This window comes from Osmerus mordax, chromosome 25 (genome assembly GCF_038355195.1).
Source record: "Osmerus mordax isolate fOsmMor3 chromosome 25, fOsmMor3.pri, whole genome shotgun sequence".
Lineage (NCBI taxonomy): Eukaryota > Metazoa > Chordata > Actinopteri > Osmeriformes > Osmeridae > Osmerus > Osmerus mordax.
The window spans coordinates 5069685-5204604 of record NC_090074.1 but is presented as its reverse complement, the minus strand read 5'-3'; the positions used below and the strand labels follow the sequence as shown (position 1 = coordinate 5204604).

The 134920-nt window shown below is 46.0% G+C and overlaps 19 protein-coding genes across 24 annotated transcripts in view; 9 read left to right on the top strand and 10 right to left on the bottom strand.

Annotated features, from left to right (window-relative positions):
* The window catches only part of layna (layilin a), a 4014-nt gene extending 2843 nt beyond the window's left edge, over nt 1-1171 (top strand). Inside the window, exons 8-9 of the mRNA XM_067228638.1 lie at nt 274-794; nt 978-1171. Coding sequence (XP_067084739.1) covers nt 274-794; nt 978-1171 — 715 coding nt within the window. The remainder of the gene's footprint in view (nt 1-273; nt 795-977) is intronic.
* Nucleotides 1172-2006: 835 nt separating this feature from the next.
* On the bottom strand, nt 2007-7975 carry alg9 (ALG9 alpha-1,2-mannosyltransferase). Its single transcript, XM_067228986.1, has 15 exons — nt 7839-7975; nt 6585-6720; nt 6143-6277; nt 5894-5964; nt 5712-5800; nt 5442-5577; nt 5209-5296; nt 4990-5095; nt 4759-4881; nt 4476-4630; nt 4128-4257; nt 3677-3824; nt 3447-3576; nt 3188-3318; nt 2007-2961 (listed from the first exon to the last, which is right to left on the bottom strand). Exons 1-15 carry the CDS (start codon nt 7973-7975, stop codon nt 2838-2840), a joined length of 1839 nt encoding a protein of 612 aa, XP_067085087.1. The 3' UTR covers nt 2007-2837.
* A 440-nt stretch (nt 7976-8415) lies between these two features.
* Nucleotides 8416-11220, bottom strand: fdxacb1 (ferredoxin-fold anticodon binding domain containing 1). Its single transcript, XM_067228678.1, has 5 exons — nt 11040-11220; nt 10753-10909; nt 10468-10671; nt 10205-10363; nt 8416-10074 (listed from the first exon to the last, which is right to left on the bottom strand). The coding sequence occupies exons 1-5, from the start codon at nt 11218-11220 to the stop codon at nt 8793-8795; spliced, it is 1983 nt and encodes a 660-aa protein (XP_067084779.1). The 3' UTR covers nt 8416-8792.
* A 1285-nt stretch (nt 11221-12505) lies between these two features.
* bcl7ba (BAF chromatin remodeling complex subunit BCL7B a) lies at nt 12506-15499 on the bottom strand. 2 transcript variants are annotated; one of them, XM_067229005.1, is made up of 6 exons: nt 15354-15499; nt 14771-14846; nt 14575-14662; nt 13974-14186; nt 13780-13856; nt 12506-13557 (listed from the first exon to the last, which is right to left on the bottom strand). In XM_067229005.1, the coding sequence occupies exons 1-6, from the start codon at nt 15443-15445 to the stop codon at nt 13471-13473; spliced, it is 633 nt and encodes a 210-aa protein (XP_067085106.1). In that variant the 5' UTR covers nt 15446-15499; the 3' UTR covers nt 12506-13470. The 2 variants fall into 2 exon arrangements, with proteins under 2 accessions (XP_067085106.1, XP_067085107.1); XM_067229006.1 differs by having other exon boundaries at nt 14022-14186.
* A 531-nt stretch (nt 15500-16030) lies between these two features.
* Nucleotides 16031-19281, bottom strand: tbl2 (transducin beta like 2). Its single transcript, XM_067228680.1, has 7 exons — nt 18902-19281; nt 18401-18522; nt 17861-18045; nt 17618-17769; nt 17396-17522; nt 17061-17213; nt 16031-16624 (listed from the first exon to the last, which is right to left on the bottom strand). Exons 1-7 carry the CDS (start codon nt 19026-19028, stop codon nt 16165-16167), a joined length of 1326 nt encoding a protein of 441 aa, XP_067084781.1. The 5' UTR covers nt 19029-19281; the 3' UTR covers nt 16031-16164.
* A 71-nt stretch (nt 19282-19352) lies between these two features.
* On the top strand, nt 19353-23075 carry nsun5 (NOP2/Sun RNA methyltransferase 5). Its single transcript, XM_067228679.1, has 10 exons — nt 19353-19534; nt 19715-19834; nt 19961-20132; nt 20263-20371; nt 20473-20611; nt 20785-20900; nt 21013-21191; nt 21687-21891; nt 22411-22566; nt 22671-23075. The coding sequence occupies exons 1-10, from the start codon at nt 19442-19444 to the stop codon at nt 22831-22833; spliced, it is 1452 nt and encodes a 483-aa protein (XP_067084780.1). The 5' UTR covers nt 19353-19441; the 3' UTR covers nt 22834-23075.
* On the bottom strand, nt 23070-34407 carry pom121 (POM121 transmembrane nucleoporin). Its single transcript, XM_067228677.1, has 13 exons — nt 33842-34407; nt 32738-32953; nt 32312-32479; nt 32105-32185; nt 31771-31942; nt 31446-31537; nt 30835-30914; nt 30589-30710; nt 30243-30342; nt 29290-29595; nt 27410-29158; nt 27086-27187; nt 23070-26766 (listed from the first exon to the last, which is right to left on the bottom strand). The coding sequence occupies exons 1-13, from the start codon at nt 34405-34407 to the stop codon at nt 26666-26668; spliced, it is 3855 nt and encodes a 1284-aa protein (XP_067084778.1). The 3' UTR covers nt 23070-26665.
* A 5841-nt stretch (nt 34408-40248) lies between these two features.
* Nucleotides 40249-50989, bottom strand: ypel2a (yippee-like 2a). Its single transcript, XM_067228943.1, has 5 exons — nt 50838-50989; nt 45248-45527; nt 43499-43542; nt 43302-43410; nt 40249-42400 (listed from the first exon to the last, which is right to left on the bottom strand). The coding sequence occupies exons 2-5, from the start codon at nt 45353-45355 to the stop codon at nt 42311-42313; spliced, it is 351 nt and encodes a 116-aa protein (XP_067085044.1). The 5' UTR covers nt 45356-45527; nt 50838-50989; the 3' UTR covers nt 40249-42310.
* A 742-nt stretch (nt 50990-51731) lies between these two features.
* Nucleotides 51732-55552, bottom strand: smg8 (SMG8 nonsense mediated mRNA decay factor). Its single transcript, XM_067229082.1, has 4 exons — nt 54019-55552; nt 53676-53821; nt 52650-53588; nt 51732-52212 (listed from the first exon to the last, which is right to left on the bottom strand). Exons 1-4 carry the CDS (start codon nt 55550-55552, stop codon nt 52000-52002), a joined length of 2832 nt encoding a protein of 943 aa, XP_067085183.1. The 3' UTR covers nt 51732-51999.
* Nucleotides 55553-55832: 280 nt separating this feature from the next.
* prr11 (proline rich 11) lies at nt 55833-60019 on the bottom strand. The gene is made up of 10 exons (XM_067228944.1): nt 59983-60019; nt 59065-59174; nt 58789-58945; nt 58487-58609; nt 58103-58360; nt 57833-57934; nt 57515-57624; nt 56889-56948; nt 56656-56752; nt 55833-56542 (listed from the first exon to the last, which is right to left on the bottom strand). The coding sequence occupies exons 1-10, from the start codon at nt 59995-59997 to the stop codon at nt 56477-56479; spliced, it is 1098 nt and encodes a 365-aa protein (XP_067085045.1). The 5' UTR covers nt 59998-60019; the 3' UTR covers nt 55833-56476.
* A 368-nt stretch (nt 60020-60387) lies between these two features.
* On the top strand, nt 60388-63071 carry styxl1 (serine/threonine/tyrosine interacting-like 1). The gene is made up of 8 exons (XM_067228942.1): nt 60388-60499; nt 60630-60691; nt 60827-60932; nt 61181-61314; nt 61807-61952; nt 62076-62173; nt 62427-62539; nt 62685-63071. The coding sequence occupies exons 1-8, from the start codon at nt 60397-60399 to the stop codon at nt 62814-62816; spliced, it is 894 nt and encodes a 297-aa protein (XP_067085043.1). The 5' UTR covers nt 60388-60396; the 3' UTR covers nt 62817-63071.
* A 273-nt stretch (nt 63072-63344) lies between these two features.
* tmem120aa (transmembrane protein 120Aa) lies at nt 63345-67865 on the top strand. 2 transcript variants are annotated; one of them, XM_067229135.1, is made up of 12 exons: nt 63345-63479; nt 64128-64246; nt 64434-64550; nt 64700-64759; nt 64867-64962; nt 65213-65302; nt 66213-66278; nt 66368-66429; nt 66605-66697; nt 66791-66855; nt 67164-67232; nt 67377-67865. In XM_067229135.1, the coding sequence occupies exons 1-12, from the start codon at nt 63402-63404 to the stop codon at nt 67488-67490; spliced, it is 1029 nt and encodes a 342-aa protein (XP_067085236.1). In that variant the 5' UTR covers nt 63345-63401; the 3' UTR covers nt 67491-67865. The 2 variants fall into 2 exon arrangements, with proteins under 2 accessions (XP_067085236.1, XP_067085235.1); XM_067229134.1 differs by having other exon boundaries at nt 66602-66697.
* A 740-nt stretch (nt 67866-68605) lies between these two features.
* On the top strand, nt 68606-91948 carry picalma (phosphatidylinositol binding clathrin assembly protein a). 2 transcript variants are annotated; one of them, XM_067229023.1, is made up of 25 exons: nt 68606-68697; nt 68840-69053; nt 76206-76348; nt 77547-77622; nt 77879-77981; nt 78113-78206; nt 78363-78474; nt 78615-78721; nt 78836-78877; nt 79823-79908; nt 80453-80576; nt 81061-81179; nt 81846-81943; nt 83004-83156; nt 83712-83795; nt 84210-84290; nt 85240-85350; nt 86118-86249; nt 86723-86753; nt 86839-86938; nt 87204-87227; nt 89079-89138; nt 90036-90140; nt 90731-90835; nt 91449-91948. In XM_067229023.1, the coding sequence occupies exons 2-24, from the start codon at nt 68924-68926 to the stop codon at nt 90821-90823; spliced, it is 2208 nt and encodes a 735-aa protein (XP_067085124.1). In that variant the 5' UTR covers nt 68606-68697; nt 68840-68923; the 3' UTR covers nt 90824-90835; nt 91449-91948. The 2 variants fall into 2 exon arrangements, with proteins under 2 accessions (XP_067085124.1, XP_067085126.1); XM_067229025.1 differs by lacking the exon at nt 90731-90835 and having other exon boundaries at nt 81055-81179.
* An 859-nt stretch (nt 91949-92807) lies between these two features.
* ccdc83 (coiled-coil domain containing 83) lies at nt 92808-97945 on the bottom strand. The gene is made up of 11 exons (XM_067229027.1): nt 97610-97945; nt 96813-97015; nt 96548-96632; nt 96251-96419; nt 95697-95864; nt 95365-95456; nt 95215-95283; nt 94805-94926; nt 94552-94649; nt 93533-93681; nt 92808-93251 (listed from the first exon to the last, which is right to left on the bottom strand). The coding sequence occupies exons 2-11, from the start codon at nt 96872-96874 to the stop codon at nt 93069-93071; spliced, it is 1197 nt and encodes a 398-aa protein (XP_067085128.1). The 5' UTR covers nt 96875-97015; nt 97610-97945; the 3' UTR covers nt 92808-93068.
* On the top strand, nt 96994-100605 carry zgc:153990 (uncharacterized protein LOC768125 homolog). 2 transcript variants are annotated; one of them, XM_067229029.1, is made up of 5 exons: nt 96994-97003; nt 98184-98373; nt 98723-99238; nt 99324-99377; nt 99470-100605. In XM_067229029.1, exons 2-5 carry the CDS (start codon nt 98247-98249, stop codon nt 99919-99921), a joined length of 1149 nt encoding a protein of 382 aa, XP_067085130.1. In that variant the 5' UTR covers nt 96994-97003; nt 98184-98246; the 3' UTR covers nt 99922-100605. The 2 variants fall into 2 exon arrangements, with proteins under 2 accessions (XP_067085130.1, XP_067085129.1); XM_067229028.1 differs by lacking the exon at nt 96994-97003 and adding an exon at nt 97246-97336.
* adad2 (adenosine deaminase domain containing 2) lies at nt 100599-104642 on the bottom strand. The gene is made up of 8 exons (XM_067229026.1): nt 104222-104642; nt 103991-104119; nt 103216-103366; nt 102946-103110; nt 102403-102617; nt 101718-101952; nt 101264-101396; nt 100599-101055 (listed from the first exon to the last, which is right to left on the bottom strand). Exons 1-8 carry the CDS (start codon nt 104640-104642, stop codon nt 100945-100947), a joined length of 1560 nt encoding a protein of 519 aa, XP_067085127.1. The 3' UTR covers nt 100599-100944.
* A 6237-nt stretch (nt 104643-110879) lies between these two features.
* dlb (deltaB) lies at nt 110880-114455 on the top strand. Its single transcript, XM_067229107.1, has 7 exons — nt 110880-110931; nt 111025-111264; nt 111380-111437; nt 111549-111806; nt 112490-112851; nt 113191-113407; nt 113719-114455. Exons 1-7 carry the CDS (start codon nt 110881-110883, stop codon nt 114453-114455), a joined length of 1923 nt encoding a protein of 640 aa, XP_067085208.1. The 5' UTR covers nt 110880.
* Nucleotides 114456-115649: 1194 nt separating this feature from the next.
* ppp1r14aa (protein phosphatase 1, regulatory (inhibitor) subunit 14Aa) lies at nt 115650-119821 on the top strand. Its single transcript, XM_067229084.1, has 4 exons — nt 115650-115914; nt 117750-117830; nt 117988-118020; nt 118943-119821. The coding sequence occupies exons 1-4, from the start codon at nt 115717-115719 to the stop codon at nt 119108-119110; spliced, it is 480 nt and encodes a 159-aa protein (XP_067085185.1). The 5' UTR covers nt 115650-115716; the 3' UTR covers nt 119111-119821.
* A 1270-nt stretch (nt 119822-121091) lies between these two features.
* Nucleotides 121092-131138, top strand: exoc3l2a (exocyst complex component 3-like 2a). Of its 2 annotated transcripts, XM_067229091.1 has the most exons (13): nt 121092-121266; nt 122397-122893; nt 123523-123740; nt 124546-125254; nt 125431-125545; nt 125912-126022; nt 126201-126301; nt 126393-126503; nt 126684-126819; nt 126916-127038; nt 127144-127299; nt 128551-128672; nt 130177-131138. In XM_067229091.1, exons 2-13 carry the CDS (start codon nt 122418-122420, stop codon nt 130496-130498), a joined length of 2700 nt encoding a protein of 899 aa, XP_067085192.1. In that variant the 5' UTR covers nt 121092-121266; nt 122397-122417; the 3' UTR covers nt 130499-131138. The 2 variants fall into 2 exon arrangements, with proteins under 2 accessions (XP_067085192.1, XP_067085193.1); XM_067229092.1 differs by lacking the exon at nt 121092-121266 and having other exon boundaries at nt 122323-122893.
* Nucleotides 131139-134920: the final 3782 nt, after the last annotated feature.

Genomic DNA, 134920 nt, shown 5'->3' with positions numbered 1-134920 from the left:
ATAAAGAAATTATATTCTGGGGAAAATGCAGAGGGCCTCTTAGCTAAGGAAAAGGGCTATAGAATTCACTTCAAAAACTGAACAAAAACAAAACAGTTTGCTGACCCCGACAACAATGACATGACATCACAGAGAATGAGGACCTGGCCAAGTGGGTCCCTCGAGGACTAAGCTCATGCCTTGCCAGTCACTGGCACTAATGACGTTGCAGAGCACTGCTCTGGGTTCTATTAGCTGGACTGACTAATGTCATCCATCTGTCATCCACAGGAGGACGAAGCACAAGCCCCAGCCAGAGGTGTCTCAGACTGACCCTGGATTCTGTCCCAGCCCCGTCCCCAGCGACGTCTACAAGGTGATTCGCTCCCAGGAAGACGCTGACCTGTCGGGAAGCCGCCCACACACCAAGAACACGTCCTTCCTGGGCTCCTCCCCCGACACCCCCCCTGGTGACTATGACAACCTGGGGGGACGCGACACGGAGAGTGGCTTCGTGACCCTGGCCAGCACTGAGAGCTGCTTCATGAACTACGAGCTCAACGACCTCAGCCTGGGCCGCCGTGGCAACCGCGAACCCTACGAAACCAGCCTGCGTCGCCAAGGAAGCCGCGACTCGTACGACGCCAGTCTGAGTCGCTATGGTAACCGGGAGTCGTACGACAGGAGCCTGGTTCGACGTGCGGGGAGGAGTGAACTTTATGGAGCCGGTTCCTATGGAGACCGGGAGATGTATGAAGGTAGTATGGGTGGTAGGAGTGAGTTCTATGATGGTGGTCTGGGGGCTGGTGGTCTGGGTCTTGGGGAAGTGGGGTCTGGTGTTCTGGGGCATGGTGGTCTGGGGCATGGTGGTCTGGGGCATGGGGATATGGGGCCTGGCAGTCTGGGTCCAGGAGGTGGTCTGGGTCCTGATAGTCTGGGGAATGGTAGTATGGTGCATGGTGCTCTGGGACCTGGTGGTCTGGGGCCTGGGGCTCTAGCATTGAAGAGTGACCTCTACCAGACATACCTGATCAACGGAAGAGACGACATGTACCAAACCAGCCTGTGTCGCTATGGCAGCAACAGGAAATCCTACGATACCAGTGTGAGTTACTATGGAAACGAGCCAAACCTGAGTGGTGGGAAGCGCTACTTCCGGGAGGCTGAATGGGTAGACAGTGATAGCTACTGATCATCCACTCCACTGTTGTGTTTATAACAGTTGTGCGTATGAATTACCGTGTCACAGTGCAATGGAGGTTTTCATTATTGAAAGAGATGATGGAAAGCCTGCAGAGACAAGAGTGTCCGAAGAATAGGTGACACGATATGTGTGCATGTCTTTTTTGACTGGTGGCCTGTTTGCATGGGCTTGTGATGCAGCTCCTTCTTGGTGGGTTTACCCGGCAAAGCGTAAAAAAAAACGTGCTGCCCACCCATTTTGGAGGTTTTCAATACTTTTTTCTACCCTTACATTTACAAAGCGACATGCCATCAAATCATTTAGCGCCGTTTTCTTGCTTCTTTGCTGTTTGGCTGAACTGCACCTCTCAAACAGCGGCGAATGTCTCCATTTAAAAGGCGTTGACGCTCCCATTTCAACTCGCCTATCCTCAACGGACGTTACGGCTCACGAAGGGCCCTTCCAGGTGGGAGAGAAAGGACTGGAGGAGGGAAATGGCGAGAACGAGGATTCAGCTGGAGAGCTCGCTGCCTGACCGCGACAACAATGGCATGACTTCACAGAGAATGAGGACTTGTACCCTGTATGTATCCTTGTCTGTCTGATACCAAGTCTCTGGTAGGAGAGACCGGAAAGGTGTTTGTATGTTTGCTATGATAAAAAGGAAACTCAATAAAGAGGAAACGAGATACACGCTGATGGATGTGTGGGTGAATATTTGTGTTACCTCATGTGGTATTTTGGATGTTCAATTGCACTTAGCTAAGTGAAGATTCATCCAGGGTTCCCACACTGTTTGAATAATGGATATCAATGACCGTGACTGTCAATTATGTGATTTTTATTCATTGAAATCTATTTTCCAAACATTATTTTACTTCAGTTGACAGAATAAAGCTGGCAGCTTACCCACACCTGATGATATTGACATTAACACACAGTACGCCTTCAAGCAGGTTTTAATGTACATTGAAGGCCTTGGTTCAATTCATATTTTAAACTATAAACATTTTAAAAGCTGAGAACTGGAAATGTTATAAAAATGTAATGTAAAACTTGTGCAGACAATCTTAATCTTAATAATCTTGGGAATGTTGTTGATAAAGCTCTTTTGAATTATGTGTAATAACCTGCCCTGGGTGTTAGTAAGACATATTGAAGGCCTCATGGACAAAAAGGCATTCACAGTCCGGTCTGATTTTATTGACCATTTCAACTTCAATACTTGTCATGCTCTCTCCTTCTGTCACATACACACACAGTCATATTAACCATTCTACTTTTACTGCACATTTAGATCTCATGGCGCCTTAGATAAACTCATGATGTGCACACTTAATACACACACACACACACACACACCTCAACACAGTTGAGATAACATGCAGGCCTTGATACTTCACCTGCCAAACATTCACAACATACACGTCCCCGCAAACAGTCGCACGCACACCGACAACCCTATTCACGACCCTATTTACGACAGCCCGGTCAGGGCGGACGCCGATTGGACGTCCTTAAAGGGTCAGCTAAATCTTGACGCGCATAAACAGTCAAGACGCGCCGTCACATCGGCACACACGTCCACAAACACACGGAATGCATGGAGAGGTGTGGGAGGGTCGGGGGGGGGGGGGGGGGGGCGAGGGCGGGGGGGAGAGAAGGGGGTCAGGGGTCAGCCGTGGCCGCGCTTCCTCGGCAGCTTGGGCCGCCGTGGCTTGAGGATGACATAGCGGCTGTAGCTGGTGCGCTGGTCCGACAGGAACGGGATGTAGAACGCCCTGAAGAAAGGAGAGGATCTTGGGGGAGAGAGAGAGAGAGAGAGAGAGAGAGAGAGAGAGAGAGAGAGAGAGACAGAGGAAGAGACAAGAAAAGACAGACAGAGAGAGAGAGATAGATAGAAAGAGAAATAGAGAGACAGAAGGAGAGTCAGAAAGCACTTCTCGCTCACTTCCCATCCACACAATGACAAACGTCCAAACGAACTCTGTTTCGTTTGCCCTGGGGGGCTGTGAGGAGACGTACTTGGCTGTGTGGAGGAAGGGCTTGGAGGCGATGACGCTCCACTCCTCCTTGTTGGCAGCATAGCGAGGTTCCAGAGGCGTCTCCGTGTCCGTGTCCAAGTCCACCAGGTAATGGCACTGTCGCAGGTCGACCTACAACACGGCCATCACACAACCAGCTTCTAACCATCGCACAACCAATACACAACCAACCCACTACACAAGAATCATGCAGCCAGCCTACAACCATCCTATGACTCCACCACAGCTGTCATACTCACATATCTGGTTGGCTCCTCCAGATTCTGGTCATTCATGTTGACGGGGATCATCTGAGTAGCCAATGGGCTTGCAGCGTAAGGCTGAGGTAGTTGTCCTCTGAACTCTGATTGGATGAATTGCAGCTGCCAACTGAAAGAGACAACCAATTGTCAAACGTTGACAATTTCAATCGAACACAATATAACGCAAACCGAAGTAGTAGTCACACACAAACATTACACACACTGACTTGTTAGGTAGGAGGAAGCTGCTGGGGTAACGATACCACTCCTTGCCGACACACACACTGACGAGACGGCCCTCAGGGACCGAGTGGAGAGACGGGTCCTTGGCGATGCGGTGGAACTCTGGGTACAGGTCCAGGGGAGCGTGATAGCCTGCAGACCAGACACACCCAGTCAGACAGACAGACACATACAGTGAGACAGCCACATATACAGTCAGACACATAGTCAGACAGACACATAGTCAGACAGACACATACCGACAGACAGACAGACACATACAGTCAGACAGACACATACAGTCAGACAGACAGACACATACAGTCAGACAGACAGCCTGGCACACAAAGACTGACAGACAGACGATCCCCCTCCCCCTCCCATACATACAGTATCTCCACAAACATATGAACCAATAACTGTTCCTAAGGTGATGAGTGAAAATGTGCGTGTCACCTCTGAAGAGAGCGACGGAGCGTGACAGGGACAGCAGCGTGAACGCCAACAGGGAGGTGAGGGCCAGCCAGTTGGAGGAGACCGTGTAGTGTTCCAAACGGTACCGCTGAAACAGGAAGTGGTAGCACTTCTGCAAAAAAAGCGGCACGGGAAAACGGGGGTCGTCATCACCCCCATCCCCACACGCGTGCCCCGTGTCCGCAGGAAGCAAAGCAGGCGTGACAGCCCAACATACGGACCATCCATGGCTGCATAGGAATGTGATTAATTGTACCCCCCCCCCCCATCTACTCAGGTTACAGTGCAATTCAGGTGATCCCAAAGGAAAGTGTGTGTGTGTGTGTGTACCTGCAGAGAGGACAGCGCCACTGCTCCACTCAGGCAGATAAGGGGGTAGATTGGGAAGAGGAACCTCTCTTCCTTGTGAGGTCTGGTGAAGAACACCAGCATCCACACATACATAGGCGACAGAGTCAGCCAGTAGGGTCGGCCCAGGTTCTGTACTGTAAAGGCAGACAGACCCCCAAACAGACATGTTAGGAAAAGCGGGCACGGGTGACCCGGCGTTTACGAACATGCGGTGAAACGGCTCCCTCTGGCCTCGCACGCGCAAATCCCTATTTTATCTCACCGTTGAATTTGTGCAGCAGGGTCTCCATGAGGGCGGTGAGGGGCAGAGAGAACAGGGCCAGGACGAACACGAGGTTGAAGTTGAGGAAGCCGTTCATGAAGTAGTAATGCCAAGGCTCGGTACCTGCGACGGGGGGGAAACGCACGCACACTTTCATTGCAGGGCATACATTTCCGAATTCGGAAATACTCCATTGGAATCAGCTCCACTTCACATGCGTGGACAGGTTACCGTAGAGATCAGGGCCATGGGGAGTGAAGACGTTGTACAGTAGGATGTTGAGCGGCGCGATGACGAGTTTTCCGTAGAAACTGGAGTCCACCATCACCAAGGGCACCTGGATGGAAACAGAACTATTTCAGCCTTGTTTGGGGTAATTTGCCAGTTTGCTGGGGTCAGGCCGCTGTTTATGAAACGGTTAAACGGGGTAAAACACGAGTGCTTTCTCACCAACAGAAGCAGAAGCGCGATAGCTGACCAGAGGATGAAGCTTTTCCACTTTCTTTTCAGCACCAGCAAGTCGAAGGCTATCGGTATCCTAACATCAGCAAGCCAGCGAGTGTTCATATCAGTCAGTAACAATACTCAAACATCTGGCCATCAATCAAACACTTAAATTGAAGCGCATATACAATAGAAGGAAAATACATAAACGCATAAAAGAAAAAATTCTATGTTCTTACCCAATCAGAGCAGAGAAGGGCCAGCCAACAATGGCTCCCGCTGCCACACCCATAATGGCCAATGGGGGAGAATCCTGGAACCAGCCTGTCATGGCCACCAGTGTCGAGTACATACAGAACGTCGATGGCAGAAACGCTGGAGCAAAAGGAAGTCAAATAAAAATTAAAAAATGAAGAATTTAGTGTTGGGTCCAAAAGGTTTACCATTTAGGATGGTACAAATCAGACAACATAAAGTGCTTTGTCACCAATAACAGCAAAGACACAGACCTGCTGAGGAGATGAACATTCCAGAACTCAAGACCAGGAAGGCCAGCATGAGGCGACCCACATGCAACCCAAATTTTTTACACACCGCCCTGTCAAATACACACATATACACACACATATTTAAACGTGTTCCTTTAAGCACAGCCGGTTGTACACCCACTTTTCTGAGGCAGGAGACTCACTTGTAGAAGTAAAGCTCGCAAACACAGCAGGAAAAGGCAAGGATACAGCGCACAAAGTAGAAGACCAGCACCTATCCAACAGCACAGGACGAAATAAGAGTTTGCGTCAGTGCTTGTAAGCCAGAGGGTATGATGGATAAGGGGACAGGACACAGGCCCATTCAAGGCCTCTCTGAGACACAGTGGAAATACTGTGCTCGTCATTGAAACACGCATATATAAGAAAGGTCTTGTGCATGCGTTCCATACCTTGTTGGTCTGTAATATGTGTGCATGCAAGCAGGCGGGAAGAGCGTGCAACCACAGGTAAGCGTAGGATCTGATGGCGTAGAGAGGAGAGTACTCCCACGTCTGCATCCCGGTTCCATATAACAGGAAGTGCATCTGCAGAAGAGGTCGTAAAAGCACAACATTTGTATGTGGAATTTTGCGTTGACAAACGCAACTCCCAGCGTCCACACAAGACATTCAACACAAATAAAGCTAAGTTCACGACAAACTATTCGTCACACCAATTAAATGGATGCAGGGTGTTGAGTTAGGGCATGGCTATTTGCTTTGTTGTAATGGGTGTAACTTCTATATAAAGGGGACTATATAAGGGGACTTCTATATGTGTGTGCACGAGCGTGTGTGTGCACGAGCGTGTGTGTGTGCACGAGCGTGTGTGTGCTTGGATGGGACAACTCACAGGCTCCCAGTAGTTGAAGGTCTCATCGCAATCTGAGATGTTGCTCAGCAACGCCGCACAGAAGCGGGCAGAGAGCAGGCATTTGAAAGCAGTGGAACCTTCCGGAGCCCACACCTGCCCTCCTCGACTCACTGACCTGCACATACACACATAAATAACACTTGCAATGATGAGAAAATTGTTGCGATATGGATGCGTTTTCTTTCACTTATTTCGCTCCCTATGCAATCTGGCTGAACAGCAGTGCGCCTATAACTATCTCAACCAAACTATCTCCAGTTACCTTAGCTCGAGACTACCTAGAAGTTGGGAGGAAGACCGATTGGGTTTGAATCATTCCTTTATCATTTTATTGATATTCAATGATATGTACATGAGATGCAAAGATCTTCCTGCTTTGCAGGAGCGTGTGCCTGGAGAATTATGGGATGCCATGTGCTCTACAAAGGATTTAAGAGAGGATTAGGTCAAAGTAAACTATAACATCCAATAATCTGTTGATGCGACAGCCTATGATAAATCGGTTGCATGACGTGGGATCAGAGCACTGTACACACTCCTTATATACCCGTGCTCCAGATGCCGCACGAACTAGTAGTAGCCTGCTTTTGTCAACTGTGCGATAAGACCACGTCAGCCTTATTTTAACTCCAACCAAAGAATTGGCCGTGCAAAAAAGTCTAGTGACAGTCTCACTTCATCGGTTTCATGGCCTGAGGTATAAAAATATAACGTTAGAGCAATTAAGTTAATCGTAACATGATAAAATAAAGTAGCTAGCTAGCTGTCTGCAAACTACAACGACAGGTCTAGACTTCTCGGAAGGTGGGAATCTAATAGCGACGCCAGAACAAGTGAATCAGCCTGTGAATGAATGAGACCGTCTGCCTAGGCAAGCTGGATCTAGCTAGCTAGCTAAATGCCACTACGGCAACTGACTGGACAGTTGATTATGTGAATAATGTTTTAGCTAGCACTAAACTAGATATAATTTGATACATGAAAGTACCTATGATAATAAAACAGCGCAGCTCAACTGTCACGGATTTGGAAGCAAGTCCATTGTTGTTGAGAGTGTAGTACAGTAGGCTACGAGATTGCTAGCCTAACTGGCCAGATAGCTATTACATTCGTTGCCAATCGTCAAAAACTGGCTAGCACATAGCTAGCTCCGAGCTGCTAGCCATACAGAATTGAATGACAGCTACAAGGCTTTTCGGCAGAAATGGCATCGCTTTAATGCTCATCACTCACTCTTGCCGTGTGTCTGATATTTTGCTGTCATCACTGCCCTTCTCTTCTTTTAATGTCCGAGCTTCACTTGGGGGGATTACGTGATTTGCATCCTGTCTGCTTCCTCGTCTGTTTCGATGCCGAATTCTCGACGCCATATCTAAAGATTGTGAGCTGCCTGCAGGTTCCACATCTTCGTGCATTTCCGTAATGGACCATTGAAGGACTTAATTGGCATCCCTGCCCTGCACATCTTTCTAAGATTGGAAACACAATTTATATAATATATACTCATTGGTATTTCTTTGGTTTGCAGTGTACAAAACAGAAGGTGCCAATTTATACTAAATCCTATATTAATGCACAAATAACATGAACTAATACATTATGTGTTACTTTGCAAGTGCCTATATGTTCTCTGAATGTGTCCCATAGAGAAAACTTGAGTGAGCAGTAAGCCCAAAGTAAGACTGTTTATTTTATCCTACTCTGACGGGTAGGATAAAATGTTAGGACACCCAGTCCTGGCAACAAATGATACCAAACATTTTGGTCATGGCATTTTATATTTACTTATATTTAAAAGACTGAACACACATATTTTCAAATACTTTACATACAAAAGACACATTTCACCATCACCAGTCCAGTAAATAGTTCCGATACAGAGGAATACATGGAAGTTCCATCCTAATACATCATCATAAACATGTTTCCTGAAGCATCAAGAGGTATTAGAATAGAATAATGCATATTATGTTTCTCAAGGTTTGCATTATATTACATCTTCATATCACTCCAAATTCATGCCACATCAAGGATACAATTACATTCCTGAGTTTTAATTCTCTGAGGGGTAATATATATATGTTTAAAATTAAACCAAGACCAGCTTCTTCATTGTTAACTTGCATATTATGGTAATTGTTTTTACAACATTTATTGTCAACAATACTAAAACCTCCTATGCCCTACCTACCTTATGTCAACATGTAAGCGTGTTGCCAGCAAGGTTTGCAAGTGTGCATGCAGTTTGAGTGCCTGTGTGTGTGAGAGAGCGTGTGTATGTGAGTGGTAGACGAGCCTGTAGCAGTAACTTGTTTGAGGCATGTCTGGATGTGAGAAGGTATCAATGCGTTTAACCTGCTCCACTGTGCCTTTACTCGCTTCTCTCACTACCGCATGAAAGCTCAGCTCATCCCATTGGGACCCTGCCCAGAAGCTTATATCATAGGTAAAGTGCACTGGGTACAAGGAAAATGGCCGAAAGGGTGTCCCCGGCAACGGGCAGAGTTGAAAGAAATTCAGGAAGCGGCGGTCATGTGACCAGAGGATGCGCCAATCAGGGAGAGAGAAAAGAAGTGTGGCGAGGAGGTCCATATTCAGACACATACTCACACACACCTTGGTGGTGTCTTCGATGAAGTCGTCCACCGACACCCGGCCGACCTCGCCCATTGGCTGAGCCGTCAGACCCAGACCCCCCTGCTCCAGGATGAGGGAAACCCCGTACGGAGCCAGCAGCCCCTCCAAACTCTGCCCGAGAACTCTGAGAGGCTCAGATGCAGCAGGAAACACACCTCGAAGTAGGAGCTGATGAAAGGCAGGTTGGGCCCAAGGACTAATAAGACATTTCTGAAAGACTAGGCCACTGACTCCGGTCAAAGCCCCAATAAAACCCTCTGTTTGGTCCTCTGTAATTCTAGCACTGGTATCACCCCTGCCTCCTTCGACACAGTATCCTCTATGCCGTCTGCAAACACCCTCACCCTGTTCCCCATCCACCCGCAGGGGTGCCCGCACCTTTAACTGAGGAAGCAGGGAATGACGTAGCAAAAAAACACCCACACTTTCCCCTTCACAATCACGGCCGGCATTAGGTGCCCCATCTACGCCCCCTTGTCCCTCTTCCCTGACAAACGGGACTGTACTTATATGTGTTCCTTCAAGGGCCTCAACGACCGCCTCTGTGTTTCCCTCATCGTCTGAAGGAGTGGGCTTGTCTGCAAGTTGATTGGTCGATCGGTCTGTCTTTTTCTCCGCGCGACAGGAGGCTGCAGTGTGGAAGGGCTGCACCCAGTAGCAGTGTCTGCTGTCTGTTTTCAAGCCACAGGCCTGCAAACACTCGGGGGTGAAGCGGATGACATGGGGAAGGGGCTCCGCCACCATGGAGATAGACCACTCCTCTGTCAATCTGTTCAGAAGGATGTCCTGAGTCACCCTGACGGGATGGACAGAACCTGGAGAGAGAAAGTCCCTGGGAAGCAAGAGAGAGAGGGAGATTGGACGATTTAATGGCAGGGATCAGCTATGCTGTCTGAAATGTTATTACTCAACATGCATTTGAAGGTACCCTTCGAAATGCCTAGTCAAAGTTGCGTGCTTACCTGTGTATATAGTCCTTCAGCTCAGCCGGTACGTGGTAATGTACTCTCTCTTCCCCAACGGTTTCCAGCATTCTCAGTTTCTGAGGGGTGCCGAGAGGGAGGCCGCGAGTGAACACGTGGGTCAATGCCTTCGTCACATGGAAGCCTTTATCCTGGCTCCTGACAGAACAGACACACACAAGCATGTCTTTACCTTCGCTCTCACGGAAGACAAATATCTGCTCACCAGAGAACCTCCATTACCCATAACCACAAATAAATACCTGTATCCAGTGCATCTGTAACTCGTGAACTTCTTATCATCAAAGGGTCGGACGTCACTAAGAAGGAGTCCAGCCTCGGCTGCCATGACAACGACTTGCCAACTATTGTGCCATTCTCTCATTGGCTGGTCAGCTGGTGTACCGCCCTGCCCGTTACATAGAGCAATGTGGACTTCTCCTTCTTCCCTAAGAACCTGAACACAGCTGAACACATATTTCCTAACTTTATCATGATTAAACACTCATAAATATATGTTGTTACACTCTACTAAAGCTGTGGTTTACCTGAGGAAGATTTTTTTGAGGAGCTCTCTGTTCTTCTTTACGCCACTTTTACGCCCACAGTGAGGGAAGTTGAATACCACAAGATCAAAAATGCGACCACCAAGAGGTTCACAATCCCTGAGCCGTGTCGAGTCCACCTCAAACAGCACCTCTCCACCTGCAGTAGTTGGAATTAGCCTACATTTTACGGGTGTATTAGGCGATCACCGATTCGTTCCACAATAACATGCAAACCTTTTCAGATCACATTAACGTGGTGATACAGTAAGCACACTCAATTCTCTCACCTGAATCTTTGATGGTCTGGATGTTGATGGCAGTTCCTTCGTGCCGCAGTGCCTCCCTTTGGCACTGTAGGCAGGTGGCGGTGATGGCCCTACCGCCCATTGATAACTGTTCCTGTGCCAGACCAGCGGCAAAAGAGAAGTTTCCCTCTCCAACAAGCAGCACCGATACGCTACCAGACATACCTGTTATGATGAACGACCCAAAAAGCGTATCGTGAACACTGAACAATGTGCAGTAGGATGTGTGCATGCGCTCCAATCTACCCATAGGGTGTCACGATGTCTGCTTGCCTTCAGCAATTTGTCATCTGCGTTTTTACTTTAACTACTCGTAATCCAACCATTTGAATCCATTCTAAATTAAGCAAGTAGCACCCGCAAATTAAGTGCACAACGATAACCTAAGGGCTGGGAACATATTGCGAGTTACCCTGTCACCGCTAAAATTAATTTATTTGTTGGCTTCAAACCAGCTTTATCATTTCATCGATGTTTGGAGTAAAACTGGCTTTACTGTTAAACGAATTGTGGTTTGACGTAGTTCGCGTTATGTAGGGTTTTGCAGCACTAAACTTTATGACTAAATCCAAAACTGAACATTCACGTGTGCATCAATGTGTTACAGTTAAAAGGGTCTGGAGGGAAACATACACGGAACAAGAGTATGCAAAGGATGTCTCTTTAGTTTGTGTACTATAATGGTATATAATTGCAAGAAAATACGATATTGCATATATGACAGTATAACCTAGTATATATCGTTTATAATTTATGTACAACTAAGTTCTGAACTAAGTGATGATTAACCGTCCATGATAGTCATTCAATCTACACTGTACACTGCGTTGAAGCTGTCAGAAACGACGTCCTTGTCTACTCCTTGCACGCACACACACACCACAAAAGACAAGACGATTCCATACCACACTCCTTTATAAAATGAACTGTACTCATTTCATATTACAATCAAATACAAATTATGCTTTTATAAACTTTTCAACTTTGTTAAATTGTTAAATAAATCAAATGGAGTATTAACACACTCGGTTGGTCTACCATAATTTAAAGTAGACATTGATTCTGAATGTAGTCTTATGAATTTGTTGCCCTTAGAAACTTACTTATTTAGTAAGGTGCGAGAGTACTACAAACTTAATGAGAGCCCACATAAAACAATCGTAAACACTGGTAATTATAGGTAATCTAAAGTAGTACGCTTTTTCCAACTAGGGATTACATCATAACAGATAATCTAAACAAAAGTAGTAACCATGTCCCATTTCCAGAAAGCTTCTTTTTTTTTTTTACTTTCTAAATATCAAAATCAAGTTGCAGTGTACATGCATTGTAACCTGAGGAAACCTTTCACCCCCACTGCTCAAGTTCAACATGACATAATAGGTATTCCACATGGGTTACTAAATGTAAACTCAAGGTAGATTGATGAAAACTCAAAATGTCAGAAAGAGATGTAAAACAACATTTTAATTTTCTCTTTACTTTTAACTACATTGAGATAAATACCAGACATAAGACCAGACAAAAGTGTCTGCTAAATGAATACATTCTAATTATAATTATAATTACATAAGGGCACTAAAGAAAAAAGTATCCTCATTCAACAAACAGAATGGCTATAGCCTACTTGCCTGGAATGTATTCAGGATGTCGTAAATATATTCAGGATGCTTAATTGGGCAAGCAATAGGATTTGAAATTACAACCATATAAGAGAAAAAAAGGTTTTGCAAATGTCCACTTTTGTCATTTAAACGTCAAATACTTCACTCAAGTAGAGCCAATGCAAGAACATCTGTAGATCACCATCCAAGGCTTATTTTGTAAGTATTTCTTTATAACTCACTATATTTACTTGCAGTTTGATGCAATCAACATTTACATAAATAACACATTCTTCTATGTAAAAAGTAAAATTTTCTTGACAGCAATAGTACTTTCCCAGTCAAGGAAAATAAAAAGGAGACATGTATTCTACCTCATTGCACTTTTACCCTTGGAATAGTCCATGCCTATTTGGTTTTAGATTTGGTTTTCAATCTATTCAGGCACAATAGCCAAAGGAAAATAACCATTAAACCATTTCATGGCGAAAACAAGGTCATAACAAATGAAAATGTACATATCAATATAAGCTCAGTACTTATGGTCCATAAATGTTTTGTTTTTTTTAAGTCGTCAAAAGACAGAAATGAATGATAATCGTGCAACTTGCTTGTCATAAGATAGCGAGGTTGGGTTTACTCATTTAAACCGACGTCTCATCACTTCAGCATAGTCATTAATAAACTCACCCATGAATTGGAGCCCACTCAATCCCTGAAAACAATGGGAGACTCTTCGATTCATAGAGTAAATCAATGCGATGCCGGAAGTGACTAGAACTTGAACCTGATACTAAGTGCAATGGGTGTTATCTCAAGGTTGAAACCTGCAAGACAGGAGTATGCTCGGAGCACACTCTCTTTAGTGGTGGAGCCCCTGAACATTCTTCTTCCTCCTGTACAAATATGTGAGAAGAGGAGAATGTGAGATGATGGAAGTGCAGAAAGGGATATAATTGGGCATGGTTGGGGATATAAAAGGACATACAATGAACTCAGAACAAACACAAAATGCCTTATGAAATGAATTCTTAGTGGTTTTTCAAAACGAACGAAAAATGCTCCTAAATACAATGACTAGCCTGGTAGCCATTAGTAGCAGATCGCTAGTGTTTTACCTGAGCTGTGAGGGTCAACAGATCCTCTTTGATCAGTGTTGGAGGTCCATCCGCTAATTCACATGTCAAGGAAGGCTCTAAAATTAGACACACCGCTTTTATCATACTTATGACGAGGACAAGTTAGAATGTTTGGCAAACTGCTGTTCAAAATTCAAGACAGGATCTTTGGTAAACCTTCTAAAACCTCTTACTTGCAATCATGAGATCATCGAGGTGTATGTGTCGGTGTGTCTTCTCACCCTCCATGGTCTCCTGGCCCAGCGTGGGAGGCTGGGAGTCGTCAGTGCGGAAGCCAGAGGGGAGCACAGGGCTCAAAGGCTCGCTGGGCAGGGGGCTGGAGTTACTGCTGCTGTCTACTTTTGGCTGGTATGTGTCAGACAGCGAGCTCTGGTTACTGTTCTCATCTGGAGAGGAAGACAAAACAGGCACTGTGAGGAAACTGTGAAGCCACATTGAGGGTGCGGGCTCATGTTTGGAGGTATTTAGTAAGTGAACAGAACAATTCACACACAACAATGGCTTTCATTGGAGGAAAAAAATAACATGTTAGTGAAGAAAAGCACTGGAAGAAATGACTTCTAGTGGCATGTTCTCCCAAGTTTTGCTTTTGTTGTGAAACATGACCAACACCATACTCTTGATAACGTCTCATTAGCAGTTGCACTCACCTAAAAACTATATATTCCCCCCCCCCCCCCCCCCCCAAAAAAAAACTGTCTCTTTCCATCTTTTAAATATTTCAGTTGATATCATCAGCTGGATGTCTGAAGGGTTATAGAAGTTGTTACTTACCATGAAAGTCCAGCAAATGCGTGTTGTCTGAGCTCGGATCTGAGAAGTTGTTCAGATCCCTGACCACACCAGCTGCAACTTTGTCTTTCTGCAACCGCAACGAGACAGGATCTGAACATATCGGCGCATTGTAGGCTGCATCTATTTACTATTCATCTAATGTACAAAATGCAGTGATGAAAATACAGTAACTCACTTCCTTGGTGTCTACCACAGGTACCCATTTGAATATTCTCAAAGACGTGTCCCCAACAGTAACCCATTTCTTCTCCCTGCACAAAATACAAGTTTGCAACCAGTGTAGCAAGCACATACACAATTCAACAGGTCGGGTACATTTGTTAATACATCGTGACTCGCTAGCTAGCCTTTAGCCCCGACAGTGCAAAAGGGAAAGACCATCTCGTCAGATGAAATGGAAGTACAGGTATGGGCCCTATTTTCATCCATCTCAATCTCAGAGATAAGAAGATTTCGTGATCATAAAAATCTGATAATCTGAGCTTTAGTCCTCAACCTTGACAAGTATTCGATTGTGACTTTGTGGGCAACGTTAGCTTTGCTAAACTCCCTTCCGAGTCCCACCCCAAGTTGACAAGCCACTTGTCTCGTACAGTTAAAGCCTTGTCTCGGGGGAGACAGATTCACATTAACGCTCATTGGTCGTACTCTCCGCCATTCACTGTCATTCTATGTAACCCACGCCTCTTGAGTCGCTGAACTTCTGTTTCGAGAATCTTTCAAGATGTGTTACACAAGAAAACGATTGTTGTTCTCACCATCTCCGGACCCTCTCAATGGCTGCCATCACCTTTTTCATGTCATCTTTAGCGCGGCTTCGGGTCTCCGCTCGAACTGAGCGTCCAGACATGTTTGCTGCTTGGTTTTAGTTTAATTCGTCTCCGGTGCTATTCCGACAGGATGTTTAGCCTAACTGTCCAGCCCCCGAATCTCGCGAGCTTTCGACACCCATTCACTTCTCACTACTGTACAACGCCTTCCAGAATTTGCATGCGTTTACGTAAAGTTACCAGTTGGGTACACTGTGGCATAACAGTATCACGGGCTGAAACAATGTCCGTCAAATATCAAATGATATAGGCTACTGGGGTCTCCAATTCCAGTCCTGGAGAGCTACCATCCTGTAGGTTTTCACTTCAACTGCAAATAATGTAGCCTCATTCAGCTCATCATCCAGCTAATTAGTATCAGAATCAGGTGTGCTAAATTGAAGTTGAAGTGAAAACAGTCTGGATGGTAGCTCTCCAGGAACAGGGTTGGAGACCCCTGGACATGGTCTGGCAAAGCATATGCTTGTTGCAACTATTAAAGTAATACAAAGTCCCACAACTTCCTCCAGATCTAATTAACACCACTAAATGGATGATCTGCTGTTCACAAAACTGGGCAAAGGAGAGGTAAGTTTACAGAAATGAACCCAATCAACCCAAAGCCATTTTCCTTAAAAACCATTTATTTATTAAACCAGCATGCAAATGCCACTTCGATGACAGTAGTCATTGCAAGCCATGATGTGAAGAGGAGGCAGTGAAAGAGAGAGCGAGACACCACAACACACAGAAAGGGTCTTTAGTCCTTGGGTTCGGCCAGCACAGTGTCAAGTGCGCTCTGCGCCTCCTGTATCTGCTGTTGCAGCCTCTGTTTCATCCCCTCGTTCTGGGCCTTCTTGAGCATGGCCTGCATGTCCCGGATGGCCGCCCTGTAGCCTGGCGCGTTGTGGAACACGCGGATGGCCCTGTCGCCGCTGGATACCAGGAAGCGGCTGTTGATGTCAAACCTCAGGTCGGTGATCTCGACGCCGTGGACGCCGTGGAACTCCTCCTCCAGCCGGCCCGTGGCCGCGTCGTACATGGCCACGTCGCAGCCGTTGGAGACGGCGACCACGCGGGCATCGGGAGAGAGCGCCACGAGGCTGCCGTCCGAGGACTGGCACGGTACGGACAGCAGCAGGTAAGGGTCCTGCTGTTTCTTGTACTCGACGTCGGTGTCCCACAATCTCCACGTGCCGTCTTTGGACACCGTCGCCATTCTAGGGAGAAAGAGGGTTTTGCCAGTTAAAGCCGGGCTGTTAAATGTCGACCATGAAACTTGGATCAAATTGAGAGTGCTGATTTATGAAACAAACTCAATTTAGGAAGTCCATGGCACATGGTTTAGTTTGTTTCTAGAACAGTGGTTCTTAACCCTGTCCTCAGGGAACCCCTGTCCTGCATGTTTTAGATGTTTCCCTGCTCCAACACACCTGATTCAAATAACTGGGTCGTAATCTAGCTCTAGAGAAGCCTGGTAACGAACATGCATTTGAATCAGGTGTGTTGGAGCCAAGAAACATCTAAAACATGCAGGACAGGGGTTCCCTGAGGACAGGGTTAAGAACCACTGTTCTAGAACATTCTGGTCCCAGTCACAGCCCCAACTTGACCTGTGCAAGATATTTACGCAAAACCACAATGTCACAGCCATACCTGCGAGAGTCATTGGAGAATGAAAACGAGTGGACCCCTGCTGAATGGCCCTTGAGGTCAAACGCTCGCGTCACCTCTCTGAACTCCCCACTCTTCCCAAAGCAGACTTCCCACACCTTCACATCAGGGGTGAAGCCACAAGAGGCAACAAACCTGAAATAGAAAACAAGAGAACGTTCCCATTAAACTACATAAATAGGGTTTATTCAACGTAAATAAAACCAATGCCAACTGTTCCATATTCTCCACCTTCAGTCACATTCAATTTATTCTCTTACAGTCTTACTGTGATTGTATGTAATGGCAAGCATTCTAAATGTTATCCCTGTACTGACCTGCCACAGGGTGAGATAGCAGCATAGGAATTTGTCATCTGATTAGTGTTGATAGAGGCCAGAACCTCTCCTTTAAGGTCCCAGATGAGAATGGTGGTGTCTGTGTAGGCACTCATGATGAACTTGCCTAAAAAAATACAATAAAAAAAACAACTTAATGCAACAGACTGATTTAATGAAACACTTTATGTGGATCATTTCCATGTGTCACCATCACCATACCCGTTTCCGCAATTCCAATGTTTATTATATTGGCCTTGTGTCTTTGGGGAAAGTCTTCTGGAGCAGCTTTAAAATTGAAGGACCCATCTTCCTTCTTGATCATCTTAAAGATGCGGAGGGTATCTCCATTTGCAAGCCAAGTAATAAAGGCCCTGCAGACAAAGCGCAAGCAATGAGGAAAATGCATGGCATGGAAAGATGCCCATCCTCCTTTGTTTTGGAAAGTGCTGAAAGAAGATTTACCTCGAGTCTGGACTGAAGCGAACCAGTGTGGCATGGTCCAGTTCCACATTAGCCCTGAGACATTTGTGATCTCTGTCCAGGAAGTCTCTGGTGCTCCAGATTCTGACCGTACGGTCATCGGCACAGGAGGCAAGGTATTTTCCATTACTGCTGAAGTCGAGGCATGTCACGTTAGCGCTGTGACTCTGGGGACGGACGAACAGTTGATAGGTGAGCACTGAGTAATGTGAAAGGTGGTAATCATGCAGATTGGTTCATTTGAGAAACTTGAGTGCTGTTTATGACACAGACACCCAAGACAGTCAATACATCACATTCTGGCAGTAACAGAACTGTCTGAGGTGGAATTTCTAATTGATTAGATAAAAGCTACTCAGCCTGAAGGTTTGACAATACTTTGAACTTTTGACTAAACAAGCAAATGTCCAGGGTATATAGTAAGATAACTATTGTCTGTCAAAGTTACAGAAGCAATAATGTACATTTACAATATTTAGAAACACACACACACACACAATACAACTAAATATACCAATTTACCTTTAGTGAGGATGCAACGAGGGGGTGGCTGAATGTGTGTTGCTGGGGTTTCTCTTTGCGAGGGCGTTGTTTGTCCAGCTTTAGTTTCTTGGAAACTGAAGCTTTCACTGAATTCTCTTCAGCTGCAAAACAAGCAATAAGATAAATATTCTTAATACAACCGTAGTCTATGAACCAGCCGCTCCAAAATAAAATGCTCATGTATACAAGGTTCTCTAAAACAAACGAAAATGTTCCATATTCATGATTGTAAAACGTTTGGAGCCTTTTGAGTCAAGCATTCAGACACGCCCCCAATCAAGGGGACTGTGACCGACATTTAAAACGAGCTAGAGTCATCTATTATTTAGAGCTCTTATATTACAGTTAACTACCTGTTTGGTTTGGGAACACGTGCAATAAAGGAACACGATTGAAGGGTTATGACAGATAGTGCGCCAACGTCCTGCTATCTTGTGTGGACATAGTACTACCAGTTATATTCTTTAGCTTAGAACTTACCGATTAAGTTTTCAGTCTGTTCGTTCTGTTCACTTATTTCACCTTTCTGTTTCCCCACCGTGACGGCAACCAAAATAAGTAATGCTCCTATAATTAACGTCAAGGCAATAAGAGCTGCTATCTCCATCTTCAACCAGTTTGTGCCACGTTAGTGTAAGAAGCAAGCTAGTGAGTGAACTGTGTGTAGCAACGCTAATTATTTGCTTGGCACTTAGCTATCTAGCAACTTCTGTTTTCAAAGCTTTGATCGGATTCTACTTACAACACTAGTTAATGCAAAATTTCCGTGTCGACAGCAATCCAATTACAAATTGCCGGCGTATAACCTAACTGATTTGCAGAACAGTCGTGGTCATTCAGCTTGTGAAAAGTCGAAAGCACTTTGGGTTCTAACGTAAATGTACAAATATTTTCAGCAGGACGTAAAGCAGATTTGCATCCTACGGAAACGTGGATGTCGTGGAAATATTGTTAGTCTGCTGTGGTATATTTGAGAACATTATTCCTGTATACTACTGGCTGTGTGCTTATTACTAAGCCATGGCGTTGTACAAAAATGCTTCAGAGATTCTCGAAAAAGTGGAAAGGAAGAAGGGTACAGTAAAGACGCTGGTTTACGACAGTAAATTCCAGGTAAGGATCATCATAACATTTAGCAAGCTAGCTAACAAGCTAACATTTACTGCCCAGCATGCGCAGCTATCTCTACAACGAGAGCAGAAATTCTACGGAAAACTAACACAGACACCAGAAATACAGCAGACTGCTAGCCCCTGTTGACATGGACCTTTAATGATACACCTTTTCCGCCAGAATATCAAGCAGCTCTTTGCCCTGGTTTGTGAGACACAGAAGTTTTCATCTGTCCTCCAAGAGATTATCGACTCCACTCAGCTCCTCAAAAAGACCAAACTGAAAATGAATCTGGCAAAGGTAATATTCTGCATCTATTGTCATTTATTAAGGTCTCTGTGAAAGTGGTGTATTGCACTGCTGTTATCGTTATAGTTTGTGTAGTCATTCACCTCATGTTTTTGTTTGACTGCTCATTAACCACAGGTGTTGGTGTATGACTTGCTGATTGGCCAAGGGCTTAAATGTGGCGGTGGCTGGAAGGTCGTGCTGATGAAGCATCGCTCCGCACTGCACGCGGCCCTGGCTCGTATGAAGATCAAGAAGAAGGTCAGCCGAAACCAGGACCTGCTCCCCATCGCGGTACAGAACCCCGAAGGTAGGTGGTGAACTACCGTCAGACGGCCTGATCTGCAATGACGAATCATATCACGCACACGTGTGCAACGTCACCGATGACGGTTCTGACGTGCAACGAGTCAACCGCTTTACAACTTTTCTGACGTCAGGCGACGAGCTCCCAAGGTATGTGCGAGTGAACACGCTGAAGACGAAGGTGGAAGACGTCGTCGACTATTTCAAGAGGGAGGGCTTTGCTTACCATGGACAAGCCTACAGGTTAGTTAGTGGTCCTTGGATTCTCTTGTGCCTCCACTGTGTGTGTGTGTCATGTTATTCGTTTTTTAATTCACGTATTAATGGTTGCACTGTATTTTCAGGCTTGAGGACTTGACCACCCTGAGAGGGAAAACCTTTGTAGGTGATCTACATCTGTCAGACCTGTTAGTTTTTGCAGCCAAAACAGATTTCCACGACCATTATCTGTACAAAGCTGGTCACATCATACTGCAGGACAAGGTGAGGACTTGGAAAAGAATTATGCTTTATCAGCCTTTTTCTTCAGGTCATTGATAACTTGTTGTCTCTTAAATTATGCTCCTTAGATCAATATGTAATTACTTGGATGGCCCAAAATGCAGACTACTGGGTTAAAATGGCCATCTTTCAATGTCAGCTTTTTATGTTGACAGGCAAGCTGTCTTCCAGCGTACCTCCTGAAACCTCCCGCTGGCAGCCACGTCCTCGACGCTTGTGCCGCCCCTGGGAATAAAACAAGCCACCTTGCTGCCATCATGAACAACACAGGGTAACGTTAATGTGCACTTATATACATTTTGTGAGACAATTGCAGAATAACACGCACACAATAAATCACTGTTCCATTTTCTGACAGCTGTCTCGACTTGTCTTTGCTACAGGAAACTGTTTGCCTTCGACCTGGATGCCAAGCGCCTGTCCACGATGTCCACTCTCCTGCTTCGTGCAGGAGTCACATGTCAGCAGCTGGCCAATGAGGACTTCTTAAAGGTGGACCCGCACAGCCCCCTGTATAAAGATGTTCAGTACGTTCTACTGGACCCATCGTGTAGTGGATCAGGTATAACCGACGACCACTATGACTGTGCTCGTAGACGACAACTAGTGTTGACTCATGCTGGGTACACACCACAAGATAATCGGGCTGATTTGGGGCCGATTTCCCCCTTCCGACAATCCTAGGTAATGTCCCGATTATCTACAGATTATTTTATCATATTTTCCCATGGTGTGAGGTGTGTTAAGAGTGACCGAACTTGCTCGGAAGAACGTTGGAGCCGCCACGATTGCGAATAGTAAATATTTGAAATCCTGATGTGTGGACAAACACCACACACTATAGGAGCAAAACGGTTCAATCTAGGATTGATTTTGTCCTCATGTTTGTGGTCGCTCACATTTTGAAAATCTTAAAAGATATAAAAAATATTTGTGTGTACCCAGCATCAGTTTGAAAGTGTAGGTCTATAATACACTCTTAAACCTGTAGACATCCTTTATTTTACAGTATTTGCTAGTTGTATCTTGAGGTGTGCGCGCTTGTGTGCTCATACAGGAATGGTCTCTTTGAAGAATGAGGCCTCGTCCCAGACGGCGCAGGACAAGCGTCTGCAGGCCCTAGCAGCCTTCCAGCTGCGCTGTCTGAACCACGCCCTGCGCTTCCCGCGCCTGCAGCGCCTCGTCTACTCCACCTGCTCCGTCCACACTGAGGAGAACGAGCAGGTGGTGGCCGCCTGTCTGCAGGACAACCCTGGCTTCAGGTGGGGGGAAACATTCATCTGTTAACCCTCGTTATCTTCGGGTCATTCTGACCCATCGTCGTATTGCGACAAATTTACCGCATACAAAAACAAAGTGAAGCATTTTCTTTTAACCGTTGGGCTGTCTCAGACCCCCCACATTGCAAAGGTTAAAAGAAAATTATTTTTATTTGTTTTTGTATTGGGTAAACACAACAATGGTTCGTTATGAACCTTTGGGTCATGTGACCCGAAGGCAGCACAAGGGTTAAGACCCTTAAAAATACTTTTTGTAGTGTATTTTCATTCAATCCAGTGTTAGGAAAGAAAATGAATTGTACTGGTATACTAGTTTTCTACTAGTATATTTCTATAGTTTTATACTATTGGTGTGCACACTTACGAGAATAGTTCTTTCTATAAAGTGTATTTGCCAAGTACTCCCAAAGAGTACCATTTGCATCAGTTAAACGAGTTTGCAAACATACATTTAACTGTTGAAGTGAGACCGATGCTCAGCGAAACCTTTTTGCCCTGCAGGCTGGTGTCAGTGCTTCCACAGTGGCCAGAGCGCGGCCTGGCCCCTCTGACCCAGTGCCTGCGAGCGAGCGTTGCCAAGACTCACACCCACGGCTTCTTCGTGGCTCTGCTGGAGAGGCACACGGCTGAGAGCAAAGTCCAGGTCACCCCGACAATGTGAGTTTCTTTTACTTACCGGGATTCATCAGTTTGAATGACTTAAAAAAAAAAACGTATCGGCTATTCTGTAGGCTGTCGTTTAACACCTTGCATTCTCCCAGTCTCCCAGTCACCGAGTCGAGTTCAAGTTTGCCACTCGGTGAGGAGAAACCAGGTGCTGAAGAGCCCATCATCAAAGAACTTGAACTTACAGATATGCAGACAGACAGCTCAGCAAGAAAGAAGACTAAAAAAAAGAAGAAAAAGAAGACCAAAGTTCAGTGATAACTGTCATCTGCTAGGATATGCCAACAGACACAGCAATACAACCATGGTTCTGTCAACGTTTTCAAATCCTTCTGTCCCATCTCAATTAGCCCTTGTTACCTCAGTTGGACTTTTCAATGTAGGCATCATATCTTGCCCATGTCTCGAATAAACATTTAAAACAGAGGCCCTGTGCCACTGCAAACTTGCTGTTGAAACATGGCTCGAGTGAATGCACAGAACTGCCTGAGATATAGTCATCACATATTTATTTAAATCAAGTACATTTCATGAGCAGAAGGGAGGCCATTATACAATACATCCAGGTCTGCACACACACTCCTTTCCCATCCTCCAAAGGGAAAGCACCTCTTATTACCAAAAAATCTGCGTACATACACACTCATGACATTCCTAAATAAGATAACATAGCCACACCAGCTAGCTACAGCACTCGCAAACACTCATAACTTAAGACATCCAGCTCTTGAACACCGCTGCAACAAAACCAAATCTATATTTCAGCCATTTGGTGTCTTTTCAGTAACATTCTAACAAAACATAAGCTGACCTTCGTCCATACTGTACAGTACAGCCACAATCAAAGCTCAAAACGTCTTTCAAACACATGAACGTGAGGCTTAAATAAGAGGGTTTGACATGAAGTACACATGTTCATTAGTCATTGTACAAATGGGTATAGCACACTAGATTTGTTTTGATTCCAACCCAATGACTACGACTACATTCTTTGTTTTGTGCTTTTCAGTTGTGCAAGTATATGACGTCCACATCAATTGAGGATTCCCGAACCAATTTGAAAGTTATTTTACACTGCCGTCACCATATATATCTAAACCAGGTTCCTTCAGTGTTCAGTGGATGCACAAGCAAATCAAATATCACAACACAATGAGCCTCTAGCATGAGACATTCTCACCAACAATCTTGTGGCAGACAATCCCAGTGATTAAACTGGACAGTGAAGAGTTGTTATTTTAAAGGGATGTTGAAATGTAACGAAAATAAAATGAACATAAGTTACATTTTGGAATTGTGGTGCATATATATATAGATATATAAACAGAATGGACAAGGAACTCAAATGTACCACAACTGACAAATTAATTTGCCTAAACTCTCAAACGCACACCTACACATGAAGTCACCAAAAAGTCTCTATAAGCAACAAAATGTACATGCTCGTTAGGCTTGTACTGTACACAATAAGACAGCATTCACATACAGTACACTCACAGTAGCAGACCTAGTGCTCTCTCGTATAAAAGAAGTGAACTCTTACAAAGGGAAACTTTTATAGACAATTTTATTCCACCAATGCAGTAGGTTGAGGAAAACTTAACGAATTAGAAAAAGTCATTCACAACTAACTAAAGACCAATGCCTCAGTGAGCCAAGCTTGAAGGAATTCTAAAAGGCAACCTGCTTGAATACAAAAATAAAGTCTGTGCGCATTTCCCCTTGCCCCCCCCCCCTCCCCATTTTTCTCAGTTTTAGCATCTGTTGCCACTATTCAGCCAAATCATGCCCCACACACACATTCACACACTTCTCTTACAATCACTACCTGGCTCGACCAGAAGAGATAATTCTTACTAAAAGTAAGAGTTCAAAATCATCTCCATGAGGGGCTGAACACTTCTTAATTTCCGAGGTAATTTTACATAAATAACCTACATGGTTAGTAAAACGATAAACCGCTCGACAGAAGTTCGGTTTCACTTGAAAAGAAGACAATTTCCCCTTCAATTCCTTTAGTCCTGAGTTTCAATCCAGCATTAAATGACAAGAACAAGCTCTCCTACTTGGTAAAATTTGAACAATTCACTTGTATCATCACACAGTTTGTCAATAAATTGTTAACAAAACTCCAGACCCAGTCCCCTCCCACCATCCACCCTCCACAAATTCTCCTAACCTAGCCCCCGGTTAGCATGCAGGTAAAACCATGTCCGGCACTACCAATATGCCGCCAATCACAACTTTTCCTCCAAGCCAGACTCACCAAGGCAAATATAGTGGCAAGCATATACACAAGACAGAACCTGGGGGAGGGGGGGGGGGGGGGGTGTCAATCATGTACTGCAGTATGTCAGTTCAATGCATAAGTGGAGTTCCAAGCTTAGCTCGTTTAAAGAGGTGCGTTCATCTTTGTCTTGGTTTGAGTATACCGATGGCAGTTGGGCTATAATGTTTTCTTGTAGGTATGGTGATCAAATGTTAAGGGGGGGGGGGGGGGGGGGGTGTTGTGGTTGTGTGTGCGTGTGGCAGGGAATCTGGACATACTATGTGGTACATAATGGCCTTGAAAACATGTAATATCGGTCAACATATCTAGCAACACAGTTTGATGGTTGAATGCAGTGCTTCGTTGCTGGGTGGAAATCTGCCTGCATATTTGTGAAGCTGTAGGACAAGGATTTGACCCCATTTTGGGATCACACACACACACAAACACCTGTCTCTACTTTGATGGAGTATGGACTAGGTGGAAGCTGGAGGCAAATACTTTAGCGGTCAGCCTTTCAGCTTGGTTATATCCCATTGTAAAAAACCAACAACATTTCAACAAGCCAATATTGCCAAGGTCTGTCATGAAAGCTACCTATTTTTAGGATGTGGGGGAAGATTGAGAGAGGGGGATGGAGGGCACAGAGGTAGTCTGGTACATATCACAAAACTTAATAGGTGGTAGGAGACGGGGCAAAGCTTAAAAATGGGCTTTGGTTTTTCAGCGCAATGTTCAAGGTAGCCTATTTACACTGACGCCACAACAGCAACTCTGGCACTCACATTGTCCAGAAAAGCATGTTCAAAATTAAAAAGGACTGAATTAGCCTTATTTTATCAAGGTCAAAAACCCCCCCCAAAAAAACAGGCTGAACAAGTCTCAAGGAAGTTTGAACAAGGGAATGCTTAACAAATGCCACGTGACACTGATGCATGGGCCCTCTACTTGTTGCACTTCAACATATCGCTGAAACGGTCTCCTTTCCACGAGCAGATTAAACATACGCATTATTAAGAATGAGGAATACACTACCAATTGGAAAGAACATTCAAATCAAATTTCCAAAAAGATTCCCATCCATAAAGTGAACTCGACTTTTCCTTTTTAAGACAGCTCTTGCACATGTTGGCTACATTGTGTTTTGAGGATGGGGTTTGGGACCAATTGAATTGTACACGAGCCCTGTGTGTGACGATGGGCATTTTCGCCGGAGAACACATCTATGTTCAGCCCTGATACATCTTGGTAACCCTACAGCCCCTGCGCAAGCATTTCAGTACAAAAATAAAAACATTGAAGCCCCGATGTTCTAGCTCCTTGGGTGTGACTTTCGAATAGATCGGTACCCACTCCTTTTTGCTCAGATCGCGACATGGGAGTCCCGTACGGCTGGGAAGAGTCCTTTTGTTTGGATATGCTTTCGCTTTCGTCAAATCATCTCAATCGTTTGTTTTGTCTCTCTTTTCAAGTATAATACATGGCATCGTTCGGTCTTCTTTCCTTCCTTGTGACAACCTCTATATTGTCAGTAGAGTGCAGGGGGGGGGGGGGGACTGGGAGAAAGGGGGGGGGGGGGGGGTCTCACTCTTGCTAGCGCTGTACCACACATCAGGCCAGCCCAGGCTGTCCGGAGGACATAAAGAGTATAAGGGGGGGAGGGGGGGCGCTGTTGGCCTGGGGTTTGGTGATGGGAAAAGCCATATTCGCTATATTAACCATAGCAGCAGCAGCAGTTCAGCTTCTCTGAAGGTTGCCATGGGTCCACAGCCATGACGGATGGGCGGAGGCCCTCTCCCCTCCCCGTGTGTCTGCTCTAGGTTACTTCTTCCTGGGGTGCTGTCTCCGGGCCTGCAGCCTCTGCCGTGCCCCTGATGGCTTGGAGCCTGCGCCGATGGAGAAGGAGGGGGTCGACGGGGAGCCTGGACACAGGGTCACACAACAGTTTAGAATGTCGACGACGCCTCACAGCGAGATACCTGGACGCTAAATGTGGTCGTTGTGTTTCAATTTACAATCGGACTCATTTACATTTAGTCATTTAGCAGATGCTCTTATCCAGAGCGACTTACAGTAAGTACAGGGACATTCCCCCGAGGCAAGTAGGGTGAAGTGCCTTGCCCAAGGACACAACGTCATTTGGTAAGGCCGGGAATCGAACCAGAAACCTTCTGATTAATAGCCCGATTCCCGTTTTGGAAGCCTAACCCAGATGTGGACGTCGTGGTTGGGGATATTTACCAAAAGGTGACGGTGTGTTGAAGCCTTGGACGGGGGTTCCTGGGGTTCCAAACGGAATGGGCCCTGGAGCTGCACTCTGGCCGAAAGCAGGAGTGGACGTCCCTGTACAACAAACGACACGCGTGTTCAGCAGAAGCACCGTGATGACCCCAAAACAAGCAGGGAACAAAGGACCACAAATGGGTCCTTTTTAAGTCATACTATTTCGACACGTAGTGTCTTGGTTTCTGTGAGATGTTGCCTAATATCATGGGTTTTTAAGAACCATTGTCTCAGAGAGAAAGAGAGACAGACAGAGACAGACAGAATATCTAGCCTACTCACCGAAGGCAGGCATGTCCTTAGCAGCCGCCGAGCCAAAGTTGAAGCCCGGTGTCTGTGTGGCGGGGTTGTTTGGAATAGGGCTTCCAAACTGACTGCCTGAAATGGCCGCGCCAAAGTTGAATCCGCCGCTGGCGGGCTGGGCAGGGGTGGCTGGATTGTGCTGCGGCAGCCCACCGCCAAAGGTGAAGGTGGAGGCGGGGGGAGGGAGCGACGCGCCGGCGGTCTGGGTGGCCGAGCCGAAGGCAGGTGGGGCGGCGGCGGCCGAGGGGGTTGTGGTGCTGCCGAACGCAAAGCCGGTGGAACCGCTTCCAAATGCCGGCTTGGCGGAGGACCCGAAGGTAGAGGCCGCCGTGGTAGGGGCTCCTCCCCCGAAGGCAGAGGCCGCCGTGCTGGTGGCTCCTCCCCCGAAGGCAGAGGCCGCCGTGCTAGTGGCTCCTCCCCCGAAGGCAGAGGCCGCCGTGCTAGTGGCTCCTCCCCCAAAGGCAGAGGCCGTCGTGCTAGAGGCTCCTCCCCCGAAGGCAGAGGCAGCCGTGCCAGTGGCTCCTCCCCCGAAGGCAGAGGCCACCGTGCCAGTGGCTCCTCCCCCGAAGGCAGAGGCCGCCGTGCTAGCGGCTCCTCCCCCAAAGGCGAAGGGAGCGGGGGCGGACGCCGGAGGGGCCCTGGCCGCGCTCGACCCGAACGCAAACGGCTTTCCCGTGGCCCCGGGGGCCTGAGTCGTGCTCGGGAACGCGGTGGCAGAGGGGGTGTCGAACGACGGCTTCCCGAAAGCAAAGGAGGACTGAGTCGCCGGCGGCGCGGCGGCGGCGCTAGTGGTCGTCGCACCGACGCTGCCCATGCCGAAACCGCCAAAGGTCCCTGGGGCGGAGCCCTGGCTGGATGCAGCCTGGCCGAATGTGAATCCTCCCTGGGGCTTGGCCTGGGCCGGGGGGGCAGGCTGCATGGTGGCGGAGGAGGCCGTGGTCATGGTGCCAAACGTGAAGGCGCCGTTACCGCCGGAGGTTGTCGCCGTGGAGCTGGGAGGGGGAGCCGCCGCGGCCGCCGCGCCAAACTGGAAGGCGCTCCCCCCCGCGGAGGGGGCGGCCGTGACGGCCGAGGGAGCGGTCGTCGCGGGCGCCGCGCTCCAGTTTCCGAACAGCGACTTGGCCGCCGGCGGCTGGGCGGCCGGCTCGGTGGAGGCGGCCGGGAGCCCGGCGGTGCTGTTAGAAAGCCCGCCGAACAGCTGCGGGGTCGGGGAGGGGGCCGCCGCCATGGTGGTCTTGGAGAGGGACTGCCCAAATGCACTGCTGGAGGTGGCACTTCCAAAGAGGGGCTTGAAGGTGGGGGCTGCGGCGGGTTGGCTTCCCGGGGCCGACGTAGGCGGGGCTGCGGTGGTGGGCGGGGCCCCAAAGACGGGCTTGAACACGGAGGCCATGAGCGGATTGGTGCTTCCGGCAGTTTCTGTTGTAGTGGCTGGGGTGGTGGTGGATGCTGTTGTAGAGGCAGTGGAAGCTAGTGGGCTGGTGAGGCTAAAGAGAGCAGATCCACCCAGGGTGGGGATAGTGGTAGGGGCCTTGGTGGCTTGGCCCAGGACCTGGGTGAAGGCGGAGGGCAAGGTGCTGGCCGGCTGGCCGAGGGGGAATGTGGTGGGCTGGGAGAGGGATACTGGGGTTGACACGGAGAGGGGGGTAGTCATGGTGGAGCTCCGCTTCAAGGCGGAGCCACCGGAGTCTGCCGGCATCATCCCCGACGTCGCCACGGAGACAGAGGGAGCTGGGGGGGGGGGGGGAAACAGCACGAGGAAACAGTGAGTTATCCCTTCGGAAACACCGGCAAATGAAACGCAAAGTGGACCTGACTTTTAGCGAGCGATGAAAACAAAGGTGAGGCGAGGGGGGGCATACCTGCGGCGGAGGCAGCGGTGGAGGCAGCGGTGGAGGCAGCGGTGGCTGCGGCGTTCCCCCTCATCATCTTCAGAGACTCCAGCAGGGGGTTGGAGGAGGGAGCGGGGACAGCTGTGGTGGCTGGTGTGGTGCTGCCAGTGGTTGCAGGGGCGGGGTCCAGGTTGATGACAGGGATGGGGGCCGCCGGGGCGGACTCTGTGGGCAGCGGGGCCGCGAGGAGGCTGCTCAGTGTCGGAGTGGTGTTGGTCGATGAGGACAGCTGTGCCAGGGTGCTGACTGCCGGGGCAGGCGATGGCTTCTCTGGTTCTGAAGGAGCAAATAAGAGCAAAAGTCAGATCGCCCTTTGTTTACCGGGCAGGTGGATTTACGTGCATCGGGGATTTGGCCAGGCACGTACACAATGCCTTTAGAAAATCAATACCCCCTTTTTTTTTTATCCATGTTTTTCAACCTTCACACCCTGATTTCACAATGGATAAAACCAAATAATTTTTCTAGCCCACACATCTACACACAACATCCCATTTTCCAACCTTTTTTTAATGAAATCCAGAAACATCTGACTTATGCACATCCCTGAAAAGAGTTTTGTGGTACTTTGCCAAACATCTCTTAATTACCGCTCTTAGTTACTATGGCAATATATGCAATACTTGGTTGAATTAAGGACTGCAAGTAACCAAGGTAAGGTAATAAACAAACCTCAAACCATTACACTACTGTTAAACTTGTTAATATTTATAGGTGATTTGCATTTATTAAGAATTAGGGATATTTTGGGGGAGAAACAAGCTAGTGTAAGACATACCTGTAGAAACCTATTACAGGCCGGTTTGAATACATAATTTTATAGACAAACCGATGTATAATTTCTTAATATCATTACTCAAAATGACCCAGTGGTTGTAGATCATTTCATATGGGGATTAAATAAGAGAATCAGAACTACTCACCTGGCTCTTCCAGAACCTTCTGGATCTGGCTGAGAGCAGCCCTTTTCTCCTGGTCCAGGTCTTTCACAGTGATGGTGTAGCCCAACTCAGGAGGTGGGGGCTGCAGAAAAACAGAGGAATATGAACCGAACCACATCATCAATAAAAGGAAAACCTCACGCCATGTTATTTATGTTTTCCCCACAGCCCAAACAGAGAGACCTCCACTCATTTCAAAAATAATAATATTTCACAGACTCGGTTCAATGTAATGTGCGTGAATGCAGGCCTCTTTAGGAAGTGAGAGGGACCAGGAAGTGAGATAGAAGAAGGGTGCAGGAAGTACGAAGAGATTGTGTCGTCTCACCAGTGAGATGTGGTCTCCTCTCCTACTGGACACCAGCTGAATCCTCCGTTTCCTCTTCCCGCTTCCGGCTGAGTCGGAGGACGCCGCCGCGGGGGGGACCTCGGGGGCCGGGGTCAACTTCCCTGTAGAACACGCCACTGTTACACCATTTACAACATCCTTCGTGTTCCCTGAAATCATCGAAATGCACTCGTTTCATCCAGAAGAAACCGAGATGTTTGAAAATGGACGGTGCTTGAGTTTTACCAGTGACTGGGGCCGAATCTGCGGCCGTCTTGTCCGACCTCACCGAGGATGCAGAGCTGGGAAAGCAGATCTCCTCCTCCCTAATGATAAGAGGACAGGGTCAGCAAAGAAACATAGGCAGACACAATTCCCCCTAATTGTATAATCAATTAAGCTGCCCGTGATTATGATGTGGGAGCAGCTAAGAGGCGCCCGTCTCAATGCGCATGATGTCAGCGTGCACCCACGTGAAGACGCGCGTCATCGGTATGCAGAGGTTATAATATATATAATATAATAATATATATATATATATATAATAATAAATTATATAATAATATATAATAAAGAGGTATCCTTGTTGGCTTCCAACCATGGTCTGACAACTAGCAAAGTAAATTGCATTCAAATTAGATTGACCATTTATTATTACTTGCGTTAAAAAAACAAGTGCTGGAGACTGCTAATTTGCCAAGTGATTCCCAAATCCTCTCCTCGAGAGTCTGAGGGGGCTGTCGCTCAGGACCCAAGGCCTCGCATTCTCATTCACGTCAATGCGAATCGCTCAAAGCCAGACGAGGAATGAAACGTGCAGGGAGGGAGCCCGGCAGAGGCAGGTATCGGTGGGGCACCTGGGTTTTTTCGAGGCTCTCTCTGGCGTCTGCGAGCGGGACGACCCCGGGCTGGAGAGAGGAGACAGGCTGCGGGTGGAGGTCTTCTTCCCCTGGGCAAAACGACACCAAGACGAGACGTGAAGACGACACGAGGACGCAGGCAACACTTTCAGCACCCTCCCCAACCCCTGACTGCCACAATCTCAAGAGTTCAACCTAATACTAACCAGACACGTCTACTAAAAGCCCGACTATATCCTCTGGCCTCAGGCCTGCAAAAGCCTGCTGGGCATCGGTCTACATCAAAGTCAACTGTAACGTGTTAGCGACCATGCTGCTGTACCTGAGCGAAGCCCTGCGAGGAGCTGTAGGAGCTGCGGATGGGGTTGCGGGCCGAGCCCAAGGTCCCGCTGGGGACCTGGCCGCACGTCACAGAGCTGATGGAGGATGTCCGGGACCTCTTCATGATGGAGTCCTCCGCCGCAGCGGCGATACCTCGTTTCAGATTCCCCGGCCTGTGGGGGGGGGGGGGGGGGGGGGGGGGGGGAATACATCAAAATCCAATACAAATGACCCCCAAAGCAGATTACAAATTGGAGAAAATGAAAATGGAGGCTCTTGAACGAGAGGATGAATGCGAATGCAGCCAGGTCTGGGGTTGCACCTCCTGTACTTACTTAGGGATCATCTGGGATGGAGCCCCGTTGGGCAGCAACGGCTCAAATGTGGACTGGGCGCTCCCACCGCTGTCGTTGCGTCTGGGGGAACAAGAGAAAAATCCACCGTTTAGCCTTCCTCTTGTTTATACAACGGGTAGCTCTGACCTGGAGTGCGGTCCTCCTCCCCCTCCCCCAATAGCATCACAGCTGCGAATGAATCCGCACCTCCGTTTGCTTTTCTGTCCTCCGACGAAACTCCTGTCGTCCTCCTCCTCGACTTCTCTCTTGCGGCTCTCTTTCAGCACGCTCAACACGGTGTCCCTGGAGCAGGGGTCTGCGGGAGCGGCCGGGGCCGGAGACCCGAGGACTCCAGGGGAGTTCAGGTGGTCGTAGCTGCAGAGCAAACGGGACCGATCGGAGGGGGGAATAAAAGGCTAGTCAACCTTTCAAACCGGTACCACGGTATATCTTTGACCGAACTAAATGTGAGTGTTCAAAATCCAAAAGTCACCAATTGATTAAGTCACACGACGCTTGCGTTTTATAGAATTTTGGAGGGGAACATTTCCTTTTGAAGGAAATGATATGGAACAGTGATGGATGAACATGGAACAGTCGAATCGACGAGAGGGATATGACATTTAGACTTACAAAGGGGACCTGGTCGAGTGATGATCTGGCCTGGCGATCTTCACCGTGACTGGGCTGTGGATCGCCGACGAGTTGCGGGCGGTGAGAATGTTCTTCTTCCTAAAGCCGTCCCACTGGGCTGGGGGAAGGAAGCCTAGGGAAGAGGTGCCCGTCTGTTGGAGAGGGTAGTGGCGCTGGGGGGTGATGGTGAACTTGCCCATGTTGTTCAGGGGTTCTCTGTACAAGCACAGTGGCAAAAACGGTTTTAGATGTGATGTTACACAGTGTACCAGACTACAAATGTGTAGGGCTCATGAACACTTAAGAACAACATGCCTTGAATGGTTTGGAGGGACAATCCTCTCTCTTAAGTGACAAGTTAAGGGGTTGCCTAATGTTGGTCAACGGTCCACAAAAACTGGACATGCATTGCAATTTATTTATAGATTGTCAGTCAATATAACAACTACTATTGCTCTGACAAACATTACAAAGTTATACTCAAACTAAATATAAAACGATCAATTACAAGACGTTCAATTTTTATGAAGGATCTATAGTAAACACCATGTTAACATGGGCTTTAATCCCACGTTTAATAACCTATACACAACACTCAATATCGGCACAGCTAGCATTATGTATAGCTTTATTCATTAGCTAGACCTAAGAATCAAAATCAACCGCGTGCGAGGTATCCATTCAAAAAGGACTAACATGATCTCCCACGGGATGTATAAATGTGTACCGGGTTTGGAGTATGGAACCCACTGACACAGGGAACTCCCACATTTTCAAATCTTGGAGGGAATGCTTGGACACTTCTCAAGCGGCGAAGCATGTCACTTCGATCCATCACAACGATCCTTCATCACATTAACTGTAACTTTGAACTTTAAGAAATTCACATCTAAAGACCATCCGGAAACCATTTTTCAAAGTAATTCTAGACACATCGTTAGCACTTTAGGATGTTTGAAAGCGGTGGACTGGCAAGCTGGCTAACAAACAGTTAGCCAACCGACTAGCTACAACCATTTGCACTTTGTTAGCTAGCTCATTTTAAAGCAAACCACGATGTAAATAACGTTAGATAGCTTAGCAAAATAATTGCATAAAGTTTACCCGAATGACAGCCTTCTGTTTGGCGTATAGACAGCATGGTTAGGTCTTGACAATCTTTCACGAAGTTGCTCTCGGGCGTTTGGGTTAGCTTCGAAACTTGCACCGGCTCTGGGCCTCCCCACAACAGCGGGAGGACTTTCTGCTTTCCCAATGTAACTTCCCATGAGTATATCCCTTGGACTGAACAGTAATGAGTCACTTTGTGCCGTGTCTCTACGAAAAATAGGACTCTCTAAACGTCTTTGGCCGGCAAATACTACCGCATCCCTAATATCCCCCTTTATGGGTCGACTTCTGAGTCGTTCAGGGGTTGGTACTCCGTTTGCAGTCCTTCCGGGAAACCAGCGTCGAAGCGCAGGCGGAATAGTCAGACCACGGCGTGGATGAGGGCCCAACCGAGCGTATAGGGATTCTCCGGTGTGATAATAACAGGCAACGCAACACGTTACAAGTATTAAAGTTATGTATAGAAAGGTTGGAATATAATAGAGAGCTAGACAGAATATTGCGATAGCACAGAACACAAGAGAGATAAGCGCTATGAACCGCTTCTCTCTTGGAGACATGGCGGCACCGCGCCGCCGGAGGACTTTGATATCCCATAATGCCACTGTAGAATGTGGTGGTCAATGTCGTCACGAGCGATGGTGCGCGCAATGGAAGTGCAGTTTGTTGCAGACGCCATAGTTGCAGCTGTGACTCGTAGAGCAGAAGCCATTGATAGTAGATTAATAATAACGACACAGTCAGTTAAAATAGACTTAAACTTACCCTTAGTTCAAAATTGACAGATGAGTCGACTTTCACTTTTACTCTAATATGGATACTTGAATACCACTATGATAACTGGGGACCCTGGACTCTAACTTATACAAGTCCTCCCAACTGTAATGGTTAACTGTCCCGTGAGGATAGTGTACAGCTGGACATACAATGGTATTCGCTTCTTGGAAGTAAGGTGTAAAAAATAAAGAAAAAAGGGTATATAAACAAGGCTGGTTGTAGGGAAGATGAAATATGTACTTTTGTCCTTGTACAGTATACTAATAATGTACAGTATATTGGCATTGCCTATAATTGTATGCTGTTTGCTGGATCTTACTGTGTATTTGATTGTTTAACAATAAATACAAAATAACGTGAAAATTATTTGTTCAACAAAATAAGGCCACAGAGTGCACATGTTTTACTTACCCTTGTTATCTTTCTCTGTGCCTTATTATGGGATGTCTGCACAGGAACTGGCTTTGCCAACAGGAAAAGCCTCAGAGCTGCACAGGAATTTCCTCTCAAGGCTTGCCCAGGGCTGTTATTCCAATGACTCAGTTTTATTTTAACACAGGCCACCATCTTTCCTGATGATATAGTCCAATTGGAATTCAAGTATCTTAGCGGATGTTTATACTGGATTTTTTACTTGTCTAGACTGTGTCCAAAAGTGTGAAAATATAGAGCTTGGAACTAGACTGCTGTCAGTAAGCCATTCTTCTACAATGATAACATTATTTTTATTAGACACTGGAATAGACGCCATGGAAACAGAGAGGGTTTGAGTTATTTATTCACCTCTGCAGAATTATACTGTATTGTAAATATATATATATATAATGTAAATGTTTGCCAGCCATGTAAAATGACTTAAATCAAGGTAATGTATTCATATGTACTTTGTATCTGATGCAACATTAATTGAAATTGTTAACAGCATAGCTTTTACGTTTTTTGCACCTCCAGTCATTGCCACTAGATGTCACATATGTTTTACTCACCAAATCCCGTCTCATGAGATTAGACAATTTGATCCTTTTCTAAATTGTTGTTTAGAGTAATCTGGCATTAACACTGCACCACCTATGGTCTGCAGAGCCTTGATATATTGTGTCATTAATCATCCAATTACTTGTGAAATTGTGAAATTGTACAAATATTTGTGTTGCTGTATTTTCAAAACCATAGCAGCCATGTTATTTGTCCACCAAATAATTTGTCCATACTAGGTTAATGTTGTATTTTCTGCATTTAAAAATTTGACAATATGTTTATAATTAACCAATAAAATGGGTCCAGCTGTCCCGTTACTAGTTTTAGGGGCAGGTGTGTGACCCCCCTTTCCCTTTCCTCGCCCCAATGCTCATCTCTATTTAGTTAGGGGTCAGAGGTCACCCCCTGAATCAGTTGGCTCATGCCTCTCCGGGACTGGGACAACATGACAGAGATGATGCCCCCCCCCATCCTGCACACACACACATGCATAGCCCTCCCCTTCCTGTTTTTCTTCTTTCAGAGAACAAAGCCACCCCAATTGGCCAGGCTCTCGCTCATTAGCCGTAATCAGCTCAGTGCAGATGGCGCAGGGCTAACTGCTAGGCTAATGGCTTTAACCTGGCACTGCTTGGATTAGCATTTTGGTGCCAGACCTCCAGCCAGTAGACCCAGGAGGGACCAGGCCAATTACTAATCCTAATCTCAGTGGAGAGGACTGGGGCTTGTGAAGTAAGTGAGGGAGTACCTACCACAGTTGTGTGTGCTGACAGACTCACTCAGAGTGAGTCTGTTGGATCATTTGTAATTTGAGTTCCATTTGAAGTTTTATGACTGCATCAACACACTGAATACGAATTTGAGAAAGCAACTGCTGTAGATGCACTTACAATAGTATGTCAGCCCATTTATGATTGTTCTCCCTTTTGATCTATCGATCGATTTGTCCATCATTTAACCATCTCTTGCAGTTGATTTCCTGTTATAGTGTTTAAAAGGCTTCATTTCACTCTATATCTAAACAGAGGATCATTGGTTCCCAGAACACAGCATTGTAGTATTTGACCAATAAAGAGAGTTTATATGTGCATGTTTTTTTTTACACAAAGAGGCTGATTGGTTGGTAGTCAGTCTCTCTGCTGTGACCAGCTGTGACAATGACACCCCAAGTACACACCCCCACACACACACACAAACACACACACTCAGCACCATCTGCTACTGAGAGTGCATGGTGATTAGCAGGCTAGGACCCCCACCCTGAACCCCAACCAACCAGCACTACCCTCACTCAACCCAGCCAGGGATGATATAATAGCCCAATCTCCTTTCTGGCTTTGATGAACTTTTGTTCAAGTTCTACCAACCCCCACGTTCCACACTATTTTCATTCCGATAATTACTCTGCACTGTACCTCTGGGCTATGAAGTTCCTGTTACTATAAAATGGTCAACACATGTTTTTCTCAATCTGACCAATAGCACTACATCTTAAAACCTCAAGAAAACAAACGTTATCTCAATGTAGAATATCAGTTATGATGAGGTATGATTGATGAAAAGAAAATTTCACAAAGGGACAGAAAATGTCAATTCAGCAGCCATTAAACTTTATAGCAGTCATTCATAGCTCATTATGGTTTACATCACAAATACTACGGGATAATGACAGTGCACATGGTTTAGTAATTGATTCCTCACTAATACGTTTTTATCATTTGAGTGTTTGTTTATTTGTTAGTGTATCTTGTGTGTCTACAGTATCTAATCCTCTGTGTGTGCATGTGTGCACGTTTGTCTGTGTGTAGCAGATGGCATTAGTGCCCCCTGAATAGATCAGATTAGGCGCAGGCCAGGTCAAGAGCCTGTGAATGGAGTGTCACTGATCATTAGATGTTTTTATGTCCTGACCATCCATTCTCATAAAGCAGCTTTATGGCCAACTCTAATAACTCAATGAGATGGAAACTGGAGAACTGGATGGAGCTATTATGGGGACAAACATGGAAAATCAAGAGATTTTGAACTTTGAGCAAAGAAGGCTGTTGTTCAGTACTGAAAGGTCATGTGCTTAATGTAATATTACACTGTATTGCATGACAGTTCTGTGTGAAATAGTAAAAGTTGTCAAATCAGAAGGAAGATAAACAATGGTTTCGTTTTTGAACATCATCATTCCCTAACGCACACTATACCCCCACGACTGTAATGACAGACAACTGAGCCATGCCTCTGTGGAGTTCACTGGCACACTGGCCCATTGAATATTCACAGTACAACACTGTCTCAGTCCAGCCCTTGGTGAAACAGTCCAAAGTGCTCTATGATATCTCACGTGGCAGTCAATAGTGTTGGTTAGTCATGGTTCAAGTGCTGAACAATGAGTACCTTTCAGGCCTGGCCTTCTTTGCCTTAACAGTCTTCCAGCCACTCCGGGCAGCACTGTAAAATCTGGCACGAGCCATCGTAATCCATTTGTGTGCAAAACTTGCACTGCACTCATATACAAACTCACGCAAACACTCCCAGTTACTTCCCCTCTCCATACATACACACACACACACACACACACACACACACACACACACACACACACACACACAAACACATCAAAACATACAGCAAGACAGGCCCACATACAAATTGATTCAGATCCAATCTCAATCTTTATAATCTGAAACCAATGCAGAGATTACAGCGTGCCTAATCCAGAGGGCTAAATCACTGATGGGTTTGGCTTTACCATTTGAGGCCCAGTGTTGGACAAGCAGCCAGCAAGGACTCACATACATTAGGAAACATTCAGGTTTTAATCAGAGCTATTTCTGGACTTCTCTCTGTCTGATTGTCAACATTTTATAGTAAAGTGAGTGTTCCCACACACTCACACGCAACAACTTTTTTCACTCTAGCGATGAATGCTGGTTTTACAGCATGCCTCAACTTGGTCATTTGAAGACAGGCAGTAATGGCTGAAAGGCATTTACTTGCTTATTTACAAACAGGCCTTTGGGAAAACATGGGCTATCTGAGAGGTTGAAGATAATGGGAAAGTGAGTGAGAGTGCAAAAGAGAGAGAGAGAGACCAGGAAGTACATTTAGTCATTTAGCAGACGCTCTTATCCAGAGCGAACCAGGCTTTGACTGTGAGGCCTATGCTAGTTAGAGGTTTATGTCCTGAACAGTTCTGTGTGCAATTTATGAACTGTGCTTGCGTCTTTGGTGGACATGCCCCTTGCGGTCTTTGTGAGCACTGTCTACAAGCACAGGATCCATTATAATGTGTATATTTGAGTGTGGGTGTCTGTGTGTGTACTGTATGTATGTGTTTCTGTGGTTAGGAAGAAGGGGTCTGGTAAAGGGTCTATTCATTTTGAAGCTGTGGATGTGGTTAAGGGTCTGGGATAAAACCTCTAGTTGCTTCCAGCACTAGATGCTTTTTTTTTTTTAAACCACATTAATTTATAAGGGCAACACACCCTTACCCACAAACCCACCAACCCAATTCCATCCTCTTATTGTACACTGCCCCCATCCGAGGATTTGCCACAGTCAGGTATAATTACAGCTTTCCACATGTACAGACACACAAACACAAAGCACTCACACCACGCAATTTGGGACCTTAGACACCAAGCCCACGCCAAGACCACTCACCATTGCTAATTACAGATTACACACACACATCTAAATCCTTTCTGTGCTGTGTCGAATTAAAAGCACAACCCCTGCCCCCCTCCCCAAAAACCAATCTCTTTCATACATATGTTCACCATTTCCAAAAAGCCCACCCCACACCCCGCCCTGTAGGCCCACAGCCTAAATAGAGCATGTGGTTTTTCAGAGGCCTGGACCAAAGAAAATAGACCAGCAGCTGCAGGAGGAAACAGCTCTCATTGCTTATGAAGGACTCTCATAGAGACCCGCGTGAAAAGCTGAGCACTGTGCATTCATCGGGCAATTGTACACGAGCGTACAGTGCATAATGGTCGACTCAGTCTTTAAGTTTGCGAGTGTCTGAATATGGATGTACAATATGCCTCGAGGTCTAATAACAGAGGCACTTGTAAGAGGCCTACATGCTGTTAGTAGGAGTAATATTCAACTCAATTACCCTTATTTAACAGGACACCCCCAGGCTCAGACAGGCAGTTGGAGGTTGGCAACCCACAATTCTATGGTGGCACGGCGTTGTGTACCAGCCAGGGAATTGTAATGCCCACCATTCATACTGTAGCCTCTAGATCGTAGTTGCTAGGATACCTTGTCCCACCATCTGCTGCCGTGGAGACAGGGCGGGAGGCCCAGGCACAATGGAGAGGTTGGTGATGACCAGTTGATGCGTCATCCCTTTCAGGACATCCCATGTTCAAACATTCAAACAGACATCGATTTTAATGTACATTTTTTTTTACAGTGAAACAGAGGTGGGTATAAATGACTCTCTTCATGATGATCCCTCAAATAAACCACATTATTACGTAAAAAAAACAAAAGAAAAACGTTATTAATGTGTTGAATGTCAGGATTATTCTACATAGTTGTTGTTTCTGTCTAAGACATCTATATTATTGGTTACATTTGTGTTGTAAAGACATAACATTAACTGATAAAACATTAACTGATAAAAAAAAACACAGAATTACTTGTCAGATCAATCAAATGAGAATCTTTATTGAGTCCCCATATTTTGCCATCATCCTTCCTTCCTTTACAAAAGACATTAAAATTGAACCATTTGAATAGTAAAAAAGTAGGAAATCTAACTGTCCCGCAAGGGGCCATAGACAGATAGCAGAGCATACACTAAAGTAATTATCAACTGAATAAATGAATAAATAAAACATTTAATATGGCTATTTACATTGTGTAATACAGTATCATAATATAATGTGTATGTTTCTAGTGAATATACAGGTATTTAACATTGTAATTGTCCAAAACTAAGCGTTATTTATCAGAGGACAGCCAACCTAGCAGCAGCTCTCGGTCGATCACAATCCTTCATTCAGTGACTTAAGTTATCTCGGCAGGAATATTGATTGGTCAACTTATTGCTGACTATGAGAGAGTCTTTGGTTTTTCTGCTGGGATGTTTGTTGGGTACTTCTACCGTTTGTCACATTATGTGGCTTTCAATTGGTTTTAGACCTCGGTGTTGGTGTCACACTTCAGTCTAAGCAACAAAAAATAACATAACTGTGGTGGAGGCAGACATGGGTAAATTACAAGCTCACAAGCAAATTGATTGTGATTGTTCAAAAATATTAATTTAGTCACAGCCCACTACCAGTGATGTCCTAATGTCTGAATTCTCCAAACTGGATACATTGTTCAATCATATGCTTGGACCTAGAAATTCCATCTAAGTATTTTTTTTTATTGAAATATATTGGTAAACTATTCCTTTATTCACTCTAAAAAAAAGACGGTCAAAAAGCCTCTTTTAAATAGAATGTTCACAATGTCAGCCATGAGCTTTCGCAACAAGCTTCAAAAAGAACAAACATTGGATCAATATGCCATCCCCACATCCTAACCTTAACCACAAGAGAGGGAAAAAATTGAACAAACTTCTTTTGTCTTTAAACCCATTTCTGCTTGACTGAGTTGCTTTCTGAGGGAAACATGCTAGCTTGTTACCCTTTTATTCAGATGAAATGTAAACCTTTTGTTCACCACACTGCTCCTTAGACACATCAACAATACTGTAAGACATTAAGAAAGGGTAACAACACGTTACGAAAGGCAAAATGACCACAAAACGTGACATCTCATTTGAAAGATTGCTACCATTTGAAGTGGTGAGGGAAAACCCATCAAAGCTGCTACCTTTTCACATTGAGTGTGGTGAGGGGGGGGGGGGGGTTCAATGGTGTACCAAAACTAGACCGAAAATAAATTAATAAATACATGAATTAACTTAAAACACAAGCTTGAATAAATAGAAAAGAATATCTAAGAACAGCAAATATATTTTCTTTGTTTCTTTCCTGGTGGACAGTCAAGCACTTCTAATCTCATTTAACAATTGGTAAAATGTAACAAACTCAACTATAAGGTGCTGATTCGGGTGAGAGTTTTGAATGACTTGATCTCCAATGAAGTCTGGTGCTTTTCACTGGTTAGTCTTGATTGTATAACAAGACTGTCATGAAATCCGGTGTACGAACCAAACTCAACTGGGAAGAGGGCAGAGGAACAAATAGAGAGTTCTAAAACGGATGGGCATCTTGGAACTGAGGTCCAGCCTGTTTCCTGTCCAGTGCTATGGTCAATGGCCACAAGACGATCCTTCTTCATCTCATTTATCACATAGAAACACATAGGGTGACCTCTGACCTTTTGGGCTGTGCCCGGCATCAACATGCTACATGGATACGCATGCCTCTCTGTGAGGGAAAGGGTATGAGTGTCTGAATGTGCAATAGTCTGAAGGTTAGTCCTTTCATCCCCCCCCCAAAAACGATACCTCTCTCGTAAACTCTCCCAAGCTCCCGCCCACGCAATCACGCACACACACACACACACACACACACAAACACACACGTGCGCCAGGGACACTCATACAGACTTGTGTATGTGTGCATGTATGGGATGGTTAAGGTTCGTGGGGATGTGCTAGCAGTAAACTTTGTACGTGAGCCTAATATCAAGCCACACCCCTCTTTTGTTAAGCCACGCCTCAGTTGCCTGGGCCCCGCCCACTCAGTCCCAGCCATTGTCCTTGATCATGTGAGCCAGCTCGATGATGAACTTCCCTTCCTTATACTTCTGACTGCTCTCAAATGCATGCTCCTGCAGAGATAAAGTAAAAGAGAGAGAGAGAAAGATTAAGAAAGAATGAGAGAGAATTAGAATGAAAGAGAAGAATTGAGAGAGAGAGGAGAGAGGGTCAGAAACAAGTAGCAAACATCGGATGGGCATCACTGGAGAATCTGGAGAAAACTGAGTACTCAAAGCAATTCAATCTGGGATCAAACATAATCTTCCACTCCCTTTGTTATTGTTGATGTTCCTAATCCGGTATTTATCCAGTATTTGCATGTCCATGTCAAAGACAAAGGGCTTGTTTGGGTACTCCCATGCATCAATTTGGAATTTGTGCGCATATGTGGATCAGTGTGCATTTAAGTTGATGTGAGCGTGCGTGCGTGTGTGTGTGTGTTAGTGTGGGTGTCTGTAAGACTGGGTCAGAAACACCTTTGGCTGTGCGACCATGTGAGCAATGCATCAGGCCTGGCTGAGAGTATAAATAAACTCTCCCAGCTGGTAGTGCTATGAAACACTACAGGGCAGCGTGTTCAACGTGTCTCTTACACTGACCTCCACACACACACACACACAAATATACACACACACACATAAATATACACACACAAATATACACACACACAGCATTTAATTGTAGCCACCAACAGCCACGATGTGGCTTAGCCTACATAGTTAGCCTAGAAATCGGGCCAAGGATGACAGGAATTTAGAACAGTCATTTGTCAAGTCAATGCATGCGGTCCTTATGTCTATGGGTCAGGTCAGTCAGGACATTTGTCCTTCTCAAGCTGTCAAAACTGTTGCTGTAACCTTAAACAGACCCATGTCCAAGCAAAAACCAGCATCCACTATGTCTATCGTACAGTATTTCAGACAAAATACCCTCAAGAGGCCCTAAAAGTTGTTGTGTTGGGGGGCCACTTACGTATTTCCAACCTAGCGTGGTTTTACAGTTCTCACAGTAGATGTCAGCCACAGCATGTAGTCCTGTCAGCAGCACTCTCTCCTCTGCTGGGCCGCATCCCACGTTCACACTGAGCAAGGGAGAGGAGAGGGGGGAGGATGTTAGGAGAAAGTGGGCCAGGAGGCCGAAAAATCCAGTTTCAATGTCAGGATACTTACACAGAGTTGAAGAGGTAAGCTCTGCCTTGACTTCCTTGGAAAGACTGAAAACAAAAGGAAAAAAAACTATTTTTACAAGGGCAGTGACAGTGTCTGGGACAATTCTATATCACTTAATCCTGTATTAACACTATAAAATCCAGAGAAAACATCATATGGTAAAAATCAAGCAACTCTGGCTTTTGATTGGTGGAGCCCTAGCTTTGCTTTTCCATATGGCCGGAGAGGAAAACCCACCAATGGGAGAGAAATTCTTGCCCCCCACGAAGGGCAGTATGGGTAGCGGGGTGAGTTAGTGTGCAATAGGGACTCATTCATGGGTGTGAGGCAACACAAAGCAGCACCTGCACTGGGCAACTGTCACATCAAGTCCATATGGTGGACTTATAACGTTCATATGCATGTCGCAATCACAATCAAAACCAAACAGAGTTCTTCTATTGTGTAACCCATCTCGACCTAGAGGTCTTGTAAATGTTTTCCCAGAGGTGTCTTTCCCCCTCCTTCTCGTCCGCCAGTCTGATTGGAAGGGATCTCTCTCTCAGTTATTTTTGGGGGGACAAACCTTGTCGCACGGGGTGGGGGTGTTCCCTAACACACACGTGTAAACCCTTCAAATCATCCAAGGTGTGGACTTCAACTTAAAACCAAGCCCCGGTCAATTCCGCCCCAAAGAATCAGCGGTCTCCCCCTGCAGACGAGAGAGAGAAAAATTCCAGCTATAGAGATGACCTGCCGGGTAAACGTCCAGCTGAACATTCAGCCGTTCTCTCTACAGCCTCTTCGGCGGGTACATTTTACGAGTCATCTCTTTGGAGCGTTCCGTTCTATTCGGCTCGATTCCCTTCTTTTTTTCTATTCGGCTTGTGTGGGGGGGATGTCTGCGCAGGCTCTGCTGGGTAGAAGCAGATGGCTGTGGCTCTGGGCTTCAGGGAATCGACTGCCTCCTTCCCAGGCACCGAGCTCTAGCCAATCAGGCCAGGCCCAGGGCCCAGATACAGGAAGTAGATTTGAATGGGACCCAGTGGAGCTCCTAACACCAGCAGGGCAGAAATGGACCACGGGGGAAAACACATAGAATATTGATTAAGAGGAAGAAGAAGATGTATTCCTGGTGGAATCTTTCATATGCCATTGTTGTTGTGCACACACCATACGTGCGTGGTGACAAAGTTAAGATGTGTGGAAGAGTAAACTGGAGGTTTGTGTCTGATGGGTATCTCCACACCGAGCCTAAGGTTCGCTTGAAAACATGCTTATTAGAAGCATCATATAAGACATACTGTTACGTCGCCATTCATTTCAGTCTTATGTATGTTTGGCCCTCTTTGAGTCTCCTCTAGGGGTAGTATTCTCACCACGGGTCTATTTCCTTCTTCTTTGAAATAGCTCTTGTTTTTCTGTCAATGTTGGGTCTGTGGTTTTTTACTCACACCTTGATGGGCTCTGGGCTTTCTCTCTCAGCAAACACGTGCTCCACATGTGCAGGTCCGTGTGTCTGTTCTCAATTTCCTGTGCCCTCCCCATTACATATAACATACAATAGGCATACAAGCGGCGGTACAAAGTGAACTCCAGTCAACTTGTCCATAAACAATGGCCAACTGATGTTATCAGGCAGCCAGGAAGTACTGGAGACTGGGGCCGGGCGCTCCATCGGAGCAGAGCTACTTTCAACGTGATAAACAGGAACTTTTGAAAACGCATGCCAACCGGTCCTACTTCCCCAAAGTGAGGCCCAAAGGTTACCTTGGAGATGAGCTCGTCGTGGTTGGCCAGGTGGGCCCGGCAGTGGATGCAGCTGTAGGTGCGGTGGCAGTTGGGCAGGTAGGCCTGGAAGGTCTTGGAGCGCGTCATGACCACCGTTGAAGGGCCGGAGGCGGGGTTTGCCGGGGCGACGGTGTTGCTGTGGCTGGGCGGGGTCGGGGGGCGGTGCAGGAAGGGGCTGCCGGCCCAGGTCGGCTCGCAGGGGAAGCACCGCAACACACAGGTGAGGGCCGTGGTGGGGCGCGGGGCGGGAGGCACACACCTGGGACACACACACACGTACACACACAGCATGGAACCATTAACAATCCATTCTGCTGATCTTCTCGGCATAGTAGGCGTGTAGCTTATCAACTTACTAATAGAGACTGATCATGGTTTGGATTATTCCAAAAAGCTCCAATATCCAATATGTATGGGACTCGTGTCGCTTTATGAGGTCTTTAGGTTTCTATGGATCTGTCAGAGTTCTGAATGGGTAACAGACTTCATCTTCCCCAACATAAACAGCAAGCAAGTAAGAAACAATAGATAGCATATCCAACATGGAACTGTTTTACGTCACAGTTCTGACTGCGGCCCACAGTCAATGGTGGAGATGAGCATGGAGGCCACGAGGGGATGACCTTGTCTCTGCTCGTCTGGATCAAGGCCAACCAGGCTCCAGAGGAAACGCACTACAGACTACGTCTGTGATGACACACACGCGCACACACACACACACACACACACAGAAGCAGTCTGCGTGGCAGATGAGTGGGCAGGCGACGCCACCACTCTAGATATTCAGCTGTTCAAATACAGGATGGTAAAGACGTATGCGGGTGGGTTGTGTTGGTTGTGTAAGAGTTGCTAATTGAAAGGAAGCTGAGCAGACTAGCATTAAGGACAGTGCAGTCGAGGGCTGAGGAACAAACAATGCCATGGTGACAGACACACATTTACTTTTCGCATTTAGTCATTTAGCAGACGCTCTTATCCAGAGCGACTTACAGTAAGCACAGGGACATTCCCCCCGAGGCAAGTAGGGTGAAGTGCCTTGCCCAAGGATACAACGTCATTTCGCACGGCCGGGAAGCGAACCGGCAACCTTCTGATTCATAGCTAGGTTTCTTCCTTAAAATGATACGGAAAACAGAACACTTCGAACACCTTCTGGTAAAAGAAGACACATAAAGTAGATGGATGGAAGATCCTCAAGACAAAATTAACCATTGTATCCCTGGCTGCAGTGCACACTATGATTGCACCCAAAATGACTTGCTCAAGGTAAGCCACATCCCCTAATCAAATGAAGGGGTTAGATTCGCTGAGCTAATCAAATGTATGGCGAAGAGATTAGCAATGTGTTTGTCTACACACACGCACACACACACACACACACACAGGCAAACAGGAAAGGACGTGATTAGTGCCAGACTTCTAAGAGGGTTGTGACATCAGCACTGAAACGGGTTAAGCAGCAAAGCCAGTTGCTCAGAGGAGATGGAAAAACAGATCGAGACGTTTTTCACAGCCTCACCACCAGAGTCAACGAAACATCTCAAGGTAACATCCCCCACGACTTGGCAGATTTCTATCACACATGCAATTCCAATCGTCTCATTCATATACAAGTCTCAACCTCCCAACAAATATATCCATCGTTAACATGTTCATATTTCTAAACCATTCCTGGTGGCTAGGTCTCCGTCCATTGGCTGAGGGACTGTTGACTCCGCCTTTCTGTATTCAACAGTTGGCTCTCTTTGTTCCAGAATTTTCCGCAACGGAGGCTTTACATTAGCTACATTTCGGTTGTACGTTATTTATTTATTTTGTCTGGTAGCAGACAGACTATACCTTTGTCTCATTCCACACACACACACACATACAGTGTACATAGTAGAAACATAAGGAAAAGTTACATTTTCATCCAATAATCACAGATAGGCATCCATCAATAAAACATTCAAAAGGACAATATAGACCAGGCCTTCTCTTTAGGGGCCCTGGTGGTGATGGTGTAGTAACAGTAGGCTGCCAGAATGCTCCCCACCCCACTGTCCCCTTTCAGCAGTTCACACGAGGTAAGCAGCTCCATGCCACGCACGCCTGCCGTGAAACGCGCTGACTCGGTCGCAGTGGCACGGACTGGCACAATACGGAGGGGGGGGGGCACCCCCTGGGAGTATAATGGAAACGCTGAGGCGAGACCTCTCCTGAGTGATAAGGGCAAGGGGTCGCGCCCCTGGCCGGTCAGAGTGACAACTGCGATGCTATTAAGGGGACACCTTTATTTTTGGTCCACTTGTCCGTATGTGTGTGTGTGTTTCTGTGTGTGTTTCTGTGTGACTCGTTAGCCTTTTATCATGGTACATACACACACACACACATACACTGTCAGCTTGAACAAACAATAGCGTCCCCTAATGACTCGAGACACTGAATTAGCCCAGTCTGTTAAAACAAACACTTCCAATCTTGACGCAATCAGTCACATGGTAAAAACCCGCGTAGCGTAAGGACAGGACACATCCTAGCTTTTGTCGTCTGCAATTCAGATCCATGAATCAATCACTTATTACTTAACCAATACAAGTCGGGCGTTGAAACTGCAAAAATGACACCCCGTGTGCTGACAAAGAGCTTGGCATGGGCTGCAGAAGCCATTCATTGTAAGCTTTGTCTATGGGCAACAGCTGCAACACCTCATACAGCGTGTGTGTGTGTATGTGTGTGTGTGTGTGTGTGTGTGTGGGGGGGGTGTGTGCATGTGACACCCATTGGGCAGACATCATTTGCAAGCTCTAGCCTCTCATTTGAATGACAGACTCCATCCAAAAAAGGCTTCCCTGAGGGCAAAACCAACTCACTAGGAGACACGTGGCCTACTATTCACACAGCAGCCAAGCTTAGATAACACCAGAAATGGTCCAGCATCACTGATAAGTACAAACAAACTCCCAAATTTAGCGTTATCACATCTTATCTTAACCAAGGGGAAGAATTACATCAAAACAACCCTCAACTCAACAAGATAACAGACACAATGCCCAACCGGGGTGTAAGGACAATATCGACCAAGTCTCGGAGCAACAGTGGCCCTACTACATCTCAAGCTTCGTCTATCAAACTACGAATCCATGGAGACATATCATGACGCTGTCTTTTATAGAGCGGTGAGTCAATGTGACGGAAGCCCATAAAAAGATGTTGAGAGCTTGGATCAAAAAAGATTGGATTTGAGTTTATAACGAATCACATTGCAATTAGCTGCAAAAGAAACCATTTACATTTACATTTAGCAGACGCTCTTATCCAGAGCGACTTACAGTAAGTACAGGGACATTCCCCCGAGGCAAGTAGGGTGAAGTGCCTTGCCCAAGGACACAACGTCATCTGGCACGGCCGGGAATCGAACTGGCAACCTTCTGATTACAAGCCCGCTTCCCTAACCGCTCAGCCACCTGACTCCCATTTCAAAAGTCACGGATAGAAACAGTCCCAACTGTACTGATGCCTCTTTATTGACCTAACCCAGGCCCTGGTACTTGGAAGTCAAAAATAGAGACAGTAAACAGACCTAAGAGGATGACGGAGGATAGGAGGGTAACAAGGAGACCAGGACAAGCATAAACAACCAGAAAGACTGCGAGAGAGAAAGACCCAATGAGAAATATCTCCAAGAGGACAAGAAGAGAGAGAGAGAGAGAGAGACAGAACATCCTAAATGAAGGAAAGCAACAGAGAGAGAGAGAGAAGCAGGTCAGACTGTGTCTGCTGCTCTACCGTCAGTGACAGTCCCTACAGCACGTCTACAGAGGCAGACTGGGCAGGCGTCAGTATGTAGGCCAGGGGCTGTCGCGTCACCAGGCTGCACAGATGGCTTCCACTAGCATAGGGCTGCTACGGTAGGCTAGCATGCTAGGCTAACATCTCACTAGCCAATGGGGGCCAACCAGTACACTGAGCCTGGCTAGAGGCGAGAGATGATAGGGGTTGTGTGATTGATATGCAGACAGATGTAGACATGCTGGCATAGTGACTCACACAGACTAACAGAGATAATGACTCACACAAAAACACTGGGAAGCTTTTTTCAGATGTGTGTTCTGCGCCAACTTCCCTTCTATTGCCATAAAAAAAATCATCTTTGATGGCGCCGCTTGCAGACACGTGCAGTGAAAACAGAACTTGAAGTATCATGATACTTCATGTGCACATGTTTCTAATTGTGTGAGGAGAACGCAACTTAATTTCAATGAGTCAGATGGCGTCAATGAAAGGCAGTAAACAGGTTTGACCAAGTGGAAATGTGTTAAACATGTCTTGGCAAAGCGGTTTCATAACCCCCTCAGTGAAAAGTTTTATATGGTTGAACAAGGGTGGGGTGTCTGTCGTCACCTTTTCTGTGGATGAATTCAAAGCCATATTCAGAGTCAACATCGATGTGCCTTATAAAACACAACACAGGCCAGCACTCAGGATCTCAATAACCTTCTAAGTCAATGACAGTGAGGTGCTCATGTACTGTAGCTGTAACAGACATTATATGCATACAGAGTAGCAGACTGACTCAAATCCACCTACCCAGAGTGCCCGAGGGTCTAAGCACTCCCACGCAGGACTGTCTCTCTCCAGCGCCACCCGCCAACTTGGTTCACATTTCTACGCAACAATCTATGGGGTTTATCCTTAAAAGCAACAGCTCTAAGGGCCGTTGATTCATATTTGAAGCAGTGAAGTACCAAAAAAGGTTACTGGCTAAGTCGTAGTGTGCATCCATTTGTGGCTCTTTAAACTGGGTAAGCTCATCAGAATTGTGACAATAAAAATATTTAATGTTCTAACAGCCTAAGCAACTCGACATCCTGAGTCGATGGACCGTCATAAAAAAATGAAAATAACGAAGACATTAATTAGTCAAGCGCTAATCAGCTTGCCAGCTGTCACCCGTCATGATATCGTTTTATATTGCCTCCCTTAAAATAGAATTTATAAATTATGTATGCACACGTCAGTGGATGAACTGACACATTCATTGTTTATGCTGTGGAACAGACCACGACGTCGCTGTGAAATGATCACAGAACAATGCCAATCGCGTTTATGTATCGCTTCGGTGCCAATGGTTTCTCTAAATGTTTTGGCAAACAGATGACAAACATGCACATGGCCACAAAAAAACCATAACTCCAGACCAAAACAATGTCATCACGCGGTTGCACTTCCTCTGCAACTTCCCATGTTACGGAGCGCATGCACCGCAGTCGTCCACTGTTCTGTTATGGATGTGCAGTGCAGCTGTGGTGCAGAATACGCCACTGCCAACTTTATGGAACGGACGGTGTGTAATTTAACCCCGTGCATCCAATGCCACTGTGAACAAGATCGTTCCTTCTCGCATCACAACCGCAAGTCACACTCCACGAAGCATGAGGTTAGACAACTGTCATTAGAATACATATTATTATTTTTTTTTGTCATTTTGCTGTACTCTTTCAAGATCCGACATAATAACTTTCGATGCTTAGACATCTTTTCGGAGCAGTAGCCTACAAGTAAACAACAATTAAGGTATTATATTTACCTTTTGACAGAAAAACCCTCGTTGTCTTTTGTTGTTTCGGGTTTGCAACTTTATATGTTACAGTCTCGTTTCATTTCTGTCTAGACTTTTGTCGCTTCGCGTTGCGTTCAATGCACGGACACCAGCATAGGATGTTCATCGGATACTGTAGGTTACAGCGCACCGCTTGAGTTGATGTTATTGCGCATAGAAAATAACCTAGTCTGGAGGTGAGTGACAGCCATTGCAACCAGTCAATGTAACATTACGGCATAGCAACATCCTACCCATTGGCCAGAGATGGCAAACTCTAACCAATCATGCACGCAGTATATAAATACTGTAAGCTACTGTTCTGCAGTTGTGTTGGAAACCAAAACATCAACACTGCCACACTATTCTGGTATAGAAAACGACTTAGTAAGCATAATGTGAAAAAACTCAAATTAGCATTATGTTTTGCAATAATAGTGGCATTGCTGCTCATGCATATTAATTCACTTTTAAATGGAAATGAAAACGATATCACAATTTTACAGACATTGTGTGTTTTTATGTTCCTCTGTGTCCTGATAAACTTAACTCCCCAGAGTTGCCAAGTGAACCCACTGGCATGGAGTTTCCTAGTGATTGACCAATAGTGACAAAGATCTTGACCAACAGTGTCACCTAGTGGATATAGCAGTATCCCAGTTTGTAACATTAAACTGCTGTAAATAGGAAAGACACGGTTCTGACCCAATTATGGAAAACCAGTTTGGATTTTCTCCTGGACAGATGGCCTTCAGTCTTTTAGTTTACAAAATTAGGTTTGGTTCAGGTTATGCTAGTGTAGCCCACCAGTGTAGACAAGTACTTTGCACTTCAGCCGCCCAGGAATAAGGCTGATTTGGAAGGATTTATTGACAATAATGTATTTATTTCACTTTTTGTACAGAATCCGTAAACAGCAAGACATAATTTACTCTGCCCATGGCACGTCATGAAGTTACAAAATAGGATGAACAAAAAAAAGTTACCTCTAAATAAAGTAGTACATTTGGGATAAGGAATCCCAAGGGAATGGGATTTACTACGAAGACCTACTTCATCTGTTGCTGGAGGTTACCAAGCAACTACAGCAGACATCACAGAGCACAGAGCGAGAACCAAACAGGAGACAAAAAGACTCAGCTTAGCCGAGTTACTGTTGTGGGACGCTAGCCGTGTTAGCGCGCAGGATCCCCCGCAGCACCTTGTAGTTGGTGAGGGGCTGGTTCTCTTTCGGGGGGTAGCAGGGGCCGCGCTCCGTGACATACGAGTAGGGGAACCGTAAGACCCACAAGCCATCAGGGGGGAGCACAAGTTCAGTGTGCTCAGGGTGGAACACCGGGCAGGGAGGAGGGCCTGGTTGCACCTAGAAGAGAGAAGAAGGAACCACAAAGGGGAATTAGGATGCCGGCGCTCAAATGGATGAAACACCCAAGTTGACGACGTATTACTCAGCAGTTTGTTTGATTACTCAGCAGTCACTTAACGATGAGGTTTGTCATGCGAGATCAAAACGCCTGAAGACCAGATTTGACATGCACATTTTTCCTTAAGCGAATGCTTGGTGCTCCTCAAGTACCCCCTGTCCTGCATGTTTGAGATGTTTCCCTGCTCCAACAGACCTGATTCAAATGAATGGGTCGTTAGCAGGCTTCTGCATAACTAGATAACGACCCATTCATTTGAATCAGGTGTGTTGGAGCAGGGAAACATCTCAAACATGCAGGACAGGGGATACTTGAGGACCAGGGTTGAGAACCACTGCTCCATTCAGTGTGTTTTCGGTCGCCGTCCCCCGCTCACCTGTGGGTTGAGAGTGATCTCCAGAGGAGCGTCTGGCACCACGACAAAGAGTCGTGCCAGCTGGGCGTAGTGAGGTTTCAGCCCCCGGCCCTGGGCAGGAGAGGGTATATAGAGCGGCATGTCAGTATTCAATGTCCTCGTCGCTGGTTCCTTGGCTCCTCCCGGTCCCAGCACCTTCACGATCTTGTCCGGCCCGGAGCTGAAGAAACGGCGCCCTCTGCTGTCCTCGTACTCGAAGCCCACAAAGGCTCGGGCCATGTCGTCTCGTCGTCTTCCCCGCCCCAGTCCACCGGCGCTTCCCCGTTTCCCAGACAGGGACTTGTTGGGGGCGGGCCAGGAGGAGGAGCTACCGTCCAGGGGCTCGGCCAATCCCGCGTCCTCCTCGGACCGAGAACGAATCACCACGTCCCAAGGCAGCAGGAAGGACGAGCCGGGCAGGAAGCCGGGTTGTTCGAGACCGGTGTGGCAGTTGTAGGCTTTCGCTGGGCCTAGTTTGACCAGGGACCAGCTGGAGAACTTGGGAAGCAAGCCCTTGGGGCAGCCTAAGTGGAGCATGCCTGGTAGGTACTCTACTGTGGAGGGCTGGCGGTCCACCAGACTGGGCCTCTTCTGTGGGCCCTGGGCCTCGCTGCCCTCTCCATCCCCATACGGCCCAAGGCTATCTGTGGACTGGCCCAAGCTGAGGGCCAGGCTGAGGCTGGTGCTTTCTCCTGGGGTATGGGAGTGGGTGGTGGTGGTGGTGGTGGTAGTGGTGGTAGTGGCGGCAGCAGGGGGCTCCCTCTCCTTCAGCCCTTCCCCATCCGAGGGCCCTGACGCCGGGCCAGAACCCTCAGAGGGCATGGGCGCATCGTCACATGCCGGGGCCGGGTCGAGGGTGCTTGGTTGGAAGACGGGGAACTCGATCCGCTCTAGCTTTCCACAGCATTTCTCCTCTAGCATCTGAGGGGGACACACTGTTACACAACTTTCCCAGGTCTCACAGTATGTCACCATGTCTGCTGAGTTCCTTGAGGCATGAATACTAACCTGAAAGAAGTCATAGTTGGCAGCCTGGATGTCGAAGGGGTCCTCGCGAGGCGCTTGCTTCCGGCCGCAGTTGCAGGAGCTGGTAGATCGCCCCCTGCTGTTGTGGTGGAGTACGGGAGGGTTGCAGTCCATCTCAGGCTTCTCACCTGTAAAAAAAAAAAACTGTCATAAGATTCAAGAATAATAATAATAAGAGATACAAACTGTCAATGAAACTTCCGTAATCCCTAGTCACCAAATCACAATGCTGGAATGTCTGCATTAGTTTGCTCCCCCATAACTGCACTTCAATCAGAACTGAGGTTTTTTTTCTTTTTCTTGGGAGAAGTATTAGAGCCTTTACCTGGCTGTGGAAGCAGATGAAACTTGTGGACACAGTGTTGGTCCGTGAGGCTGCGCTCCTCGCACAACTGGTGCCCGTTGCTCCAGAACTTGTAGCAGTCTTCGTGCAGCTGCAAGGCGTAGCGCTGGAAAGCGACCCCTCGCGCATGCTGGCTGTAGACCCTCAGGGCTAGAGCAAGCTGGTTTTTGTGGACTGTTGTGGTGTAATTGTGGGGAAGGTTGGACTGGTAAGCACTGTGGGCCAATGGCAATGCTTTTTGACACCTGTTCTCTGAAAACTTGGCGTCTGCATCGAGGAACCCCTCCAGCACTTTCAGCTGAGCCTGCACTTTGATTGCGAGCTCTGCGGTTTCTTCTTCCGTGTTGTCAATCATGACCTGGTACAGTCTAGAAGCTACTTGTGCCCATTTGGAGTAGGTTGGCAGTTCAAAGTGCGAAGGCTGTGGGTTGCGACCGACACTGTCATCAAAGCCTTTCTTGGTAAGTACAAGTTCTACATGTTGCCATAGGAACTCTTTTAAAGTGCAGTCTACTAACTGACCACCCGGTGATATACTGCTGCTTTCCACAGTGAAAGAGGGTTGTCTTGCTGAATGACGCATCTGTTGATAGCGTCTTGGCCCAGATACAGAGGTGTTGGTGTCATTTTCACGCAGGGCACAGTTGGAACGCAATTGACTCAGCAAAGCACCCACTGGGTCCTCTTCTGCTCCTGGTATCACATAAACAAACGCCTGATTTGCAGGTACAGTGAACAAGCAGTTGCTGCTTTGGTTTGTGAGAACTCGACTTTTTCGGAAAATGCGGTAGATTTGGTCCTCCAGAGCGTGTTGAAGACGTCTACGTGGGGAGTGCTTTTTCGGCTTGTCTGGGTTTCCACCTGCATCCATGCCGTTTCCACCAGAACCACTAACTCTCATAGCTCCGTTCATTTGAAATACAAAGAGCAGACGTGGGGGACATGGGCGGCAGTTCAACTTCCATTCTTTAGATATGGGAGAGTCCTTTATGGCAGCGCGCAGTAATGGTAAAGCTTTTTGACGAAACGCATCTAGAGCACGGAACAATCTGTCATAAGAAACATCGAACGAACACGTAGGGTGGACAAGAAGAAGAACATGGCAAAGAGAGAACAGATAGAGCAGATGCAGACAGTGCTGTTTATCTGCTCCTTTCCAGAACTCGTGCGCTTCAGAGTGTCCAATTCCTGCACTAAGTGACTCACAAGCTCGCAGAAGCTGTTGGTTGTCACACACTGATGTCATTATTAAATACAATACGCGATTTTCCTGGCTGTAGTATGCCTGTATAAGACTTCCACCGCTCTGGATTTCCGTCTCGTCGATCCCACCAAAGAGAGGGAAGATGTGCTTGTCCGCCAGCGTGTTAATAAGGGATTCTTTTGGTGACCCGGGTTGCATTGCGCTTTTACCAAATACACCCAGGACACATAGCCCTTCATCTTTGTACAGAGCATCTTCAATAACCTCCGATTGTAAGAGCGAAGCGACACTCAGGGGAGCAGCCATGTTCATGCCTACAGTAAATGTAATAGCAAGCAACACGGACAATTAACAGCTGCGCACATCCAACACTTCCGGGAACGTCAGATGTAATTTACCGTGCAGTTATCATAGCCATTCTGTGTTCCACTGTTTAGACATATTCAGAAAAAGCAACATATATTTATATAAATTATTTATACAGAAAAACATGACAAGAATGCACGATGATGATATAGAAACATTTAATTTCATTTAGACGTACAAGGAAACATTGTAACAGACATTTTATTATGTTGTAAAAAAGGCACAATAGTAGTTATGAGACGTTAAAAAGGAAAATACATGTAGATGTAAACAGTTTTCTTTGGTTACAGTAACATGAGAAATACTGCAATAAGCTTTTCAGGGTACAGGACAGATAAAAGACGCACATAACAATCATATAAAATGTCTCACAAGCTGATTTTAACACGTTCCCTTACATAACATTTATAGTGATTACCTCACAAAATATACTTAACACTTAATAAATGAAAGAGTGAACTCTGTAATTCACTCAGTTGTGAGTTTAGTTAACTCAACAAAAAAGTTTTACCACAAAATGTGAATGGTTTTCTGTCAGCCCTTTAAACCAGATATTTAATTGCAAAATTGGATTATTTCACAAATGTATTAAGAAAGCAGTCATCATCGAAACTCTGCTTGGCTAAAACATTTTGCAAAGATGCAAGCCACTATTCAGTACTCATATTTCATCCTCACCATATTGCACAATTCTGCAGTGTATAAGCAAGCAAGCATAAGGAAATTGTGCAAATGCATTGTGCAAGTGTCAAAGAGACAATTCTCAAGAAACACCCTTTCCTCTTTCAAGGACACAGTTGCTTTTAACCATTCATACACATCCTTCCCACCTTATCCAAATTGCCAGCCACGTCTTGAGAAAACCTCTATTCAATCGTCATCAAAGCTTTCATTTGTATTTGTAGACGTTGGAGAGGGTCCTCTTGGCAAAGCACTCTGAAAGGCAAAAATAAATCAAACAAACGTGTTACTTCACAACATACATATAGAACACATGGGCCCACATGTGTTCTATACAAATGTGGTTCACGTTAGAATGAGTGACGAACCTTGAACTTGCGCCTCAGAGCCTGGGTCATGATGGGTGTGAGGCCTGTCCCTGTTTCCATGTTTTCCTTATTGAGCAGTGGAGTTCCACCGGGACTCCTAGAGAGAGAGAAAAAAAAAAAAGATTTAAATGAAGAAAACATTTTAATCAATGTTACGGTTTGTAAAGTGTACTATAAAGGGGAAAAGCCTACTGTGGAGCGTACAATAATTTATGACCAAGCTTATTACTGACCTGTTGATATAAACTCTCTTCAATGGTGGGCGCAAATTCATAGGGCTTCGATTTGGTGTTCTACAGTGAAAATTAAGGAATCAAAATTCAAGCAATATTACATTTAGTCATTTAGCAGACACTCTTATCCAGAGCGACTTACAGTAAGTACAGGGACATTCCCCTGAGGCAAGTAGGGTGAAGTGCCTTGCCCAAGGACACAACGTCATTTGACACGGCCGGGAATCGAACCAGCGACCTTCTGATTACTAGCCCAATTCTCTAACCGCTCAGCCACCTGACTCCCTGATATCTTGAGATACGTATACAACATACGTTTTCCGTTATACGATCATTACTTAACTCAGTGGTTCTCAATCCTGGTCCTCGGGCCCCCCTGCCCCGCATGTTGACTCAAATATATGGGTCATTATCCAGCTCAACAGAAGCCTGATAACAACCCATTCATTTGAATCAGGTGTGTTGGAGCAGGAAAACATCTAAACATCCATGCAGGCTAGGGGGGCATAAGGACCATGATTGAGAACCACTGACGAAACTATCGTTAAACAACAAAACAGTATGTACAATGTAGAACAATCTGAGAGTATATTAATGAACAAGAGTAGCATGTAAGGGTGTAGTACCTGCTGATGCTGAAACGGACTTTTGGGAACAGGTCACCGTGAGAGCGTTTCAGACGCACTGTTTGCAGGTCTGCTAAAGTGACCAGAGGGGTTCGCATCTTCTCTGGAGACTTTTGTAGAAAACATGACTCAGTATAGGCACAATATCAAATGAGTTACCATCAGAGCAATCCCATACAAGCTCTTTCAAATTTACCTCCGGGCCACAAGGGTTAAAACAAACAAGTATTGGCTAGACATTGCATACATTTGAGATGACCTCATAAACTAGGAAGGGCATGACAATGGATGACAAAGGAATTGTAAAATAATGCTTACTTTAACTTTTCGGCTGTTGCGTGGGACGACTTTTTTCAGTTTGACAGCCTGCAAGTCCCTGACAGTCACAGCAACAAGTGCGTCCTGCTTTTCCTTAGCGATCTGGGAGTTAAAAAACAAAGTAAAACAAATAAAGTTGTACTATATTCAGATTACAGGTACGATAACTACAAATGATCCGTAGCAGTCAGCAATCAACCAGCATGATCTGTGAGAACGCTTGGCCACGTATTATAATAACATATTTTTGGTAGAAGTTTAGGGAACTACCTGTAGACTATTGGAGGACAGTGTCCTTTTAGCAACGAAGGGTTGCAGGACAGTGATGGACGGAGGAGGAGGCGGTGGTGGTGGTGGGGGAGGAGGAGGTGGTGGTGGAGCGGGCGGTGTGAGAATTGGATCCACACTGGATCCATAGGCCAACATCAGAGATGATGAAGGAGGAGGATGGGGTGGGAGCTCTAAAGGAAGTGGACCACCAACCAAAGAGCCGTGGCACTGACAAACAGTCTGGGCAGCACCTTTCTCCTTTTGACAAAAGGGATTCGTGAAGACAAACACGGTATTAATATTTCTCGTGTGCTTTGTGTAAGGTCAACATTAAGTGGACCTGTGTATAATTCCTAGTGTGCATGGAAATATAACAATTCCAACCTGGAGAGTAGAATGCAAGGCTCCCATCTCCTTCTGCAATTCCGCCATTTGATTTTGAAGAGTCTTTATTTGTTGAGTGTAACTTCTCCAAAAGAATATGGCATTCACAAATCCAGTAAACACCTGCACTCAAAGTAAAATACATAAATAAAAGAAAAAGGTTAATTCAACACATCCCCATTTGTGTAATAACATCACTGTAATGTGTACTTCTTTTCAAGGGACCTTGTCTTTAAACTGACACAGGCAGATTATAAATCAAGCACCAGGGTCAGGACTTTAGCGTTACAGTGAGAACATACCCGACACAGTTGGTTCTTGGAGACTTGATATGCACTGCAAACCGCACGCAGCAGCCACCGCACATCCAGTAAAGGAACCCATTTTTGTGCGGTCTTTAAATGGGCGTCTTCAATCTGGTCTGGGCTGGTTTTCCTAATCGATTCACACTTGTCATGTCTGAAGAAAAACAAAACGAACCACAATGATCCAAAATGGGTTAGTCTGTAGTTTCTTCTTGATGTAGTATTGTACACCTAGAAAACCACAACAAACTCATGATGTGCTTAGTGACTCACTGTATTTCTGTGTTTGGTTCTGGAATGGTCTGTGTTCGTTTAGTCAATAACGCCCATCGTCTACTGCTGTTCCTCTTTTTCCTCCGTCGTATGAAGGCTTTGCTTGGTCCCTGTAGTACACAACATGGACAACAATCAAGGTGACATGTACTTTAACTGGCTTGCTAACTGTAGGACAGGCATTAAAGACAGAGCTACAACGGAAGGTTAAATAAACACCTCGCAGAAAATGAGAGACCAAAACTAAAAAGTGAATAACAGGCTACCAGGCTACTTTAACAGTTATTAACAGACGCCTATAAGAAAGAATGGTCCTGCTTAAAAGCATAATATCCTCCAGTCTGCTGGGGTTGTTATTTTTTGCCTTGTTTTTTTGAAAAGCCATTAAAAAAAACTAAAGTCACACTCACTGCTGAGTTGACATTCTTCTGAGACTAATGGATCAACTACATTCTTTGACATTTGAATAGCATCCATGAACGCCACGCAGATTTCCCACACTGTCAAAAAGCCGTTTGTCTTACTGTAATTGATAACTTTGATCACTGCAGTAAGACACTGGGCAGTACAAGACACGCTAACGGAAGTAGGATAGTTTAGTGTTTGGTACAATTAAAAACGTTCAAAAACACGATGATTATAAAAAAGGTTATTTCATTGCATTATAGTTCATATGTTATGCAATTCCAAAATCCCCCCAGGAATAACCGTTAAACCCGCATTTCAGGAATTCGATTTAACAGATTTGTCCTCCCTAGGTTACCTCTAGTCTACTAGTACAGTAGTTAGCCTACTACTGTTAGCCAAAGTTAGCTAGTACCTAGCTAGCAGTAGTATATTTTCGCACATTCAGATAGTTAGGCTCTCCACCTCTGCGTATGCAAAATATATATCTATATATATCCCACGGTGACATACCCATGATCCAGCCATAAATCGTGATAATCAGCGAATGAAATTGTAATTTGCTAGCTGCTGCTTGCAATTTAGCAAATGGATTTCAAATTTAGTACTGAATATTTGTCCACCAACCGGACAGAGTTTAACGAACGACTGGAAAAGTACACCATTTGATAGGCTACCAGGAATAGGGGGAGGAACTAAAATAACCAATCACAGATGTTACATTGTTGCCAAGCAACAAAACCTATACAAACACGTGCCTTTCCACAAACGTAACTTGCTAGCCTAATAACAAACTAGCATTTTCTGCCGAAAGTCTTCTTTCCTTGAGAATGCTTTCTAAATAACGAGGAAGTGTGCCTAAACAGATGGGCCATCTAAAGTGAGAACATACAGCAACTCCACACATCTGTTTTGTAGATTCCCACAATGGCTGGGACTATTTTTTGTGAGCCTTCTGACCTATACAACCTTCTCAACCAATACAACCGCCTCTCAAGACTTGCCGAGTTCAACTACCTCTGTTTGATCGGTAAGAATCAGGGATAGGTAGGATCGTTCAGTAGCCTATATCATTGCATAAGTTAAGTAAGGTTGATCAAGAAGAGTCCTTGTTCAAGAGATGGACATCTCACAATGACAAATCTACATGTTCCCTCTAGATGCCCGTGCTAAAGGACAATACAATGCAAGCCACATCATTGCTGCACGAAATGCACACTGGGTAGCTACCGATATCACATCGCACTTTGTCCAATCAACGATCATTTATTGACAAAAGTGTAGACCTACATGTGGTCATCACGTTGTTTGTATCGACGCTGATTAATAATTTAAATACTTGACATTTACTCTACAGGATACAAATGGTACATTTGTTATGCCTGAAGGAGTGGAAGTGGAGAGCATGCGGTATATTGTGGTCTATGACAGCAATACCAGTTCTTTGCCAGGTTCCATTCCAGGTGAGAAGTCCATTCTGATGACAGTTTAGAGTTCCAATGATTAAAGCTACAATGACAAATCGTTAGTTTTAATGATTCAAATTAATTTTCATTTTATATTGTAAAGGAGAACACATATTATTTTCAACTTGTCCTAATTGACATATCACTTGTTTTTATAGGACAAATCCAATGGGCATATAGGGCCTACATTAAGCATTAGGTGGAGTGACATCAACCACTGATATTATATTTGTCTGAGATTTCAGGTGAAGCTATTGCATGTGCAGAGGCCTTGACAAAAGCAAGCCAATATCCTGTCCAAATCCTGAAGGGAGGTTTTCAACGCTTCTCAGCCTATTATCCTTTCTTCAGAACACAGAAGATCCTTTATACTGTTAAGGTAATAATTCCTCTAAACGTTACTTGCAAAAGTGTTAAGTCACCAGAAAATCGAACTGGCCACCTCAGAGCCCCACACAATTGAATCTGTGTGCAATTATGTGAACAAGGTGTGGAATAAACAGTTGGCAAAGCCTGCAAGGATTTAACCACACAGCAGTCAGAGGCCTTTGCTGAGGCAGCATGCGGTATAGGGGGCAGATGGCTGGTTGCTGTTTACTCCAATGATCCTCTGCACTGCTTTCACAGCCCCTGGAGAGCCTTCATTGTATAAATGATTCTTTATTCTTTTAATCAGTTCGGTGTGTGGTTGCCTTAGAATGCAAAACGGCATCAGCTAACTATCGCAGACTTATGAGCAGTTCCGTGCAGCAGTTGACATAATTCCGATTCTAATTTTGATTCATTTTGTTCTTCTTTACTCTGTCCACAGCTTCAGATTTTTTTGCACACTACTGTATGTTTGAAATGTGTCAAATTTGTAATTTTGTAGGAGTTGGAGAGCCTGAAGCCTTATCCAGTGGAGATCTTGCAAGGCCAACTCTATATGGGAGATTTCAAGCAGGCCATAAACCCTCACATCCTCAAAGACCTGAAAATAAACGCCCTGGTCAATGTTTCGGAGGACAACAGTCTTTTGTGAGCGAAAATGTGTACATGAACACATCTGTACATGGACATGTACAAACATCACCGTCATGTGGATTATTGGATAATTCTAGTTAACGTCTTTAATTAACAGTAGTTAAATTGTTTTTTCAGGTTTGAAAAAGGAAACCATACCGTCCTTCACATCTGTGTGAGCGATTCAGTCGAGGATAATTTGTACTCAAGTTTTGAGCGGATATGTGTTTTCATTGGTAGGCATCCATCGTTCAGGTCGAGCTTATCATCTTGGGGAACTGCAAGGGATCCATTAGTTGTGACTGTGGTTTAGCACCTCGAAACAAGAAATTAAATATTATTATAATACATTTTATTTAATTGATGTGGTGGATATTCGACTAACTTTAGGCACATAGTACAACTGTGTAAAACCTTCTCTGATAAGGTGTATTTTTTGCCTCCTCGTGATTAATTAATGTACCATCTTTCTTATACTACTTTCATTAGGGACCCGTATCAACACAGGGTATGCTGTCTTGATATTTTCGAGTCATGGCATTAGCCGCTGTAGTACCGTGGTTATGGCCTTCCTAATGCACCACTTAAAGTACACTTTAAAGGCAAGTTCTGTTTACGTACTTAACTGTATCATTTGGAATGTGGCATGTGAAATGATGCCTGGCAATATCAGGTGTAGTTTGACTTTCGATGGTCTGTATTCTGCAATGCTCTGTAATTATATTGATATCCCTCTACTCATTGCAGGAGGCCTGGCAGCATGTTCTTCGATGTAGAACCAACATGAGGCCAAACCGGGGGTTTGTGGAGCAGCTCTCTGATTGGGAGTTAAAGACACTGGGACGAAGAATAACAGACGTGGCTGAGCCTCACTTTTAAGGAATTGCCAAAGTTTCCCTGTTTAGTGATATACACAATGTATCAATGACTTCTGACGAAAAAACCCTGCAATACAGATTATTGGTCAAGTGGTAATTAAAAAACACAAATATTTGCAAGTCCTGTGTATACTCAAAATATATTAAAACAACTGTTTCAAAGATAGAAAATAATAGTTCATAATAGAAAATCTGATATTTATAATACACTGAGTAGGCTTTAATCTGTGTACTTCTCATAAAATACACACACTTTTTGCGCATATGGAATAAACATGCACTAAAAGCCGTGGATCTTACCTCATAAAATGTTTACATTTTACGTTGATACTTTTACTCAATATAATTGATCCATGTGAACAGTAGCTGAATACGTTGTAGCTCTAAAAATGCAGGCACCGCCCCCCAAACAGCTGTTCTATTGTTCGAATGTGCTCATTGGTTCCGACCACAGCTTGGGGAGGGCGGGGAAAACAAGATCGTTATTACGTTACCTCATTGGCTGAAATAGTTAAACTAGAAGCAGACTACGTCGCAGAAGTGGCTGAGGTGTAAAAAGTGGCCTGTCTTAAACGTCAATAGCAAAATGTTATTTAGTCCATCGGGTATATCTGAATGTGTTCAGGAGTGGAACGATCTTGAAAAGGACTATCAACATGTCCAGGTAAGGGGTTGTGTGCTTTGATACTTCAACCTTGTTTACTAGAAGTTATGAAAAGACAGAAGCAGTTGGTTCAACTTGCTGTCAATCATTTGCCAGACAAGGCTAACAAATCTGTTGCTAGTGCTACAGTTAGTGTGCACCAAACTATGTTTTTTAATGTACATTGTTTTACACTCTGGAATTGAGGACTGTGTATGCAAGCAGTTTTAACAGCTTAATTGGATTATCTGAAAGCCATTAAGTGAAGCTAACATTTATTTAGACACACGTCTAAATACGGCAATAAACTTGAAATCTTTATAAGCTTTCCTCATCGTGTATAGTGTAGGCCAACATGCCAGAATAGACACGTGTTGAGAATAGCTTCACCATTCTGAAGCAAGACCATACAAGTCTGTACAATTTCTCAAAATGGATTGCGAGACTATAAAGGACATGCTTCCAAGTATTGCTACTTGAAATTAGTACCAGTTCCCTAGTGTGAAAGCAATAGGCAATTATTGGTTTTGTGGTGCAATATCCCTTAAAGAGTAAACATGTCTGGTCTAAAAGCATTTCTGATCATTCAAACGGACATCGATTGTATTGAATGCTCTGTGTGTCAGCAGGGAAGCTTTTCACCTTTTCCTTTTTGATTTGACCCATAAGGAGACTCACCGTTTGTATAAACAGAAGCTGGAGGAGGTGTCAAAACTACAACAAAGCTGCTCAACTGCTATTACACGGCAAAGGAAGAAATTAAAGGAGCTGACTGTGTCACTAGAAGAGTGGGTATTAAGCCATTACATTTATGATTTGACTAGCATGTTAAAATCAATTCTTCAGCTCCACTCTTGGGGGGAAAGTGTCTTGCATGTAGTTCTAACCGTGATCAAACTTTTGCTGAGGTAACATAACTTTATCAAGTGTTGTCTTTCTATGTAATGATCTATTTTCCTCAATGTTTACGTCAAGATGCAAGGAGAAACTGACTCCAGAAGAAATGAATGTGATAGATGGGATCCAGGAATCTATCAGGGATAGGCCAAATGTTTTCTTTGAGATGGAGTCTTTCCTGCCAAAGAAGAATGGGTAAAATAGATAAGAACCTTAACCATGTTTTGCATGGCAGTTTAAGATTACATTGTACTTTGGAAATGCGATACTGTCAGTATTGCCTTTCAACATCCTTATAAGTGGATCAAATTTGAAATGACTAACTACTTTCGTTTCCTGTTCAGACTATACCTCAGTCTGGTTTTAGGAAATGTGAATGTAACGCTACTCAACAAACAATCCAAGTTGGTGAATGTATTTATTTATTTATTTTAGCCAAATAGTGTAACAATCAATCTTTTCCTGTGTGTATACAAAAAAAAATACCCTTTCTCTCTTTTCTCTCTACCAGATTTGCCTACAAAGATGAATATGAGAAATTTAAATTGATCCTGACAGTAATCCTCTTCGTCTTCTCCTTCACATGTCGCTTTGTGGTCAGCTACAGGTAAGTCAGGAGTCATGGAGTCAGGTGGCTGAGCGGTTAGGGAATCGGGCTAGTAATCAGAAGGTTGCTGGTTCGATTCCCGGCCGTGCAAAATGACATTGTGTCTTGGGCAAGGCACTTCACCCTACTTGCCTCGGGGGAATGTCCCTGTACTTACTGTAAGTCGCTCAGGATAATAGCGTTTGCTAAATGACTAAATGTAAGTCAGTTGATATTACTCTCTCCATCAATTAACCTTTTTTTTTTCCAGAGCCCTAGATGCGCTCTTCAACTTCCTGTTGGTATGGTATTACTGTACTCTAACCATCAGGGAAAGCATCCTCATCAGTAATGGCTCCAGGTCAGTATCTGACAACCTAGCGAGAACTGGCAGGCAGACATTGCTCTAGTTTGTCAAATGAGCTGTAGATGCTGCAACTGACCAGCCTTCTGATAAGGTGCTGCAACGTCAGTCAACACACACAAAAATGACTCCCTTTCAAGGCTCTTCTCGCCGTTGCTGCAAACTTAATCGAACTTTGTGACTTTTACCACACAGCCTCTTTAGTCTGTTTTCGGAGAGCTTCCTTTATTAGTCTGGCATAATAACTTTATAACTTTTAAAATGTCGGTTTGTGATGAAAACAAAAGTAAGACCTTGTGGTTGTGGGATGACCTCCTCCACTCGCTATCTCAAGCTGACTGACCAATTACACACCTTACATATATCAAACATTATTCATGTTACAGTTATTCAATGGGAAAATAGTATGGTCATATTTAATTCGATAGCAAAATTCTATAATATTACCAAGGTTGTCAGCCCTAATAGAAATAAGCATGCAAATAAACTCTTAAGATGTGTGTTATAAACTATTCTGTACTCATTTTTATTGAAGCAACACTTCTAACTTTTACAATGCTTCCCCTGCAATGTACTATTTACTTTCTACACGTGGTCCAGCAAGACAGAGAGCTTCTGTGGCCATCTCGTGACACAAGTCTTGTGTAGAGGCTGCTTTGTTTTCCGAGTGTGGTAGTCCTTGTGTGTCAACACACAAGTCTCCTTGTCCTCACATTGGACAGAGTTTTGTGTGACTCTGTGCTACCATGTGCAGCGTATACCTGCATTCCTGCATTCATACAATAACATTAGCATTATGAATGCAGTCATTGATGCATGGAAATTGATGTTTTTGTATTCTACTCTATGTGGTCTTACATTTTACATGTGTAGGTTGCCCTGTCAACTCGTTTATTTTGTACTTCAGAATCAAGGGCTGGTGGGTGTTTCATCACTATGTATCTACTTTTCTCTCTGGGGTCATGCTGACGTGGTGAGTATACAGTCCCAGCCTTCTACATCGGTAATGGTTCTGGTAGGATGGCCCCCAGTCCCGACTAACTGTCCACTGTCTCTCTCCAGGCCTGAAGGGAAACTGTACCAGATGTTTAGAAGTCAGTTCCTCACCTACTGCTTGTACCAAAGTAAGAGAAAAGATGCAAAGTGAGAAATATAATGACTGTGTGAATCATTTTGTGACCAGATACTTAATATTTGTGTTCAAAAGGAGTCAATCTTGATATTACCCATTGATTATGGCTATATTGACATTAGGCACTTGTGATTTAGCATGATTTTGTTTTGTGTCATTCAAAGTAGGATTTGTGCAGTTCCTCCAATACTATTACCAGAGTGGCTGTCTGTACAGACTTCGAGCTCTAGGAGAACGACACAACATGGACTTGACAGTTGGTGAGCGAGAAAAGGACCACATTACAAATGCAGTACATTTCTGTGCAATGTTTTCATTGGCTCGTTACTAATATAATCTTAGCTCTACATTAGAGGGTTTCCAGTCTTGGATGTGGCGAGGCCTGACCTTCCTCCTTCCCTTCCTGTTCTTCGGTCATGTGAGTGTCACGTTCCCCCTGTAGTGCACACCTAAGACCTTTTGTATCCACTCTCAAGCTCACACAGCTACACCACATGACACTTGAAAGGTCACAGAGTCATTATTTCCTTGGTCTTACTTTCAGTCTGCTGAGCTGTTTTGTTTTATTTAATGTAATTGTTTTTATCTATAATTTTTTTGTGAGTGGGTACATGACAACTGTTGTTTGTCTTTTGACTTTGGCAATAGTGTCAGGGTTAATACTGGACGCTGTGCTGCATGTGCCTGTTGAGCCTGTGTGTGACAGCCATGCTCTGTGTGTTGTAGTTCTGGCAGCTCTATAATGGAGTCACACTCTTCCGAATGGCTCAGCTCCCAGAATGTAAAGAGTGGCAGGTCAGTGAAAACATTCGAAAAGCCACGGCTGTTCTATTATCAGTTTCATCATTTCGACTTACAGTATTCAACCCATTATGGTGTCGATGCATAACCTTTACCTACGCTTTGTGTGTGTGTGTGTGTGTGTGTTTTGACACCCAGGTTGTTATGTGTGGTTGCTCCTACCTGGCACTGTTTATGGGGAACTTCTTCACCACGCTCGGAGTGGTTTACCAGAAGTACATGAACAACCAGGACAAATCCAAAAGCCTCTAAGACTGGAACAGTAACCGACGACGAGACATTGATACAATGAATAGAGATGACGTGTGCAATTTGTGTTTTACTGTAGGCTACTAATTAGCTATTTATTTGTTTATTTTACTAGTTCTTTGTTCTCTGTTTACATTACCCCTGGCATATTTAAATGCTTATTTTGTTGTGTTCACCATTCTGTTATCTGTTACATTAAAGAGGCTTGTCTAAAGTGTTTGGTACACCCTGAGGATGTTTAAATATGTGTACATATGGAACAGGAAAAACAAATAGGTCATGGAGTGTACTGACAATCACTTAGATGTTATAAATACAGAAATGTGAACATTTGGGGTCGTTTTATGACTTTGAAATAAAAAGCATCTTTGAAATCTACCCACTAAATGTTTGATTGATCAAAGTATATATTGCTCACACAAAACATGATCTGTAACATGCTGCACTGTCACATTTTCTGGTGAAATTGTGTTAATCATCAATGAGATTCAACATTATAGTCTAAAAGTTTATCATGTGCCAGTCTGAAATCTGTCATTATGTTGAATATACTCCCCACAAGCCACAGAGTCTGTCTGCAGATTGTTTATTTAAAAAAATGCTAATGTCTCATTAGCAAGTTATTGTTTGAAACACCCATCTTAACAGTTTTTGTGAATTGTCCAATGGTATCTAAATATGGATCATCATGTCGGCCATTTAGCTACAATTTAAATAGAGACAGATCAAATGTAAAATATTACTGCTAATTATTATATATGAATTCACAATTATTCCATTCAAATATTACATATATGTAATACAATATGTTATTTGGTGAGATATTTTGTACTTTAGTCCAATCAAACTGAACTTACCTCACATACAATACCAGTGTAGATAATTTAACTACGATGGTGTTGGATGCTTTTCTCAGGACTAGTTCACACATTCTGTCAATGTTTAGGATACACTCCTGACTATTTTTTAGATAAGGTTAGGTCATTATAAAAGATCCAGTTAAATATTGATTTCTTTCAGACAGTTAGACCCGCCATTTTCTTGCAAGCGTCAAGTCCATTTAAACCCAGCAGGGGGAGGTGAAGTAAAACAGACCATAGACTTCCTCTGTGGAACCCAACGAGAACGTGCAAGGGAGGGAGTGAGAAAACAAGAATTGCATGGAAGAAGGGAAGGGGTATTTGGATTCGAACAGAAGTCAAAACTCTGGGTTCGTATATTCTTTGTCTAAATAAACAAACAAACTTCAGTTTGATTAACGATCTGAAGTCGCGGGTGTGGGCTGCGTGTGTCATCTGGATACACGAGAGACGTAGCCTATCGTCTAATTTGCTTCCTCTGTCTTGTGTCAGGTGGAGAATCCGTGGAACCGAGGACAATAGCGATTCCGCTGGATTTGAAACATTGTATCTCATTCATTGTGCAAATCTACAAGAATGTCTGGGCAAAGCATAACGGATAGGATAACCGCGGCACAGCATAGTGTCACTGGTTCTGCGGTGTCTAAAACTGTGTGCAAAGCCACCACGCATGAGATAATGGGGCCAAAGAAGAAACATTTGGATTGTGAGTATTATCGTCTGTAAATTGTGACATTGTTACCTTTCATTCGATTTGGTAGGATATCCATGATAAAGACAATGTTTAGACAGTGGCCAAGGCCTGTATGTAAAGACACTAGAGCCTAGTTTTAAGCCATTTTTCTCCGGTGTTTCCTACTCTTATAACAATGCACTGTTTCCTACAATTGTGAGTAAGCAATACCATTGGTTTGCATTAAAAACTACGCTGGAAACTTTACGTTTATTTGCCACATGCCGGTCATGTATAAACAACGTGATAACGGGGATAAAACTAGCCCACCCTCGTAGACTTATAGCATACTATGTAGCCTGTAACTTTATGAGATATAACCACTGTGCCAGACTCCCTTTAGAGTCAAACAGTGATATGATCAAAGATGACATGCCAACAGTAAACGTTTACACAGCGACTGAACTTCCTGACATTTGACTACGGATTTGAGGCAGTCACATACCTCGGTTGGAGAACAGTAGTCTTTTTAACCCTCGTATCTTCTCCCAAATAAACCAACGATTATCAAAAGGCTTGCTTTTTTATTTAGATCTTTGTGAGCGATGTTTGGAGACGATTTAGTTGTAAGTGGAGCATTGGTTCACCGTTTCACAAATACTTTAATTCTGCCTTCAAGTTTTTTTTGGACAACACACTACCTGTTGCAGTTGAATAGTCATGCTATGTTAAACACAAACTATATTTCCTGTCAGAGATATAAGGGATAGTGTTCTATTTTTACAATAATCACAGTGCTTTAAGTTACACAAGGTAGCCACTCTGCACAAAATTGGTATTCATGAATGTTAGTCACTATGCAGTGATTTGAATTTACAGCTCTGTATTCTTTTATACAGTTTGGGACAACATTGGGGTTGTTAGCATTAGGTGGACATCACTGAGTGTTAGTTATTTGCAATAACAGTTGGTCAACCTTTTGGATGACAGCAGGCATTAGTCTTACCCTTTGCTCTATTAGGTTGTGTCCAGGTTTATGGTGGGTGTAAAGTGAGTTCAGGTACAGTGTTGGTTAATCTTGATGTGTGCATTCTTCCTTGTTTTTGCCCTTGTCATGCTAGTCCTGGTAATGTGAATTTATTTTATGGATGAGCCCAGCTCTCAGATGAGAATGTCCAAAGACTGAGGTCCTGACTATAATCCCCAAAGATTCCAAGATTCCCATTTTATTGCTCCAGTAGTGTTATCAACCCTAAGGATAAATGGTGCCCAAATCCCCAATTGGACACCCATTACATCCATGTCCCTGGCTCCTTAAATCTATCATCTCAGACATTCTGTCTCTGGTTCTTGCTAAAAACAATGTTTTGTCCCATTTCCTACCGTGGGAAGTAAGGACAAGGCCCCAGTAAGCATGGGAATAGCTTTCCTCTTTTTGGTTCCACGTTGGAACAGTTGAGTGACAAGCCTCACATCGGCAAGTGTTCGCACATGATGCATGCAGATCTTTGGTTTTAGCGGTGACACCGACCAATTTCCTGTCAACTGCTAATTATAGTATTGGCTTTCTAAAAAAAGGTCACGTGCGATGCCAGTAGGTGTTTTGAAGGGTATGTCTGGGACTGCCAGCCGATGGAGCGTGAGGCGGAGAGGCCCGGTGCCGTACCCCTCTGACCCTGCTGAGCAGCCGATTGGTGCGTCCTGAGAGTGGCGGGCGAAGTGGGCCTCTCCAAGCTCTTGCTCCTTTGCCGGAGCCGACGGGAGAAGGGAGTTAGCAGGAATGTCACAAAGGTCGGAGGTATTTCAGGAGTGCTGGGTACACTGGTGTTGGAGTTTCCTCTCAGACAGAAATAGCAGTGACGCACCCTCCCCCTCCACCCCCGCCCGTCTGATTTTTACGCAAGATTCGTCCCCCTCCTCCTGCTCCTTTTTGATTTGGGTTGGGTTTCCGGCCAGTGTGCACATTCTTTAGCACTGCCCTGTAAGGACTAAATAAACGTAACCAAATAATGTAAAAAAAAAACGCTTCCAAGGAGAACAAGGGTAGTTAAAGGTTGAACACTAATAATATCTCAAAACAAAATTCAGTTTTCGATTCAAATGAGCCCTGAGAGAGGGTTTAGAACATTCTGCTCCACCTCAGTGCCAAAATGGTACAAGTTTTTCTGTTGAAAACAAGCTGTACAAATAGAAAACAAAGTCTATGGAACCTTGAGTGCCTGTTTGTCATTTGTATGGTTTAAATAGCTCTTGCGTAACTTTTATTACTCGGTTCTCAAAGTGCAAGGTTCAAATATGTAAGTGTTTCATCTGAGTAGTGTGGACTACTGTGGAAGTTCATTATATAATGTATTAATAGTGTGTGTGTGTGTGTGCATCTAAAACATGATGTATAAAGGATGATGATAAAGCAATGAAAATGTAAGCGATGCACTTGGTAAAATAATGATTGCATAATTTGGTGACTGGAATGATTCCTTCAGAAGACCTCGGTATTCAATTGTTCTATTTTGTGTACCTAGTTTGGTATCTTGATTTTAAACTTGAAACATGTATACATTTGTTTGCTGTGCTGTTTGGATTAACATTTAATCCTAATGTACATAAAAGTCAAAATGGTTGTTGATAACCAGCAGGACTGTCGTTTTGAGCCAAATCTAAACAGGCACCTTCATGATGCCCAACATGAAGTAATGTTGCCGGCCTAATCAAGTGTAAATGAGGAGGTCGACTTCTCAGATAGGTCATATCCCTTGAAGCTTCGAGGCATCCGTAGAGTGGTGGGCAATGCCCGCCGGCCCAAGAGACACGTTTGCTGCTGTGTGCCCGCAGGCTCACCCTGAACCCCCCCATGCGGAGCGCAGACCACTAGGAGCATGTGACTGCAGCCGTATCGAATGACAGTCCCTTTAAAAAGAGTGCTGACACACCCATGCGCCTGCTCAGCTAAATGGAGACCACTGTACCTCCTGAAAGGGCTTTGAGATTCAATATCATGATGCAAAGCTCCCGTCAAAAGAATACCAGTGCCACCATTCAGAGCTCGAGTGTTGGACTCGCCATGTAACCTATATATTTTTTTTCCCCCCACCAATTCTCAGCGGCCTCTTGTTTAGCTAAGGGAAGTGGCTGGTTTCAAAGTGCAGGGAACATAGCTGTGTTTCTTGACCTAGAGCTGCAGTCACTGCTCTCTAGGAAACCCTACTAATGCTCTACTATTCCCATTGACTCGTGATGCGTGTTTCCGCTTTGGAAATCTGACGTGGGACTCGAGCGTTTTTGTCCTCCCTTCGTTCAGTTTGAGCTTCCGTGGCTCGCTTTTTGAAAAGGGCCGAGGCTCGTTTCTGATCTGCATTCCGCATGGGTGGTGTCTGCTGCCTTGTCTAGAATATTCCATACTTAGAGAAACGGTTTGGGGAGATATGGCAGGCTTCAAAGCTGTCTCGTGGTCTGGGTGTGCGGGGCCTGTAGAGAGGCCCTTTTATCACTTCCTCTGGTCGTAATATTGCTGCTGTCGAAAACACCCAAGAGGAAATCGTTGTGTTGAATCATGTAAATCCACAAAATGGGGCTGATCGTGTGTGTGTGTGTCAGGGTTTGTGAACTTGCATGGCCCCACATGATAAAATGAAAGCTACCACATCACTGATTCACCCAACAAGACATTAAACTACAAATACTCACTAGAAATGCCTTTAGACAAAATCATGCGTCTCAAATGTACTAACCTACACTACCAATAAAATAGGCTACTCCTTTGGCAGTGTATGTAGTCCAGTAATTTGCGTATTTGTGTTCCCCATGCTGTCAGGAAATTAGTTTTACCACAAATTGCTGGTAATTAGAAGCGACCCTGGTGGCCTCCGAACCCATGTTTATAGATGTATTTCCCAAAGGAATGGCTTGTAATGTAACATGGGAACTTTTATTTTAAAAGTTCCTTAAGCCATCTCTTTTGTATACTGTACACTTCATGTTGTTTACAGCGCGGGATGATGATTCCACTGCAAACAGTTTTTTAAACTCGCCCATTGTGACTAGTAGCAAAAGTCTTTATGTGGTTTTTGTGTGTGCTGGGTCTGTACTGGAAGTGTGTGTGTGTGTGTGTGTGTGTGTGTGTGTATTAAGAAGCTGCTCCCAAGAGAATGGGAAGGAAATGCTCCTGTCAGTGTTCTGACGACTGCCTGGTGGTGTTACCATGGGGACAGGTCAACTTGAAGGCCCGTGTTTAACCTACCATGTTTACTTCATAAAAATTTGGCTAATTCGTGTCAGCTGGTTCATCCTTAGCCCGTCATGGCTAGACAGTCCCTAGTTGTATTAAGGAACTTCACTCTACAAAACATTGAGAAGCAATAGGCCATGTCAAATGAACCATTTCATAGTCGCCAAAGATACAATTAAATAAATAAAAGACTGCAGTGGGAATTGTGCAATGTAGCACTCTTGTGGGTTACTTTCGTTTTTAAAAGTAGGACTTATTATTTCCTGGTTTATGCTTGTCTGTATTTACAGCTGTTTCTATCGAAGCAGGCCTCTCTGCCTTGAACCAGTGCAAGCCCTGTCTTTGTCACTGTGCATCAGGATTCTGACTCTACTAGACACAAACCGCAGACTTTTCTGCATGGTTTGACGATGTATCTCAAGCTGTTTGATTCCCACCAGCTGCCTGGCTTTCTTCTGACTTCCCCTTGCCTGCTTCAGATTCGAACCCTGCACACTGTCAGCTTGCATTCCTACTCAAATCTGGCATGCTGCAGTCCTGGCTCATGTAAAAAGTTTGACTTGGTACACTTGATATGGCATTTATCCTGTAATATACTCCCCCCAAGCCTGGTTCCCCATATCCTTTCCTGTCCTATATTCGGTGCTACAGTGCCTACTTTACGATTACGCACTATCGTTTTTCAGAGACAACAATTAATCATTAAAAAGTCACACGAAACCAGTGTCCTAGGTTTTGACTCTGGCAATACTTGTAGTCGAACTTGGATGTTCTGTAAGATCGCTCCCATGCTTCTTGCTCGATTACAAAACGTGACAGGAGACGCCGCTAGACAAGGACCCTCGCTAATGGGCTTTCGGAGGGCAGATTGATTTCAAAGTGGTTTCCGGTCTTGAAAAGCATCCTGCAGCTGAGCCGAGAGTTCTTTTCTTGCTTTCGAACAGCAATAGGTCATCCGTGTGGTGTAAGGTTCACACGCCCCATTTCACAAGCCGTGTCATGAAATACATGTCCCAATGAAGGGAACCATGTTCAGAGAAGCGGTTGTGTTCATGTTTACCGTATTTGGTTGAGCTTCATTGGACATCGAGGCTAATGGTCTTTGTGTGTGTAAGGCCTTCTTAAAATAGGAATTCAGCTTGACCTGTTGGGAACTTGTTCCTTTTTTTACTCTGAGATAAAGAATGCTCAAATATTTATTGATGTTGTCCGCCAAGCTTCCATTTGGCATGGGTTGATTTTAAATATTATATTACTGGCACAGCACCCTACAGTCATCACATGGTTTGCCTGTAACTGGGCAAGAAAATCAGTGAATGAGCCAATATTACCGCACAACGGGGTTCGAGGAAATTTAAGTGTTGCATGTAGTCTGCACAATATGTCCTGAATTCGCCTAGAGACGTGACCTACTTTCACCAGTTCATAGTACTGTGTCATGGCTTCAGGTTGGACTTGTGTGTGTGTGTGTGTGTGTGTGTGTGTGTGAACCTCCTCCTGAGCTCTGCCTGCCACTTGTGGACTCATGTTGTGATTCTGGCCGAAGGCATATTGAACAGGAAGAGGGACTACTAATTCACCTGTGCCTCTCCTTCCTCTGCTATGCGTAAGACGTTTCCTCTGTGAATGTCCTGATGACACTGGAGAACCCAGGAGGGATCCAGGTGGCCTGTTGGTGTGTGACGATTTGGGCAGGGGGTAGTGGTGGGCGGTATGAACGTGGATACCGGTATGACCATGTGCCGTGATATGGATTTAGCCATTTGGTGGATATCATGATAAACAAAATGTACGAAAAAGCTTTTTCCCCAAAAGTGTCAGTCGATTGAAAGCATAGTGGACTGGTGTTTTCTTCATGTTAGTTCCTATTGTCCACCCTTAGTGCAGCGCAGAGCAGCTGCTGAAGTCTACCATATTAAGAAATGTCCCTTTTTTATCAAACAAAATCCCTAAATATGAAATTAAATTGCTGGTGCCCAATTAGATCAGAGAAATCATCATTGCCACATATTCCAATGTACGTCAAGTTCATTTCCTGACACCATTTTGTTGCTGTATGCCTTGATGCAGAGGATGAATGGAACCCCCTGACCCCAACATTGTCATTTGTCAGGTCTGAAAAGCCCTTTTGTTGTCACATGGCTGGCCTATTGTCTGCGTAAAAATGGCTACTGCAGTCGGGTAAGATGTTTTGTGGACCACCCATGTCATAAACAAGCCAGGGAACAAGTGCTTCAACAGTGCAAGCACCGAATTGAACATATTCCTGTCTTTTCACGAAATGTCACCGCAGGTACCTCGATGAGACTTTTCTAGAAGTCGTGCCATATGAAACCACACCATCTAATCTCTGTAAATGCAGTCTTAAAATGATTTGACATGCGTATCGATGGGAGAGACCAGACATCTGTGCGACCACCAACAGCCATGCGCCCGTCCCTGCATGTTCTGGCATGCATGCTCGGCACATAAAGGTGTGTGATTTTGAAAAGGCAAGATTGTAAGGGACCTTATTCGAGGGTGTATGGACGGCCTGATGAGATCTGGCACGAGAGCACAGTCTCATGGCACTGACGGCAGAGAGGCCACAAGGCCTCCACTTTCACTATAGGCCAGATGGCTGTGGAGCAGTGCCAAAGGCAAAAGCCTAGGCTGGAGGTCTTGTAACCGCTGCTCTGATAAACCCCCATCGCCCCCAGTGCTACCTTACCTGAATTGTTTTCTGATTTCGGACATACAAGGTTGTTTCCTCTGTGAACCTGCACTGGGGACCAAAAAAATGAAGGTAACCTGTAGTACCAGGAAGTTTGTTATTGATTCATTCGGCTTCGCTGTGTGGAAATGTTTACCCACTCCACTGAGTTCTCTGCTTGACGACAAAGGGGAAAAAAAGCACACACAATGATATGTCTGTGGCACAAACACAATGACCTATTTCTCCTTCCCTCCACTTCCTCCAGACCTGATCCAGTGCACCAATGAGATGAACGTCAACATACCCCAGCTGGCTGACACCTTGTTCGAGAGGACCGCGAGCACCAGCTGGGTGGTGGTTTTCAAGTCGCTCACGGCAACACACCACCTCATGGTCTACGGCAACGAGGTCAGCACAGCTCCTCTTCAAATGCCCAGTGACAACCCCCCCCCCCCCCCCCCCCCAACCGAAACCCTGTGGTTTATGTCATGAAATGCAACTTTGTTAGTGATGGTGTGTTAGCGGTAATTGCTGGGGAAAAGTGCTTTAGTTCAGCATCCTGGACCGCAAAGTGGTTTCTTTTAAGATGCCGTGTACAGGTTCATCCACTATATCTGGCAAAAGGTGTGCAAATGCTGGGCGTTTTATATTTAATGCCATCTTAGGTGTGATTGCACAGCCACCACAAAGTCAATGTTTTGGAAAGGAATGACCCTAAGGACGATAGACTACCGCAAAGGTTTTGATTCCTACCTTCATGGTGGATTGAAATTCAACTCAAGTTAATGACCATAAGTTTCTTTCGTATGTTACTTTTTGAGAAAATGTCTGGTGTTTTATATCATCATAATCATATTATGCTTGATGTGAATGACTGAAAGCAGTAGCTGATTGTCTGGGACAAGGAGACAAGCGTTCATGTCAAACACGTGTGTCGTTCATGTGGCAAGACGAGGTGTGATGCATGACGTGTGTGTGTTCTAAATGGCAGGACCTTTAATCTCATGGTGATGTCATCGCCAGACCTCAACTTTGTTTACCTTCAGTTCACTTCAGTTCTGTTTTGCATTTTGTCATTTCCCTTTGTCCTTATGCACAGTCGCGACATGCTTTAAACGCAAATAACACGCTTCCAGCAGACATTATTGAGAGATGGGCGCCGGGATGAATTAGTAGTGAGGTCATTTGTTGTATTTAAAATGTCAAAAGATAAGAAATTAAGTACATTATCCCATTTTCCATTTGAACTAATAATAATTCTCACATCTGAAGGCCCTCTGTAGTTTTTCTTGATACCAGCAATATATGTTACAAACAATCGTGCAAAGTTTAGTTTAACTTACCTTAGCTCTGTGTCACAAAAAAAAACAATAATTAAATGGCTGATGGTAGGTCATGTGACAATTGCATTTTGCCCAGTTGGTTTGCATTGCAAGATGGTGCTACAACAGTGTATAGCAAGATACCAATGTTAGAAGCAGTAGGTTTTTGGAAGATATTCAATGTTTTTGTTCTCAAATTGTAATAAGATGGTGGCTTTCTTTCATACTGGTTTGTCTTCAAACGTGTATGTGGAACTTTAACGCTTCACATTTTTGTGTTGCAGAGATTTATACAGTACTTGGCTTCCAGGAATACTCTATTCAACCTGAGTAATTTTCTTGACAAAAGTGGCTTACAAGGTAAGTACATGCTATCAGCACCCACTGTGTTGTCCCACCAGCTTTAAGGAGGACATATTCTCAATGTGCCAGGCGAGCTGTCAGTCTCAGTGGCACATGACACTCAACCTGAGGTGTGTGTGTTTTTGTGAAGGCTAACCCTTGACCTCAGTGTTTTCAGTAGGCGTGTAGTTTTCCGAATGACTTTTGTCGTCTCATCGAGTGTTCAGATAAAACGGTAACCTTTCCGTCTCTCTCTCTCTCTCTTTCCCCTTAGGCTATGACATGTCCACATTCATAAGGAGGTACAGCCGCTACCTCAACGAGAAAGCCGTGTCTTACAGACAAGTCGCGTTCGACTTCACAAAAGTAAAAAGAGGGTAAGGAGACCTATGCTGCTCTTTTCAGAAGGATCCCAGATCAAATAAAATAAAATTGGGCATCACCTGAGAAACGGGGCTACCATTTTTAATTTGGCCCCCCCCCGTCTTTTGGTTCTGCGTTTCCGTAGTTCGGATGGCGTGATGAGAACCATGAACACAGAGAAACTCCTCAAGACCATACCCATCATCCAAAACCAGATGGACGCGCTGCTTGATTTCAACGTGAGTTTCAGTCGACATCAACACTTCCTTGTTGTTCTGTTCTGTACGCCCTGCGATACCAACGTTATTTCCTTATAGCCCTCTGTTCTGCTTTGAAGACAGGTGACTTGTGACCAATCCCAGATTCACATTCAATATCCCTTTCTCGTCTCTTAGGTCAATGCCAATGAACTGACCAATGGTGTGATCAACGCAGCTTTCATGCTCCTTTTCAAAGACGCCATTCGACTGTTTGCGGCCTACAACGAGGGCATCATCAACCTTCTTGGTGAGAGCTTCCAGCACCCACCAAAGATGACTTCATTAAGTTTGCAGACTGTTTACCGACCCCCCCCCCCCCCCCCAATTCCCACGCTGTCTGGTTGGTTTCTGAAAGAAAAATGCCTTTTCTCGACTTTTCTACTCCAGAAAAGTATTTTGACATGAAGAAAACCCAGTGCAAAGAAGGCCTCGACATCTACAAGAAATTCCTAACTCGAATGACGAGAATCTCGGAGTTCCTCAAAGTAGCCGAGGTAATCGAATCGCCACCTTTCGGCAGTTTATCAATGTAAACATTAAAAAAAAGGATAATTTTAGCCTCCACTTTAGGACCATGTTTGATTCTCTCTTCTGCCCCCTATCTGTAGCAAGTAGGCATAGACCGAGGGGACATCCCAGATCTCTCCCAGGTAAGATTATGGCTTTTGCTCCTTCTGGCTCCTCCTAACCCAATATGGCTGACGCTTGTTCTGAATCCTGCAGCCCCCCCATTAGCGTGAGCTGCCCTGACAGGCCTCAATTTTCCCCCGACCAGCCTCTCTCCATGCTGCTGTCCCCCCAAAAGTCTCCCACCACGTCAATAGCCCCATACATAGACGACCTACATTTACATTTAGTTATTTATCAGACGCTCTTATCCAGAGCGACTTACAGTAAGTACAGGGACATTCCCCCCGAGGCAAGTAGGGTGAAGTGCCTTGCCCAAGGACACAACGTCAGTTGGCATGACCGGGAATCGAACTGGCAACCTTCGGATTACTAGCCCGACGGTGTGGACTCGAGGCCTAGTCAGGGGATGGATGCAAGCAGTGCCCAGTTGAAAGAGGGGGTGGGCTTTTGTGTGACCTACATCAAAAATGGTTCAAATGACTCGACACATTACCTGTATCATGTACTGTACTGTAAGGAGGTCAGTGTGTTGAATTAGCTTGGACGACTGTTTGTCTGGTATAAAACCTTTTCTCATTTGAATACTTACGATATAGTTGCTGCCTCTTGTCAGAGGGTGCATTAACCATACCAAATATGTTCTATCATTCATTTGGACTGTATTGGGACCTGAAGGCTAAATGGCTAGCTCATCCAATATTAGCTTCTATGTTTCTCCCAACACCTCTCCTTTTTATCTCTCTGACAATTACCACCTTTTATATTCTGCATCCTTCCATTTCCAGTACACAGTTTGTGTAAGTATCTGTATCTAACTCTTTCTCCGTGTTAAAGCGTAGTTTCCCTTGTGCAAAATAGTCTTGTGTTTTGTTCTCGTTCGAATGCAAAATTTTTTTATTTTTTATTATTGTATTCGGAATTTCTGCCTTTAGAACTGACTGCATTGGTTGTTTCCATGACTCCAGGCCCCCTCCAGTCTCTTAGATGCACTGGAGCAACACCTAGCTTCTTTAGAGGGCAAGAAAGTGAAAGATTCCACAGCAGCCAGCAGGTACAAAGGTTTTCCCCTTTATTTTTAACTACTTGCCCAAGACCATGCACTCCTGTCAGACCTAGGCTGGCAGCCATGCCTACACTGTGTGTGTATACAGGAGGTTATATACTGTTAATTGTCCTACAGTTTTACGTACAGTACCAGACTGTCTTACAGCTGTTTGTCCATTTCACAGAAAATTTTTACTCATATGCAGAAAGAGTTGTTTAGTGTTTTACAGTGTGCAAACATGGCCAGATATTGTTGATAAAGACCTATGGTGACTTGAGGCCCAATTCCTTTGTCAATCCGCATTGCAGGTCCACATTTTTGTTACAGGAAGAACAGTTTGAAGGCAAACCTGTCTGTCTATAAAAGGATTCCTTTCTTTGTCTGCCAACATTCTGTCAAGAGTTGTTGTACCTCTGCACACTGTTAAAGTGTTTACTGAGCTTGTGAAACTGTTCTTTTACCAGTGCAGCATCTTTTTTGAAATGGTCTGTAAATAGTGCCCCCCCCCCCTCCCTACCCTACAAACTCACCCCTTCTTTTTCTCTTCCAGGGCCAGCACTCTCTCCAATGCCGTCTCCTCTCTGGCAAACACTGGCATATCTTTCACCAGAGTGGACGAGAGGGAGAAACAGGCTGCTCTGGAGGAAGAGCAGGCTCGCCTGCAAGCTCTGAAGGTTCGTCTTCCCGTCCACATTCCTCCGTGTCTCTGAATGGACATGCCCAGTCTAGGATGTCCTCCAGCTGTACGTCCAGCCATTCAACCCCAAACGCCTCCTCCCTATAAAAACCGAATAATAAATACATTTATTTATTATTCGGTTTTCATACGAGTATGAACATTCAAAATATACACAACTTCTTTTATTTATTTTTCATGGTCCATTGAACAAATCCTCTGTCAAGTGCAAAACTCCAGAGGTGGTTTAGCTATTTTTTTCCTCGCTACCTGATTGAATAGGCTGCTAATTGTATTGGTTTGAGTAGAGTAGGTGGAGGAAGTCGCTTTTAAGGGGGAAAGTCATCTTGCCCGAGACTAGTTTCTGCAGCTCTCGCGTCTTGTCGGTTTGAATGTCTGGCTTGACATGGAATGTGTAAATGGGCCTGGAACACTGAGTTTCTGGCTCGTGGATAACTTGGACTGGTTCCACCCAGGAGCAGCGTCTGAAGGAACTCCAGAAGAACCCCAACACCACCGTGTCACCCGTGTCCACGGGAGAGGGCACCGTCCATGCGGCTCCTGCCATCGACCTCTTCTCCACACCCAGCTCTACAAATAGGTGAAGACTCTTGTCCTCTCTCTCCCTGGCATTCCTCGCCGTCTCTGTTCCTTGAAGTGACTGTTGACGTGCCGTTATCGGACGATTCGAATACTTGAGATATCTTTAGTCCGGTAAATACGTTGAGGCACGGACTCGACAGCCTCTTGTGTGACAGGTGCAAACCTCCATCAGGTTATTCATACGGCGTTTTGTAATTTTTATCAAGCGTCATCATCCCTCCTAAAGTGGTTCTCGAGCTTGTTCAGTCAGGCCCTCTTTCCGAAAATTTGAATAACATTTACCCCCCCCACACACACACACACGCACTCTTCTTTATCTCCCGTGGCCTCCCGATTCGCTACTCCGTTTTGGAACCACGGATCCCAAAATTGCAATTAGTAGCCAACATTTATTCTGTGTATTCCAAGTACCTTTTTTAAATTTGTTTTTTGAAACCATTAGAAGTGACACCGTCGTTACATAACTGTCGCTTTCTCACCTATTGTTTAGACCAGTATAGGCACCAAAAAAAATTGCTATAGGACTCTTGCACAGTATGTCATCAAACAAGAACCGTGCTCCACATGCGGTTGTGTAGAAGTCCCTGGGTGTGCTGTCTAAAATGGTCTCGATAATAACATTTTGGCCTTTTTGTGTCCTTCCCTCCCCACCGCTTCACCACAGCACTTCCAAGGCAGCTAGCGACCTGCTGGACCTCCAGCCGGCGTTCCAGCAGGCCCTGCCTCTCTCCTCTGGCCTGCCTGCTGCCAGCACATGGGCAGGTGAGATCTCCTGGCTAGTCCTTGGAAGCCCTGGCAATTGGTCACAGCTGATCCTGGGACATCTCAGATACACACAGCCACAGCCTTGTGCAGTACACTCTGTGAACATTTGCTGTATGAACTGATCTCGCATGAAATATCTATAAACTGGGAAGTGGATTACCTCTATATTTATCTATAGCTGTTAAATATTGGACACGCTGTGGTGATGGAATGCCCTCGGCCCAGGCAGGTGTGGACTCTATGCAGAGCCAGTTCTTCTATGCAACCGTTAAAATGGTTGTTCATTTCAGTGCATGAATAATGTTAACTGTTTGTATGGACAAAGTATTTGTACCCTGTGCTACAATCTTCAGCGGTTGCGATAACCATGCTCTATCTGAACTGCCTTGACAAACACAACCCAGGAGCAGCCAATCATGTCTTGACAATCACAACCCAGGAGCAGCCAATCATGTCTTGACAATCACAACCCAGGAGCAGCCAATCAGGTCTTGAATGAGGGTTGACGGACACCTGACTCGCCAAAACAAGGGTTTGACCAGAATTGCAAAGTCCAGTCAAATGAGGTGGCCCTTTAAAATGTGGCACGACCTGTAACGTGTGCTTTAGAAATCACTCATGTCAATGGTAAGTAAACACGGATAAGGATAACATGATTAGATGCAGCACACACTCATTCTCCCACCTTTGGCCCACAAACGATATACTGGCAGCGCTGTTTTTCCTTTTGACCTACTAGTAGACTTAGTAATTTCATCTTGAACTCCTTTCCCTCATACTGAGACTATGGCTTACATGATTTGATTTTGGTGTATAAGCGTTGACATCGTTTTGTCACTTCTGAGTTTGGTGTTTTTCATACGTCCAGGATCAGTTCAGCTGCTTGTTTCACTCTACACCCCAGTAGGAAGTCATATGTCCTCATGGTTTTGTGATCCGGGCCTGCATACTGCCCGGTACCACGTGCTGTGTTTTCACTGTGATTCATCCTTTTTCTAACATCTCCCTGTTTTCTCTCTCTATCTCCTTTTCCCTCCACTGTTCTCTGTCTGCATAGATCCTTTCACTTCTCCCGATGCTGTCGACGACTCCATTTCAAACTTAAATCCTTTCCTCACGCTACCCGTTGTCGCCGCTGTCCATCTACCCGTTGTCTCCCCAGACGCTGTTAGTTTGTCCTCTAGGACACCGATTCACGAAGTGTTTGGTGGTAAACATTCCTTACCGTTAGTCCTCCATGGTGTTTGTTTGTGTGCTGTTGTTGTTGTTCATACGTGGCGTTTGCGCCTCGTCAGATGTGTCCTGTCCATCACCACACAAGGCCATCGTGTGTGTGTGTGTGTGTGTGTGTGTGTGTGGGGGGGGGGGTCTGTACTGTAGAGAACCAACTGAAGTGTAGATTTAATTAAATTGAATGGGTCGGGGAGGGAGAGGGGAGGGGAGGAGAGGGGAAGGGAGAGGGGAGAGGGGAGAGGGGAGACTGGACATCCCAACTCTAAATCAACCGCAACATTCTTTCTTTTTTGCACCCTAGACCTATTGACACTGGTTGGTTTGTAGTTGGGAAATTGTATTTTTTATTTGTTTTTATAATAGAAAACGATAGAGAGGCTGGATATAGAATCTTAAAGGGGAGGGGGCGAGGCTGGATTATTCATTGACAATCGATGGACAAAAATGTTCAGTGTTTTCATAACGGCAGTAGATTCATCGTTCAAGGCATAACTCATCGTAGCCTTTATCTTTTTGACTTTTGATTCTCCAGATCATTATAATCCTTTTCTTGATCCCAGCTCTTCCGTCTCGTCTGATCTTGATTCCACAGTGCAGATAGAGCAGTTTATCTCAGGTACTTTGGAGGAAAACTGACTTGTGTGTTCTGGGACACAGGAAACGCTTAAGGACCCTGCATGCGGCGAATGCATGGTTTACTGCAGACCCAGGAGCCTGTCCCCCCCCCCCCCCAATAGTGCTGTTTGCCTTCTAATATTCTTAGTGTAGTTTTGTTTTGGCTTTGTCATGAAATAAGTTCTTAGAATCTTCTTCTTTTTTTTTTTTTTAAAGGGGGGAAAAAAATATACTGTTTATTTTATTTTATACCTGCGTTGTAGATTCAGACTTGATTTACTTGCCTGCTCTGCTCTGCTCTGTTTCGTTTCTCTTCTCCATAATCTGGTCTCGTTCCTCCTGTGCTTTCTAAACCCCCCCTCCACTCTTTGCCTTCCTTTTCACCTCCTGCTCCCTTCCTCTGGCGGTGTGTCAGACTCCTTTTGTGGGCCTGCACCTTACCCCACCACCCCTCTCTTCCAATCCGAGCCCCCCGCCATAGCTGGTCTATTTGGAGGTAGGTAATACTCTCCCATCATCTCGCTACGGAAATAGGCTGAACATGTCTCCCCGCCTGCCCCTTCTTCTGGTTTGTCCACACCTGTCAATTCAGACCCGCTGTTGTGACCGTTTTACAGAAGCTCAGCAGAAGCCTGACAACCACCCATTCGTTCGAGTCAGGTGTGTTTGAAGACGGAAACGTCTAGAACTTGCGGGGTCCCAGGGACCAGGGTTGAGAGAGGCTGGTGGGAGAGTGTGTGTAGATGTCGGTCTCGTTTAACCTTCTCCTCGGCCTCCTGGAAGCACTGATCTGGGGCTTAAACTGTGAAGCTCTTTGTGTGACTTAGCTTGTAAAAAGGGCCGCACAAATAAAGGAAGATGAGCTGTCTGAATTCAATCTAAATAACTGATGTTTGGGTTGTCAGTAAGAAATATCTGGTCCAGAGAAGTAGAGCGTTGAGAAGCACGCGTGGAAATTGTTTAAAGAACTCGACTAAGATGGCATAATGGTTCCATAAAGGCCAATTCTAGTCCACGCAATCCGACTAATTCAAGTCAGATTCAAGAAGTCAAGATATCAATTTCTCAGTTTGGGTGGTCAGAAGTAGACTATGCTCCACCACTAATTGGATAAAGGAGCAATTTGGTTGTAATAGCTTCTCAATGTTGTGGAATTTCTTGGGATTCTTCTCTCACACACACTATGTGCTGTGTGGGTGTGGATATGCTGTAACTAAGGCTGCAGGCATTGTCAGGCAGGCTTGAAGTACACGCTGGCCAGCTGCTTTCCAGTGCTCAAGGTTACGAGCTTTCTCAGTTTGGGAAGCCATTCTCCTGCTCACAGTGTAACATTTTTTAGGTTGGCCCTATTTGTAGTACAGGCTGTGTGTGTCAGACTGTCTCAATTGTGTCAAATTGTTTTAAGTGCCGTGTCGGGCTCCTAACCTTCCTCGTTTGTCTTGCAGGGTTCTCCGGCTCTCCCAGCCCCCAGCAGCAGCCCCCCCAAGGCCTCAACGTCGACTTTGACTCCGTGTTCGGCAACAACGGCAACATCATTAACAACATGGACCCTTCTGGTAAGGGTTCCCCCACGTCCTCTTCATCCCTCCTCCTCCATCGCTGTGCTAACGTGCACTTCCCGTTTTAAGCCACGGGGGCAAGCGCGCCTCGCTCGCTCTGCTGCCCCCCAGAGGACTGGGGAGGCGGGTCATTGCTGTGCGTCGGGGCTCGATGTCTCCATGCGATATGGTGGAACAGCATGCTGTTGTCGACGGCCATCTTGATGTGGACTTCCTGTGTTGTCGCTGGGGAGGGGGGAGGGAGGGAGGAAATATTCCTATGCACGGCACACAAAGTGTTTTGGTGCTTGACGAAAATGTTTTGTCTGGTTGGGGTTTTTGCATTTTGACGTCAAGTGTTCCTGAATTGAGCGTCTGTGCATGTCATGAAAATGTGTGTGTGTGTGTGTGTGTGCGCACAGTGTATTTTGGGTGCTTGGCTCACAATCTCACAATCCTTTTTGTTTTTTCCTCCCTTGTCCCGGGGTAAACCCCCCCCCCTTTGGGCCCTCTTGGCTTTGCATGGCAAACGCATGACTGGGTGAGTTGACTTTATTCCTTCAGGCAGTCAGCCTTCGTCTTCCGTCTCACACGTGATCCCGGTTTCCTGCTTCGCCCACGTTAAACATCCTCTTCCTGTCTCGTCTGTGGCGTTACGTGTTTGTTTTTTTGTTTGTTCGTCCCCGTGTGTGCGTTTTGGTGTGTCGTTTCCATGTCTTCACCCCCACCCCTTGCTTGTGTCCCCTCTCCCCCCTCCCCTCCTCGCCCTGCCCCCTTTCTTTAAGATGATGTTTTAGGTGGCATCCTCAAACCAACAGTGGCCTCTTCGCCCAGCCAGGGGCTCAACCTCACCACTCAGCTGTCGGGCAAACTGGTGTCCGACGACCTGGACTCTTCCCTGGCCAACCTTGTGGGCAGTACGTATCACCCGCTGTGCACCTCAGTAGAATCAGAATCAGAATGGGATTTATTCGCCATGAAAGTTTGCACAGACAAGGAATTTGCTTTGGCAGGAAGGTGCATACAATAAACATATAGGGACCTAAAATTTAAATATGTGGACTATCTATACTAAGGGTACATAAACTAGCAGTATTAAGTGGAATTAGAATTAAATAAAATATAAAATAAAATATAAGTTGCCGTAATTTACAATATAAAAATACAAATATTACAAAAAATACAAATGTACAAGATACAATTTTGTAATGCAGTGTGTTTTAAGCAGGAAGTCATTAGAGGGGTAGTAACGACAACTAGCCTGTGTTAGACGCAGCAGTGGTTCAAGTTCAGTCTTTCGAAATGACCCCACTCCCTTGTCGACTGTAAACTGTTTCGAGCATTTCTAGACTTGTGCTCACTTGTGCTCGATTTTTGTATTCCTTTCCAGATCTAGGAATCGGAAACGGCACAGCAAAAAAGTGAGTTTATCCTTATCCGCTTGTTTTCCTGCTGATTTAGAGTTCTGTCAGTGATGGCTGTTTTTGTGTCTGTTACGTCCTGTAGTGATATTCACTGGAGTCAGCCTGGGGAGAAGAAGCTGACTGGTGGAACCAACTGGCAGCCAAAGTCCGCTCCCTCAACCACATGGAACCCAGCAGCGATGGTACGCCTGCACACGACTTGATCCTAATATCCGGGCATCGAATGTCGGTTTGATCGGCATCGATTGTGTTCGTGAGCGCGACCACACTATGGATTGAGTAAACAAAAAAACTAAAGAACTTCTCTTGACTGAAACCAAACGATAGCCATGAAAGCCAGTGTTTTTGAAATGTTTTGTCGCGGTGTCTTAACGTTGTGGATAACGCTGTCATCTCATTCCTGTACCGGGCGCGCTTGTATAACTCCCGGGGGCAACAAAAACACAGACGGCCGTGCGTTTCCCACAATACGTAAGTCCCGACACTTGAATCGTGGCCTGCTCTTTGGTTCCATTAACCACTCGTCTCCGCCTCCCACCACGCTCTCTTACGCCTGACCCCAAGAGGGTTGTTTCACTTGCCACCCACAATACACCTCTGGTCTGCACAGCTAACACTGCTGTCACACTGTGGCAGGCTTTGGCCCAGTCCTGACTCAAATCTCCAGTTCCTGAGAGCTAACCCACCCGTGTACATTTTAGCGAGAAGCAAGAAAGCAAGAAGGGCGCGTTACAAATCAAATGTATGATTTTATAATTGATTTTTTATGTAATGGGCCTGAGCAATATAGAAAAATATCCTAGTTTTGTAGTTAACCTTAGCAGTGGTTATCTGTGTGAGGTGCCAGGAGATAAGCTAATGGTTGTTTGTGGATTCAGAATGTTAAGTTGCTTTGGAAAGGATGTTATGAGTGGGCAAGACTGCTTGTGCTTATGACAACACTTGATTGCTGTTTTGCTCAGCCACTTGGCTCGGTCGGATCTAGATAACTGGGGCATGAAGTCGCATGTCCATGAAGCAAACTGGTTTTAGACACAGACAGGGTTTAAGTGCAAGGTTGAGTGTAAACTTTTCGATTCTTGCAAGTAAGAACCCGTCATTAATTAGCGTGGTCTATAATCACCCGTATCCTTTACCTCTTATGTGTTTCCTCGTGCTGAGAACCATTCATTATCAGGGCGGGGGGGGTTTGAGCGAAAAGGTCCTGGGCTCTTGGCATTAGGAACAAGTGCGGTCTGTGGAGAGGGCAGCAGTGTGGCACTGCACATGTGCAGTCAGCAGCCTAATGACTGGATAGCTAGTAAATGATTTCCTTACCTTGAAAAAAAACCCCAGGGATGTTGGAACAAATCCGGGTCTGTTAGCCCCGCCGGGCCTGAGAGAGGGGCCCCTTAAAGACTTGTGTCTTGTTTAGCAGACCTCTGCACCTGCCATCAACCGCTACTCCGTCTTTTGAGGCACGCTACTACTTTAACTCTTCACTTTCTCTGTTTTTTTTCTCTCTTTCAAATGTCTCCCTGCCCCCTCGCTTAAACTTTAAAATACTTGCTAGTATTGACAAAGTAGGGTTGCGTCAAATGTTTTCCCAGATTGTGTGCGCGTTAGTCGGAGGAAGCAGGATGGCACTGAGACAGGAGAGTGGCATGCGAATGGTTAAAGTGGTGGCTGACAGATGAACAGTGACACCTCTGTTCTGGTGTCTTGTCCCTGGAAAGGGAAGTGACATCGGGGCCAAAAAGCTCGCTGAGTGTTTGCACCTGCAGCAAGTTTGCACCTGTCTACTTTTCGGAAGCCAAATGGCGGCTCACGACAAAGCTTTTGACTGTCTTCGTTAGTCGAATTGGGCAAAGTGTAAGTTGACGATGCGCATTCTCAACGGATTCTCCTCAAATTAAGGCCAAATGATGAACATATCATGCATTCCCTTGTGCTGGGTCTGGGGAAAACAGTTCAACAAAAGTGTCTTGCATTGACTTAACAATAAATCATAAAAGCGCCTTGTAAAAAAAGACAAACCGTCAAACCTTCTCTACCAAGTTAAGTTCTGCTCATGACACTTTTGCGCTGCTGTTGTTTCCGACTACGCATTTAAAAAACCTGGAGCAGCCAAGACTATTTAAAAAAGGATCCATGAATAACGCATAATATGCTTCTCTGCAATTGTCCTCAAATTATAACAAGATATGAGGGTATCTGGAAATTGTTCCCGTGAATTGTGACTAATGGCCTTGTCATGAGATGATGCAGTTCAGTGTCAATGCAAATGTATGTGTGTGAGTCTTCAGTCCTGGTCTGTGAGTGATCGTCTGCTTGTCATCGTAGGCACCATCTGTTATGGCGTTCCCGGCAACCACACCAACGGGTATGATGGCATATGGAATGGTAAGTCATTTGGGATGTCTTCCGGCTATCGAGAAACTCCTTTCCTGTCTCGCAACACAAGAACAAAAATCAGTCGGACGAGAAGAGAAGGGTGTCAAAAATGTTGTAAATGATCCCACGAAGCACTTCGGTGATTTGACTTCTGTAATGCCTTGGAAGTAACTTCATTTATATATCAATATGTGAATGTTATCATTTTCTGTGATGGACAGGGCAAGTCGAGGGGAAGGTCTTAGTACAGGCAGTAGGACCCAGGGGAGCCCCCTGGTGGCTGGTGCTGCTAATGGCGCCAGCTCTTCTCCTGAAACTGGCAACGGATTATGAAGAAAAGCTTGATTTTTATGACCCTGGCTAACCCAGTTCCCCTTGAGGCAGGTGGAATGAATCCAACGGTTCTAGTCTCCCTTCCTCTTAAAACCACGTTAACATAACTGTGAGGGAAACATCTTTTACGTCTGAAGCATTTCAGGAGAAGAATCCCAGGAAGTTTGCCCAGGAACTGAAATGGTGACTCACGCTGTTCTGCATGTTATCAGTAGTCTTTACACCCACACAAAGGGAGATCATTCAATACAAACACACGCAAGGTTGACATATCATGGTGCTGGTTTCAGGATTGACGACATCAGGTGCTAGTCACGCCCGACAGATGGATCACGTATGATTGGCTCAGAGTCTAAAGCTACATTGTGAAAAGCCGAAAGAGTAGTCACTAACCAGAGTCAAATTAGGGACTCCACTGTGCTGGCAGAACGTTGTCGCATGTGACACTGCTGTCTGAAACCGTGACGCGTTGTCCGACCTGGAAGTGGAGCGCCATGGTGCTCTCGGTCTCTGACACAAAGCCGGCTTTTTCTCAGGTCGTTGTTGGGTGACATTGTGTGTGTGTGTCTTCAGCCTCCTCAGATGGGCTCCATGTCGATGATGACCCAGCCCACGATGATGTACACGCAGCCTGTCATGAGACCAGCCAACCCGTTCGGCCAGGCCCCTGGAGCACAGGTATGTCGGCTCTGCTGAAGGACGAGGGGGAGGGGAGGGAAGGGGGGGGGAGCCCAAGGATACCCCAATGTGCCATTCTGTCTCAACTCGTGATTCACAAATGTGCCATTGGAATACACTTTCGTTCGCCTGTCGCTTTGAAAGTGACTCGAGAGCCATCGAGTTCCATTCCGAATGGCGCTAGGGATCCTGCGCGACGGGAACTGCTTTCACCTCGTGTCTCATTCCCCCCCCCCCCCCGTGGTATGTAGAGCACGTTATGTTCACTGCACACAAGGATTTCCTGTACGCCCACTCTAAAGATAGTTTGGGGGCGAGCTCCAGGTGGAGGGATATTGGCACGTTTGACTGTTGCCTACGTCACACGAGAACTAAATGACTGTCCAAACTAGCATGTCACCATTTCTCGATTTGAGGAGTTTTTATGAGAATGGCCCCCCCCACTCCCCTCCGCCTGTAGTCTTTCGCTCTCATCTGTTAACATGTGTTCTGGTTCAGTAGGACCTCGGTGCCCTGACAAGTGTCCAGGAGGTAGGCCCCTCCCACATCTCGCTGAGGGCTTTCCCTTCTGTCCCTTCTGTCTGACCTAGCCCTGTGCAGCCTCTAGTTCGTCCAGTCACACTCCTCTCCCAGCTCCAGGAAAGGACCCCTTTGCGCAGCTCTCGCTCAAGGATTTCTTGTAGAACATCGTTTAGGTACAGCATGTGGTGTGTGTGTGTGTGTGTGCGTGCACCCCCGGCTTCGATCTGCAACTCCCGCTGTCTCGTCAACAGCCTGTTTCCGCTGGTTGGTTGATCTTCACAGACATGCACGTCAGACGTCTCGTAATAGCTCGACATGAGTCATTCGTATCATGATTCACCTATAAAATGGAAGAAGCCACTTCGATGCCTCTCTCTCTCTAGGCATACGTCCACTCAGGATGACGTTTCTAGATTTGCAATGCAAGAATATTGGTTGTTTTACTATTTGAGTTGATGAATTGCAAAAACACTTTAAAGTGTCCTTACAATGTGCACGTGGGTCAGTTCGACTTGTGAAGCCTTTCTTGAGTTGGCTTTATCCTGCTGCAATGCAAGCCCTCAAACCTTATCTGCTTTGCCTACTTTACAAGCCTGCTATTGCTGTCTTCATTTTCATAACTTCACTTACAGCACATTCATATTTGGTTTGACGTAATAAGGGTTGAGCGTGTGTGTGGCCACAGTGCAACTTGGTCGCCAACTACAGGAAGCTTGGTAAATTAGTTTTGGTTGCCATTGACCAATTTTGAGTCAAATCTCAGCAATGTAATATTTCTCTTCCCAGATGCAGTTCATGTAATCCTGAAGGACACTTGACCCTCTGAAGTTGAGCCATACGATTGGCAAAAACCTTCAAGCAAAACCCAAATTAGCAGATTTCCAATCTTCTGAGAATATTGGGCCCCGATAGAGAATCATCTGAGGAACCTTCCGGAGTCTCCATGTTTGAGAATGACTGTTGCCAATTTAGTCATTTGTCTGAGGAGGAAACGGTTCTTGCTACCATACCCCCCCCTCTCCCTCCCCCCCCCCCCCCCCCCCCTCCAGGGATTACTCACCCCATTTTGTTATCTGTAAAGAGAAACATGGAACACAGAAAGGGATATATTTAAACTTTGATAATGGTTTATCAAGAGATGGTGGGTTGGCACACACACAGGATGATGTTGACTCTGGAGGGGGGATTTGCGTGGGAGTATTGCTTCGTATAATTATCAATCATGATTACTTAATTTAACCATCACAGATTCAAGACGCTAACCTCTGTTTATACCATGATTTATATTTTTTATTTTCATTATATTTTTTAATGTATTACGTTTGCAGTAGACATTCCTTGTGTATTGTTTGTATTTATTACCAAGTGAGGACATGAGAGAAAAGTAATTCATTGAACTTGAACTCTTCCTTGGGGAGGTATTCAGGTTTATACATGGGTATGATTGATTGTATAATTGGATTTTGAGAGTGACTGAGTTCAAAGTTAATATAAAGACGAATAAAAAGATGAGACTTGTTCACTGACTGATGAGGCACTAAATATTCTCTGGACTGGCGTAATGTCTCGTGCAGTTCTGTGGCAAAAACGTAACCCTCCTGTTCGCCAGGTCAATATGGACAAACACATTAATCCACATGGCAAATTCTATGAGTTTGGGGTTGGCGGAAGGGCGCATTTTCACTACATTTGTGATTTGGTGGCATTAAAATTGGGAAGGATACACATTTATGCTTTACGCTTGGCATGTCATTTATTACACATTGACTATTCTTACTGCTGCCTTTCCAACCTGAATGTGCAGAGTCTCCTTCATGCTAAGACCATCTCTCTGTCTAGTACTATAGACCAACACCTGAGGTTGTCATTGATCAGGTTGTAAGGTGTGGCCCTGGTCCTAAAGCAAATGGCCATTTAAAAATATTTTAAAAAGTTTGAGTTCTGTCTTTGTAAATTGGCTATTGGGCCTATCAGAGCCAGGAGAAAATGGCACTGTTGATCGGTGCTTTGTTGTACATATAAACCAGATCCTGCCTATCTGTTAGTACAAGGGATGGTCAGAACGTGAAGGTGATTCTTTTCATTAATTAAGCATATTTGCAGCATTGTCCCTGCAAATTATATTTTGGTTTATATATATGTGTGTATATATATATATATATATATATAAAAAGAAATGTATGTATGCAGACTTTGGTTGATTTTCCAATAAAGTGCAGCTTCCACACAATTCTTGTCTTTAGAGTTTGTTGAACATGGACTGATTAATATGCACAGATGGGGGTTTAGTCACTAGTACAAGTGTGTGCCATCTTGCCTACGTATTCATTTTATTGTGTAATAACATATTGAACAATATTTAAATCCACAATCTGTAACTAACGGTTGGTAGGCTGCCTGGGCAGGCTACTTGAATCGGTTGCGAATGATCTTGGCTGTGAGGGGCCATTCCTCAGCGGCCAGGGGCAGTCCTGGGGCGTAGGAGCCCGAGGAGGAGGGCTCTTCGGAGGGGAGAGCGTGCAGAGGCATGGCCTGGCCAACGACACTCAGCAACTTCAGCTTCAGAGGCCCCAAGTGCCTGGCTTCCTCCTGCCCAGTGGGGAGTCACACAGGCAGCGTCTCCTGTTTGTCTACATACAGATCATCGCGTATGTAATAGCCTCCTAAAATAACCTCCTTAAATGGCGTGCGTGTTCGGAACAAAAATAGAAGGCTCCTTCATACATATCTGATACAATTGCTTTTCTGCACTCAAATTTTAAGTTAAAAATAATAATGTGTATATAGGTCAGCCTTTTTGTGATGGGGCTAATGTGATTCATGATCGTGCCGGGAGTTGTTTGTGACTGTACCCGGAGAGGGCCTTCTACCTGCAGGTGCGTCTGACTCCCGTACAGAAGAACACCCAGGTCCCGAGGGGGCTCGTCTGCTGGCTGGGGGGCTGCGGCATCGCAGCTGCCTTCTGGTTCCTCCTCCTCCAGAAGTCTGCCTTGCCCCTCAGACCCCCTGGCTTCCGGCCCTGAAAGATGAGCGCACGCGATGCCCAGTGCTCAGGAAAAGGATGGGAAATACAGACGAAGACAAAAAAAAATCGCCGGCTGCTGTTGTTTTTGTGTTTTCAGGGGTCAAAGTCTAAGCAGGGACAAGAGGGGTGACCACGCTGCAACATGAACCTAAAAAGAAAGATGTGACACCTTTCCCCAAAGGCAAAAGGGTCGACCAAGAGGTCTTGTACCCCATTTGGAGAGACTCAAGAACAGTGCAGTGCCATGCAAGAGCTGAAGCCATTCTCATATGGGCACAATACATGTCTCTCTCTCTGTCTCTCCCCCAGCCGACTGAGTTCCCTGAGGCGAGAGATACTCTGATCAGATGACCATTGTGACCTTTAACCCCCTAGGATGAAGTCTCATATTGCTGTTTTCATGTCATGTCATCAACCAAGATCTGATCTTTTCTCCCCTAACTCGACCAACAAAACAAAGTGTTGGTCAATGGAGACAATCCACACAAAGGAATATTGCCCCACTATGATCAATTTGGATTATCTGCCCTGTGTGCGCACTCATTTACTCCCCCTTGTGGATTTACACAATTAATTCAGGTGTTGGAATCAGGGGTCTAAAAGATTTTGCTCCAAAACTTGAACATCCTATAGTCCACAAGAGCATTGAAACAAAAGTTCTCATCATTTAATTGAGATTTGCAAATCAGCCTAAAAAAGAAAATTATCTCAGTTTACAGACTGCCGTTTTGACTCCTAGTTTAGTTTACCCCCTTTCGCACAGACGACTTATCCAGTTTGATTTCAGCTCAAACCCAGGAGTGTGTTTGATTAATCAAGTTCCTTTTTGCACAAATGCTAGTTAAACAAATATCTTCTACTGACCGGTAGCTGGGCTGCTACGATCTGTCATGCCTGTGGCACTCTCCTGGGCCGTCGAGTCATAAGCTCCCAGTCCAGAGGCCTGAGTGAGGAAGATGTCTCTGGAAAGAAGCAAACAGAAAGCGGAGGCCATGAGTACGAGCTTGTAACACTGCGACCGTCACTTGAACAGGGTTCACAGATTGACCGTGGCGACAGTTGTCCTTTCTCCAAGATGGAGGCCAGACCGGACTTGAGATACGGTGACACGGGCCACCTGGAGATCTGCAGGTCATCCAGGCGCTGATCAAACAACTGGTTCATGTGCTCCAGGTTTTCTGCTTCCAGACTCTGGACGGCCTCTTCGGTTATAGACACCTCTCTCTTGTAAATAGCAAGCTGGAACACATCATAATCATGTGTACAGGCTTGGTGTGCAGCATATATGAAGCAGGACGCCATTTGAATTCTAAATATGCTTCTGTCTTTTCAGAAATATGGCTGGCTGGATTAGGGACATTAGTACTGTGTAAAGGAAGTCATCCTTCTACCTATTCAGTTGTCTTAGATATGAGATTACCTCAACACCAGGGAGTAGGAAGGAGGGATATTTTATTAAGTATTTAAACTGGGCTACTGATCACTGGATTCATGTCCATAATACATCCCAACTGCCCGATTCCATACCTCTCTTTGCAGCCACGCACTCTCTCTGACCTCCTGCCTGCTGTTCTTGTCGAGGTGTTTGATCGCTTTCTACGGAAAGATGTCGACGTCAGCCAAACGGCGAGGGAGGATGGCCTGAGACAGAGCCGTGCGGTAGACACGTCTCCCTACCTCTGTAGCCAGATGCTGCTTCTCCTCGATCAGCTCAACGGTCTTCTTGTCTATTTCATTGAATGTCACCTCGAGAGAACGTTTGATATTGTCTGGAAAACCATACAAGGAGACAGTCCATTAACAGACATAGAAATACCCTTGCTGCCGTTGTCCTGGATTAATCATTACTTCTTACGTTACATTCTTACATCGTTAACTCCTAACCCGTTTTGGGTAATGAGGCTTTCAGGATTGGTCCACTTTTTGAAATCAAGGAATACGTTTTAAGACGGCTATGGGCATGGCCAAGAGCAAAATTCGTATCAGCATCGTGAAATCCGCCTACTGACCTGCCATGTTCTGGAAGCCTCTCTGCACGTGAGCGAGCTCGGCCTCCAGATGCCTGATCTGCTGCTGGTGCTCATGGCTCCCCACATTCTTGTATTCCAGCCAGACCTGCCTCTCAGCCAGCAAGACCTGCACCTTTTCCTCCACGCACTTCAGTTCACTCTGCAGCTCTCTCGGGCACATACACAACACAAACATTTGATACAGAAAACGTAGAAACGAATGCATACGTAAACAATGCATTCACACTTTTAAGTGCTCAGTGTATTATGGGGGGTCAGGTGGCTGAGCCATCCGATGGCTGAGCGGTTAGGGAATCGGGCTATTAATCAGAAGGTTGCTGGTTCGATTCCTGGCCTTGAAAATATGACGATGTGTCCTTGGGCAAGGCACTTCACCCTACTTGCCTCGGGGGGAATGTCCCTGTACTTACTGTAAGTCGCTCTGGATAAGAGCGTCTGCTAAATGTAAATGTAATGATCTCAGTATATAACTACATCTAGTCAAAATCAACTTGAAATCATGCAATGATGTATACGAACCACGTCGCTTTTACCTGCCAGTTCTCCCTCCTGGTTGCGGACCAGCTCCAGGTTCTGCTGGAGGGCTTGCTCCACCTGCTCCTTGTTGACCGCCTCTCTCTGTTTCAACTTTGTCTCCTGCTCCTTGGCCTGCTTCCTTAACAACCTAATATGACCCGTCTGTTCCTCCTTCAGCTGCTCTCTCTGAGAAGGCACAACAGTCGTTCATCATCAACATGGTCACAGTTTTCCCACGAATGACTGTCTGGTCGTGTAAAAACAGATGGCAGATTCAGTGACATAGTTGGCCCAGGTCAGATTAAACTCCTCACCAGCTCGGTCAGTCTGCGTTTCTCTGTTTCCAACTGAGTGATTTCTTCCTGAAACTCTTTTATTTCCTTTGTTTTCAGTTCAATCCTAAAAAATATAAGAAAATACTACTGGAACCCAAATTACACTGCACTGAAGGGTGGTTAAGATATGGACACGTTATAGTATAGAGTACCAAAAGTCCTAGTCTATTTGTCTAGACTGTACCGTAACGTTATATGATCATTATGTCAAGTTTGATCGTTATGATTTATCAATTTGACTTACTGGAAATTGGTATACGCCTCAGCCAGTGTAATTTTGTCTTCGTCAGATGATTTCTTACCCATGCTTAATGGTTGATTGTTGATACCTTGTTAGCTAGCTAGGTTAACTTATTTGTTAGTATCATCTTATTTCCATGGAAACATCTAGTCAGCAGACCCAGTGCCAGTGAGCGCCATGTGGAGTCGCCCAACGTGAGTTTCAAACTACATGGGATTGGAAGGCTCTTTTTACAATACATATGCACAAATTTTCCAAATTAAAAATTACGAATATTTTATTAATTGCAAAACTTTGCGTCTGCCAATATCACTTTGATCTGACTGAGTCTCTGGTTTTTGGCCGTATGATTTGAACAGCGCTTTCGCACGCTAGCTGTGGCCATTCTTCTCATACTGCAGACTGGAAAAGGGTAGACACTGAGCGTGCGCAGCGCTGAAACGTACGTACGTACGTGTGGTTCGCTAGCTAGCTGCGAAGTTTCAGGATTTGTCTTACAATAACGCATCCTTTCTTTACCAATTCAGGTAAATTATCAATTCATGAAACAATTCCAACTGCACGTTCACGTGTGGCTAGAATTCGCCTCGTCAGATGAATTACAGCTAGATAACGATACATGAATAAATATTGTAATTTTGCTGACCCTGACTTGGCCATAGACGGTGAACGTAGCCAAGCTAGGCTAACTGGCTTTGCAGTGCCGACTATTAGCTAACCTAGCTAACCCTAGCTAGCTAAGTTGTTAGCCCTGGGACTATGTTGATGTGAACGATCGCTAATATTTTTGTGCAGCTTACCAATTCGTTGAGTGTTGCACTTGTATCATTATACACTTGCTACCAATTCGTCGTAAGCGGTCTAGACTACATATTTCCAACGCGTTCCGCTTGTAGTTGTGACTGTTATCGGACGGTGGTTTCGGTAGTGATAGCTTGTTTGCTGCACTGGCTGTAGCAGACATAGCGTCTGTCTGTATGGCATTGTTTGCATGACTCAAACTGAAGACAAACGCGGGTGGACTGTAAGATGCTGTCACAACAATGTACAGTTGTGATGCACGACTGTTCAAGACTTGTAGCTCATTAAGAGTCGCCAACTACCAAATGTAAACGAGTTGGCCACTGAGTGGCCCCATGTGCACACTCCTGCACAAGCACATGACGCTGTAGTTACCTGTTAATTTGGATGTGCATGCGAAACTACGTCTTGGCGTCCACGTATAGAAAGTACATTCTCCTAATTGATCATGCTGCAAATAAGAAAAATTAAAGTCAGACGATTTTTGGCACATTTATGTTTTTGTTCTTCTTGTTTGTATGTTTTGCTTCTTCTAACTACATTCAGTCAAAGTGCATGTTTGTTTACCACCAGGCTATAGAGAAAGACGAGCAGACTGGTGGCAGAAGCTGATTACCAGTTGCAGTCAACAATAAGATGTCTTCTCCACTGTACTACAATCAAGACAGTGTGACTCGCTTCAAGAAGAGAAAAGCCCGCTTCACCTTTAGTGAGGTCCACATCCTCTTGGATGAAGTGAGGAAGAATCGTCATGTCGTCGTTGGTATGTAACTAGGCCCTCAATCGTAGTCATTCATGCTCATACTATTTGATCAGGGAATATACATATCTACCTGCCTGAACGCTTGACATTGGGCTTTTCAACAATAATTATTTTATTTTATTCTACATACCTGTCCCCTTATTATTACTTCGTATTAGTTAATTAGACTTTGCACCTTTTGTATAGTATAGTATAGTGAGACTTGTTTAAACTTACACCACTTATTTAAGATTTACGCCTATATGTTGAATGTATGCACCTTCCTGCCAAAGTCAATTCCTTGTCTGTGCAAACTTTCATGGCGATGAAAACCCCTTTCTGATTCTGCTAACATCTCGTAACCCTCCAGGCAAGTTTAACCGCGGCGTGCCGACGGACATAAAGAAGCACACGTGGGCGGAGATAACGGCCCGCGTGAACGAGATCGGGGACTGCCAGCGCGAGGTCATCGAGGTCATCAAGAAATGGTCCGACCTCAAGTGCGACACCAAGCGCAAGGTGGCCGCCATGCGGTCCGGCGTCGGAAGCCAGAAGAGCTTAAGCGCTCGCGGGTTACGCGAGCTGACCCCCACGGAGAGCATCGTGCACCAGATCCTGGAGATGGACGCCAAGCGGGACGTGGGCGAGGCGTCCTACGACCACCTGAGGCTGCTGGGAGACAACGGCGAGGGGATGGAAGAGGAAGAGGAGGATGACGAGGACATGGTCGGAATGCGCCGGTCCCCGAACGGAGGAATGGACATGGCCTCGATGCCAGCCCCGCATTCCATGGGAGGCCCAATGCTCGGTTCCATGCCTGGATTAATGCCTCCGCTCCCTTCGCATAACACAGACCAGCTGATGGCCGGTTACAGTGGCTCTTCACGTGAGTGACGCGTGGACTAGACGTCAAAATGAAACGAGCTAAACTGTAAACTCTGTGTTAATTTCTCCCGTTTCTTTGCTTGCAGGAGACGTATCGCAGCCCTCTTACGAAATGCAGTACGAGATTCCTCCGATGGAAGGTGAGGACTCGACGTTAAAGAAACCTTCGTTTTACCGACTTGTGAGATGTGAAGCCCAAGCAAACGTTTTAACCTGTTTCCCCCCCACCCAGACACCGACGGCCCTTTCGTGGACTCCGACGACGACCTCCTCCCCTCTGCCAACCTGTCGTCCACCCTCCCTGACGACCGCCCGGGGAACAGCAGCGCCCACAAGGACTCCAGCAGCAGCGGCGCCACCAAACCAACCCCCTCTCCCTCCTCCGCACCCCCTCTCCTTCCTTCCCCCCTCGCCGCTCAACCCCCCCAGAGCTCCCGGGACAGCCTGCTTCAAAACGCCACCCTCAGCGTCCAGGAGCAGCACGCCACCAACGTCCTCCTGGAGACGGTGTCTCGCTCCCTGGAGCTGCTGTCCGAGTCGGTGCAGCAGCTGGCCGAGACGCAGCAGGAGTTTGTGCGCGACTCCCTGCAGCTCCAGAGAGAGACCGTCCAGGTGCTCAGAGACTTCACCAGCGGGGCCCTGGCACTCATGCACGACAAACTCAACGGGCGCCCGGCGCTATAGCAAACGAGAGGCAGCAACCTCCCTCCCCGAATGACTAAATCTTGCCACGGTTGGGGGAGGGACTTTGATTCGATTGGTTGATCCTTCCGGGGAGTTTTTTCCCACTCCGGGATTGTCCAGTGCTGCGACATATGCTACTGTACTGTACTAAGATGTTTGCCTGATAGAATGACTGTTTAATACACAAAATAATTTGACAGGTAATATATATTGACTTTTGCCTAAAAGAATCAAGCTTGTTTGGTTAAAACAAGTGTAGGGTTTGATAGAGCTTCAAACTATTTCTTACATACAGAAATGGATCATGTTTCCCTCAAGCTGTGCTTACATTTGAAAGCTTCAAGACAAATTTTACTGGGTTTTAGTGACCAAATAACATGTTTGCATCAGGCCTTTCCAGTTTTTATATTTTATCCTGGTCTACCATTACTGTATTCTATAGTATGCTACACGTGAGAAAAGGCAGATTGTGTTTTAGTTTTGATTCACTTTAGGGAACTTGCAACCACAGCTCTGAGAACTGTATATTGACATCTATGGAGTGACCCGTATGTTCTTGACTTAAACACTGTAAATTACTGTTCCCTTTGTTGTAGTCCCTGTATTAGAACAGTATATAATTTTTTTTTCCGAACTTTAATAGATTATTGAACAATGGAATACAAACCAAACATTTCCCAGAAAGTGTGTGAGGGTGTTCTTTGAACTTGTTTACTAACACAAAAGAAAGTGATTTTTTTTGTCACGCAACCACGAAAACATTGTTCATATGAACCTAAAGTCGAGCTTGGAACACCCACTCAAAACTGTCCCCTACAGCAGCCTCTCAACCCTGGTCCTCGTGACCCCCTGCCCTGCATCTTTGACATATTCCCCTGCTCCAGCACACCTGATTCAAATAAATGGGTGATTATCAGTCCTCTGATAAGCTTCATAACGACCCATTCATTTGAATCAGGTGTGCTGGAAGAGGGAAACATCTGAAACATGCAGGGCTGAGAGAGGCTGCCCTACTGGAACAGCTCAGTGACTGAAGCAGTCCACCAGGTGTTTCGAATTCCAGGGTCCCGCGTTATTGGACAGGAACTGCTGGTTAACAACAGTCTTGGCATTCTGGTACAGGCTGGCCTTCACCTGTAACACACGAGAGGAAATAATCAGGATTGAAGTGTTAAAGAATGACTCCTTACAACTAAAAATGGTACTGGAGTCTACGGCATGTTTGCGTCTCTCGCTACACTTAAGTGTCGAGTAAGCATTGCCAGAATCACCTGGCGTAAGGTGTTCCTTTCAAAAAGAAAAGTTATTTGTTTGTTTTTTATATCACTCAAATAACACACACCTTGACACTGTGGCAAGTGGGAAGATCCAGTAGGCATTGGTGTCCTGACAGCTTTGCAACTTTGCGAAAGTAGCTGTAGAGAGCTCTCTTGCACAGTCTGCTGGTGAGACCAGGTCCGCTCACAGACGGGGAGCTGGGGGGGGGGGAATTGGAGAACAATGAGACTGCAGGCTACTACTGCCTCTGACGGCAACAGCAGACTCCCCTTCGCCACGTTCCACTGTGGCTCTACACACCAGAAGTTACTTCAGTCAGATGCATCAGTTCAGTGGCAACTCAGTTTTTCGTTGAACGCCTCAGGTTGAAATGAGAAAGATGACACACTTTTTGTCGTAGACACTGCCAGAAATACCCCCATTTTGGTCCACACACATTTCCAATAGTTTGTGTGTGTGTGTGTGTGGGGGGGGGGGGGGGGGGTACCATAGATGCGTGTACACTCGCTGCAACGTACCCTTCGACAACGAGGCCCTTTGTGCAGTCCGTGACCTCGACGCTGGCGTCCCCCAGGCACCAGTTGACGCCGAGGTCTCTGCAGTGCAGGCTGCTGAGAGGAGGCCCCAGGCCCGCGCCGCTGAGGAAGAAGATCTTCTGGCTCCTGAAGGGCTCCGGCAGCTGCTCCTCCCAGCCCTCCCCCAGGCGCGTGTTGATGGTGTCCGACACTTTCTCAGAGTAGTGGCTCGAGTCCCCTTTGGATGCACAGACCCGTATGGTTAGACTTGACACGCTGCTTGTCGTCGTCGTCACGGGGGACAACACGACCGGGGGGCATCTATACGCCTCGGCGTGCTCGTGCACGATGGCTATAGTGACAAAAGGTTGAAAAAACTGATCGGAAACCTTCCTCTTGTAGGTCAGAGATGTGTCCAAGTCTACTACACACAGAACAGCGCTCTGAGGATACAGGTTTCAGTTGACTAAAAGTACCTAAAAAGGCCCTGGGGGAGTTCTGGAACCCTGTTGCTATGAACAGATAAATGTTTACGTACTTAAAACGTTTATCCAATCTGAAAATATCCTTAAAGTAAAAATGCCTGTGCTGTAACTTAATGGCCATTGTAAAATGACATTACCAATACGAGTCCCTGCCCAATGACTTTTGGTTTCCAACTGGACACACAGATGAGACGCTCCCTTACCCAGCACCACGCTGGTGATGTAGAGCGGTTGGAGGAAATGGCTCAAGAGCGCCCCCTGGACCCCCGTGACCGTCCAGCGGCAGAGCTTGTCACTGTCCGACATGCAGCAGATCCGGGACCCCCACACGCTGGGGTGGAGGACGGACGCGGGGATCAGGGAACCCTTGGCATGGCACTGCAGCTTCAGGGAGGTGTAGCTGCTGTTTAGGGACTTCCTGGAATCGTAACAATAATAGTGTGGTCATTTAACAGATGCTTTTACATATGGGAGGGGGAATAGAGCATGTGACCTCTTGCAGTCCAATGCTCTACCACTGAGCTATGCCCATCACCTATTAGATAACAGGAAGCAAACGGATAGTGCCACTGCCCGACTGCACAAAGCACACCCAAGTAGACATAGAGTATCATGTGTCTTCCGTGTTGCTCGTCAATATCGTTTCAGCCGGCGCCGCCGCCAAGTTGAACCAACGCGGTCACATGAGCATTGCGTAGTCCCCCCCCACACACACACACACACACACATATCCAAAAGACGCTTACATGAGAACGCACTGCGCGGCTCCTTTGGGGGTCTGGCTGGTGTACAGGTGGAGGTAGATTCGGGGCTTGAGCTGGAGGAGGCCTCCGGTGGCGCTCTGGTAGATGGAGCGCTCCTCGCACCCCGCCTCCTGGCTGAACAACAGCAGGAGCTGCTTGAAGAGGAACCTGTGACGGAAGACGAGAGTCCCGTCGTGAGCCCCCTTTCCGACTCCGGCCGCTGGCGACCCGGAAGCGAGAGAGGGGCCCAGAAGGGTTGGGGTCTCGGTTTACCTTTTGAGAGCCCGTCTGGCGGTGACGATGGCGTGGCAGTCGTGCACCACGGTGCCGTTGAAGTGCTGCCAGCCGCTGCAGCTCCACTGGCCCGTTCCCAAGGCCACCACCTCGTAGCGTTCGGAGAGCTGGCCACGAGTGTCACGCACCTCTGGGATGGGGTGGATGAATGAGCGACGGATGCAGGAAAGAAACGGCAGTTCACACTTACATTTACATTACATTTAGTCATTTAGCAGACGCTTTTATCCAGAGCGACTTACAGTAAGTACAGGGACATTCCCCCCGAGGCAAGTAGGGTGAAGTGCCTTGCCCAAGGACACAACGTCATTTTTCACAGCCTGGAATCGAACCGGCAACCTTCTGATTACTAGCCCGATTCCCTAACCGCTCAGCCACCTGACTCCCACTTAGCTGTAGCTTAAAGCCCTGCTTCACACCTGCTTTGTCTACGGCTGTGAAGTGCTACACGCCGTAACTATACTATGAAATGAGTCATCACTTCACTGCTATTCTCGTCGGCATAGCTTTGTATGAAAGAAGGGGTCTCCGAGCCTGTTCATGGGTAGCTACCATCCTGAAGTTTATTTTCTGCTCCAACCTCTGTTGTAACTAACCTGACGCGACACATCATAGGAACACACGAGTCAAACCAATCGTAAGAGTCAACTGCGCTACATTAGGCTTTGAGCGAAAACCGACAGGAAGCTAAGCTCTCCAAGACCAGGGTTTAAAGCATGGAATGAAGCACCCAGTTGAACGCGGTGCCCCCTACCTTTCTCCAGGACAAAGCCCGCCAGGCAGCTCTTACATTCTTGGAATTCCGGATTCTTCTTCATGAGGTCGTCAAACCTCATGCTGCACACTGCTGCGACCCGATGTTTGTGCCAGTCGGACAAACCCGCTGGAAGAAACAAAACCAGTTTACGTTACGTCTACAGACTCATTTCGAGGACAATAGAAAGGCACACTGTGGCTGTCTTCGTGTTCTCTCCCCGCTCTTCACCTCCGTCTCTTTTCCCTCTCTTGGGGCTGCTGTAAGGTTTGTCGGACTCATCCTGAAGCTCCTGTTCAAATAAGCTCATGTCCTGGTTGGGGGCCATATCAGGGAGGGATAAGCCATCATTGGAGTCATCCTCATTCTCAGAATAGTCCACCAGCATGGGGTCAGGCACCAGGCTGGGGACCTCCAAGACAGGGGAGGACGATGTCTGCAAAGGCCGTGAATCTTCCCTCAACATCTCCCCTGGAAGGTCTGGGGTTCTAGGCCTTCCTAAACTCCCATCACCATCGCTGACGTCTTGTCCGTGGACCCCACTTTTACCCCTGAGAATCCTTAGGCTTGGCTCTCGATCTGGAGGGAATCTCATTTGAAGGCATGCTGCAATTCTGGGCAGTCGTTTGTTCACCACCTCCTGGTCCACCATGTTATAATCAATATGCTGTACCTGCAACAGTTGTCATTTTCATTAATGAACCATAGGCTTTGCTAGCTAGTGTTTTGTTAAACTCTATTTTCCATGTTGGCTATTCTGACTAGCATTAACGTGTGTGGCTTCAACAAGGGTAGAACCCGAATTAGCAAATAAAGTAGTTGGTGAATGTGAAAGTTTGCAACAAGTTACCAAGTTATCAACGTTTCGAAAATAGACCGCTAGCTATCTTCGGAGGTTCATCTAGGAAATTCTATAGTTAAGAGTATGCAGCACGTGTAACAATTTTCAAGCTCGGAAATGACAAAGCTACTAAGGGACCATGCAAGATTTTTAAGTAACAAATAATAATTAGGTTTATAGTTAGTAGGCTACAACGTGGCCAGAGCGACTTCAAGCAAGGAAGCAATGTGCGCACCTCAAAACAAGTTTTTCCTAATTGTAAAGAACATGAGAAAAGTTTATTTTCTAATTTAGTTTAAAGTTTTCATCTAATGCGTTAGCTAACTCACCTAGTAGGGAGGTCAACCAACGGGTGTCGGAAAAACTGGCTAATGTAAGTTGGACCACGTGATGGCAGTAAAGCGCGTGCTGAGCAGGGCCCTGTGTATGATTTTGGCCCGAGTCATTTTCTGCAGGTCATCCCCTCTCTCCCCCTGCCCAGCCCCTGTCTCCATATCGTTAAAAATAAGTCTTGTGTCATCTTTACACTCAAAACATATAATTTACCAACGCGTATAAACTATTGATTGTGTTCTGTTCATTTAGGCCCTACCTCAAGTAATGTTTTGAAAGTTACTAATTTCGACAATTGAGTTTATTATACAGATGTGATACGTTTTGAAAACTCCATCTGCTTAATTTAGTATCATTATAGGCCTATTTTCTATTATTAACAGACATTGTCGGTAATAGCTGCACATATTGTGGCCCTTATGGTACAGTTTAATTTAAATTATATGAATCCCGAAATGTGACATGATATCATGACATCGTGAAAACCAATGTTATACTAATGCTATAGGTAATGTTCCACTTATTCTGGTTGTAAATAACCCTGCTATTCTCCTAGCATTCTCCTGTTCTCCTTGACCTAAACAATCTCCCTCTGCCTAACAATAATCAAGCAGCATGGAGTCATTTTTAGGAAGAATATAACTATTACCCCTCATCCCAACCCTGACACAATCACACAAACGCACACAAACACACACGAGTGGCAGTTAGCCAGAATTCCATTGTTCCTCGTCCTTTCTGTCTGAGTGGGCTGGTTAAACAGCTGCCGGGGCTAGTGTGTGGAGGGGGAGGGAGGAGTGTGATGGGTGAACAGTCTGGATGTGGTGGGGGCTCCTTGGAAGACAACAGACTGCAGGGGGATATGGTGTGGGGGAGTGCAGGCCCATGAATAGGCAGCTGTATTCCCCTTTTTATTTTAGCACTTCTACTCCACCTTTAGTTTAGAGTACTCCAACCCAAGTGGTTGAACTGTCTATTCTGACAAGTATACTGCTTCTTACAATGTCTCCACTAAGAGTGTTAACATAAGTGAATCCATTCGTTGACGTTTTCGAGCTCATGGTTCCAGCTATCTTCGGTTTCTGTCTCTGGATGGAAATTGTGATACTGCTTCTGTAATGTACTGTTATGTCATGTACATTTCATGGCATGTATAGGGGTCAGGTGGCTGAGCGGTGAGGGAGTCGGGCTATTAATCGGAAGGTTGTTGGTTCGATTCCCGGCCGTGCCAAATGACGTTGTGTCCTTGGGCAAGACACTTCACCCTACTTGCCTCGGGGAGAATGTCCCTGTACTTACTGTAAGTTAGTACAGTTACTAAATGACTAAATGTACATGACAGGAACAGTTTGACCCATTGCTGTTGAAATTCCTCCAATCAAGTTGAGGAATTGTATAAACGTTTATTGAATTCCTTAAAGTCTGCGTTAAAACATTTCACCGCAGAGGCCCATCTGAGCCTCTGCATTAGGGGCCCGGTCTCATTCAAATGAGGGGATTAAATGATTCTCAACTCGTCTAACTCAAACACACTGCAGGCAGTAGATCTGCATCAGCATAACAGAAGTACAACCCCAACAATCACATGACACAATAATGAAATACAGATATGAGTATACACACTGTCACTTGACGTTGCTAACAGTTCATGGCAATTCCAACATGTAGATATGCGTTTCGTCTTTTTTTTTTTTACAAATACGTGTGCCCTTTACAGTCGTGGGCGCTGTTGTTTTCGTCGTAGATTTCCAGTTGACCCCCAGCAGAGGCCTGCCACAGCGCTATAGAGTTGCCTGTGACATCTGGTGAAAGAGAGAACGGGGCGGCCGAGGAAGGCGAGAGAAAAGAAAAACCTGTGCATCGATCTCTCCCTCTGCTCGGAGAAGTTAGACTTCGCTCCCCCCCCCCCCCCTTCTGCAGCCCACGTTGACCTCTCTGCCCCTTCCCATTCTTCTCTTTCTACCCCCACCTGTTCTCCTTCTCTTCTCCCTCCTGCTCCCCCTTTCATCTCCCATCTGCCAGGGCAGATTCAGGAGGACAGAGAGAAGGATGGGGGGGACAGGGTGAGGTTAGAGTATAGACAGGCAGATATGTGCCTCGCCTCCGCGCCTGTATTAAATCATCATCATGCCACCACATGTTACCAGACAAAGGAATTGCAACCGTCTAATTTAGCTTCTGTCACCAAAGTCAAATATGTAATGTTATTTTGTTTACCATTTGGTCCAGTAATTAGTAGGTGCTAGGCAGCTAATTGGTCGCATGGCTGCAAAGTTGATAGGAATGAATGAGTGTAGCAATTTTCTTTCTTGAAAATTAGATCACCTATATTGTTCAGTCCTGTTACCCCCCTTACCGTAGCAGCTGCCACCAGAAAGAGCATGGATCTTATCTACGTTAGCCTCAGCGCAGAAACACCACTCATGCACATGCAGGAGTTTATCTTGTGTCTGGACCGGTCCAGACAAGAGATATAGCCCGAGTAATGTGTCATCGAGAAATGCAGACGCACACTTAACCTTACTCACTCACACATGCACAAGTGTTGCATATCAATGACCCCCTCCCCACCCCACCACCACCACCCCACACACACACACCAATCCACCTTGCCACATGCCCCAGTACACACACACACACACACACCCTCCTCCTCCTATTCCCCCTCCTCCCTTTGTCCTGTCCCAGAGCCAGTGTGCAGGCTGGGGCTGGAGCGCTGGCAGTAGCAGCCTGGCCTTCCCCTGAGGGGCCTGGGCCTGATTTGCAGCAGCTCCCCCTCTTTCCCCTGGGGGAGAAGGGCCTGAGCGGCGGTATTGTAAAAAAAAAGGCAGATGCTGGTCACTCTAATGGGAGGGCCGGGCGAGGACGTGACTCTTGTCCCCGGTTCCCATGCCCTGTGGCACACTTGTGTCACCGTTCTCCAGGGGATACACATGACACAGCATAGAAGCTCAGGCACTGTCCATCTGCTCCCCTGGCCTAAAGGCACCCGTATCGGTCACAGTATAGATGTCCACCATGTATACCCGCAGCCCATAGGTATTGGGATACGCAGTGCCCTGTTGAATTACGATTTCTTTGATGCCGGTCTTTTGCAAGACAAGTAGACACACAGTATTTATGTCCGGTTTCGAAACCGATAAAGCCAAAATATAGCCTGACTGTTTTGTTGGATTGAAGGGATGACTACGCTAGACAAACACAACATGGATTTATTGTTGATGCAGCCTGAAATACTGTAACAGCTAACATGCATATTTTCATGTACAGAAATAGGTTGGCTTTCTCATTTAATTGATTGAAAACATTAATTGGTGCATAGTCCAAATGAGTCATTATGATACTTGTACAAGTACTTTTATTTAGCCTAGTCTTAAAACACATAAAGGCATTGTACCAGCTACATTCATTAAACACATCCATATAGCCTCTGTGTCTAAACACCAAGTTGGAAGTTAGCAAATAGGGAATGTGCCTCCACCAAAAGGAAGACTGTTAGTTTTGATCCCATGCAGTTTCCTTTCAGTGCATTAAGACTGCAAGTACTGTATTACTGTATTCTTTAAGTAGCCCATAGTAGGCCTATCCTATAACGATTAAATTATTTTCAACTCTATAGCCTTATAGTCATAAAAACAAAAAACAAAACAGCCCTAACATCAAGGCAGAAAACATAGAAGGGGTGAGACATATTCCGAATGTCTGTGTTAGACATGAATTATTTCACTTCTGTTGACACAACTGTCGCCAGAGAAGCGTGCCAGGGATGGAGTGTGGGTCAGTGACGGCACGCGCCGCACTCATTAGAATATCAATAGGCTACCCCAGCGAACAGCAGTGGCTCTTCCCCCTTTAAAACACACACATGGACACACTTTGAGCAATCCAAAATTCTTTAGATTATTAAAAATCCCAAATTATTTGGAATATTAAGAGCTCTACGTTCTCAATGCGAAATAATTGTCTATATTTATTTGGTAAAAGTTCACGAGAAGTCCTGTAAAAGTGTCCTCAACTGAAGATGAAGGAATAAATGTCGGCAGCATGCTGCATCTACTGGAAGTTGGTGGTTGCAGTTATATACTTGCTTTCCTTCGACATCGAATGTCAGTGTGGCCACTTTGGCATGTTCTATGAGTCTGTGTCATATAAATCACCAGTAGCATAGAGTTTAGTTTGTTGATTGACTACTTTCCAGGCCTACACACTGATAGGAAAATGTAATGTGGAACCTCGACAGATGCTAGAAATGATAGGATACCATCACGGTGACTTATAAATCAATATATGGTGCGCAGTTGGATGAGGACTATACGCGAAGACAATAGGACACACCGCACTGTAGACCATGTGCCACTCATTACCATACAGCTGTTCGCATGGAGTGCGCACAAAAGCCATGATATTCCAAACTCTTGAACGTTGAGTCCTGCATTGGTGGCCCCTCCCGAGCACCCCCCTTCTCGGCCCCAGACAACACAACAAAGAGCCTCCTGAATACCCGAGGCGTACAATGAAAGGTCTTATCCGTAACCTGCCCACTTTTGTTGGCTCGCACGCGTCTGAGCAATTACAATTTCTGGTCTGAGGAAAAAAAAGGCGGAACATGTTTTTCTTTTCCACTTCCTTTCTGATCTACACATACCCAAAACAAAATAGGTAAAAAGTTGTCTAGATCTGAAGCTCTGAAGTGCATTGTCTTGACCTTCACAGTTTATAAACGAATATTTTTAAGAAAAATAATTATTCGAGTTTGTTTGTTTGTTTTTCCTCATCAGATTATTTTAATAAATACAAACAAACATGTGAAGGTGAAGGTAGGATCATTATGGAAAAGGAATAGGTATTATTTCACATGCACAAGCGATTCAAATACATATCTAATCAGGTGATCTGATTCTAAATGTACAGCATGAGAAAACTCACTCGTGGAAAAATGTTACAAATGTAACACATTACATTATGTTAAAATATCAACATATTGTGAATAAAATAGCCACAATCTGTGGTCTGCCTGTTCATGTTCATTGCATCCAATCAACGTTCTGCTAATGCTTTTCCTTGAGGATAGGCCACTTAATACTAAATACTAAATATGGAAGACACATGTTATTTCCTTAGATGCAGGCATTTTGGATGTATACATTCTGGAGATGCATGGCCTGTAGGCCATCTTTCACAACAGCAATAGGGTAATACATGTATTGTCCATAGCTTATTCTGCCTATACCCTTTTCGTTTTTGGTAGTTTTAACATTCAAATAATCAGATTTGTTCCTATTTAATTCCAGTGTGTGGACTTGACCGTAGTATAGTATAAGCCCAGTCTGATCAGACCGTCACGATTAAGATAATTGCACCTGATCTTAATCACTCTCAGTTTGCTGAGGTCCCACATGTCCCTATAGCTTGTCCCTTGTGGCCTCCCTGCCCCGCCCTCAGGCGCGTGACGGGGTCGCATCAGGAGTATAAAACGGCACACTCTCATTACACACCAGAACCTTCAAAAGTGGACAAGAGGATCAGCAAACGGACGGAATCTAGGACTTTTAGATCTAGAACTAGTCATCTTTTCGGTATGAATGGTGTAACAGGAAGTTTATATTAAGTTTTATGCTGTGGATTTTCGGAAGACGCGCACCTTTTATTTATTGGATACAACGAATGCATACACCTGCGGATTATTGTGAAGCTGAAGACCAAACACCTGGGAAAAATGGCCTGTCTAACCCTTAGATGCCTCTTGGCTTTGACCCTCATGCAAGTGGTAAGTAGGCCTATCTACTTTAAGATGCCTGTTCAACAGTGGCATTCATATTTTACGCACAGTCACTAATGCCACTGTCTCTTCACATTTAAGGTCTTGTCGTCTGGTGTGTTTGAGTTGAAAGTCCACTCATTTAACACTGCCCATCGCATATGCAGACGGCATCGAGATTGCCATATATTTTTCCGAATTTGCCTCAAACATTCCGAAGACCATATCTCTGCTGAGCCACCGTGCACTTTTGGAACGGGACACACCAACGTCATACGTGCAGATCAAACTTCAATCTCAAGCAGCGCACCAATCCGGGTGCCATTCCATTTCAAGTGGCCGGTAAATATATATATATATATATCAATATCATGGCTACTTCAGAAAGTTATTCGAAATTAAAATAGGAAAGTCGTGTCGTCTGGAATCTAAATCTAGACCTCCCCTCTTGTTTCAGGGTACTTTTTCCCTTATAATTGAAGCTTGGAACGCAGAATCTCCTACGGAATATACCGGTAGGTTTATACATTTGACACATGCATAATCTAGATTGATCATATTTAAGCTTTTTTTCAGGAGTTGTCTAAAAAAGGGCCCAAGTCAATAAAAACATTACTTTTTTTTAGACAACCAGAACAATCTCGTCAGTCGGTTGGCGACAAGAAGGAGACTGGCTATCGGTGAAGACTGGTCTCAAGATGTTCACTTTGGCGAGCAGAGCGAGCTCCGTTACTCCTACCATGTCTTCTGTGATGAATACTACTTTGGCGACAGCTGTTCTGACTACTGCAGACCCCGTGACGACACACTGGGCCACTACACCTGCGACGAAGAGGGCAACCGAAACTGTCTAGAGGGCTGGAAGGGAAATTACTGCTCTGAACGTAAGTGAAAAACCATCATGTTTGTTTGTCCTAGCATTGTTGTTTGTTTAATTACAGGCAGCACACTTTCCAGGTAAAGTTTTCAAAACGGGCATTATAGGGCATTATAGGCAATTTGGCAAAGTTCCGTTAGAAAACTTTTGATTCTGGCTAGCAAAATGTTACTTGTATACTCAGTGGTTTACATAGATTCATACGGGCTGTGACACTTCCATCCCTTAAACAATACGTCTTTGCAGCTCCTTTAAGCGTTTTACTTCGACCTCAGGAGGCTTGTTTCTTTATACTGCATAGTTGTGAACCTTGCGGAGTTGAATTTGTCTTTTGTTCCCTATAACAATGGGAGGTGAAGCCTTGACTCCCGAAAGACACATGTTGGAGGTGGTGTGTGTGCTGGCGGAGGGAGGGGTGTGTGTGTGTGTGTGTGTGTGTGTGTGTGTGCATGGGGAGGGGTGGGGGCAGGGGCAAAGAAAGGCCTCGCGTTCGTCTGTGCGGTGTGCACACCAGCTGCTTGATTTGATAGTTAACAAACAGTGAAGTCTGAGCCGGGGGGTGGGTGGGTGGGTGGGGGGGGGTCAGACAGGGTGCCCTGCGTCTGTGTGTGTGTGTGATGCATGAGAGGGCGTGACCAGTGCAATCACACACCCTCCTCTCTCTCCCCCCCCCCCCCCCCCCCCCTCCAGCCATCTGCTCGGCGGACTGCAGCGAGAAGCACGGCTACTGCGAGGCCCCCGGGGACTGCAAGTGTCGCATGGGCTGGCAGGGCCCCTCCTGCACCAACTGCGTGCGCTACCCAGGGTGCCTCCACGGCACCTGCAGCCAGCCGTGGCAGTGCAACTGCCAGGAGGGCTGGGGAGGCCTCTTCTGCGACCAGGACCTCAACTACTGCACCAACCACCGTCCCTGCGCCAACGGTGCCACCTGCACCAACACGGGCCAGGGCAGCTACACCTGCACGTGCAAGCCTGGCTACGGGGGCACCAACTGCGAGCTGGAGACGAATGAGTGCGACAGCAACCCTTGCAAGAATGGAGGCAGCTGCAACGTACGTTTTTTGACATATTATTTATTTTTTAGTTCTAGTTAAACGCGTGTACTACTATTAAGTGTGTATACTTTTTAAACATAGCATAGAGATGACATTAAACATAATCTGAAATCTGAAATCTGAAAAGCATGTTAAAATATTTAAGCGTGTGACCAAAATGATCTGGTAGTCGTAGTGATTCCTGCCTAGTCATGGTGTCTCTCTAACAACCACCCTCCCTCTTCCTCTCTCTTCCTCTCTCTCTTCCTTCTCTCTCTCTCTCTCTCTCTCTCTCTCTCTCTCTCTCTCTCTCTCTCTCTCTCTCTCTCTCTCTCTCTCTCTCCCTTTCTCCAATAGGACCTGGAGAACGACTACTCCTGCACCTGCCCACAAGGCTTCTACGGGAAAAACTGCGAGATCATCGCCATGACATGCGCCGACGGGCCCTGCTTCAACGGGGGCACCTGTGTGGAGACTCCGACGGGCGGCTACACCTGCCGCTGCCCCCCCAGCTACACCGGCTCCAACTGTGAGAAGAAGCTGGATCGCTGCAGCAACAGCCCCTGTCTGAACGGTGAGTCTAATTGCGAAGACCCCGTAGCGGTTTTGAGGCTGCCAAATCGCGGGGGAATGGACAGAGGGTAGTCAGTGGTGACATCTAGTGGTTGAGATAGGCAACTGCATAGGCAACTGCCGCACACATCTCAGATGGGTTATCGGATAGAGGATCTCAAATCATTACGATAAGATGTTATGGTTTAGGATAGAGACAAATACCAGGTATCTTGAGAGGTTGGATTTAAACAGTGTTCATGGTAATCCCATTGAAACCTTTGAGGCTGTGGAGAGAGCAAAGCGTGACCCAGAGTCTTGTGTGTTCTCCAGGTGGCGAGTGTCTGGACCTGGGCCAGAGTGTTTTATGCCGCTGTCGCTCAGGCTACACCGGCGCCAATTGCCAGGTGAACATCGACGACTGTGCCTCGGTGCCCTGCCAGAACGCCGGCACCTGCCAAGACGGCGTGGACGGCTACACCTGCTCCTGCACGCTGGGCTACACGGGCCACAACTGCACGGTGCGCTCCGACGCCTGCGGGCTCCACCCCTGTCAGAACGGGGGCACCTGCTTCACCCACTTCACCGGGCCCGTGTGCCAGTGCCCCGCCGGTTTCATGGGGCCCAGCTGCGAGTTCACCCTCCAGCCCAGCTTCAAGCCCGCCCTGCGCCAAACCCAGCAGCCCTCCTCGGCCGCCCTCACCACCTCCTGCGTCCTGGCGCTCGTGGCGCTGGCGCTGGCGGTGGGCATCGTGGTGCTGAGGCGGAGGCGCCTGCGAGGCAGGAAGACGCTGAGCGACACGGCGGTCTACAACGACCTGGAGGCCATCAGCAGCCTGGCGAGTCAGTTCCCCAGCGAGAGGGAGGCCTTCCTGGGCTCCGGCGGCCTCTACAAGATCAGTAACAGTGACCCACGCCTCAGCCTCACGCTCCCCGCCGAGGACAGGGCCGGCTACAGGCAGTCCCCCATGGAGAGCAGCCAAGGTCGAGGGGAGCGCCACTCCCTTTCTCCAGGGCAAGACTACCTGTGGAGGGGGGAGGGTGGCTCGGGGGCTGGGGGGCTGAGATGAGACCCAGGCCTGGACCCAGGAGATGGACAGCCAGGTGCCTGGGTGGGGGTGGGGGCAGAGATATGCTAGCACTTCTTTTCTCTCTCTTTCTGAAACCCCAAATTGAGTGATGAAAGAGAGGAAACTGAAATGAGTCGATAACCGCTCAGTTCGTTTCATAGGTTGCGGATATGTTGCAAAAACAAAAGGAAACAAGGTGTTGGAAATTAACTGTTTATTGTGCTAAAGATTTTTGTTGACAAACTATGTAAGTTACCACTCTTGAAGAATGGGAAAATATCCTTAGATAGAAGTCTTCCAAGTTTCAAAAACCCAAAGACAATAGCTTATACAACATGACTGTTCATAAGTCATTGACCACTCATACTGAAGTACTGTTCAAAAACCAAATACAGGAAGTCCTGATATTTATGTAGCCTATCTTTGGAAGGCGGGCCCATGATAAAGTGTATTTGTATCAGCCCTCAAGGGGATGAATTTTTTATGTATTTACCTTATCTACTCAATGTTTGTTTACATTTTTCATTTCAAGATACCATTGATTTCAAAAGACTAAAGAGTTTTCTACAAAAAAAATCTTTAATTTCTTCAAACATTAATTTCCTTTTTTGTACGTACGATCATTTTTTATTAATTATATTATTTATTTATTTGAAATGTTTTACATTTATTGTCACAAATTCAGAGATATATTTATATGATGCTAAGTGGGTACCTGTAGGCAGTGTGATGATCTAGATCTTTGCATTGTTTATGAATTCAGTGTACAACGAAAATGTTCAGGGGAAGAAAAGAAACAAACTATTTCATGAAATCAACGAATGTACCTGGGATCTCTAATATTGCTGTTTCTGACAAATAGTCATTTTTATGTTCAATGCCAAAGTTTTTGTTTTGTCAGGCATGTGCTACCATATTTAATTTGACCATTTTGTATGTGTGCTGTGGAATAAATAATACAAATTTCTCAGCGACGGATAAGAGTGATATTTTAGAGAAAAAATAACACCACAATCGGGCATCAGCAACGCTTTTGGTCTTTTCTCGAAGACAACTCGTGCAAAAGAGTTAACTAGACTAAATATTCTTCGGTAATCTCGGCAGGGATCTTCATAAACGCTCTTTCCACAGGGTGGAGATGTAACAACAGGAATCAGATAAAGTGCCGCCTGTCCGTCCGCTGTTTGCTCTCAAGCGTCTTTAGCTTCAGCCGACACTGAGTGCAAGCCTCAAGAATAACTTGAGAAACCTGTTAGACGAGATGGCAGCCCATCGAATCGGTAAAATGCAAGAAGATGAGGTCCATTCATCAGAAATGGAAACGTCTCGGGAACATGGGTTCGGCCTCCAGAAGAGACAAGCTCGGGTGACAGTGAAATACAACAGGAAAGAGCTTCAGAAGCGGATAGATGTGGAAAAATGGATAGATGAATGCTTGGATAAGCTGTACTTAGGAAAGGTGAGATCCTGATTCTCAGTGATTCTATTACCACGTTTGAACTCATGTAATTAGCCTATGTCATAGGCCGGTTAATGTTTCAAGGCTAACTGACTTTAAACATGTTTTGGAAATTACTCGTGGACCACATACTTCTACCTTGAAACTACTATCAATGTACAAGAATGCAACCTTTGAAGAGATTCTGAAATATTTTCGCTGAATACTTGAAAACTTGAAGGCTGAAAACTTGAATGTTTAATATCATATTAATTATCAATGTAAAAATGTTTAAACCTAAAATATTTATGCTGTGAGCAGTGCAGACTCCGATTGGTGTAGGCCTACTATGAGAACTGGGCTAATTCAGATGTTAGGTTCTCATATTGGTGGTTAGGGACCTGGTTTCACCATGTTTATGAAATAATTGGCTATAACTCCTCATATACCCATAAGCACATAGGTTTAGAGGAGCCTAAATTGTCTTCTTCTGCAACCGTGGCAATGTTTGAGTTTAGACAACTTCATCAGGGACACATAAAGAAGAATAACCGGTTTTTAGGGACCAACTTAACACCTGCAGGCCTAGCCTTTGCCTCTTCTGTGTAGATCGATCACGTGTTTCGTTTGAGTGTGAGTGGGTGGTGTCCTTAAAAGGTTAGGAGAGGGTCCTGGGGATCTAAGCATGAGGGGATCACCGCAGTCCCCTGCTTGTAGAGATGGCTGCTACAGATGTGGTCAGGCAGGGATGCTTATTGCCCTACATGGGCAGGCAGTGCCTGGAACAGCAGGGATGAGAAACAGGGAGAGGGGAAAGTCGTTTGCCCCCGCGCCCCCACCCCCATTCATCCCTGTGGGGTTTAGGGGATAAAGGTTGGGGGTTCAACTATTCTGGAAAAGTGTTCAAGTTTGGCCAGATGGTTCAGTGCAATCACAGCCAGGAGTTTTTAAACCTCTGAGGGCCGATGAGGTTTTGGCGCTATGCCCTACGCAAAACATAGTGAGTGGTCGGAAAAGGCAGAAAAGGTTCTCGACCCGACAAATACACTGTGATGGCTGGCCTGCCTTCTGAAAGCTGTGTGGCTATTAAAATCCACCGAGAGCAAATAGTTTGACTGCAGCAACTTTTATCGTACAAATCTTGAGGATGCCTAGTTCTGGTCATTTGAGGTCATTTTAAATTAGGATATGAAATATATAATCTAGATGTCATTTCAAGGAATGTACTGCAAGCAACTGCAGAGAACCAATCAGGCAGTATAATTACTCAAACAGTAAGGTTGTGTCGGGTTGGCTGGACGAGCAGGGTAGTCTGTGCTTCCACTGAACTATGGGTACAATGGCTGTTTGTTCTTTTTGACCAGGACAGTAGAACAGCTTGTTCATCTACATCGGCACAATCCACCCCGATTATTCCGATGCCAACCTTCAGATAACATACTTGTAACCGAAGATCATGTTCTGAAACCAAAGGGATGGCAGTTTGATGAACATGTATATGGTTTCAAGTCAGTAAGGAACCTGTGTCCAAGTGTGATACAATATGACAGGAATTTAAACCACGGTTGAATTAAGACACAGTCAAATGCTGAGTGTGTGCCTTCATGCTGGCTTGCGTACCTTTGTGTGTGTGTGTGTGTGTCTGGGGGTCAGATGGCTGAGCGGTTAGGGGAAACGGGCTATTAATCAGAAGGTTGCCGGTTCGATTCCCAGCCGTGCAAAAATTACATTGTGTCCTTGGGCAAGGCACTTCACCCTACTTCCTCCGAGGAGAATGTACCTGTACTTACTGTAAGTCGCTCTGGATAAGAGCGTCTGCTAAATGACTAAATGTAAATGTGTCTGTGCGTTCGCAGGAAGACGACATGCCCGATGAGATCAACATAGACGAACTGCTCGACCTGCCCACCGACGAGGAACGAACACAAAGATTACAGGTGGGAGATTCATACTTTGGAGGTCGAGCTGTTTCCCTCTCGTCGTACACGCCGCACTGGAGAGCCCTTGTTGTCAACACAAACTAGACTCTGTGTGACACGGAGGTACCTGTATAAGACGGGGAATAAAACGCTTGTCTTTTCTCTCTGTTATCAGGAGATCCTTCAGACCTGCAGCAACAACACAGAGGTGTGTTCTGGCGTGATAATGCATTCAGTGTACTGTCTCAATCCTGTATTGTGACAAACACACGTCATGTACATGCATCGGCACATAGACACACACACACACATAGACACACACGCACCCACACAAAAAACAAACACAGATTACTATGCATGGGGGGGGATCAGCAGTATCTGTCACCTCCTACCACAAATACTTAAATATCCTGACAATAGGTGTCTTGTGCTGGGGTCCTCTCTCTGTCTTTGTCTCTCTCTCTCTCTCTCTCTCTCTCTCTCTCTCTCTCTCTCTCTCTCTCTCTCTCTCTCTCTCTCTCTCTCTCTCTCTATCTCTCTCTCACTCTGTCTCTCACTCTGTCTCTCACCATCCTTTGTCTCTTGGCCTGTTCCCTTTTAACAAAGACTTCTGTTTAGCTTCAAGCTCCAGAAAACAGACACACAGGGGTTGTAGAGCTATGTGCGTGTCTGTGTGTGTGTGTGTGTGTGTGTATGTGTGTATTTGTGTGTGTGTCTGTTTGTGTGTGTGTGTCTGCTGGGCAGGGCCACCTCCTCTGAGGCATTTTCATTGTCACACAGGCACAAGCTGGTTACCCCTCAAAAATCATAAAAGATTTAATACTGCTATTTCTGGCTGTTGGCGGGGGTTAGAAAAGTTTTCCTGGCCTGACCCCATGTCCATGTAGGTATGAGTCATCAACTCACATGAAGAGCTGCAACAGTTTTTAATGCAGCCTAGGAATTCAAACGTGACCATTTCGAATATACCCCAGGAAAATGTGACCCATTTGATCAGTGTTGTGTATTAATGCGTTGCGTGAACACCCGACGATGTTCACACCTTGAGAAGTGCGACGCCGGGCATTGCGGCCGTGCCCGTCGTACTCCGGCCGACGCGGGCGCGCCTCTAAACTTGCCCCATGTCACAGGCGTTCGTCCGCGACCTCCTGGGCATGCTGAAGGGCCTCCACAAGCAGGAGGAGCTCCAGAGCGAAGGCGTCGAGCACCCGGCGCCCTACTGCCACGGTCACCCCCGTCACGAGCCCTACCACTTCAACAGCCCCCACCACTGCAGCCAGCACCACCCCGCCATCTGAGCTCTCCCCGCCCCCCCCCCCCCCCCCCCCGTCTCACACGCCGCCTGGCCGTGATGAAGGACCATGGGATAGCAGACATGGAGAGAGGAAAAAAAAGAATCTCCAAAGCGGTTGATGCTAAGACCACCTGCCTGCCTGGAAAAGGTGGCACACTGTGACCAGACCAGCGTATCGTTTGTGGTAAACACCCACCTGATCTCCTCGGCCACGCTGTTATCTCTGCTCCCTGTCCTGACGACGCCTCCCTCGACGAACGCCTGAACACTGTTAGCCACGGCATTATGGATACACCCAATCAAGTCACCGAAATGCTTGGAGTCCTCCAAACATGATATAGCTTTAGAGTTACGTCGGCCATTAATTGTACCATGGTAGGACTGTGAATGAAGGACTACGGACAGGATAGTTCCCATTTTGTGAATGGTGTAACACTGAAAGTATCCACATTACACAGCTACTTTTCAACTAGATTTTTTTGTTTTCATCCTTAGTCCATTGCTTTAATCCTAAGAAATGGATTTGTTCACTACGTTCTGCAGTATAATATCTGGTAAAACTGATTCTCTAATGCCTACAGTGTTTTGTATTTCTGGCTCATTGTTGTAACACGTTTGAGTGATTTCCATTCGTTTATCGTATTCAATTGGAAATGAAGACAAATAAAACATATGTCAATCACATGAATCCCCTCACAGTTCTGGTTTGTTCTGGATGGAGACAGGATGAAACCAGAGCCACAGATACAGTTACACCAAGTCTGTTGACAAGACTCCAGCTTTGCCTCCTGACAGGGCGGGAGGGGTGGTAGTCGTAGAGATGTGACATCATCTAAGACTGTCAGAATGACTCATCAAGGCGGTGACAGAAGAATGTCACTGGTTGTGTTAGTCACAGTGAACCATGAGGTCACAGCACAGGCAGGTTGTCGACATTCTTTCAACAAATCCCGATTTAGTATGTGAGGCTACCTTCACGGAATATCCATGTGTTTATGTAGGCTAGATTTATAATGTCGACGTATTTATGAGAAGGCCGACCATTCTTATAAATAACAGAAGTGTTTGTTTGATTCTTGGACTGTCATTGTACACTAGATGGCACCGGAGGAGAGAGATGAGACACTGATCCCAGCAGGAGGGGGGGGGGGGGGGGCAATAGCATAGCCATGTCACAAAAAGCATGTCAAAATGTCAATGGAAGCATTCAAAAAGTTCATTGCTCTTTCATGACCTCGCCAAAACTTCATGACATCAACTGACATTGTTATTCTGCCACGGTGTTAGGGGTAAGGCTAAACATTCACTGAGCAATTCAGGAAAAGACAACAAATGTGGTTTTCAACGTTTTCTATCAATGTAAAAACATCCTCAAAATGTATACATTTTTGTTCTTGATGAAATTGTAGTTTGCTTCCTGGAACCTTTACATGTATGTTACTCACGTGCTACTTGATTTTGATCTTAAGGTAAACAGTTCTTTAACTCTGATCTGATCACTCTGACACGTTTCTGTATAATGATCATGGTAACAGTTGGACAGTTTATCAGGCATTTGCATTGTTACCCTGTCAACTCAGACTGTGAATCACACACACACACACACCCACACACACACACCAAGAACCTGTCAATAGAACCAAGAAAAAGAGTCACTGGAATAGAATGTGCCGGACTGTTCTGTCCCCTTGCAATTACTGTAATTGGAGGGTCCCTGTGGAGGAGTCGAAGGAGAGGAGAGAGGGCTGGACGTTTCCTCAGGAAAGTACATCATCATCATCTTCTAAAATACAGGCCGGTCAGGAAACTGGGGGACCAGAATGCTCTTCTGAGGCACAGAGGAGATCCACAAAGCTATACATGCACACCCAGCCACACATCCATTCCACATACATCGGGATGACATTGCACTGACGCGCAGTGCACTCACCCTCACAAGGTAAGAGGCAGTCAGACAATATGTTGCGGGATCGTTGATGGTTCTATCTGTTGCCGGTAGCTGATTCTGGAATTTTGGTCTGGAATGCTGTGGACTACATAGAATTGCGTCAGTAGAATTGTGGATGGATATTTTCCATGTGGAATATTTTTTGACATCCTTAACATTAGTTTTGACAAGAAACGTGATCACGTATCAAGTCAGATAATTACCAATTGCAGGTGAGTTAACTGGTTCTTTAATATTGTACATGGGCACTAAGTTAAAGAGACAATACCTGTATTTATAAAGTTTCAAGGTAGATGTTTAGAGATACACTATAATACACATATTTGATGCTGAAATAATGTTGTCGCCTTCGTTAGAAAGGCAGCAATAAAGTCATCATGCGCATGAGTGTAACAATTGAAGTACATTTTATACAGTATATTTAATAGTGGATAGTTAGGTATTTCATGTCAGGGATGTTTTCCACAGTGGCAGATGATACAATTAATGCTGAGATGAGTGAAAGTTTTTTTCATCAAACAATTTATCAGGAAATCATATAGTTCCTCATATAGATTATGTAAAAGTACTTTGTAATAATAGTTATTGTAAAAGTCCCCACAGAAGCATCTTTATAATCAGTGTTTCACCCAGGTAAAGGATCCCTCCACCCAGCTCATTGAATTTAACTCTGAACCCAATCATTCTTTTTTAGTGATGCAGTATTGCTATTTATCATGGAAAACTGCAACAGGCTGCTAAGTGTTACAAGCCACTGTTTAGAAACACCACTTCACCTCCCGCATGTCTTAAAAGAGCCTGTCGTACGCCAAGTACTCAGCCTCTGTTTGGTGTGCCACAACCTCCCTCTTGGAAAGTGGAAGTGTTCTGTGTGCGCGTCAGTGCACCGGGGCCAACACAATGTAACATATTTTAAACACTTCTTTGGTCCTAAGTGGAGATGTTTGTATTAGGCGCTGGTCGAACACATTGACATCGGCAAACATCACTTTCTCTAAGGACATCGACGTTGGCTGCCTTTCGCTCTCACAAACTGGCTGATTGCCCATAGGAGAGTAGAGCAGTAGGAATCACGTTTTTGTTTAGGTATTCCAGAACATTAAACAATGTAAGAATGTAGAATGCGCTCAAGTGCTGTCTGATGTGGATGGGTTCCACAGGTGGTCATTAACAAACCGAGATTTCAGGAAAAAGTTCAATACCTCTTCTGCTTTTAGTTTGAATTCACGTAACTCTTTCCAGACCTTAGTAGTACTGACCTTTCTTGAGTAGTGCTGGTTAATTCAACCATACATCGTTTTCATATCCAGTTTCAACAGGTTCTTTGTTTCTTTCATTCCAGAATTGTATATCCAGTGCAAGAATGCCTATCCTGAAGAAACTCCCGGGGCGCTCGAAGAGCTGCCACGAGTTTCCCAGGACGAACGGGGAGCTGATCATGCCCGGCCTGCATCTGGACCTCAACCCTTTCGAAGAGGTGGACCTGGAGGAGGAGAGGAACGAGGGCGACGCGGGCCTCATCATGAGGTCCGGGGACGGGAGGCCCCACCTCTGGATGTCCAGGGACGGCGAGGAGGAGGAGAACGAGGTCAACCTTGAGAAGCACGGCCCCGGCGCCCCTAAAGGGAGCCCCCTCCGGGGGACCCTGGAGCGGATCTGCGGCGTTTCGCCCCTCAAGACCCTGGGCAAGCTGGGGAAGGGGCTGCGGCTGTCGGGACGCAGCGTGTGGGGGAACGGCCCTTCCCCGCGCGGCCCGAGCGACCCCAGCGACCCCTGCCCGGAGAAGGAGAAGAGGAAGGGGCTTCGCAGGAGCTCCGAGGAAATCATGACCTTGCTCCGGTGAGGAAAAGAGGGGCACGACCTGGGAGTTAAAACTAATAAACACAGTCTGGGAGCTTCTTCTCCATTTTGATTGATAGGTTTTTCTTGTTCTTGTTTTTCCAACTTATATCCATTCTTACTTACGTGCATTTTCATTAGTTTAATTAGTTTAACTATCTTAACTAGTGACAGAAGCATATGGTACAGTAATCTACAACATAAAGGTACAGTAACCTACAACATAAAGGTACAGTAATCTACAACATGAAGATACATTGTCCACATGTAACTATTAGGCTGCCGCGTTGCAGCCAAACTATGGAAACGACTGTACAAAGTGTAATTACTTCCTGATGCATTTATGTAAGGAAACCCTTTTGTTTGTCAATGCTATGCTGTGATTACTCTTTAAGTGAATGGCACATTGTTCTCCCTCTGATGACAGAAGCCAGGGTTCCTACATTACAGAGCTAGACATTCCACTCATCTGTGAATTTGCTGACACCGAGCCTACGCCGTTTAGCGAGGCTGACTTCAAAGTTTGCGCGAGTAGCGGCGCACTAGACCTAGCAGGAGTTTAGCTGTCATATTTAGGAAGCCGTGTCCAGGTTCTCTCCTGACTGGTCTGGTGCGGCCTTGGTTTCTAGATTTGCAGGCCGACGTAAGGACGACCGCAGAGAGAGCCTGCCCTGTGGGACCCTCAGTGGGGAAGGCGAGGCCGAGACTCGCCGCCGCTCCTCTTTCCTTAAAATGGTCAGCCTGGGCAAGCTGAAGAGGGAGTCGCTTTCGGACCGCACTTCCCAGGAGGCCGAGGAGGAAACAGCGGAGGAGGAGCCAGTGGTCAAACCCAGGGAGCCGCTCTCAGGTAAATACACGCTCGCCACAGAAGCGGCGGTCGTCCACCGCGGAAACATACAGTTCCCCGCCTCAAACAAATCGTCTCCATCCCCGTCTTCGTCTCAAACGGAGGAATTTCCCCCGTGAATCGTTTACAGAAGTTTCACCGGCAGCTTTTTGCTCTTCCTGGTCAGCTCCTGCGGCGTTTCCTTCCAATCCCATGCTCTCTGATGAGCCGTTAATGCTCCCTAGACTCCCTGAGTCATTGGGTTCAATCAACTCCAGACTGTGAGACCAGGATACGAGTGCACATCCTGCTACTGCAGGATACAGAAACGTGTCTATAAACTGCTCCTCCGAGAGCTCTGTAGGGATCCTAACAGGAGAGCGCATAACCTGGTCCGGCCCAGATTGACGCAAAACTAAAATCGCGTGTGGAAATGGGACAATTCGCAGTGTGTTATGTTGTCAAATGCTGTTACGAGCTCACTGGCCTTTGCAACGTTTCACTCATTGTAAAACGTGGCATGTATCAACCTAATTTCTCCGTCTTTACATTTAGCAGACGCTCTTATCCAGAGCGACTTACAGTAAGTACAGGGACGTTCCCCCCGAGGCAAGTAGGGTGAAGTGCCTTGCCCAAGGACACAACGTCATTTAGCGCGGCCGGGAATCGAACCGGCAACCTGCTGATTAATAACCCGATTCCCTAACCGCTCAACGACCTGACCCCCTTTACACTACCTATCTTCCATGCCTAAACAGCAACCCATGTCTATGTCCGACTGACCGTCTCCCCCTTCTTGTCCCCCCCCTTCGTGTCCCCTCCGAAGTGCTGGAGATCCTTCAGCTGGTCAACCACAGAGACCTCCTCCTTGCCGACACGCACATGCAGGAGCTGGAGCGCGAATGCGAGCTCCTCTCCTGCCTGCCTCCCGCCCCCGCCCAGTCCCCCGCCGGCTCCGCGCCGCCCCTCGACGACCCCTCCGGCTCCAACGCGTCGCTGGACTCCAGCCGCCGGAAGGCCAAGGACGTGGAGCTGCTGTACGAGGCCCTGCGGAAAGAGATGTGGGACGTGGTGAGGGAGTCTCTCCGGCAGCCTTCGGCAGGGCCCAACCTGGGTCTGGTGGTGCTGGTCATCCAACAGGAGGAACAGGCCGACGCAACCTGGGCCTTGAGGAAGGACGCCCAGCCCCAGGCTCTGCCTCAGCCCCAGGCCACCCACAGGCCGCGGCAGCTGAAGCTGAAGTGGAGGCAGGCAGTGGGGGAAGCTGCGGACTGGAGCTTGCCCCAGCATGTGGACACCCAGGCGGGCCTCCTGGCCTCCTATCTGGAGCGTCTGAGGGGCCGCATGGTGGACGACCTGGACGCGGCGCGGAGGAACGTGGTGTCCATCTACCCGGAGGAGTTTTCCGCCTTCCAGGTGTACGTGCAGAGCTACCACCGGGCGGTGGCCCGCCGGCTGTGCAACATCACCAGCTGCCCCCTGCAGATTACGGACGTCTATTCACTACTGGACTGGTTCTACAACATCTACAACAGGTCAGGAGGATGGCCACACACAGGAAACACAATGACAAAAGCAACCTTGTCACAAACACAACACAGTATTCCAAAGAAAGCAAATATCCACTGCTCGAATTGAAATTCACTGTATCTTACACTTGAAATGAAAAGCAAATGTTGAAACAGCTCTTTTTTTGACCATGTCCTGGAAGGGATGTTCTGGGCACCATTGGCACGACCACACCCATTAACTACGCCCCACTGGAACCTCTGCTGGCCCAGGACACAGTGGACCGACTGGAGCAAGACTGCCTCAACATTGTCAGGGTAAAAATCACACACAGCCTCGACATTGTCAGGGTAAGAAACACACACAGCCTCGACATTGTCAGGGTCAGAAACACACACATCCTCGACATTGTCAGGGTAAGAAACACACACAGCCTCGACATTGTCAGGGTGAGAAACACACACTGCCTCAACATTGTCAGGGTAAGAAACACACTGCCTCAACATTGTCAGGGTGAGAAACACACAGCCTCGACATTGTAAGGGTAAGAAACACACACTGCCTCGACATTGTCAGAGTAAGAAACACACACTGCCTCAAGATTGTCAGGGTAAGAAACACACACAGCCTCGACATTGTCATGCGTTCATGTGTTCATGCGTTCATGCTTGCCATTTTCTCAGGAGAAGGCGACCACGGAGCTGAGCCAGGTTCTGGATGAGGAGGAAAGGCGCTGGGCTCAGACTCTTCACATAGAGGAATATCAGTCTCCGCTGGCCCGCTCCGTGATCCAGGTCTGCCACACACACACACACACACACATACACACGTATGGATCTTTAACCTATCAGGCCAAAAGTAGCAGGAAAATGTCAATTTCGAGAAGCCTTGCATTGGCACACCTTAACCGAACTTGTGTCGAAGTGTTTGAGTTGATCAAATGTTGCCTGTGGCTGTTGTTGGACTTCTCAGAGGTTGAAGGTGGACTTGGACAGATCCACGGCCGTAAGCCAGTTCCTTGGAGCCAGAGTGGCTCGGTGCAGTCTCAATGGACTGACTGACTTCCTGTACAGGTAAGATAGGTATATGATTGGAGTGACGTCGGTCTGTGATGAAAGGAGATCCGTGTGGGTTTTTTCATGCTGTGTGTTTCCTGGTGTCCAGTTTCCAGAGGAAGGTGGAGATGTTCCATGAAACCCAGGCTGAGTTTGGGGACAGAGGGGACGGATATGTTTCCAGGACGATAGCTCTGGTTAACTGCTGCCCTCCTCTCCGGTATGCTTATCTACAGTATCTACAGTATCTATGTATTTATCTAACTATTTATGTATGTATGTATTTATCTAATTATGTATGTATATATATATTTATGTCTATCTGTATCTGTCTATCTGTCTATCTGTCTGTCTGTCTGTCTGTCTGTCTAATCACCTGTGTGTGTGTGTGTGTGTGTAGGTCCTTCGTGCAGCGCTGCAGGCAGTGTGATCCACAGGGCAGTGAGGAGGCTTCCCAGAAAGCCAACTCCTCCCTAGACAGGGTCATCAACCAATCAGTGAGGGTTCTCACCGACAGGCTCTTTGAACACATCAGGGTGAGCAATGCATTCGTCCCCCACTCATTCCCCCCACGCATCCCCAAAGGATGTATGACAGCAACTGTTAAACAAGCGTTTCCATTTCCTCTCCAGCCGTTCTTCGACAAGCTCGTAAAGAGGAAATGGCTCAACAACACCGACGCCTTCGAGGCCATCGAAGCCAGTATCAAACAACACTTTAAGAAGTTCAGGAGGATGGACTGTCCGCCTTACCAGGTATCTCGATGCATTCCGCTCCCAAACCCCGCCGTTCCGACGTCGCTTTCCGATTTGAATGACTAAATTGCCCCTCTGTTGATTGGTTGCTTGTTTGATTGACAGACGCTGGTGGGGGAGGTGCATCGTCGTGTGCTGGTGGAGTACGTGCGGGCCATCATGCGGGGGCGGGTCATCTGTACGTCCCTGAAGATGAGGAAGAGGATGGCCTTCCGTCTGCAGGACGAATCCAAACAGCTTAAAGGACTCTTCAAAGACCTGGTTGGTTGTCCCTGTCAGACACGATATCGGTTACCACATCTCCGATTGTGTAGACGGCAGTGTGTTCCAACCAGGGGCGTAGCCACAGGCCTACCCAATTTGTTCTAAGGCCTACCCAAAGACAAAAATATCTCAGAAAAATGATGCACCGAGTGCACATCGCCAAGTAAATAAGTAAAGAAAACTGAAAAGATGCCTATCCATATTTTTCTAGGCCTACCCAAAAATATTTTTCTGGCTACGCCCCTGGTTCCAACACTGCTTTTTCTCAAATCTCCTGAAGCTCAAATACTGTTCATTTAGCCCTCGCCGACATACAGTTTCTTGTAGAACAGGGGTTTGGTGTTACTGTGTTACAACTTTGTGTCAACAGTCTACACAGATGGCACAATATAGACACTACGACGTAACAGAAGTCAGGTGTCACCCTAAGCCAAATACTTATCGCACAATTCACACTTGCGATTGAAGATAATTGTCATCCATATCTCATGACTACTGTAACATAGAAGGTTTCTGTGACCTTCAGAAGGCCCATAAAGTAGCTGAGTTGATACCTCTATCTGTGGAACAAAGGGACAGGCCGTTGGAATGCTAGGGCCGTCCGTTCTATATGGATGCCGGCCCCGGGAGGTCGCCAGGCCAGGAATAACTCAGTCACTGTTGATAAGGTGCAAAAGTCTGAAGAATGGCTGCCGTCAGCGACATGGAGATGGATGAGCTTGGCCTACGTGAGTGTTCACCCGGGAGGGGAAGAGGGTCCGAGGAACGGGGCCTGCCAGGGTGGCATTTGCCCCCTCTTCTTGTGCCAGTTCCAACAACAACAACCCGTCACCTCGACAGACAACAGGAAGTCTCTGTGTTGGGAGGAATTTCCTGTTCCTGTCAGTTGGCTGGCTTTGATGTGTTTTCTGAATGGCCTTGATGGCCTTTCGACCAGGAATTTGAGATGAGGCATCTGGGTGGGAAAAGCTGTGAGGACGAGTCTTTAACGGTCGACGAAAAGGGAACAGGATATTTTCAGCGAACGTTAAAGCGAAGCTGGTCTATCCCGGCTTCTGTTTGTGTGGAAAAATCCGCTTTTGGTGTTTGTGCTAGATATCTATTCAGTTGGCCTCTTTTGATTCGTGTTAACGCTACAGTACATGCTATTGACTTGTTACTGTACATTCATGCGTGAACGTGACCTCAGTAGAGGGCCCATTTTTGAACATCATCACAGCTAATTTCCTGCTCTCTTATCTCTGTCAGGAGTCAAGCACCTCCCGGTTGGACAGTGTTATCTCTCACCTCGCTGACATCATTCTCCTAGAAGACACCCCATCCATTCAGATGGAAGTGGCGGTTCTGGTGAAGGAGTTTCCCGATATAAGGTAAGGATTTTGGTCACTTGGGCAAATATTAACATTTAGAAGAAAAAATATCACGCAAAGGTGGGATACTCTTTCAATAGTAGTACCCCCGAAGGTTACTGCTGCACATTCACAAGTGTCGTTTTAAGGTTGTCAAGTGTTGTTTGTCTAAGGTTGAGGAGGTTGAGGAGGGTGTATAATATAGACCTTTTTAGAGTCTCCCGGTCCTGTCCTACATCTATAAAGTTGAACAATGGATTTTGGTGTTTCAAAACCCATCGACACTGTATGATTATGTTTAGCCTGTGTTCTGCTCCTCTCTCTCACCAACCGTCTCTGGAGGAGGGGATCCCTCTCTGAATTGCTCCTCCCAAGGTTTCTTCCATTTTTTTCTCCTGTTGAGAGTTTTTTGGGGAGTTTTTCCTTGTCTTCCTTGAGGGTTTAGGTTAGTTGAGGGGCAGTTCTATGGGCGTATGTGAAGCCCTCTGTGACATGCTTGCGTGTAAAAAGGGCTATACAAATACATATGATTTGATTTGACCTTTTGTGGACACAATGAGTCAAAACAAGGAAAAGAAGCACAGGAACATGTCTACGTTGGCCCTGCTAAATTTGGATGGAGCCAGGAGGCTGTTTTCAGAGTGGCATAGGCAGGGGGAACCTCTTGGCCCCCCGGGCTGTTTGTGCTCTCGTCGGGGTCAGGCCCCCTTTCGGCTGGCAGCCGGCCACAGTGGTGTGACGCATGGCATGGCAGGAAGCCGCCTCGGAGTACTTCCTGTCCCTGCCACATTGCGGGAGACAGTCTGGTGCCACGCTCGGAATCAAAGGTGGGAGGAGGAGGGCGGGGGAAGGAGGAGGGGTGGAAGGACGGTGGGGGTGGCGGGAGGGGTGGGTGGGGGAGGGAGGGCAGCAGAGCGTGGGCGCTCAGGCTGAGAGCCACATGTTAACTCGCTCAGGCGCGAAGTGCGGCTGCTTTTGTTTTCGGCTCGGCACCCGCCGCTGGTATTTTAAGAGATCAAAGGCTGGTGGCCCGTGTTGAGCTTTCAGAGTCCCTCTGCTGCCTGCGTCAGCCTCCCCTCCACCCCCACACAAACACACACACACACACACACACACAACCTACAGAGACACATCAACACCATCTCAACCTTAGTTTCTCACCTTTGGCTACCAGCCCCATCAGATCTGACCAACCCGACCGCCCCTGGTGACAAAGTTAAAAACACTCCTCTTGCCAATCATCCTTTGGTTCCAAAACCTCCTTGTGTTTTGAATCCCCCCTACCTTGTGAGTTGATCACCTTGCGAGCAACGCCAACGTGTATTAGACGGCGCTAAAATGGACCCAGACCCAGCTTTGACCCCCCCCCCTAAATACTTCCCTCTTTCAGAAGAAGGCCCATGGCCCAGACCCAAGAAAACACACCAAAAACACCTGATAACCTCCTCTTCTCCTCCCCTCCCTCCTTTTCCTCTCGACTCCACCACCCCCCCCCCCCCCCCCCACCCCCCCACCCCCCCTCCAGGAAGAAGCACGTTTCCACCCTGCTGAACGTGCGGGGCATGATGAGGCAGACCGAGCGTCAGGAGATCCTCAACATCGTCAAAGACTTTGGCAGCAGCTCGGCCCTCATGTGCCGGGACCACGCCTTCTTCTCCGACATCCCCATCACGTCGGAGGTGCACTGTCTCAACCTGGGCCTCCTGCGCCTGGCCATGAGCATCTCCAACTGGTTCTCGGAGAACCGTCCGCGAAAGAACCGGAGACAAGCCAGCCGGAACAGAATCGTCCAATCGCCGGACACCCCGACGACAGAGGATACGAATGAGCTCGACCGAGAAGAGTAGCCAAGCTGGAGGGTCAGAGTTGAGGGCCTTCCGGAACCCTGACTAGAAACCTGTGTTCTTTTTTTGTTTTAGTTTTTTTTCTCAAATATGATATTCATAACCTATGAATCAATGAGGAGAGGAGTATACCAACACAGATAAAGATGACCCTTTTCTGACACCTTTTGGTCATTTCATCTCAAATGATAGATGTTTTTAAGAGCGGAATGAAGAAGATCGCCTCAGGTACTCCAAGTGCTGTCAATGCTCATTGACAAAGAGTTTGGGAAATGACTACGTGAAACGCCACATCAACAATCACTGAGCTGTTTATTTTCCTGAAACATATTAACGGCTAACATGAAACATTGTTAAATCGTATTGTTCTTTAATCATCTGTTCATTTATATATTCTGAGGTTGTCACTTTCCTATGAACACCTAAACATCATTATTAACCTGCATAAATGTAGTGTTACAGCCATATTTAAACTAACCCCTTTGTATCACATTTCCATACGTCTGAAGTGACAATGCAGGTGTCACAATGCTGTTCGACATCTCTTCATCCTTGTGGTTCACGCAGGCTCCTAGTTTGCAAAAGATTGTTCTGGAAACCGCATAGCACTCCTCTGCATCCTATTTTACAGTAATCCTAGGTGTAGATGACATCATGCTTTTAGGTGAGAAAATATTTGATTTATTGATTATTGTAAATGTTACAATCCATGTCGAATGAACGTGATCTGTTGCCACGGAATAAATAAAGACCCATTGATTGGGTGCACTGGACCAATCCATCGTGTCTGTGTTTGTAGCTGAGGCAGGGGGGAAACATGCCATATTTTTATACAATATACTGTAAATAGATTACGGAAGAATCCTGCTCTAACGGACACTCAAACAAGCCTGGTCCACTTTGGTGTAGCCTGTGTGCCCAGGTTCGATATGGCTGCCTTACCCATGGGAAAAAACATTAAGCTCTCATTCTCAAAATACACACTAAAGTACATAGTCTGACAAGCGACATATTTCAGTGCCTACAAATATCTTTGTTGTTCACCTTTGTGACTGTGGGGTCTGTGTATGCCAAGGCTTTAAGGACAGTGAGATCTTGACAGACAGGGCACTGTCGTGGCTCCCATTGGGCTTTGCTGCCAGGGAAATGAAGGGGGTGGTAGCGAGGGGATGTTTTCAGTATACAAAGGCTTCCTGTTGTCCACCGAGGTGGCAAACGGATGCCTTTATTGGAGCCAAGTTTACGCCACGCACTAGGAGGGAACTTCCCCTTCGCCTGACGGGGCAAGGGCTTGGCCAAGGCGGATCTTTTTCATGTTTGATAAACGCTAGTGGGACCGTTCGAAACAAAGTCAGACGGCCCCAGTGGGAGTTGAATCTGATCACACACTCCACTCTGGCCGGCATCACACAGATGACCTCAATTCCAGTTTGTGTTGAAACGTTCTCATTGCCAACTGTGTCAGCACATCTACTTCTGCAAGAGGATGTGGAGCTGATGGTTTCAACGGCAGTGTTGGTTATCTGGTTCTGTGTGTGTGTTTGTGTCTGTGTGTGTGTAAAACAGCCCTCCATCAGTCAGGTATCGACCATGGCAGCCAGGCATCACACCATCTTCCCTCTTAGCTAGTATATCTTGATTTGCTTGCTGACTGATTTGTTCGTGTGCCCACTGCTGGTGTTATGCACAGACTGGTTTTTAGAAACCATTTTTTTGGTGTGCTTATTGTTCAAAACGTTGCAAGAAACAAAGAAGTTCTCCACAAGTGTAGGCGTAGGTGTAGATCTGAGGAGTTCTAAGTATTCATCGTGTTTTCAATCTCACTTTTCAAGCCACTTCCAGGAACCCGTGGTACAGAGAGCGACATCCAGTCGAGCTCGGACCCCGGGGATGAACGTCGAGTTGGCCGAGTGACAGTCGAAACATCTAACGGCATTGTCAGACATCCTTTTCGTTATGGATGAAGGATTGAGGACGGAGGTGGTTTCCAAGTATTCCACTGTCTCTGGCAGGGGCAGGCAGGTACGAGCAGGAGCCAAGCCCTCGAAGGTTCCCTCATCGGGAGCCATAATGGCGTTCCAGTCCGCGACATCACAATGAAGTCCCTGGGAAGCACTATCGCGCTTCCTCTTAATTAACACGACCCAGCACTGGAAAACCCATCTGACGTTAATCACCAACAATCCACTGTTTGTTTTCGGAAGCAACGCTCGGAGACCCCTCGCTTTGTTTCGCTCGGTGAATAAAAAAAACGTCCACGGTTCCTTTCGTTTCTTGTTTGTTTGTTTGGTCTGGAGTACCCTGGTCGGTCGTATAAAAACGGGGAGGGGGTGAATGGGATGGGACTAGAGAGAGGGAGGAAGGAGGGAGGGAGAGAGGGACGGTGGAAGGGAGTTCTCAGGTCTGGTTTGATCAGGTTCGGCCCGACGGCGTTCAGGGGTTTAAGGTAGGTCACCGCAGTCGGATCTGGTTGTGAGTCAGTGGCCTACTCCCTCCCGTGGATTTTTCTTTCTCATCCATTCTGGCCTTCGCCTTCCTGTTCATCTTTTGCTTTATGTGGGTCTGTCCTCTTAGCCCCGTATTCTCTCGTGTATGACACTTACTTCGCTGTAGGCATTTATCTCTTACAGGGCCTTCCGGGCCATTCTCTCCCATACGTCCTTGGCTTTTATAGGCTCTTCTTTCCTATGGGCCTCTATCTCTTGTAGGCTTATTTTACTTTCATGTTGGCTCTTTCACTTCTCTCAGTCTACTACATTTTCCTTTCTTTCTTTTTCTTTCTTTCTTTCTTTCTTTCTTTCTTCCCCATATGCCTGTCTCTCTTTTGGGTCTCTCGCTCTCTCTTTCTGTCATGTGATCTCAGAGGGCTAAGGTGTGTCCCAGAGTTCCCTGTGTACATCATGGTAACTCACATCTGCGAGGATGGCTACCCACTTGAGCCAAAACAATTGTGGACTTTGTAGATTGCAGTGGGATATCCTGATTTACGTTATCAGAGCGTATACATCAGGTAACACTTTATTTAGCCTGAGGAAGACAAATGGCTCTGTGCCCTCTGAACTGATAACCCAACTGTTTTCCTTTAGCAAACACTGGCCCACCCAACCGGTTTGGGTCAGTGTGCTATCAATGTCCATATTAAATCATTAGCTACCTTCAAGTACACTGGCTGAGAGGGTGGGGTCGGGGGGGGGGGGGGGGGGGGGTCGGGGGGGGGCAGGGCGGATGCAAATCATTTTTGAGTCAGACGCTATTGTTATATTCTGTAAGAGTTCAGTACAGATGTGAAGCTGATTTTTTTTGACCAATCAGTTCTGTACCGAGAAACAAAATGGCAGGTTTAGCTCTAACTTTATTGTAAACTGTGATAACGACTCATTCAACTTTCCTACTGAAAACGCATTGAGTCTTCGGGGGCATGACATCATTCTGATGTAGGTTAGGTAAAATATTCTAGGGTGCCACTGGAATAACATTTAGTCATTTTTTACAGAACATAACAGAACAGTCGTACAATACAGTGGAGCATAGGTCTGCATTTAAAGTATGTGTAGGTGTAAATATTTAGTCCACTCGGAGCTGGCGTGAGGTCACTGACACTGTAAACATCCAGACAGGGGGGGATATTTGTTTTCCTTTGTGTAAATAGTTTTGACGTTTGAATAATAGTGAGAAAAAAACAGAGGGATCCTCTATTGGTGCTGCGTGCGTACACACTGCCTTTATTTACACAAGCACATCCCATGGCCCCCAAGACCTGGCGGATTGCCTCACACTGGGCACCTCCATCTCATAACAGCTCCGACAGGCGCCCGTCTGAAATACCTCCAGTACATCGTCACGCTACAGTAGGACTTCAGACCACCCTCTGCATAATTCAGCTCATTTCACACACTGATTGAATTGTGGGATGCGAGAGAGACACCAAATTCTCCAAATTGTCGACGTTTGAATTGAAAAGGCTCCTGAACGATAGAAGTCGAATGAAGAATGGTCATGATGGCATTTCATCAGACTGTCTTAGGCTGTGAGAAAGAGCCAGTGGTCTGTTTTCTAGAACCTTCCCAACAACTTTAGGAAGAAAACAGCCTATTTATAGCGCGGAGCCAGGGGGACCAAAAGAACGAGAGAGAGTTTCAGAGCCACAGTGAGTGAACGTCAGATCTGTCATGGAAAACGTGGTTCCACGGCGGACATCCTCAGTGGCACTCTATCACATATCATGAGAGGAAGTCTGTGACCCATGCTAAGGTCTTCCATTCTCATCTCCACTCTCCCCACACAGCCTTCATGTTTTGCTAACCCCAAACACAAACGCTCCAAACTGTGACCCAGTGAAACGCTGTATCAGCTGATGTTGATGACATGTCTGCTTTTTATGGGACGCCAAAAAACACGTTTTTTGATCAACTCACTGAACTCAGT

Excerpts from the sequence above, each read along its gene's own strand:
- alg9 (XM_067228986.1), bottom strand. The coding sequence starts at position 7,975 with ATGGCGTCGAGAATTCGGCATCGAAACAGACGAGGAAGCAGACAGGAT. Across the intron at positions 4,631-4,758 it reads CCTGCTGCACAAATTCAACG|TACAGAACCTGGGCCGACCC; the intron begins GTGAGATAAAAT and ends CTGCCTTTACAG. Across the intron at positions 4,258-4,475 it reads TGGCGCTGTCCTCTCTGCAG|AAGTGCTACCACTTCCTGTT; the intron begins GTACACACACAC and ends CTTTTTTTGCAG.
- fdxacb1 (XM_067228678.1), bottom strand. The coding sequence starts at position 11,220 with ATGTCTGGTAGCGTATCGGTGCTGCTTGTTGGAGAGGGAAACTTCTCT. Across the intron at positions 10,910-11,039 it reads CCAGACCATCAAAGATTCAG|GTGGAGAGGTGCTGTTTGAG; the intron begins GTGAGAGAATTG and ends CAACTACTGCAG. Across the intron at positions 10,672-10,752 it reads CTCAAAAAAATCTTCCTCAG|CTGTGTTCAGGTTCTTAGGG; the intron begins GTAAACCACAGC and ends ATATGTGTTCAG.
- bcl7ba (XM_067229005.1), bottom strand. The coding sequence starts at position 15,445 with ATGTCTGGACGCTCAGTTCGAGCGGAGACCCGAAGCCGCGCTAAAGAT. Across the intron at positions 14,663-14,770 it reads CTGTGGTAGACACCAAGGAA|AAAGACAAAGTTGCAGCTGG; the intron begins GTGAGTTACTGT and ends TTGCGGTTGCAG. Across the intron at positions 13,857-13,973 it reads CGATGATCTCATGATTGCAA|AGCCTTCCTTGACATGTGAA; the intron begins GTAAGAGGTTTT and ends GTCTAATTTTAG.
- tbl2 (XM_067228680.1), bottom strand. The coding sequence starts at position 19,028 with ATGGAGATAGCAGCTCTTATTGCCTTGACGTTAATTATAGGAGCATTA. Across the intron at positions 18,523-18,901 it reads ACAGACTGAAAACTTAATCG|CTGAAGAGAATTCAGTGAAA; the intron begins GTAAGTTCTAAG and ends CTTGTTTTGCAG. Across the intron at positions 17,214-17,395 it reads GCTATCTCACCCTGTGGCAG|GTTTGTTGCCTCTTGTGGCT; the intron begins GTCAGTACAGGG and ends TTTCTATTTCAG.
- nsun5 (XM_067228679.1), top strand. The coding sequence starts at position 19,442 with ATGGCGTTGTACAAAAATGCTTCAGAGATTCTCGAAAAAGTGGAAAGG. Across the intron at positions 20,133-20,262 it reads CGCGGTACAGAACCCCGAAG|GCGACGAGCTCCCAAGGTAT; the intron begins GTAGGTGGTGAA and ends TTCTGACGTCAG. Across the intron at positions 21,892-22,410 it reads CAGGACAACCCTGGCTTCAG|GCTGGTGTCAGTGCTTCCAC; the intron begins GTGGGGGGAAAC and ends TTTGCCCTGCAG.
- pom121 (XM_067228677.1), bottom strand. The coding sequence starts at position 34,407 with ATGTCTCCAAGAGAGAAGCGGTTCATAGCGCTTATCTCTCTTGTGTTC. Across the intron at positions 29,596-30,242 it reads GAAGGTTCTGGAAGAGCCAG|AACCAGAGAAGCCATCGCCT; the intron begins GTGAGTAGTTCT and ends TTGCTCCTTCAG. Across the intron at positions 27,188-27,409 it reads TAAGGACATGCCTGCCTTCG|GGACGTCCACTCCTGCTTTC; the intron begins GTGAGTAGGCTA and ends TTTGTTGTACAG.
- ypel2a (XM_067228943.1), bottom strand. The coding sequence starts at position 45,355 with ATGACGCGCTCCAAGACCTTCCAGGCCTACCTGCCCAACTGCCACCGC. Across the intron at positions 43,543-45,247 it reads ACGACGAGCTCATCTCCAAG|TCTTTCCAAGGAAGTCAAGG; the intron begins GTAACCTTTGGG and ends TTTTGTTTTCAG. Across the intron at positions 43,411-43,498 it reads GCTTACCTCTTCAACTCTGT|TGTGAACGTGGGATGCGGCC; the intron begins GTAAGTATCCTG and ends TCCCTTGCTCAG.
- smg8 (XM_067229082.1), bottom strand. The coding sequence starts at position 55,552 with ATGAACATGGCTGCTCCCCTGAGTGTCGCTTCGCTCTTACAATCGGAG. Across the intron at positions 53,822-54,018 it reads TCATCTGCTTCCACAGCCAG|GTGAGAAGCCTGAGATGGAC; the intron begins GTAAAGGCTCTA and ends TTTTTTTTACAG. Across the intron at positions 53,589-53,675 it reads CCAACTATGACTTCTTTCAG|ATGCTAGAGGAGAAATGCTG; the intron begins GTTAGTATTCAT and ends TGTCCCCCTCAG.
- prr11 (XM_067228944.1), bottom strand. Across the intron at positions 58,946-59,064 it reads GAACCAAACACAGAAATACA|ACATGACAAGTGTGAATCGA; the intron begins GTGAGTCACTAA and ends GTTTTTCTTCAG. Across the intron at positions 57,935-58,102 it reads TGTCCTCCAATAGTCTACAG|ATCGCTAAGGAAAAGCAGGA; the intron begins GTAGTTCCCTAA and ends TTTAACTCCCAG.
- styxl1 (XM_067228942.1), top strand. The coding sequence starts at position 60,397 with ATGGCTGGGACTATTTTTTGTGAGCCTTCTGACCTATACAACCTTCTC. Across the intron at positions 61,315-61,806 it reads AGATCCTTTATACTGTTAAG|GAGTTGGAGAGCCTGAAGCC; the intron begins GTAATAATTCCT and ends GTAATTTTGTAG. Across the intron at positions 62,540-62,684 it reads ACTTAAAGTACACTTTAAAG|GAGGCCTGGCAGCATGTTCT; the intron begins GCAAGTTCTGTT and ends TACTCATTGCAG.
- tmem120aa (XM_067229134.1), top strand. The coding sequence starts at position 63,402 with ATGTTATTTAGTCCATCGGGTATATCTGAATGTGTTCAGGAGTGGAAC. Across the intron at positions 65,303-66,212 it reads CTCATCAGTAATGGCTCCAG|AATCAAGGGCTGGTGGGTGT; the intron begins GTCAGTATCTGA and ends TTTGTACTTCAG. Across the intron at positions 66,430-66,601 it reads CACCTACTGCTTGTACCAAA|TAGGATTTGTGCAGTTCCTC; the intron begins GTAAGAGAAAAG and ends TGTCATTCAAAG.
- picalma (XM_067229023.1), top strand. The coding sequence starts at position 68,924 with ATGTCTGGGCAAAGCATAACGGATAGGATAACCGCGGCACAGCATAGT. Across the intron at positions 79,909-80,452 it reads GATTCCACAGCAGCCAGCAG|GGCCAGCACTCTCTCCAATG; the intron begins GTACAAAGGTTT and ends TTTCTCTTCCAG. Across the intron at positions 84,291-85,239 it reads CATAGCTGGTCTATTTGGAG|GGTTCTCCGGCTCTCCCAGC; the intron begins GTAGGTAATACT and ends TTTGTCTTGCAG.
- ccdc83 (XM_067229027.1), bottom strand. The coding sequence starts at position 96,874 with ATGGGTAAGAAATCATCTGACGAAGACAAAATTACACTGGCTGAGGCG. Across the intron at positions 96,633-96,812 it reads GAGGCGTATACCAATTTCCA|GATTGAACTGAAAACAAAGG; the intron begins GTAAGTCAAATT and ends TATATTTTTTAG. Across the intron at positions 95,865-96,250 it reads CCAGGAGGGAGAACTGGCAG|AGCTGCAGAGTGAACTGAAG; the intron begins GTAAAAGCGACG and ends TGTGCCCGAGAG.
- zgc:153990 (XM_067229029.1), top strand. The coding sequence starts at position 98,247 with ATGTCTTCTCCACTGTACTACAATCAAGACAGTGTGACTCGCTTCAAG. Across the intron at positions 98,374-98,722 it reads GAATCGTCATGTCGTCGTTG|GCAAGTTTAACCGCGGCGTG; the intron begins GTATGTAACTAG and ends GTAACCCTCCAG. Across the intron at positions 99,239-99,323 it reads CGGTTACAGTGGCTCTTCAC|GAGACGTATCGCAGCCCTCT; the intron begins GTGAGTGACGCG and ends CTTTGCTTGCAG.
- adad2 (XM_067229026.1), bottom strand. The coding sequence starts at position 104,642 with ATGGTGGACCAGGAGGTGGTGAACAAACGACTGCCCAGAATTGCAGCA. Across the intron at positions 101,953-102,402 it reads CATCACCAGCGTGGTGCTGG|GGGACTCGAGCCACTACTCT; the intron begins GTAAGGGAGCGT and ends GTGCATCCAAAG. Across the intron at positions 101,397-101,717 it reads AAGGGCCTCGTTGTCGAAGG|CTCCCCGTCTGTGAGCGGAC; the intron begins GTACGTTGCAGC and ends CCCCCCCCCCAG.
- dlb (XM_067229107.1), top strand. The coding sequence starts at position 110,881 with ATGGCCTGTCTAACCCTTAGATGCCTCTTGGCTTTGACCCTCATGCAA. Across the intron at positions 111,265-111,379 it reads CATTCCATTTCAAGTGGCCG|GGTACTTTTTCCCTTATAAT; the intron begins GTAAATATATAT and ends CTCTTGTTTCAG. Across the intron at positions 111,438-111,548 it reads ATCTCCTACGGAATATACCG|ACAACCAGAACAATCTCGTC; the intron begins GTAGGTTTATAC and ends ACTTTTTTTTAG.
- ppp1r14aa (XM_067229084.1), top strand. The coding sequence starts at position 115,717 with ATGGCAGCCCATCGAATCGGTAAAATGCAAGAAGATGAGGTCCATTCA. Across the intron at positions 115,915-117,749 it reads ATAAGCTGTACTTAGGAAAG|GAAGACGACATGCCCGATGA; the intron begins GTGAGATCCTGA and ends GTGCGTTCGCAG. Across the intron at positions 117,831-117,987 it reads AACGAACACAAAGATTACAG|GAGATCCTTCAGACCTGCAG; the intron begins GTGGGAGATTCA and ends CTCTGTTATCAG.
- exoc3l2a (XM_067229091.1), top strand. The coding sequence starts at position 122,418 with ATGCCTATCCTGAAGAAACTCCCGGGGCGCTCGAAGAGCTGCCACGAG. Across the intron at positions 125,255-125,430 it reads TTCTACAACATCTACAACAG|GGATGTTCTGGGCACCATTG; the intron begins GTCAGGAGGATG and ends ATGTCCTGGAAG. Across the intron at positions 126,302-126,392 it reads CTGACTGACTTCCTGTACAG|TTTCCAGAGGAAGGTGGAGA; the intron begins GTAAGATAGGTA and ends CCTGGTGTCCAG.